General features: G+C 41.3%; 1 pseudogene; it reads right to left on the bottom strand.

Annotated features, from left to right (window-relative positions):
• Nucleotides 1–80,066: 80,066 nt before the first annotated feature.
• LOC102963308 lies at nucleotides 80,067–121,667 on the bottom strand (annotated as a pseudogene).
• Between the last annotated feature and the right edge of the window lie 4,966 nt (nucleotides 121,668–126,633).

Consider the following 126,633-nt stretch of genomic DNA (forward strand, 5'->3'; position numbering starts at 1 on the left):
GATTGTTTCCAGTTGTGAGTGGCTTAACAGCATCGGTCAGTCCAGCCTGTCCTAAATGCTAATCTGGGTATTAAAGCAAAATTTAATTAAACAACATCAAGTCAAGAGCATTTCCTAAGGGTTTGAGTTGAGAGAAAGTTCACGAATAGGTGTATGTACTATTTGCCTTAGGCATCTTTGTGTACATACACATCTGTACCTGTCCTTGCATATAAAATGTACCACAAATACTTACCGTGTGTGGTGAAATGGTTCCGCCTTCTTGCACGGCCACATGATTTACGGTGGCATGAACGAAACTGTCCTGTCAGGAGCATGGCATTGTAATCTTTGTGACTGTTTCCGTAGCATATGGTAATGAATCTAAGCTATCTGACAATCATGGCCGAAAAACTTGGAGGTTTGAAAAATTCAACCAAGTAGCACCTTTCCCACAAAGCATGGGCAACGAGGAATAAGTCTAATTCTGAAGTCCAAAAGTTTTTGTTTTCTCCTATTCCATAATCAGATGGGCCCCTGTGTCCCCGCACTCAAGCCCCAACAGCAGTGAGTGGCTCTAAAAAGGGAGATCATCTGAGGCTTTTACTTTCCTCCAGTAAAATAAGAAAAATTAGAAAAAAAGGAAAGAAAAATTAGAAAGGAGGTAGAGTGTAAAATATGCATGCTATGTAATATGCAAGGGGAGACTTCAGAGAATTCTAGATAATAAACTGGTTTAGCATCTTTCCTACTCTGATGTGCTCCCTTCTTTAGTTCCTGGGGCGGGGCGGGGGGTGAGGGGCATACCAGACTACTTAGGCATGAATTCTGCCTAATGAGTGATTTCATTTCCCTAACTCTGAACCATACATGGGGACAGACCCCCAGTATACTTTGTCAGTCGTGGAAATTCAGTTAACACAAAGTGCCTACCAGCAGGCGTGGACACTCAGCATTGGACAGATGTAATCCTGTGTTCCCTCTGTGTACCACCCAGCCAAGAGTCATTTCTCACGTGCCACGGATCATGCTCATGGTTCTGCTACATCCTTGTGCTCCCCGCTTACACAATGCAGAGAGAAAGAGAGCCACTAATCATCGAATCGTGCACAAGTCTACTTTTAATTAATTAATTAAATTTTATTATTATTTTTTAATGTTTATTTATTCTTAGAGAGAGAGAGCGGTAGAAGAGGGGCAGAGAGAAAGGGAGACGCAGAATCTGAAGCAGGCTCCAGGCTCTGAGCTGTCAGCAGAGAGCCCAATGCAAGGCTTGAATGTAAAAGCAGTGAGATCATGAGCTGAGCTGAAGTCGGACGCTTAACCGACTGAGCCACTCAGGCGCCCAAGGCTACTTTTTAAATAGAAGATGTTAGAAATGTTTTTGAGGACGGCAGTGTGCATAATGGGCGCAAGTAAGCAGGTCAGGGGTGCCTGATACTTTGAAGAGATGGAGAAGGTTGGTAGTCACCCCCACAGAATACTGAAGAAAGGTGTTTTGGGCTGAAGGAAGAGTGTGTTTCTTACTAAAGAATGGTGAGAAAAAAAATGCAAAAGAAGACGATCAGAACGTGCCTCTTTGGCATAAGGATTCTTTGGAGCTAAAAGCAATTAGATCACAGACATGGGAGGAATCCTGTGAATCCTCCCCCTTTCTGCCTAAAGACAAGGCATATGTTACTGTAAATGTAACACAGCTTCATTTGTAAAACTGTCTCTTTGTCTGATGTCAAGAAGAGAACAACTTTTAATCACTAGAGTTGCCTCTTAACTCCTGGCAGAGGGTACTGGCTTGGGTCTGCATAACAAACCCCACTAAACAATCCTTTTCTAATATTACTTTCCATCATATATTTCCTGCCCACAGTTTGCCACCCCTGGAAGCCCAACTCTCCCTCCTTCCGTTTTCTGGTCTCCTCTCAATAGTCAATCTGCCTTTTGCTATCATGGTATATAAACTTCTGGTTCTAACGGCCTCTTGGGTTTTAATTTCTTTTCTGTGAAGCCCAATCCTTGCATGTAGAGTCCTTGTCACTGACAGAATCCATACCTTTCCTTCTGTTGATCTGCTTATTGTTCATTTAATTTGCATGTCTCAGTCACTGAACCTAAAAGGGTAAAGTTCATGTTTTTAGTCTCCCTGGAGTACATCAGAGTCTACATAGTCTCCTAAAGGGGATCATGGAGGAAGGAGGCTGATCTGATTTTCTTGGGTTATCGTGGCTCTCCCTGTGGTGAAGGGTATGGTCACCTCCAGTACACTTGTAGACACAGGGCCAGCCCTCCTGGCCAAGAGGCCAGAATGCAGACATGGTGTTCCCTTAGAGTTCACAGTACCAGTTTGGGCAAATTCAAGCCGAGCCAGCCAGAGAGGGCTAGCAGGTCCCGAGTGGCACTGGAGGATCAGCTTTCCACGTGTCCATGGAGAATGCCAGCAGGGCAACTAGTGACCAGGTAGGTCTTCTCATTGCCTGAAGAGGCTGTGTCCATGCAGCTTCCCCACCGTCTACCATCGTGACTTAGGAAACTGTCCACACACAGCCCCCACCCCACATTTCTAGATAATCACACTGTGCTGCTGTTCAGAGACTAGACCACTGGGGACTGTGAACGACTGAGGGTACCCTGCTAAGACATTCTAAACTGGATAGGATTAAAAGACAATTTTCCGCTTAACACAGGGGTATATGTTTGTACACACAACACAACATAACATAAAATGACATCAGAGACAGAATTAAAAGGGTATACTATGTATTTGTTTGTTTGTTTGTTTGTTTGTTTGTTTAGCATCCCATTCAAGTGGAGGGTAGAAGAACTTTTGAGGAAAACCTCACTGTTTTTATTAGTTCGTTTTTTTTCCCATCTAGTAGAGAAATTTCTTGAACCAGAAGGAGGATGACCTGTTAGTTTCCCAAGTGCCCTAAAGAGAGAGTTGTCCATCGGCATCACCGAGCAGGTGAGGAGCGCACGTCCAGAATCTCATGTCCCACCCAGTCCTCAAGGACTACACCTGCGTTCTCTAACGGGATGCTTGGATGACTCACATGCTCATTAAAACTTAAGACGTGCTACTCTGACTGATGGTCAATAATGGTTTGTAGAAAGAATGAATATATTACTGTACATATGAATTAAAAAAAACTGAATAGGTGGAACAATTAAGAACTAGCTAATGTTCTGTCTTTACTGTTGGTTACAATGCTTAATACAGAGCCTTGTTTGCTGGCTTTTACATCAGGCTTCTTTTATAGGAAAGGGCTTGCTGTTTTCCACCTGGCTTCTTTCCAAACTGGACCACTTTGCTTGTGGTAATGGGGCTGAGTTTCCTCTCTGAGCCTCATCATCTGATATACAGATGAAGGTGTGCTCACCTCACCCTGTGCATTTTAAGAATTTGAGAATTGATGTCTGTGAGACAGGACATATATTTCCTTATCATATCTGCCTGTACATAGAAGTACATGCCTTGGGCTCCTTGCCATACTCTTATTTTGTGTCTTACATTTTATTTGATGATTGCATAATAAAATGGCTTATTTGTTTGATGACACTTAAAGAGTGTTTGTTCAATGCTGTGGATTATTTTGATTTAAATATATCTTCTGGGAGTCAAGTGACTTTCTTCTTAAGATCGTCCCATAATAATTCTTTTTGTAAATGTATAAGGTATTTCATTAGTTGCACACGTGATGAAAATAATCAGTCTCAAACTTTAAAATACTTGTGTTTTTTATTGTTTTATTGAATACCCTAGACATATACTATTATATTAGTTTGAGGTATACAAAATAATGATTAGATGTCGGTATATATTCCAAAATGATCATTGCACTAAGTCTAGTTAACATCCATCAGTACACATAGTAACAGTTTCTTCCCTTGGGATTATGACTTTTTAAGTTTTAATTTTAATTCTAGTTAGTTAACAAACAGTGTTACTTTAGTTTCAACAATTCCCCACGACACCCAGGGCTCATCATAGTAAGCTCACCAATCTCTATCACCTATTTCCCCTGTACCCCAACCTCTTCCCCCCGGCTACCATCAGATTGTTCTCTAGAGTTAAGCGTCTGGGTTTGGTTGGTGTCTCTTTCTCTCTGTTTCTCCCCTTGCTCATTTCCTTTGAAAAAAAAATTTTTTAAGTTTTATTTATTTTTGAGAGAGAGAGAGAGAGAGACAGAGTATGAGCTGGGCAGGGGCAGAGAGAGGGGGAGACAGAATCCACAAAACAGACTCCAGGCTCTGAGCTGTCAGCACAGAGCCCGGCGTGGGGCTTGAACCCGTGAACCATGAGATCATGACCTGAGCCTAAGTCAGACGCCCAACCAACTGAGCCCCCCAGGCGCCCCTCATTTCTTTTGTTTCTTAAATCCCACATACGAGTGAAATCATACGGTATTTGTCTTTCTCTTATTGTGCTTAGCATTATATTCTCTAGCTCCATTCATGTCCTTTGCAAATGGCAAGATTTCGTTCTTTTTCAAGAGTGAATAATACTCCCTATATACACGCGTACATACACACGCACACACACCACATCTTATCAATTCATCGATGGATGGACACTTTGCCTGCTTCCGTATCTTGGCTATTGTAAATAATGTGATATGTATCAGGTTGCATGTATCCCTTTAATTGATGTTTTTATATTCTTTGGGGAAATATTCAGTAGTATATTGCTGGGTCATAAGGTAGTTCTATTTTTAACTTTTTGAGTACCCTCCATACTGTTTTCCACAGTGCACCAGTTTGCATTCCCACCAACAGTACAAGAGGGCTCCCCTTTCTCTGCCTCCTCATCCACACCTGTTCTTTCTTCTGTTTTTGACATTAGCCATTCTGAAGGATATGAAGTGATATCTCATTGTAGTCTTGATTCATATTTCCCTGATGATAAGTGATATTGATCATCTTTTCTTTTTTTTTTTAATTTTTTTAAATGTTTATTTATTTTTGAGACAGAGAGAGAGCATGAACTGGGGAGGGGCAGAGAGAGAGGGAGACACAGAATCTGAAACGGGCTCCAGGCTCTGAGATGTCAGCACAGAGCCCAACACGGGGCTCGAACTCACGGACCGTGAGATCCTGACCTGAGCCGAAGTCGGACGCTTAACCAACTGAGCCACCCAGGCGCCCCATTGATCATCTTTTCATGTGTCTTTTGGCCATCTAAGGTTTTTTTTTTGTTTTGTTTTGTTTTTTTTGAGAAATGTCTGTTCATGTCTTTTGCCCACTTTTTAATTGCATTATCTGGTTTTTTTGGGTGTTGAGTTGTATCAGTTCTCTATTTTGGATACTAACTCTTTATCAGATGTGTCATTTTCTAATATCTTCCTCCACTCAGTAGGTTGCCTTTTTATTTTTATTTTTTATTTTTTGGTTGTTTACGTCACTGCGCAGAAACTTTTTATTTTCTTATAATCCCAGTAGTTTATTTTTGCTTTTGTTTCCCCTGCCTTAGGAAATATATCCCAAAAGAAGTTACTTCAGCCAGTGTCAGGCTACTGCTTATGTTGTATTCTAGGATTTTGATGGTTTCCTACCTCACATTTAGGTCTTTAATCCGTTTTTAATTTATTTTTGTGCACGGTGTAAGAGTGTGGGCCAGGTTCATTCTTTGCATGTTGCTGTATCGTTTTCCTACACCCTTTGTTGAAGAGACTGTCTTTTTCCCATTGGATATTCTTTCCTACTTTGTGGAAGATTAACTGACCATATAATTTTGGGTTCATTTCTGGGTTTTCTTTTCTGTATCGTTGATCTATGTGTCTATTTTCGTGCCAGTACCATACTGTTTTGATGGCTACACCTTTGTAATATAACTTGACGTCCAGAATTGTGATGCCTCCAGCTTTACTTGTCTTTTTCATGATTGCTTTGACTATTCAGGGTCTTACGTGATTCCGTACAAATTTTAAGATTGTTTGTTCTAGTTCTGTGAAAAATGGTATTGGTATTTTGACAAGGATTGCATGGAATTTGTAGAGTGCTTTGTGTAGTGTAGACATTTTAAAACAATTTTTAATGTTTATTTAACTTTGAGAGAGACTGTGTGAGCGGGGGAGGGGGAGAGAGAGGAGACAGGGAATCAAAAGCAGGCTCCAGGCTCCAAGCTGTCAGTACAGAGCCTGATGTGGGGCTCAAATCTAGACATTTTAACACTGCTTTTCCAATCCATAGCATGGAATATCTTTTGTTGTGTCATCATCAATTTCTTTCATCGGTTTTTTTATACTTTCCATCTGTGATTATAGCTTTTCAAATCTCACTTAGCAAAGTTCAAAATATATAATACAGTATTATTAGCTATCACTATGCTGTATGTTGTATCCCCAGGACTTACTTATTTTATAACTGGTAGTGTGCAATTTGACCCCCATAGTTACCACCCATCTTAATCAGCTCTGTCGATAGGAGTTCATTGATTTTTGTTGTGTTTTTTTTTTCCCATTCAGATTCCACATATAAGAGATCATACATTTGACCTTCTGTTTCTGACTTATTTTACTTAGTGTAATACACTCAAGACCTGTCCATGTTGTCACTTATGACAGAATTTTTTTTCTTTCTCATGGCCGAGTAATACACTGCTGTATACATAGACCACATTGGCCTTCTCCTGTGTCCATTGATGGACACCGACATTGATTCCATCCATAACTGCTATTCTTGAAGTATCACTGTGATGCTGTATCAGAAGCCTCTGGTATGTTCTGAGCTCCAATGCTTACTAGTTGGGTGGTCCCAGCTGAATTATCTCCTCAGGGGTTGTGGGGCTCAGGACAACGATTAGTATATGGTCACCTTAATGTAGGTTCAGTCTTCTGCTCTCGATCACGAGATTTCATTCATTTATCGATTTCATTCATTCATTCATTCATTCATTCATCGATTTAATAATTGTTGAGTAACTAGGATGTGCTGGGTAGGATGGGTGCCCAAACATGTAAGGTTCTGTGCTGTCTTTGAGATTCTTGTTCGTGTAGGAAGGATGGTCTTACAAGTGGCGGGTAGTGAAGTGGTTATAATGTCGGCCACGTGGCGAGCCTGGGGACTATAACAGATAGGGCTGTGACCTCCACCTGTGCCAGAGGGCATCCTCACAGAACAGGGACCATTTACAATGCACCAGAAATGATCAGTCTGGATTGTCCTTATCCTCTCTCTCTGTTCAGCCTCATGGGGAATCCTCCATCAGATTTCTGCCCACCCAACAGCTCAAGTGGCTTATATTGTTCATGGAGTGATTTAAAGTGGGATTCACTTTGGTCGTTTCAGTGTCTGTGTCTTCCAGTGCAGAGGGGCTGGTTAGAGAAACAGAAGTTTTCCTGAATCCTAGTGTCCCAGGAAATCAGCCTGGTCAAATTCCTTTATCGATTAGTGCATACCATAGCATTCACATGTATGCGTTCTTTGTTCCCTTGACCGCTACATTTTATGTGTCACTTGATATGATTTATTCCCCTCAGATCTTATCCCACATAAGGAAGGTGTCTTCCTTGGCCAGTACTTTTGAAAATGCATTGTGGTTACTTTTCTGTACTACCAAGCAATGACTCTATCTATCTTTCTTGGGGGGCATAGAAAGTAAACATCTAACAGAGCAAGACATACATACCATCGCATGAGAAGAAAAATGCTGTCCAATTCTATGGCAGCAAATGCAGATACGTTCAATTTGAACGTAGGTATTTCTTCGATGAAGAACAAAATCCAGTGCGTTGCAATTGCTGAGTTTGGGTGCGGGGCTCTGTTGTGAGTGGGGATATGGTCCGCATCTGCAGGCTGCCCAAAGGTCAGTTCAAGCAATAAAAAGTTGCTCCTTTATTCTTCCTCTTCCCCAGTATCTCCTGCTTTGTAAATGCTTGTTTGTTTGTTTGTTTTTTTTCCCACTGCAGGATGAAATTCAGTATCGGGATAGTGGCTCAGAAAGTAGTCAAATGAATCAGCTAAATAGATTGGTCTTATCAGGGACAGAGCTGTGAGGTGATTCAAGACCTTTGCAGGAGAACACTGCTGTCGATGGGGAGTGGGGAGATGAATGTCTCCAGCTCCACACTTCCATCAATTTGAAGTCTTAAGGAAACAGGCTCCTGACCTTTTTAAGTAAAGCCACCTAATCAATCAACCAAACCAACCAACGTACAGGCTGCAACCTGGCACCGTTGTGTCTTCTGCAGGGACGGAACCATTAAGGATCTGTTTGCATCCACACATCCATTCCCTCCCCAACCCCCCGCACGATGTTTTGTTTCTCCTCTAGAGCTATATGAGCTCACATTTGTAGGCATTAACAATGGAAGGCAGTTAGAAGTCATTTTACTCAGGCTTCTCAGTTTACAGAAAGTTAGATGTAATTAAAATCAGTGTTACGGCGAATGTGATTTATTGAGGTAAATTGGGTGAAAAGAGAGGTGGTTGGTGGGTTGAAGTTACCGTGTCTGCAGGGGCACCTACACTTGAAACAGCCATCCTGAAGTGTCGTGTTTATTTCTTCGCGCTTTTCTTAGTATTGGAAGCGTTTCTGTGTGTCAGGGCCAGTGGTTTCTCAATGGAGCGTGGTCTAATTGGGGGATGGATTTCATCCCAACGTTGAACACCTGCTGATGTGCTAGTGAATGGGTACCTGGCATTTCAGGGGTCCAGTGAATGCTTCTTTCTGAAGTAGGACTGTCCTGCTTCTACATCCAAGTGGCTATTAGTGAATGTTTGCTGATACAGGTTCAGCTTTTTAAATTTTTTTTTTAACGTTTATTTATTTTTGAGACAGAGACAGAGCATGAACAGGGGAGGGGCAGAGAGAGAGAGGGAGACACAGAATCTGAAGCAGGCTCCAGGCTCTGAGCTGTCAGCACAGAGCCCGACGCGGGGCTCAAACTCACGGACCGCGAGATCATGACCTGAGCCGAAGTCGGACGCTTAACCGACTGAGCCACCCAGGCGCCCCAGGTTCAGCTTTTTAAACATTAGCCCAGTTATTGTTACCCTCCTCCGATCTCTTTCTCTCCCTCTGTCAATCATGAGCACACTTTGCAGGTGCGCACGCAAGTTGTATCTTTCCACACTGTGAGCCCTATTCGGTCATAAAGCAAGGTTAACATAATCATAAAGCCGGATTGCAAAATTCAAAGATGTGTCTACCACGTGATTAACTTGGCTTCTTACATGAAGAAGCAGCAGGACACGTGATGCAACAGGCAGTGTCACTGAGGGTAGGAAGTGAAGGATCCACACGTCAAGTCTCGGTCCGGTCGGGGTCGGCCCTCCACGCTTACTGCTTATCAGGCCCCAGCAGTGGAGGGTCTCCGTTCTGTTGGGAGATCAATAGGGCACAGCCTCCAGCAGCAGCTGCCTTTTCCAACTTATCAGACATAGAGGGGTCATCCCTGCAGAGTCGGGCTCTTTCCTGCAAAAATTCTCCCCTTTTGGGGGGCGCCCCGCTGGTTCAGTCGTTGGAGCTCGTGACTCTTGATTTCAGGGTTGATAGTTCAAGCCTCAACGTTGGATGTAGAGAATATTGAAAAGTAACATTAAAAACAAGAAATCATCCCTTGTGAAAAGGATTAAATCAGTCTTGGGTACGTGCAAGCTGTTCTGCTTCTCATGGGTTCTGGGGCATCAGCTGTGGCGGGTGTGGGCCCTATCTTGTAGCTGTAGTTCTCGTGCGTCCTTCCTTCACACAGGCTTTTCTGATTGAGGCAGGTCGCTTCTTTACAGGAGTGACTCCCTCTTGCTCTCTACATGTTCTTTCTCTCTCTCTCTCTCCCCCTCTCTCTCCCTCTCTCTGTCTCTGTCTCTCCCTCTCCCTCTCTCTCTCTCTCTCTCTCCCTCTCTCTCTCTCTCTCTCTCCCTCTCTCTCTCACACACACACACACCAAGCTACCCAAGGATCTTCTGGGATTTCTGTTCCAAGAAGATAAATAACACGATAATCTCATCAACAGTGAGATCTTAGCGATAAAACATTACTGATTCCAGGGTGTTGTTTGAAAAGTACTTCAAGGCAACTCCTAACAAAGACTAGGTGAACTAGGCGACGGGTACTGCGTACCGCCCCGTGTGCCCGAAAAGCAAAGATCACTAATGCTTGGACTTCAGTGCCGCTGCAGAATCTTTGGAGCCGGAACGTGTTTTTCTGGAGCACATTAAGGTAAGCGCTTGGGGCACCTCTGCCCAAGGAAGACTCTAAGTGAAAAAGGGGTGGACAAGGAAATCTGAGCCCAGTATCTGATTATAAAGACATGTCAGCATTTTAAATTCTAAACACTACTTCTCTAAGATTCCCCAGGAAAACCTGCCCCTGAGTCTTGCCCAACTATCTATTGAGATGCAGGTGTAAGCACCTGGCTACCTTGGCTCAATTACTCATCCCTGTGCCCCCTCTGCTCTAGCGTAGCAGCGTTTACTTGTTAACCATTTGAAAGGGGTTGATTCTCTTTTGAATTTGCATTTCCATCCCTTGATGGTGTGTTGTGTGCCCATGTGTCTCTCGTTTCCAGAAACGGAAGCAGGCAGGGTTCGTACGTTCGAGTTAAAGACCAGTCAGGAATAATGCATTTCTCTATGGAAGCCGTTCACGAATGAGTCCTATAGCATTCAGTGCCGCAGACACCTTTCATACTGCGCAAAAAACAGGGTTGTGTGTGGTTGTATTTGTGAAGGCTTTTGTCCGGTAGTCTCTCTTACTGACAAGATGTGAAAGAACGTGGCCCCTACTCGGTTAATGCAAATGTGCTGTCTCAGCCAACTTGACCAGAATAGTTTGAACAAAGCAGATGGTTCCTTCCCACTGAAGACATTTGTCATCACAAGATCTAAGCACAGAAAAGGAGATCTGAGTAATGGAGAATTTGGGGACAGCATTGAAGTGCACACAGGGGCTCACACACATACACATGCTTGTACACATGCTTGCACAAGGCATATTTGTAGCCCTATGCATATATCCATATACATCCATGTACGAGGAGTGGATACACACACAGACACACACACACACCTTTTTTTCTCTCTCCCCTTAAAGGATTCTCTTGAACGTGTAGGGGAGAAAAAAAATCTTTTTTTCTGCTACCTGCTACATTCAATGTCTAGAGCCATGAATCAAACACATAAAAGACAGGTGGACACGAGGGGGGGAAAATGACATTTTTAATTCACTGGGGTTCACAAAGACAAATGCGGTACATGGAGGCATCCAGGTGATTGAAGTTACACACCGTTTTAGGCTAAACAAAGCAAAAGAGCTTTGGGCATCTGGTGAGGGAGGCAAGTTTGGGTAACGGGAGGACATGTCTGGAAACTACGGGCTGCCTTGTTCTGCGGAGAAGAGTCTCCTCAAAGAGAGGAGTGCTTGCTCTCCATCTGGTATTGAAACATCTTTACAAATGGACATTTCCTGGGTTCCTGGGTGGCTCTCTGGCTCCAGGGTCCACTCTTGATTTTGGTTCTGGTCTTGATCTCATGGTTCATGGCCCAGCCCAGAGCCCGCTTGGGACTGTCTCTCTCGCCCTCTCTGCCTGTCTCCCTTGCTCGTGCTTTCTCCATCTCTAAATAAATAAACATAAAAAAGAATTTATTTAAAAAAAAAAAAAAACATGGGCTGGGTGGCTCAGTCGGTTATACCTCCAACTTTTGGTTTTCCACTCAGGTCATGATCTCAAGGTAGATGGGTTCAATCCCCACATAGGGCTCTGAGTGGACAGCATGGAGCCTGCTTGGGATTCTGTCTCCCTCTCTTCCTGTCCCTTGCTCGCTCTCTCTCAGAAGAGTAAATAAATAAACGTTAAAAAAACAAACAAACCCCCCCCAAATAAATAAAAATTAAATGGAAGTTCCCTTTATAAACGTACATTTCCATTACAAAAGGGGCAATTTATATACTCCCATTTTGAGGCTGACGGAGGTAAAATCTTCTCTTGTGTCTCCTGGGTCTCCATTGCTCTTAGCTCAAAATAGCATGTTTGCCAAAGGGGCATATACCGGGGTGCGTATTCTGGTACTCTTAGCACCTAAGGGAAAAAAGAATTTCAGGTGTACCGTGACCTTCCCAAGATAACACAGTACAGAATACAAACTCTTAAGTGTTTCCAGTTTTACAAATTTGGGGGGAGGTGTGGGGGTGGCTGGGAGGGGATCGGAATGGGACTGATCACTAGAAGAGGAACAATTGGAAATGAGAGATACTTGGCACTTGAACGGTGCCCTTGTGGTTGAGCTCAGCACATAGAAACAAGAGAACAACAGCTAGTTGTGGGAGCAGCACACCGTGCAGCAGTCATGTCTTTGTTTTTGCAAAGACTTTGTCTTTTGCTACAGCTTTTGCTCTTTTGGTTTACATTTCTGGATTTACGTTAGGTTACACCATGCCACCGTGCTCCCCAGCTGCTTTTACGGACATTCTGAATTTTCTCGTGGCCCTCACTCTGCCAAGCTTTGCAGCAAGAATTCAAGCATGTAGGACATTCAGGCAGGTGGTCATTGGAGGTGGAACTTCTGGAATACAGCAACAGATGGAGGTCAGGATACATGGTTAAAACTACTTTTGCAAAGGACATTATAGGTGAAAGATACATAGGTCCACCTATCTTGGTGTAAGCCTCAAGGAATCTTTCAGAACTTTGGGGGATATAATCAGAGGGCATTAGGGACATGGCTCCAGGGCTTAGAAATTTTCTCTTTCCAGAGTTTCAGTTTTTAGAATGAACAGTAGAACAGATTAAGAGACAAACAGGTCCGGGCTCATACTTGATTAAAAATAACCACCTCGGAGGCACCTGGGTGGCTCAGTTGGTTACCTGTCCAACTTGAGCTCAGGTCATGATCTCCCATTTTGTGATTTTGAGCCCTGCTCTGTGCTCTGTACTGACAGCATGGAATCTGCTTCAGTTCCTCTGTTTCTCTGTCTCTCTCTCTCTCTGCCCCTCTACTCATGCTCTGTCTCTCTTGTTCAAAAATAAATTCACATTGAAGGAAATTCAATTAAAAAAAATTAACCACGTCATGTGCCTTGTAGAGTTGTTAATGGCATTCCATTCTAGTTCCAATCCCATTGTAGATGCTTACTCAATTGCACGTTGGTTGTTCTTACTGTTTTGGTTACGAATATCCCTTTCTGTTGTCAGTGAGGTTGGTAGAAGTTGAACAATGGTAGTAGTGACATCAGAAGATATACCGTAGAAGAGGTGGCAGGGACTTTGACTAACGCCAGGCTGTGAAGACGCAGAACCAAGACATCCTGGTGTAGCAGGGTTTTCGCAGAGAGAGTCGTGGCTCTGAGGCTTTTCTTTCTAAGGAGCAACGTTATTCATGCTGTTACTGGCTCCGCTGGGTTCGCATCCAAAGAACTGAGCCCCGAATGCCATGTGGCGTAGTGTTTTATACATTTTCTACTTCTTCGTCTCCCGTATACAAGAACACACAAACATGCAGTCTGATTAAGTGGTCTCATGTTACAAGGTCCTGAGGGATGTTGTTATGTACACACATAGCCAGGTTATCTTCAGTTTTGTTTTGTTTTTATTCTTTCCTTAAGAAGGTGACCCTACCCCACTGGCATTGAGGTAAAGTTTCTAGTTAGTAGCCTGGCTTATTGTGAAGATGGGTCTTGATAGACTGGCCCGAGTCTTTTAAAGTTGCATCAATCTGTATTAACACCTGGCCCCCATTTTTTAATGTCTCTATGCTTAGAAGTAGCAGAATTGATGGTAAGGGTTTGATTCACAATTCCATGTGCAAAATGGAATAAGGAGGTATTTTGTTGGTTTTGTTTCAGGTAAGATAGGAGCATGATGTCAAGGAGGCTGGGTTGATCATATCAAGTTGTTTGGTGGATGTGGCCCTTGGAGGAGGATTGGGTTGCACCATTACCATTCAAACATGTTAGTATAGAATAATTCTCATCGTAGATCAGAGATTCAGTCCTACACTATGGTCAAAGGCATACTCTCAGATTACAGGCAATACGTTCTAAAATAGTCCCTCAGTACTGATGCATTTGGAAGTGTGTTTGATATTGGAAGGCAGCAATCAGGAGAGATGAAAGTCATGTTTTTCTACTTTTCATTGTGATTAAGGACAAAACAGAAAAGGAATAAAATGTACTACAAGAGGAATACAATGAAAAAAATAGTATTACAAGTGATGTTTAAGAGAAAATTGAAGTAAACATCCTGGAAGAAGGATTCCTTATTAAACCTTACATAGTTGTGAGAGATGCTGGGATAGTAAAAATTCGAATGGGGACAATTTCAAAATCAGAGGAAAGTTACTAGCCAGGGAGAACAGAGAGTAGCTGTTGAAGATGACTAACCTGGCTCCATCGAGATCACTTGGATCCTACCAGAAGCATTCAGCATAAACTGGTACCCTTGGGGTCTGATTGGAACATATCTGGACAACGAGAGCCCTCCAGGATTAACTGCTGCCCATTGGGGGGCAGCTTGGAACCTTTACTAGGAGAACTAGAACCCACCAGGATAGCCTGACACCCATGGGGACTGACTGGAACTTACCAGGATAACAAAGGCCCTCCAGGACAAAATAGCACCCATGAGGACTACTTGGAACCTATCAGAACAACTAGAGCCCTCCGGGATAGCCTGACACCCATGGGGACCACTTGGAACCCACCAGGACAGCCAGGGCCCTCCAGGGTAGCCTGATACCCATGGAGGCGACATGGAACCCATCAGGACATCCAGAGCCCTCCAGCATAGCCTGACACCCATGGGGACCACTTGGATCCCATCAGGACAACCAGAGCCCCATCAGGATTAACTACTACCCATGGGGTACAGCTTGGAACCTACCAGGACAATCAGAGCCCTCCAGGATTACCTGCTGCCCGTGGGGACTATGTGAAATCTATCATGACAACTAGGGACCTTCCGGATAAAGTAGTACCTGTGGGGACCACTTGGAACCCACCAGGACAGCCAGATCCCTCCAGGATAGCCTGGTACCCATGCGGATGATTTGGAATCTACCAGTGCAAAGTGCAACCCATATGTGTCCAATGGCACATCTAAACCTGTCAATGCTGGGATCTGCAGAAGAAGCCAGTGCTCTTTGCCTGGAGCTGTATGTGTACTTGTCCTGGGGGTTGGAATCACTAAAGGAATGGTTCTAGAAGGATGTTGAGGACTTGTGGTCCCAGCTGCCACCCCTACCAACAAATGTGTCTAGCCCATCAGTGACAACTTTTGAACGGGTGCATCCTGTCCTGGCCACATACCAATATGGGGCCATGTTGTAACAGCTGCTTCCCAATCTTCTAGAACTTTCCAGTGTCACAGAATTTTGTGTGGTCAACCCTAATCTGGAATTATACAGTGAAATACATTCTGGCAAGCATAGAACCAGATAAGCTACATTGACACAAAACAAAAAACTACCACACGTGGTTTTACTGAAACATAGGTTAAATGGTCCCATTTTAACAAATCAGAAGACAAAGTCAGCCTGACACTGAAGTCATGCAGCCTAGTTGGCACGTCAGTAGGCACTCTAGCCTTTGCTGTACAACCCAGGAAAGGACCACCACCCTGGCTGAAACAGTCAACATTTTCCTTTCACTAAGACCCTTTGGATCAGCAGAGACACTTTCTGTGATTCTCACAAAGTCACTGCATATAGTGGTGAACCATACGTGTGTGGGGGCAGTCTGACTGTACCATCCAATTGCAAATTCCCAAGACTATATAAGGGTGGCCTTCTCCATAAAACTTTCCCTAGGTCATTTTGTTACTTGTAGCTCCTATTCCACGAAGTCTCTTTGGGGTGTCTTTTGGACTCTAGCATGCCATGGGAAATGTCTGAGATTAAGACATTTAGCCCTGTAGCCCATTTTGTCCGGTAGCCCATTCTAACTACTAACTCATTCATTTGGTCAATACATTTCTTTCTCTGAGACCTTAAAACCGGAAGAGGAAATGTCAACAGCTGAACAAAGATGTTTTGATTCGGTTGATCTGCAGTTTTATCTGATGATATTCTATGGGGCTCAGAAATTTGCCATTTGTTTCCTTGCCTATTTCGTGTGATAAAGGGGCTCAGAAGTTTGCCCTCTGTTTTATCGCCTAGACCCCGTGTAGTCTTCTCACCCCGGCCCTGGTCAGCAGTAGCAGTGAGTCATTGAAAATGAAATGCAGTGAGGGGTGCCTGGGTGGCTCAGTCGCCTAAGCATCGCACTTCGGCTCAGGTTATGATCTCGCGGCTCGTGGGTTCGAGCCCCGCATCGGGCTCTGTGCTGATGGCTCAGAGCCTGGAGCCTGCTCCTGATTATGTGTCTCCCTCTCTCTCTGCCTCTCCCCTGCTCACGCTCTTTTTCTCTCTCTCTTAAAAATAAACATTAAAAAACTTTTTAAAAAGAAAGAAAAACCCAGTGAATAATCACTACAGGGAAGATCATGTCTTGCGTGTTCCATGTCCTGTCGTAGGAATACAGTTCACAAATGAAAGGATTGCTCGCCCTGTGGGTATCTTCCACTTGGTGGTGGTCCTTGTCACAAAGCTGTACTTTGTGGAATAGGGCACTCCGTGCCTTCATCACCTGGCTTAAAGCAAGAGAGGGCGAATTGTGCAAACCCATGCACACGATCACCTCTTGCCCTCAGAGGACTTTTCCGGGGTCATCCATGTGATTCTCTTCAGAGTGACTGTCACACTGGGGTTGGGGGGTGAGGGGATGGCTCATCTCCATCCAATGGAGATTTTATTTTAAATTTTTACCATCAGGTATAAGTACCCTTGAGAAAGTACAGTTATGTCTTTTGAGGCTGATGATTGAACATACCTTGTTAATTACCATGCCTTTGTGTTCTAGCTCTAGATAGACATTTAAAATTACAGAAAAAAAAGGACAGGTAGAGCATCACTGATCCACGTTTCCAGTAGAGTCATCACCCGCTCACAGATCCCCCACCCCGGGGAAGATGGTTTACTAGTAAAGCATGAGTCTCTAGATTATGCTGGTCTATTGCTATAGTGATACAGATAGAACAGAAAGTGAAATAATATACAAGTGGCATATCACTCTAACTTACTTTCTTTTTTGAAGAATTAATTATTGCAAAATTGGCCATTCATTGTACCTTAACGTTCTGATTTGACAAAATTGTAAAATTGACAGTTTTAAGAAAAACACTTTTATGCCTATTTTTTTTTTATTTTTGATAGGGAGGGAGGAGGAGAGAGAGAGAGAGAAATCATGAGTTGGGGAGGGACAGGGAGAGAGGGAGAAACAGAATCTGAAGCAGACTCCGGGCTCTGAGCTATCAGCAGAGAACCTGATGAAGGGCTCGAACTCATGAACCATGAGATCGTGACCTGAGCTGTAGTAGGACACTCAACCAACTGAGCTACCCAGGCGCTCCAGGAAAACCATTTTTAATGTTGTAAAGAAATGCTCATCTTAAAGTACTGCAGAGATTTTTTTTTTCCCTCCACATGTTTTCATTTACAGAACGTGGATTCAGCTGCCCGGGATCATTTCATACTTAGTATTAGATTCTCTGGAAGCTGAAGTTAACAGAATTATCTTCTTGCCTCTGTGGTCTGTCATATGTTTGTTAAATGTCTAAAGATAATGAAAAAGTACTTTGTGTAACAAACGGTATTCCTTTTCTCCCCCCTCCCCCATTGGGTGAAGGACGGCAGATGGTACCTATTTAACATACTCAGATATATAGCATCACATATTTTGTCTGGTAAACAGAAAAAAGGAGGATTATTAAGATACAGTTTGTGAGTTTTTGACAAACAGCCTGATATATCGCATACTTTGCCAGGTGTGTGAACGTGAAATACTTTTGGGAGTGGAACTGGCTATATTTTATGTGTGCTTAGTTTAGAAATGGAGTGAGTTTCTTTGAAATATGATTTCCAAGTTTTGAACTCATTATGCGTGGATGCACTCCGTTGTCACCCAGAATGCCTTCCAAGCAGGAGACTGATGGGCAAAAGATAGGGACACTCATGTGGCCATCTTCTCTGTCCGTATGAGTCAGTAGGCTCCATAGAGACGTCTTTTTATGAATGTTAATATCATCTTTAAGATTACTTTTTACAGTGGGTGTTTTGCTTGGTCTTAATACTTTTCTTTTTTAGAATGCATGTAAGAAACCATTATCCCCAGTCTCTTTTTATGCAATTATAAGATTCCTGGCATTAACAATTAAATTTTTGCCTCTTTATTTTGATCAGTTTCTTAAGGTATCACCATGATTCCGAGCGTAAACTATGGAGGCAGGTCGCCTGGTTACTAATGATGGTTCTGCAGGTGCTAAATGTATGATCCTAGGCCAGTGACACACTATCTAGGTTATTCTGTTTCTTCTGGTGTGAGACAGGATTCCTCCAAGGACCTATTTCATGGTTGTAGTGAGGATTTCAGGAATGTTTATAAAGCGCATCAGATGTCACATGGGGTGTGATGAACACAACTGAAATGTTTGCTACTATTATTATATAATACACATTTCTGACATTTGCTTTCAACAGTGTCAGAAATGTTGACAAAGACTCTCTCCTTGACCAAACTCCGATCATACCCTTTCGAGTCTGACTAGGTTCCACCCTTGGGTATGTCCTCCAAGAGTTTAGTATTGGCAAAAATCCTGGCCAGGCCCCCATGTCATTCATATCTGATTGTCCTCCGGCTTCATCATTCCCAGGTGCTGTCTGATCATCCTGGTCTGCTTGCACCAAGAATCCAGTTAGGTCATTTGAGTGAAGAATTACCCTGCCTTCTCAGTAATTTTCTAGCCACTGCTGCCTCCACCCCTGTCACCCCACTCCGTACCTTGCTTCTCGGCTTTCCTTGTATGTGAAGTTGAGCCCCATATCTATCCTCTACAGCAAAACCCCATTGCCGTGGTCTCTATACCTATCAAGGGAGTCCTAAGTAAAGTCTGCCTATGTTGACCAATCTCATGAATCATTTTGTTTTTCTTTAACAATGTCTACATTCTTAACCTATCCTAATTTGGCATAGAACAACCCTATCGTCCAGCAATCGCACCACTGGGTGTATATCCAAAGGAAACAAAACCATTATCTCAAAAAAAATGTCTATACCCACATGCTCATGGTAGCATTATTACACCAAAAGCAGGGTTTGGAAACAAGCTACATGTTTATCAGTGGATGAATTGATCAAGAGTGTGTGTGTGTGTGTGTGTGTGTGTGTGTGTGTGTGTGAGAGAGAGAGAGAGAGAGAGAGAGAGAGGGAGAGGGAGAGGGAAGGGTGAAGAAATATCATCCAGCCTTAAAATAGAAGGATATTCTGTCCTATGCAACCACATAGATAAACCTCAAGGGATTTATGCTAAGTGAAAAAGCCCGACAGAGAAGGACAGCCCTTCAGGATATCACTTATGTGTGGAATCTTACAAAGTAAATAAGTCAAACGTTCAGTCCGCAGTAACTGAGATTGGAACAGTGTTTGCTGGGGGCTGGGGGGTATCAGGAAGTAGGGAGATCACGAATAAGGTCTGAGGATCTAATGTATAGCGTGGTGATGGTTGACCACACTATTGCATAACTGAAGTTTGAGAAGAGAGTAGATCTTCAACGTTCTCACACACACGAGAACAAATATGCTTGTGATGTATGCGTGGGAATCCTTTCCATAAGTGTAAGCATATCACATCATTGTGGTGCACACTTTAAATACCTTACAATTTTATTTGTCAGTTGTGCCTCAGTAAAGCAGAAAAAAGACGTTTGGGTGGTATTGACTGGATGTACTACAGGAACACTTTATTTCTCACCATAAACAGTCAACATGAAAGAGTAACTTAAGTTCAGCATTGATTTTCAACATGAGAAAGAGAGCAAATTACAACCTTACTTCGGGGAAAATCAAAGATAAGGACAAGCAAACCGCTTCCAGATGACTCTCTCTGTACCAGCCCATTTATTTCAAAAGCATAGGTGTTGCAGAGGGGGCCTTTGAGGGTTGGATGTGAGGAACCGTTTTTATTTACTCACCTGCTTCCTTCAGGGCAGAGTACAATGTTCATCCCTGTATTCTGTCTCTGCACTTAACATATAATAAGTGATTCTTTTTTTTTAAACTTTAGTAACTGTTCTCATGAGGATCTTGTGCCTTGAGTACATGTTACGGGTTTAGCCTCTACCGGCTGGGTTGAGAGGCTCTTGAAATTAAGTGTTGAGTGTTGACATGCAGAAGGGACTTGGTGCATTTTATTCAAATGAATAGGTGACTGATTGGGATCAGGGAGGCAGGGACAAGAGCCAGCACACCATGATGGCGGCCTGAACCAGGGCGGTGTCTATGCACATGGATTCGAGGGAGGAGGTGCAAGATCTCATGAAGGGGAGAAAGAGTAGACTTGGTTCCTGCTTCTCGTTTATCAAACGGAGGGGTGATGAAGAGAGGATTCGGTGGGGAAAGATTTCCCCCATTCTCCTTGAAAGGCTGATGCTTTCTGTCCAGTTGGAGACTAGATGGTTGGAGGGGGCGGGGCACATAGCCATGTTTTGCAGCCATGATAGGCATTAAGGAGACATTCCCAGAGATCACTTCATACAGCGGAGCTGTCTGGGAAAGTTCGCCATTCAGCCTGCAGCTTAAGGAAACTGGTAAACAGGATGACAAGGATGAGAATGATGCCATGAAGCGGCATCCATTTGGAGGACTTGGAATCCTTGATGGGAAGATGTGGGTGGAAGGGAGGGTTGGGGGAGAAACTGAAGTTAGAGACCAGGGAGGAATGGAGAAAATGAGGAGGGCAACAGAAACTAGCACAGAACTTCATCAGATGTACGGAGGACTGAGATCTGTCTCTCTGTCTCTCTCTTTTTCCATTTATTTTATTATGGTATAATTTGCATATGGTAAAATTAACCCTTGTAAGTGGTCAATTTTGTAAGATTGACAAGGATCTACACTTGTGCAACACCACTCCATCAAGAGATAGAACAATTCCATTAGCACGCCTACCCTTCCCCTCCCTATCCCCAAATGTCCTTTTAAGCATCCCCAACCCAGCCCTAGCCACCAGTTATCTGTCCCCTGTCCATAGGGTTTGCTTTTGCAAGAATGTCACGCATAATGGGCTTATGCACTCCTTAGTCTCTGAATTTGGCTTCTTTCACTCAACACGGTGCATGTGAAATTCGGCCACACTGTTGCATGTGTCAGTAGGTCATTTCTCTTTATTCCTAGTGGTGTTCCATTGTTTGCACCATGGTCGGTGTGTCCATCTCCCCGTGGAGGGCCATGTGGACTGTGCCTGGTGTCTTGACTGTTCAGTTACAAATGTGTTATTGGTGGCCAAGGCAGAAGCTGCTTTAGTACAGTGGTTGAGTGAAGGATAGCAGTGAATGGGAGACCTGGTGGTTATAGATGATTATTTTTATGAAATTTGGTTGTGAAATGAGAGATGACCAGAGATCCCTAGTTCCAGTGATCTATACAGTGAAATGAAGATTTTGTTACTTTTATTGCAGGAAACGTAGAGGTATTTGAGCTACTTTGGGGGCAAATACAAAGGCTATTTATTTTGTTTGTTTTGCTGAGTGTTTTGTTTTGTTTTTGCTCTTATATACATACACACCTTAAAAATCAATCTAGTAGGGACGCCTGGGTGGCTCAGTCGGTTAAGCGGCCGACTTCGGCTCAGGTCATGATCTCACAGTCTGTGAGTTTGAGCCCCGCGTCAGGCTCTGTGCTGACAGCTCAGAGCCTGGAGCCTGCTTCAGATTCTGTGTCTCCCTCTCTCTGACCCTCCCTCATTCATGTTCTGTCTCTCTCTGTCTCAAAAATAAATAAACATTAAAAAAAAATTTTTAAAAAATCAATCTAGTAGTTAGAAAAATTGTCCAAAAAGAGCAGGACTTGTGTGACCATCTGCTGGGAACATCTTTTGCAAAACCTTTGGAAATTTGTATCCTGAATAATAAAAATACATACAAGGAGAACAAAAGCACAAGGAAATGAATGATATTAAAAGGGCTAATTTTAAACAGGATGCAAAAATGAGTGTAGAGTATCATTGTCAATTAGGTGATGATCGCTTGACGGGAGGGGATGCATGTAAGGATTTGGAAGACCAAGGTAATAAAAATGCACCAGAGTCCTAGAGAAGCAGGTGGCAGGCATGTGCAAGATGGAAGGAATGTCTGGCTACTTGGGCCAGAAAGAGAGTATGGGGTGAATGGAAATTTTTGACAGCTTTTTTCCTGTGTGGCTGATTGCTTTCAGCTGTGTCAGTGTACTTTGGATCCCATCACTGTGACTTGGTGGTATGAAACATGAATCTCTGGAATAATATTTACATGAACCAGCACAACTTACTTGCCTCATTCCTCCAATACTGACCTCATTTCTCCAATGATCAAAGGCAATCGAGCTAATTCATGATGTGGAATAGGTGCGTGTCAGTAGAAAGAACTGTGTTCAAGTTATAGGTGAGAGATTTTGGAGTGAGGTTTCCCGTAATTTAGGATCAGATGGGGTCCATACCAGGAGTTGTGATCAATTTGTTAACCGTGAAATGTTACCGGGAAGCTTTGAGGTCAGCTCTTGATTTTACAAATGGACCATGTTCAATAACTTCTAGATTGTCACCTTTATGTCCCGTGTTTCACAGGCAGCATTTTTCATTTTTGAAATCATTATCTACTGTTCTTCTAAGTTTTCAGTAGTACATAGTTCATAATTTGATGGACACAGTAGCACAGTAGATGCATGTTGGATAAACCATAATGTGATGAGTATAACAGTGATGGACAGATAATTTCATTAATATCCTCTGTAAAGGAAACTTTCATTTGTCCCATTGTTTGTCATACATCTTGTTCAAGAATAAACCTACATCATCATCACCAGCTTATCAGGCAGACCCAGGTCGACTTGTTCAAAATACAAGACACCAGTCTCAAATGGTGGCCCCAAGCTGCCGTGGCCACAGAAGGAGGGGCCATGATGGGGCTTGGGATTATCACAGATGTGATGATGTATTCTCAGTTTCAATCTTGGTGCTAGTAATTTCCCTGTTCAGGCTTCAGGGATAAATCTGGGATACTGTTTCATAATGATCTGGTCATACATTGATATTGCCAATTAAAGCTGAACTTCAAGACAGAAAGATTCTATCCCCTTCATCTTTGAATTCAGGCTCTAGTTCCTGCCTGGCAGCTAGAAGGTGATGTACTTTGTGCTTATTAGATGAATGTATGAACAGGGAAAGAGGGATCCAATTGTTTTCCAACTGATGTTAATTCCTTACAATGAGTGAGTGCCTTCTACCTTCACGAGACCTGAGCACTCTTTGTAAGCATGAAATGGAGTGGAATGCTAGAGATGGGCCCCTTCAAAGAAGATTAAAGCCAACCACACAGTACAGACATTCACACCCAAGGGTGGAACGAGACAGCGTAGCCTTTATGAGAAACGGACTCGGGTTCCAATTATGACTGCACTGCTGTATAGCTGTGGGACTTTGGGCAAGTTTCATTGTCTCCTCCTCAGTATGAAGTCTTTGGACCAGCAGCATCAGCATCACCTGGGATCTTGTTAGAAATGCGCACTCTCAGTCTCCACCCCCGATCGGCTGAAGAATCTGAAGGTTAACTACATCCCAGATGATGTGTGTGCACATAGTATTTTGAGAAACACGTGCCTAGACACTCTTAACTTTAGTTTCTTCATTGGTGAAATGGAGCAAAAGCACTGACCGGGGGAAAGATGAGGGTTACAAAATTACACGTGGAATGCTTAACAGTAGTGGCAGTGTAAAAACGAATGCTACTAATAACAAAATAACAGTAAAAATGGTGCAGTAAATGTATAAGTTGTTGGAGTTGAACAGAATTCTGGAGACAACCCTCCCCCCCTTCTCTGTGCAAAGCTATACCCATCAAATTCTAGACTTGTATTTATCTTCAATTATGGCAGTTCTTGGCAAGTAAGGGCACTTCACACAGGGGATTTCTGGCATTTTCTGCAGATTTTTGGTTTCCACACCTGGGTGGGAAAGATGTTAACTGACATGTAACGAGTAGAGGCCAGGGATGCTGCTAAAATAAACATTCTGTAACACACAGGGTATTTATCTACAACAAAGAGTGATCCCATACCAAATGTTAGTGGTGTCAAGGATGAGAAATCCTGAATTACTATCAATTAGAAACATCTCTTTGTAGAATAGACATATTTGCACATGAAGATCTTCCAAAGGGGACGCAAATGAGTAATATCTAACTTTCCTCGATCGCCAACCAGGAGTAGCATCATGTACATTCCTTCGTGAAAGGAATCAAAGAATGAACCAGAACGGTTGTGAAAAGAAATTCCCCCTCATCTCCAGTATATGGTATTGCATTTGTTGTCTCAACAAGAGGGTAGAAGTGGTCGACTTCTTGTCTGCTAGGAAACTCTGGTAAAATCCAGGGATTAAATATTAAGGCATTTCATGATGCCCGTGCAAAAAGCTGGGATGTGGTCTACTAGAAACTGTAAATCAAACACGGAAGCAACATTTCAAACAAGGCCTTATCACCTTCAAACACAGAATGCTATTAATGATAAAGCCACATCCAATGTTATCTTGCACTTGGAAGGAAAATATCAAGTGGAGAATTGTTTCATTTACAACAAATGGTCACATTAGTTCTCTGTAATAAAACACAGTCTGGGTCATAAAAACACACGTCAAAAGAAAATTTTTCCTTAATTTATGACCTTAATTTTGTGTCCAAATTTCCCTTGCTATTCCTTTTTATTAATTTTATGATTTTATGGTTTATTTATAAGCAGAATGCTGTCCCCAAATGGATGAACCTGTTTGCTAGTAAATCAGTAAACTGTACACATTTCTTTAAAATAACAAATTTTGCCATAATAAATCAAAAATGACGAATTCTACATCTCCCAAGAGAGCGTTGGTAGGTTACTCTAGCTAATATAAACCCTGCACCCAGGAGTCAGTAATGTTTGCTGGTTTATGAACCTTGCAAAGCACCAACTCTCATTTTTCCTGCTCAGCACATCTCTGTCATAATAAATAGGTAATTGGTTTTGTCCTATTGTAGTCTTTCTCAGTTACTTTTTGCAATAATCACCTATAAATCCATAGGCTTATGGTTTCCTTTATTATACAATTTTCATTAGTTTAACTCATGTTTCCCTTCTTAGTTGAGGAGCACAAACAGTCCAATGTAGCACAGATAAAGTTTATGTTTTATATTCACATTTCTTTGGTCTGTTTATCGGCATTAATTATTTCATTAGTTCTATTGATATACTTACCACCTAAAAAGATATGATTTCTCCTTCTGCAAATGACTCTCGAGGATTAAACCCCAATACAGAGTGCTTTCACAGAGCATTTTATGCATGTGAAGACCAGCATCACCATAATATAATAATCCTTAAAAAGATGACAAAGGGTCTTGGATGAAGAATTTGATAATTGTTATACAAAGTGATATTTCTACCATATAGTACACATAACACTTAGATAAAAAGTGAATCGAAGTATACATTAAGGTAAAAAGGAATTGCAAAATTTTAGGTAAGAACATATAGCATTTTGCAAATGCTATTTCTAAATAAATATTCCTGCTACTTTCAGGGCTTAATCATCTTCAAACTAGCGTATACTTTTATTTACCAGACTCTCTCTGTCTCTCCCTCTCTCTGCTCATGACAGTCCCTAAAGAAACCTTCTGAAAATGGGTCTTTTCCTTCCAGTTGATTCTGAGCTTCTGTGATTCAGACATTGAATTTCCTAAATGGTGATGTGTCTTCTGAACTGGATACACTTTCAGTAGCACTCTTGTGAAGCTAAGGTTTCCATGCTTGCCTACTGGGGGCTTTTCATGTTCCTGTTGGAGGTGTTTAGAGTGTTGTTTAGGATCATTGAGTTGGACACTCAAGGGCTCATGTGATCCTGTTATGATGGGCCAGGGTTGACTACTTTCGCAGCATGCATGGTGGTCATGGTGAAAGGAAAGCAACCTAATCTCCCCTGGGTTGTGTAGTTATGATTTCATACATAGCCTATACCATGAAGGAAGGGACCTCCATGAATACAAGTGCTGCCTGCAGTAGAGAGGGTCTTGAATAGGTGGTGAAGGAGGCAGGTTAAGAATGTGATATGGCACTGGTAGGCTCCACTGGTAGGCCAGGTATTTCCTGCCTGGCTCCATGTTATATAATTGCACTTTTTAATTAAATGCCTTATTTCCTCGCCTTTCCCTACAAAATGGTAGGGAAAGTTGACGGTGGTGGTTCAGGGTACTTCTTATTACATTTGTTGTTGAATATCACTCAACATGAGATCCAGATAAAGCCAGAGATGAAAGGGCCATCCTCAGAACATTCAGGACTTATAACCAGTTGGCGAGGCTCTAGGCGGTCTCCTCTCAGGGAGAAACTACGTGAGTTTTTATTATACATGGAATTCAACATGTGAGGTGGGGGATGATTTTGAAAATGTGTGTATGAAGACAGGGGTGTTTCTGGATAATAAGAGACAAAGAATTACATTGTATTGTATTGTATTTGTAAGGATTCCCTACACCCAACATGGGGCTCGAACTCTCAACATGAGATCAAGAATTACATGCTCTACCAACTGAACCAGCCAGGTGCACCAGAGACAATGACTTTTCAATGAGGTTTTGTTTTTGGTCACCTATCTGATCATCTTGACTTCTTTGGGTGGAGGGGGTTGCCTTGGCATCATGAATAGACGAACATGTCATGTAAATTGACAACTGGACCATCTCTTTTGAGATTTTGGATGTTAAGCAAAGGAGGGAAAGGGCTAAGGCTGATTCATCCCAAGAACTGCACTCAAGTGAAACCATCAAACAATCCCTGTTTCCTGTATCCTGGACATGCCTTAGTTGGGTGTTGGCCTCAATTCTGTCTGAGCTACCAGTTAGTTATCCTTCTTGTTAAATTGGTTTTCTTTTCTTTTCTCCCTTATGATAGCTAGCATTGGTTTTTTGTCACTGTGACTAATAAATAAATCCAAATGGAAAGTCTTCAAAACTAATTTCAACATATCATGGTTACATGTATATTAACTACTTCAAAATGTATTTTCAATCCGGTTGAAAACACTGGACTGTCCTCATTCCTGTTGTATTTTTTTCACCATTAAGGAGATCAAGTGCAGAGTATTACTATTATTATGCTTTGTATTTATTATAGGAATTGTTTTAGTAACTGTAGAGGCTTAAAATACAAATCAGAACATCTTTGTGATATGTATCCTCCCTTCAAATGACTCAAAGCAGTAGAAGCCATGATGATTTCTTTAACACTGAAGGGTTGCCTTTCATAGGGGAAATCTGATCAGTATTCTCACGTCCAAATCACACGCAGTAGAATGAGGTTGGGCTAGGCGCAAAGTCAGAGGCAGAATAACAGGCCTTCTGGTAATGTGAAGGATAGAAATGATGAGGAGGCCGACTGGTTGTGACGGCTTGTAAATGAGACCATGGTGATGTAGACTGTACCTGATGGGCCCATCATCACTGGTTAAACTCGAATCTGAAAACCCCCGTGTGCGCATTGACCATCACATCGTCAAGAATTAGATAAAGATACAGATGATTGATTAATGTTGTAAATGGCCTGTGATTACTGATTTCTATGCAAACCCATTTAATGATGGCTAAGTACACAGAGTTGATAGACGAGTATGACTTTGGTCTTGGGAAATTTCACCAAATGTCATTATGTTTTACAAAGTTACCCACCCCCTCCCCCCAAATATTTGGAAGGTTCCGCCATCTGGAGTTGCTCACCCAGTTCTGAATTGAATCAAGAGAAAACATGCATTGGGACAAATGAGCCTGATCATCGTTAGTTTTCTGACGTCAGCCCCTATGACCAGGGCTAGGTACCAGCCGTCTTTTGGGAATGTCTTCCCAGTCGCCCCAGGAAAAGATCTAGTCCTCATCTTGTCAGCTTTTTATTCATGATGAATGACCAGAGTAGAAATTCCCGGGAATTGCCTGGATTGCCAGTCACAAGTAGCGTGGCTTTCTATCTAAGAAACAGAATGTTACAAAGTTAATGTGCTCGCCTCAGGAATGTGGACTATGCAGGCTGTCTCTGAGAAATCATTTTTCCATGATAATGAAATAACAAGCTGAAAATGTCAAAGTGAAAATTGCAACTGACTGCTGATAATTGGATATTGATGCATTGGTTATGATGATGCATGGGTTGCAGAAATGCTCTTTCTTTTCCGGCACGGAACCCTCGAACATATATTCGCGTGTCATTACCATTCTTCTGTCGTAAAGATGAAGGACTTCACTGACTTTCTTGGCTCATTACTCACTTCTGTACCCGAGGTATGTAAAGCAGATGTAATTAGGTCAATTTTAAATAAACACACACTCAGAAACAAAAACTCTTCTGTGATTAAGTGAGTGTCGACTTTAGAAAAGTAACCTAGGCTTACGTTTGTTATGTCTCTCCATTTTGTAGTTGTTTGGGGTTAAACCTAAAATTGCCTCACTTTTGCTGCATGAAAACTAATGTCTCATCATTTAGTATTTTTTTTTATCTAAAATTCCCATGACTCATATGAGCTATGAATCTGTTTCTTTGTATTTCCTCAAATGGACGTGACTTTCTTGATTAATATATAGGGTACCTATTTTCTTTTGAGTTCTGAGTTGTCAAATTTCAATGTTCATGTAAATCATCTGGGGTCTCCTAAAAACGCAGATCTCTAGGCGGTAGTGCAAGGCCTGAAACTCGGTATTTCACAGAAGATCCTGAGTCATGCCAATGCCCTATTGGGTTTTTTTTTTGCGTCATGGGGCCTAAGTCCAGGATAAGCACACTTCTTCTGCCAAGTAGCAGGTACTAACCATCTCAGGCTTTATGGTCCAGACACTCTTTGTCCTCACTCATTCTCCGTAGCCCCAAAGTAGCCAGAGACCCTGCAAAAACAAACAGATGGGACCGTGTCTCATCGAGTTTTGTTTCAGGACCCGAAAATTTGAATTTCACAGAATTTGCACATGCCACAAAATATTGTTCTTTGAAACTTTTTTCAAGCATATAGAAATGCAAAAGGTAAAAAAATGTTAGCTTATGAGCTGTGTAATAACAGTGGACCATATATGGCCCTGAGGCCGTAGTCTGCTGATGTGTGTTTCATGTCGGCACTGGGTGTTAGCTTGAGCCGTTTGCAAGACGTAGATCAGGCCTGACCAAGGAGCACTGCTTTCTGCTAATCTGCAGCTGTTGCCGTGTGTTTAAATTTTTTATTTATTTATTTATTTATTTTTGGGACAGAGAGAGACAGAGCATGAACGGGGGAGGGGCAGAGAGAGAGGGAGACACAGAATCAGAAACAGGCTCCAGGCTCCGAGCCATCAGCCCAGAGCCTGACGCGGGGCTCGAACTCACGGACCGCGAGATCGTGACCTGGCTGAAGTCGGACGCTTAACCGACTGCGCCACCCAGGCGCCCCAAGTTGCCGTGTGTTTAGACCTCTCAGAAAGCACCAAGGAAGTAAAGGATTTTATGTACATTTTTACAAATACTATCCTGATTATCTGTCCTGGGAGAATAGAGGCTGAGACCACATTTGTATTTCCAAATGCTTAACTTCTAGATATCCTGTGTAATGCAGATGTTAGCCACATGTTGAATTGTTGTGTATATTTTATTAGGCCGCAGATCAGTGGCGCATATAAAATACATTTACCAAGATCTATAGAAATGAGTCTAAATATGATTTAATTGGGGCTTTAGGAGTTGACTGTGATTCCTCTTAATATTTCCACACGTCCATACTGTTACAACTGAGAACACAATTAAATCTTTCCATAAACCATCCGGTTAAAGCGTTGTGGGAAGGTTCTGTGGTCATGTGATGAGCAGGCAGTGTATCACCCTGAGAGGTAGCTCATAGTCAGCACTGGCTGTTAACTTCCAAGCTGGACTTTCCTGCCCTTGGCCGGGATCACATAATCTCCTAGCTTTCGTGGGCAGTGTAACTCAGAAGACTCAGGAAAGGGTGGCATAATCCTGGAGGAATAAAAACTGTGTTGCAGTTCCAATCTTGGAATCCAGTATACAGCAGGCTGCTTCATTAGATCTACGATGTCACTGATTGAAAGCTGGACCTTTATGTTGCTCTCCCTCTCGCTCTCCCCCCCCGCCTCTCTCCTCTACATACCACTAAGAAATTATTTTAACGTGTCACTTGGCTATAGCAGTCGGTCAATTGTAAGGCACATGCTAATTTCAAATATGTTCCTTAGAATCAAGGAAATATAGGGGTGCCTGGTGGCTCAGTAGGTTAAGCATCTGCTCAGGTCATGACCTCATGGTTTGTGGGATTGAGCCCCTTGTCAGGCTCTGTGCTGACAGCTCAGAGCCTGGAGCCTGCTTGGGATTCTGTGTCTCCCTCTCTCTCTGCCCCGCCCCGACTTCCACTCAGTTTCTCTCTCTCTCTCAAAAAAAAAAAAACAAAACAAAAAAAAAAACATTAAAAAAATTTTTTTTAAGTATATAAAAAATCAATGAAATACATATTTAAGTGGCAGGTCATACACAGATGAGACTTCTCTAATTCACACGTGTATGAGATTATGATCAGGATAATGCTGATTATGGCACACAAACCATTTTTTATTTTCAGTGCTTTATTTCCTTCTTTCTAGTTATACTAATGTAATAGTTTCTGGGAGTAAGTGATACGAGACACTTTGAATATTTTATTGGAGTTTACACAGGTACTCCTTGAGCTGGCAAAACACATGTGAACACAAGTACTGATTGCTTCAAAGACCATAATGTCTGTGCTGCATGTTAGGAAGCTTGTCCCCAGGCGGGATTTGGGACCCATAATCCCTGCACCTCATGAAAGCACCACCTTCTATGTGCACGTTCTCGGTTCATGGAGCTTCAAGTCGGTACACGTTGAAAGAGTCTGGAGAAGCATAGCTGAGAGGTTTTTGTCGTGTGACCCAACAGTTCCCTTCAGCTGGCTCACGGTCACGTTTTACCCAGCAAGGCAAGGTGGGAACAGCATCTTGCTTTTTTACCAACAAGGAGAATAAGATCACTTCCTCCTCAAGCTGGAAACTCACTTCTCATCTACTCTATCCAAATTCTACCCCAAAGGGAAAGGACTACCAAGATCAAGCATTTAGGTCAGAATGGTCTTTTCCTGCCTTTCCACACTGCTTTCTCCCTCTGCAGTGTCTCAAGTTCAGTGCCATGTGTTGGGCAATTCTGAAGTTCATTTCTTGCGAGTTTATGATAGCACTCTTTAAATTATTCAGAGTAATCTCTCTTCTCACTCCGGGAATATTATCCTTGTGTTAATCCCCTGGCCTATGGTATCGACTAGTGGAACTTGTAGTATTTAGCACCTTGAGAGGTTCGTGTCATGGTCCCGACGGCAGTTTCAGTTGGCATGATGGGGGCGGGGGGAGCGGGGAGGGCTCCTCAGAAGATGTGCACACACAGTCATGCATCACATCCTTGCTTCAGGTTAAAAACCCTCGACTGTGATAGAAAATGCCAAGCTATACGGAGCCAGCACTGGAGGAAAATTGGCTCATTTTAGCAAGTTACTTGTAGAGTAGATGAGACTGCCAAAAATTCTGGAGTGTTTTTGCCTTCTCTTTTCCCCACAGTGCTTTCGGAATACATTTTATGTTTCTGATCCTGAGATGTGAATAAAAGCCCATCATTGCCAACAGGTGGGGAACCAGGCAGGCTCACAGGCAGGAGCCGTTCTCCCTGCTTTACTTCGTTATTGAAATGTCCTCGTGAAAGACTCTCGAAGCCTCAGCCATCCAACAGCTTGCAATTGTGCTCATTGCATTGGGTCTGTTGCTTGATTTTTTTTTTTAAATAATGAATCAACTATGCAGATGTCTTTATAGGGCTTCGCATCACGGAAATAGTGTCTCCTCGGGGACTACAAGTGCATTAATGCAAAGATGAAGGATAAAAAATGCAAATGTTGATCTTATATGTGGAAAACCCTATAGATTCCTTGCAAAAACTGTTGAAACTAATAAATGAATTGGGCAAAGCTGCAGGATGTAAAATCAAGACACAAAATCACTTGCTTTCCATACAATAACAGCGAACTGTCTGAAAAGAAAATTCAGAAAAGGATCTCCTTTCAAATGGCATGACAGAATAAAATACTTAGGGATAGGCCAAAGAGATAAAAGATTGTACACTTCAATATGTAGAACATTGTTGAAAGAAAATAAAGAGATAAATACATGGAAAGTTATCCTGTGCTCATGGAGTAGAAGAGAGTTTTATTAAAATATTCATACTGCACAGAGCATTCTACAGATTCATTGCAATCCCTATCAAAATTCCAATGGCATTTTTTTGGTAGGAGTGGGACAATAAATCCTGAAATTAATATGGAATTACCAGGAACCAGTAGCCAGAACATTCTAGAAAAGGAACAAATTTGGAGAGCTCGCACTTCCTGATTTCGTTTTTTAAATTTTTTGTTAATGTTTTATTATTTATTTTTGAGAGCGAGAGAGACAGAGAGTGAGTGGGGGAGGGGCAGAGAGAGAGGGAGACACAGAATCCAAAGCAGGCTCCAGACTCTGAGCTGTCAGCACAGAGCCTGATATGGGGCTCAAACTCACAAGTTGTGAGATCATGACCTGAGTCCAAGTTGGACTTTTAACTGACTGAGCCACCCAGGTGCCCTTCACAGTTCCTGATTTCTAAATATAATCCAAAGCTACTGTAATTAAACAGTGTGGTCCTGGCTTAAAGACAGACATGTACAACAACAGAGCAGAACTGAGAGTCTGGTCAGATGGTCAAACCATTTTCAACAAGGGGGCCAAGAACACAATGGGGACAGGACAGTCTCTTGAACAAATTGTGTTGTGAAAATTAGATGTCCTCATGCAAAAAAAAAAAAAAAGTAGATGACGTGTACCTGATACCATAGGCAAAAATTAACTCAAACTGGATTAAAACTTAAATGTAAGACTTTAAACTATAAAATTGCCAGAAGAAAATGAAAGGGAAAAATCTCCATCTCATTGCCTTTGGTAATAGTTTTTTAAGCAATGGTGTCAAAAGCACACACGTTAAAAATAAAAACAGACAAATGGGGACTACGTGAAACTTGAAATCTTCTGCACATCAGAGGAAACAACAAAATGTAAAGGCAGCCTATGGAATGGGAGAGATATTTGTAAATCACGCTTTGATGAAGGGATACTCTGCAGAATATATAGGGCTGTTACAACTCTATAGTGAAAACAAAACCCCATTAACCAAACTGAAAATATGGACAGAAACTTGAACAGATACTTCTTTGGAGAAGATATACAAGTGTCCAGTAATCATAGATAATGATGCTCAACATGATGCGTCATTAGAGAGATGCAAACCAAATATACAAGGAAATATCATTGCATGCCCACTAGGGTGTTCAATATTAAAAAAGAAAGAAAGAAAAATGACTAGTGTTGCTGAGGATATAGAGAAATTTGAACCCTTTTGCACTTTTAGTGGGAATGCAAAATTGTGCAGCTACTGTGGAAAATAGGATGGGTATACCTCAAAAATAAAAAATAAAAAAAATACAGTCATGACATGATCCAGAAATCTGCTTCTAGGTATGTATATCTAGATGCATTGAAAAAAGAATGTCCATCCATGTTTATTACAGCATTGTTCAGAATAGCTAAGGTGTGGAAGAAACCCAAATACTCATCAAAAGATGAATATATAAAGCACATGTGCTGAAAATGTTGGCTAGAGACACAATAGAATATTACTGGGTCTTAAAGAGGAAAATCCAGTTTCATGCTACAACATGCATGGATCTTGAGGGTGTTGTTCTAAGTGCATTAAAAGCCAGTCATAAAAAGACATACTGCCTGAATCCACCTATATGAGGTATGTAAATTAGTCCTATCCATAAAAACACACAGTACAATTGTGATTGTGTGGGGCTAGTGGGAGAGGGAAATGGAGAGTTCATTGTCCAATGGGTATAGAGTTTCAGTTTTGCAAGATGAAAAAGTTCTAGAGATCCAATACACAACACTGAGTGTACTTACTGCTATGGAATTATACACTTCAAATGGGTAATATGATAAATTTTTATGGTTTAAAACCACAGTTAATAATTAAAAATGCAAATATTGCGGCTATGTCGTTGGTCATGATTCTTGGCACATTGGGTCATGATTTCGGGAGCCAAGAATCAATTTTGTCAACGACAATAAAAATTTCCTAAATGTGTTCAGGCAATAAAGTTGTCTAAACAGCTGAGTGAATTTCAACAAAATGTTAGCATTCAGTTAATACTGATAAACTCCCAGGAACCCATCCAGGGTGGGAAATTCGTAACTGGTATCAGAGTCAGTAGCATTTATGTCCAACTATGTGCTGCTGGCTCAGAACTTAAACATGAAGATGTGTTGCTGTGTCTAAAAGTCTAACGGCCCCTTGAACAATGAAAGGAATAGAACATTTAGAGTAAACATCTGATTTTTCATGTATATGGTACCATCCTTTTAAAAATATCTTAGTATACGGTAAAAATACTAAATAATAAGACTGAAGACGTCACATTTCATATATTTTGAGGTACCTTTTGAGTCATGCCTACAAAAATTCCACACATGGCTTTGGAAAAAGGTTTCACTATTTAATTACAGTGGGAGTCAGGCCTTTGGGGCATGGAATTGAAGTCTTCAGGGCATTTTTTTTTTTAATTTTTTTTTCAACGTTTTTTATTTATTTTTGGGACAGAGAGAGACGGAGCATGAATGGGGGAGGGGAAGAGAGAGAGGGAGACACAGAATCAGAAACAGGCTCCAGGCTCCGAGCCATCAGCCCAGAGCCTGACGCGGGGCTCGAACTCATGCACCGCGAGATCGTGACCTGGCTGAAGTCGGACGCTTAACCGACTGCGCCACCCAGGCGCCCCTTCAGGGCATTTTTGAAGTATGTAATTCTTTCTGGAGAGCTGGATTGCTAGTTTCTACCTGAAAATTTGTGATTCTGGGCCCTGTAGCACTTGTGTTTAAAGGCTTCCAATAATGTAATTTTTTTGCAGTTTTATTGAAAGTACGATAAAGACACCAATTGAAAGTTTTACTGTTGTCTTTTTTATATATCTTATGCAAATATATAAATAATTTTCAGAAGAATAGTTATTATGTACTTGTGTAGCATGACCAGGAAGGAAAAACATATTCTTATGTCAATTATGAGGGGTTATTAGTATGGATCATTTGGTTTAATTTGGATTTCTCTGTAAGTGCAACGGAGACCAGTGTTCAAATGAAAGTGGGTTGTTTGGGGGCGCCTGAATGTATCAGTCAGTGAAACATCCAACTTTGGCTCAGGTCATGATCTTGTGGTACCTGGGTTTGAGCCCATGTTGAGGCTATGGAGCCTGCTTGGGATTCTCGCTCTCTCCTCTCTCTCTGCCCTTCCCTCACTTGTGCTTTCTCTGTCTCGTAAAATAAATAAACTTTAAAAAAAGTGGGCTGTTGGAAGTCTACAGCTAGGTAATTGGGAGGAAGGTAACTGGTAAAACAGTGTAGCCTATTGATAAATACTGAGAGTCAAATCTAGCATTTAAAATTTTCTACTGTCTCATTTTTTAAGTATAGGACAAAAACCATGAAAAATGTTTAATAATATATTTTGCATTTAAAAAAAATTAAATGTTTACTTATTTTTGAGAGACAGACAGTGCATGGGTGGGGGAGAAGCAGAGAGAGAGGGAGACACAGAATCAGAAGCAAGCTCCAGGCTCTGCGCTGTCAGCACAGAGCCCGACTCGGGGCTCAAACTCACAAACCGTGAGATGACCTGAGCTGAAGTCGGACGCTTAACCGACTGAGCCACCCAGGCAGTAATAAATTTTTTCTTAACCCAGTATCCCATTTCACATGTGATCAATATAAAATTATTAATGAGGTATATTATGTCCACTTTTCAAATACTAAGTCTTTCAAGTCGGTGTGCCTCTGAAACAGAAAGCACGGCTCGGTTCAGATGCTTCGCGTTTCAAGTGCTCTATGCACTTGTGGTTCGGGGCTACCTTGTTGGAGTTCACAGCAATGAACTAGGTGATGTTCAGATGGTTGACTCATGCATGACGGCTGCATTAGACTTCTGGGGCAATGCTGGGAACTCATGTTAGAATTATCCTATGAGAGAGGGAGGGGGCTGTGCTATCCTTCATCCTATCCTGATTTTAAATACTATTCCTGTTTGAAGGTACCGCATTTGCCTTTGGCAAACATTTTCATTGTTTAATTGCCATTGGAGTGAAATAACACTTCTGGGCCTCTAGTTGAGGTCTGCAGGGCAATTTTAGACACTTTCGTCTTATTCTTTCTGCAGAAATGGCTTGTTTTTTCCTTTTTTCTTCCTCTTTTTTTGTTTTTTGAGAGAGAGAGCATGTGAGCTGGGGAGGAGACAGACGGAGAGAGGGAGAGGGAGGGAGGGAAGCAGGGAGGGAGAGAGAGAGAGAGAGAGAGAAAGAATCCTATGCAGTCTCCATGCTCAGTGAGGAGCTCATTCCCACAACCTTGGGATCATGACCTGAGCGTAAACCAAGAGTGGAATGCTCATGTGACTGAGACACCCGGTGCCCGTATTCTTTCTTTTTTTTTTTTTAATTTTTTTTAACGTTTATTTATTTTTGAGACAGAGAGAGACAGAGCATGAACAGGGGAGGGGCAGAGAGAGAGGGAGACATAGAATCGGAAGCAGGCTCCAGGCTCTGAGCCATCGGCCCAGAGCCCGACGCGGGGCTCGAACTCACGGAGTGTGAGATCGTGACCTGAGCTGAAGTCAGACGCTTAACCGACTGAGCCACCCAGGCGCCCCCCGTTTTCTTTTTTTTAAGCTAATGTTTCCATATAGAAGTATATATTTGTACATTCTTAATTCTGAGGACTAGAGTACCCACTTTTCTGCAGATAATGGAGACTTAGTGCAGTTCTATTAGAAGTATAATAAATATGCCCACTGAAAGTGGTTTTTGACTCTTTTTCATGATAGAGTGAGTCATGAATTGTACAGTTTTGTATACTTTGGTTTTTTTTTGTATAGTTTTTGTATACAAAACTTTTGTATAGTTTGTTTTTTACTGGATTAGACCAAGTGACACAATTTCTTTAAATACATAAGATAACAATATAAAACATTAAATAATAAGACTGAGCCTGTGATAGTTCCTGTATTTTAAAACAACTATTGATTCACACATACAGTTCTCAGGGGGCCTGCTTTTATGGCAGCTCAATTTTTATTTATTCTTCATTTGTTTTTATGTTTATTTTTGACAGAGCATGAGCAGGAGAAAGGCAGAGAGAGAGGGAGATACAGAATGTGTAGCAGGGCTCCAGGCTCTGAGCTGTCACCACAGAGCCCGACATGGGGCTCGAACTCACGAACCGTGAGACCATGACCTGAGATCATGACCTTAGCCGAAGCCAGATGCCCAACCAACTGAGCCACCCCAGCACCCTATTTATTTAGTTACTATTTAGTTAGTTGATATGGCTGGGATTGATCAGCTTTTTTTTTTTCTAATGATGTGCAGACAATTCTTTTATGCATGGGTCTAGTTTTTCTCATCGGTGTTTTTTCTTTTTTAGGTTTATTTGAGAGAGAGAGTGGGGAGAAGGGACAGAGAGAGAGGGAGACAGGATCCCAAGAAGGCTCTGTGCTGTGCTGATGACCATCTAGCATCATGTAATAAGGAGTATCTTACTGCTATAGATGGCATTTGATGGAGAAAAATAGGCATCACCACTGTGACTAAGGAGTCACCTTAGAGTGATTTTCCCAATTAGAAGAGTTTTCTCATTGACTGTCTCCCATGTAGTGAGTAGGGAGTCACATTCCATTCACTTAGGAATCCAAGACAAAAAAGAAACGGGGTCCCGTAATAGGGCCAATTGTATCCATTTATTTGGCTCATTTCTCCTTTCCATTAAAGTAGGTCTTTGGGAAGCTTTTCACAGTGGACTTCTAGTCTCCAGGGAGATCTGTACATGAGAATGCATATACACTGAAACGTATGTGAATCATCTGTAGTGTCCTATGTCAGTGATAATGGACCTTCTCTCAAGGTGCAAGTTCCAACCTGCACACCACAGATGATGGGGTGCTTTGGAGGGTAAGCACAGCACCTGGCTGTATGCCTGAATAAGAAGAACTGAGACTGCCATCATAGGTGACAGTTTACAAAGTGTTATTGCCATGCATATGGGTTAGCATATGTATCCATTTTTCTCTAACTCTTCTACTTGCAAATATCTTTTTTTATTAAATATAATTTATTGCCAAATTGGTTTGCATACAACACCCAGTGTATGTTCATCCCAACAAGTGCCCTCCTCAATGCCCATCACCCACTTTCCCCTCTCCCACAAATATCTTGCCCATCATCCTATTCTATGATACAGAGTGTAGCTCTAGGTGCAGGTCAGAGGCTATATCCCTGACTGAGTCCTCACACAGACCCTCTGAGTTAGTATCTCAGATAAAGAATCTCTTCCTTGCATCCTATGGAAACTACAGTAAGTCTCTTTGTTGAGAAATCTAAGTTCTGTTGAAAATAAGTATCTTGCCCAAGTTCACGTTCCTTATAAGGAAGTTATACTTCCATCCGAAGGTTCAGGAGTTAAACTTGGATTTCTATCTCTTGACTTGGTCATTCTAATACTACTAGGCTATGCCAGTGCAACATGACATACAGTTAATAAATCATCATCCTAGTTAGAACTGAATTCTGCCAGAAAACCCAAACATGCCTGACGAAGCCTGACGTGGGAACATGGACTCTGAAAGCAGAACATCCATCAAAGTGATGAGGCAGGAGGATGTCGAGCTGGTATGAGGTTGCCCATTGGCATGGAAGTGTTCCTTTCCAGCATCCTTTGAGAATTGAGTCTGAACCTGCTATCATTGTAGCTTCTGGTTCACAGAAGAGTTCAACAGAACTTAAAATTTAACCTAGAAGAACTGTAAGAGTGAACAGAAAACTTACCCGTGGATGCACCGTGAAATGTCTCACCTTGGCGCAAGAATGGTGGACCCTTTCAATCTGCTCTCGTGACCTAAAATAGAGCAGCTGTGTGAGCAAGCCAGTGCTTTAGACTATCTAGAGACAGGGTATTTTCCAGTATCTACCTACCAGCACAGTAAAGCTGTGGTTCTGTTCAGCACCATAGTCAGCACCGTAAGCAGGTATCAACTGTCATCCAACCCACCGTCTGTGAGTTTCATTCCAAAGAGGTGCTAAACCTTCTTTAAAAGGGCCATCTTGGTGACCCACACTACTATACTGTCGTTGTCCAGCCCAGAAGAGAGCTAACATCTTGCCAGGAATCAACCTTTTCAATTGCTGCCGCACATAGGGAATGATGGGCAGCAGAGGCAATGTGTCCTATCAGCCATTTAGTTGATTGTAGCAGTTTATTGTAGCATTTTCATTTGGCAGTCTAAGGCACTGCTGAGACGGTCTCAAAAGGCTAATCTTTGCAAAGCTGCTGTACATAGTGATTCACATCATGGACCACCCAGGTCAACAGGTTAAATATTGGGCACAAGACGTCACACTTCCAGATGTCTTAATTTAATTCTGAACAGCAAGTGACCTCCCATTTTGCAGAAATGGCAATTTTCACGGGGAGGATTGAGTACAGATTAAATAACTGTATTGCCCAGCTGTACAGCACTACTTATAGGAGATAAAGATTCAATATCCTGGCACTGGGATAAAGTGTGTCAGGTGAAATGGTAAGAAGGGTTTTGTCTCCATGCCCAAAGGCAGAGATGTTAGGAAGATGGTTTGCGAAGGAATTTGCTGCGCCTCTGTTCTGTGATTGAGATACATGGCAAGGCAGGAGGTCATAAGAAGCAGGGAGGTGGGAAGTGGCCAGGCCAACAGGGGCCAGTTGAATGTGCTTCTGCCTACTGATTGGGGGGAGGGAGTGCTCAGGAATGGGGTTGCTGTGTTGTGAGTCTACGCACCTTCCAAACTGTTGGTGATGCCAAATGAATGTTGGCCTTCCCTCAGTGTTTACACTTCTATCCGAGGGTCTGGGATGGACCCTGTATCGTTTTTATTCCTTTGTATCCTTGAGGCTCTTTTCTTCATTGGTAATAGAGGGATAGTTGTATGTCATAGGTTGTTGTTGACAGATGGAAAGAAAAAAATGTATACATGCAACGATACAGAATGTGTATATATAGCTGCCATTCAATACTGTTGGGGTACTTACTGTCTTATGTAGCTTCATGGCACATTGCACACGCTTTGCAAAACACTTATTTCAATCTATGGAGATTCTTTTATTTACAAATGAAAATGTGGGTTTCTATACATCAAAGTCTCTCTCATTATTCATGATGTGCCTGGAACTTCGTGCATGCCATTTAATGCCTATCCTTTGTAATGAAAGATAAATGGTCTGAATTTCTATGAGTACATTTCAGTATCTTAGGATATTATGTGCTATAAAATTTGTCTGGTAACATATGCTTCTTTATAAGAGAAAAAAATTGCGTTAATAAAAAAACATTACAATGAACTATTCCATATCTATGGGATACATATATATGACTTCATACTATGAATATATCAAACTACAGTTATGCGTGCTCTTGTTTGAATGGTCATTCTATGTACCCCCCACCTCCAGGATCGTATGCTAATGCGTGTATCCCCAGTGTGATGGTGTTTGGCAGTGGGGACGCTGGGAGTTAATTAGGGTTACGCTAACCTAACCGTAACGGGGTTAAGGCACAGGGTGGGATAAAAGCATTTGTAAAAAGAGGAAGATGAAGGCAATATCTCTTGCTCTCTCTCACCTGCCCTCTGTCTGTCTGTCTGTCTGTCTGTCTCCATCGTGTCAGGAGATAGCATGAAGGCAGCCATCTCCCAGCCAGGAATGTGACCCTCACCAGAACCTGCAGCCTCTACAACTATAAGAAACATTGGATTTTTAAATATAAGAAATATTTAAGAAATATAAGAAATCTTGATTTTGAAGCCACTCAGGCAGTGTTACTTGTTACTGCAGCCCAAGCAGGCTAAGACAGGTTGCTTTCAGCTTTTTTCTTCCTTCCTTCCTTCCTTCCTTCCTTCCTTCCTTCCTTCCTCCCTCCCTCCCTCCCTCCCTCCCTCCCTCCCTCCCTCCCTCTGTTCCTTCCTTCCTTCCTTCCTTCCTTCCTTCCTTCCTTCCTTCCTCCATCCCTCCCTCTCATCCTTCCTCTCTTCCTGCCTTCCTTCCTTCCTTCCTTTTTTTTTTTTTTACGTTGGGCTGTTAGGAATAATGCAACACACTCCCTCGTCTCCTTTCGCTTTGATTTGATGTCTGTCACTCCGCACCCACCCTTGTCCAGAAGGATTTTAGTGATTCTTGGCCCCTCACACTTACATATAAATTTCAAAAGATTTCACCAAGTTCCATGAAAACCCTCTTTTTTTCTTTCTCCTCACTCCTTTTTGTACTTTGGATTCTCCTTTTGGGAGCATTTTCCCTCTTCCATACATACTTCCCTTAGAGATTTCTTTAGTGGGCCTCTTTAGAGTAAATTGTGACGGTTTTCGTGATCTAAAATCTATCCCTACCTTGTCCTTGAGAAGATTGTTCTGTTGGGAGTGCAGTTATGGGTTGTAGTTATTTTCTGGGCGATGTGAAGAATGGTTTTCACTCTCCTCTGGCTGCCTTTGATTCTATTGAGAATTGGGCTGTCAGTGTGCAGGAAATACCTGGTTGTGTGTGTGTGTGTATACCCGTGTACGAGAGCCTTCTTTTAATCTCCTCTTTGACATTGGTGTTTGTGGCATCCGCCATTTTCGTTACTGTCTCCAAGTGTGGATTTCTTTACATTTTCTTCTTCCTCCTTGAGATCGGTTGAACTCGGTCTGAGACACCCTGCCTGTCCTTTTCAGTGGGAATGACGGCCCCGCATCCTTTGCCCTCTCCTCCGGGAAGGCCATCATGTATATTGGAACTTCCCACTCAGTCCTACAGTCCTTCCACACGTATTTCATCATCTGCATTCCTTTCCACGCTATCTTCACATCTCTCTTCCAGGTTGATAATTTAATTTTTACTTCTGTGTCTTTTGCTCCTTGGATGCAGCCATCCACAGATTGTATGTCACCTGGGTTAGGAGATCAAGAGGTCACATTATGGTCCAGACAGCTGGGTTTCACATCCCTGTTCTGACACATATCAGCTGTGTGACTTTAGAGCGATTACTTTCTACCCCATACGGCTGTTGTAAGGTTTATGTGAGTTAGTGTGTTAATGTTCTCATATCTTGCATGTTGTAAACATGAGCGTAAACAGAGCGTGAGTGGGGGAGGGACAGAGAGAGAGGGAGACACAGAACCCGAAGCAGGCTCCGAGCTGTCAGCACAGAGCCCGACCCGGGGCTAGAACCCACGAACCGTAAGATCGTGACCTGAGCCGGGGTCAGGCACTTAACTGACTGAGCCACCCAGCCACCCCATCATTTTCTATTTTAATACTACTTTCTCCTTACTCATGAGTGTAATCATTGTTTTTTTGTTGTTTAATGTCATTATTGATTACTTCTGTATTTGGTTATTCTAATATCTAAAGTATCTGATTCTGCCATTGGCTCATTTTCCTGGTTCCTGTTTGTACCCTGTGGCTTCTGACTGTGACCTGTGTCTGAGGAAACTTTCTGTAGGGTAAGTCTTTGTGGACTGTAGTGTCAGTTGGCTCCTTTATGGAAGATTTCTGTGTATACTCATTGGGGTCCTGGAGGTACTAACAACCTAAAGCCACGTCAAACCAAATCTCTCAGCTTGAACTTTTTTTAACTACACGATTGGTGTGAATTCAGGCCAGAAACCTGTAGGAATTTTTAGGGATGCCTGCCCGCATCCCACCCCATCCAGAATGAACAGAGGTCAGTCTTAAAAATGGAAACATTTTGTTGTCCCTTGATTCAGATTTTTGTGTTGTCTTCACTCATAGTTCACCTTTTCAGCTGAGATGGATACACTGAAGGGTTCTGGCTTTGTCTTTGTCTTGTGAGTACCTAAGACGTTTTCTCCGGTCCTGTGCAGATAGTAAAATTGAGTTTTCTTCCTTGCTGGGGTACACAGGTAACCCAACGGCAGTTACAGGCCTTAGAACTAGTTTACTTCTCTTGATTTGTGTCTCTGTTTTATTTTATTTCACTTTTCAGAATTAATGTTACTTTTCTGTAAGCTCGTGTGTGCATTTAAGAAGCACTCTTGGGGGCCCCTGGGTGGCTCACTCGGCTGACAATCTGACTTCGGGTCAGGTCATGATCTCAAGGTTCGTGAGTCTGAGTCTAGTGTTGGGTTCTGTGCTGACAGCTCAGAGTCTGGAGCCTGTTGGATGCTGTGTCTCCTTCTCTATCTGCCCCTCCTCTACTCATGATCTGTCTCTGTCTCTCTCTCTCAGAAATAAATTAACATTAAAAAAAAGCACTCTTAGATGCTTCCTAGTAAGAAAGAGTTTCAAAATATCTAGTCTACTGCATTGCTGGAATCAGAACATCTTATAATTGAGTAGAAATCCATTAAAATACTGGAGTTTTGAAAGACAGATACCATATGTTTTCACTTTTATGTGGATCCTGAGAAACTTAACAGAAACCCATGGGGGAGGGGAAGGAAAAAAAAAGGAGGTTAGAGTGGGAGAGAGCAAAAACATAAGAGACTCTTAAAAACTGAGAACAAACTGAGAGTTGATGGGGGTGGGAGGGAGGGGAGGGTGGGTGATGGGTATTGAGGAAGGCACCTTTTGGGATGAGCACTGGGTGTTGTATGGAAACCAATTTGACAATAAACATCATATATTGAAAAAAATAAAATAAAATACTGGAATTTTTATTGAGTTTCACATCTTTCTCGTCCAGCAGCGCTCCTCTGTGGTGCCTTTTTCTGATTTTTCTTCACAATTTTGCTCAAGTTTGCCACTGGTCCCTTGAGATGGATGTCTGCTTTTCTCTACAGGTTCCCTGGGCTTCTTCAGGTGTGTTCTTCAGGTATCTTCCATGATGGATTCAGGAAATGATGGAATAATCAGGATTTTTTTAGACAGCTTTTCACAGGCTGAATAATTTCTTCCCAGGTGCAAGTCTGCCGTCCACAGGGTGGATTATAGCATAGTTTTCATTGTTGAAGGTGCTCACAAGTGACCTAGGGATCCTGTCAAAATGCAACTGTGACTCAGTTGATCTAGAGTAGGTCCTAAGATTGTGTATTTCTGGCAAGGTCCCGGTAGTGATAAAGTTGGTGGACCAGGAACCACACTTGGTAGGAGATAAAGATACTGTGTCAAGTAAGAGGACTCTCAGGGAAAGGCATGGTTCCAAGCTTATGGGATGGGGTGTCAGGACTGACCTCCGCCAGGATGCGGGATAGGCAGCATCATACAGTGAAAAGGGTAATGACTTTGAAGGTAGACAAGCCTGAACTCAGTAGGTATTACAGTCCGCAATGTACACGCTTCCTCTTCTCCCTGACAAAGATGCAAATCCTACTTCCCTATCCTCGTCAAGTTATGCAGAGCCTTGTGATTTATGTTAGCGGATATGATGTTGACTAGATGTCTCTCTCTCCATACAGAATCATTTTCTTGCCACCCCCCAAAACTTTTATATGCTTCACTATAACAAGCTCCCCGATGATCTGTATCCATGTCATGTCAGTACAGAGGTGATCTGTGATCCAAGCAGCTGGACTAGGTAGCTTTTGGGAGGACATTTAACCCAACGATTTGCCTCACCTTTCCATAAGGAAAAATTAGATGTTTGCTGGTTGAACTACTGCAGTTTGAGGGTTTCTTATTACCACAGCACACCGCAACGCATGCTGACTCACATACCCACTAAAACACCTAAAACTTCTAAAACTTTTTAAAAACTGTTTATTCATCTTTGAGAGACAGAGAGAGAGAGAGCATGAGCGGGGAAGGGGCAGAGAGAGGGAGGCACAGAATCCGAAGCAGGCTCCAGGCTCTGACCTGTCAGCACAGAGCCCAACGCGGGGCTTGAACTCACAAACTGCGAGATCATGACCTGAGCCGAAGTCGGACACTCAACCAACTGAGCCACCCAGGTGCCCCTAAAACACGTAAAACTTCTAAATGTGAAGCTTCACTTAGAAGGTTGGAGATACTAGCCAGATTCGTTACCTGAGCTCAATTTTTCTTTTGTGAAGCAGAGATAGTGATGTTATTGGGTTGTTATGGAGACTAGTATATTTGCACAGGTGCATCGATACACAATAAATATATAACAAGATAAAAGATAGTAATTATTTTCAAGTTGCTGTTGTGTACATGGTCAGAACTTAATATACTAGTGACAGAGGCAGAATTCTAGGACATGGGTCAACAAACGACAATCTCTTAGCCAAATGTGGGCCTTTGCTTGTTGATGTAAAGAAAATGATAATGAAATGCAGAGTCTCCCATTCATTTATAAATAATCTATAAATAATCATGACAGCATGAGTGATTAGTAGTTAGATCAGAGGTCCTATTGCCCACTAAGCCAAATATATTGACTTTCTGCCCTTTTACTGAAAATCTTTGGTGACTCCTGTTCTAGACCTGTGTCCCAGGCTAACATGGGATGGCAAAGGGGCTATGTGTGAATTTCTTTCTGAATGGAGTTCTGAACTCTTCCTGGTTGAAAGAAGGTGGAATGTGTGATGTTTATCGCAGAGAATTGGGTGCACAACTGTGAGGCTAGGACACCAGAGTTTTAACAACATCAGGTCACCTACTGGGTCAGATGTGATATGACATTTATGCAAAATGGGATTTTATATGAACAGTGTCCTGTGATGTGTGAAACACCACACACCGGTTTTAATATAGGAGGCAGAAAAATCCGTCTTTAGTGAGATGCTCCTTCCTGATGAAGCAAAATTCAAAAATGACAGCCACCCTTATCTCTCCAGATGGCAGATTTCTTTATAATAGTTATTGTAAAAGTCATTATTCTATTGTTTTCCTACTCTAAAAGACGAGCACTCTTTAAAAGAGCTACTACCAGGCTGTAACAGTCAGAATCACAGCAAAGATACCTTGAAAGAGCTCTAACAAAAATGCGGCACAGTCTTAGCATTGTGGAAGCAAGGAGTAATAATCGGAAACCAGAAAATTAATGGCAGGGGACATGCCTTTGGGCATCTCTCTCACAGGGGCGGCCGGACTTCCTGCTGAGTCAGCTGAGTCCTTCCTGTTGTCACAGCTTGTGGCCAAAGAAATAATGATATGTAATGCCAAATGTAATGGAGGATAAAATACAGATGCAAGGGGGGAAATGGCAGAAGTGGGTACATTCCTCCCAGCTTTGTAGATTTGATCTGTGTCCACAAAGCGAATTGTGGCAATTACCCAATTGGTGTCAGCAATGCAAGCCAACTTAGGGGGATAGGATTTTCATTTCTTTCTGTCCCCCTTTGCTGCCCTGTCCCCAACTTTTGTGGGGAAGTGGTGGACAACTCAAGTCTAAGAGTGTGTGCAGTTCTGATGGGTCTGTGAACGTAAATGGCCTTCCCATCCCTTATCAAGGAATGTACAACAGTGGAGACTTGACCAGTCATAGGCACACCAATACACAAACTCCTGTTTAGATTAAACAATGAGAGTGGATCGCTATTCACCGAAGCAGCAGTATGGATGGACATATGAGAGAAGTTATTACCTCCTGCTACAGAGATTCCCTGTAGCTGCCCTATGCCTTTCTCATTTTCGCCCTGAATTTCTGGTCATTCCTTGAATTTCATGGACCATGCCCAAGTCTTTTCAAACATTTTTCTTTTCCTCTCAAGATAGTTCTGAGCAGTTTTACTGTGTACAACCAATGATCCCTGACTTACACAGACAGGTACTACATTTTTCCCTTTTTTTCTTGATTCAACAATTCTGTGGTCTCTGGGGCCAAAGTTTGTAGATACACAGTCACTATTATAGGCTGACTTGTATTTACCCAAACTCATATGGTGAAGTCCTAACCCACTGAACCTCAGCACATGACTGTATTTGGAGACAGAATATTTATCGAGGTAACTAAGGTAAAATGAGTTTGCTAGCGTGAGGCTCTAATCCAGTAGGACTGGTGTGTTTATAAGAAGATGAGGTTACAACTTGGAAGTGCAGAGGGAAGATGATATGAAGGGGAAAAGACAACATCTACTAGCCAAGGAGATAGTTCTCAGGAGAAAAAACCCTGTCAACACGTTCATATCAGAATTTTAGTCTCCTCATCCCTGAGAAAATAGCTTTCTGTTGTGTAAACCACTCAGACGATGGCATTTTGTGATGACCCTAGAATTGCCTTTATTTAGTATAGAAGTAGTTTTATTCCTAAGATAGGAACTGCATTACAAGAAGTATTGCCAACGATCATGCTGCTGCCATGCTTACTGAATGGTCCTACCCCCACTGTTGATTATTTGTGTAGTTCAGGCTTACTTTGGAAATGAGTGTCTCAATGTGCATGAGGGTTCAGAGCTGTTAGGAATTCTATGCTGAAATAAAAGTAATTCTCAGTGTGAATTCTTCAGGAATTTCTTGTTTGTTTCCCCTAACTTTTAGAATGCAAACTCTCTGGAAAATGCTGTCTTATCCAGACCTCACTGGAAAACAGAGCCTGAAGAAAGGATTGTGTTTAGATGTTTTCTTTTGACAGTGTATCCCAGAAGGAGGGGTAAGGGAAATAAGGATGAGAACATCTTGCCTTATTAGTCTTATTATAGTCTTATTATCTAGTCTTATCTAGTCTTATTATAGATAACAAGAGAAGTTAAATAGATGTACTTGCACAGTCTGGTATGCAGACTACAGATGATAGGCAGAATGGAGAAGCCAGGGAAAGATTGCACCGTAGAGAGAAAATGGGGAGGACTTTATCTGTAGAGTTTCTGTCTGTCTTCTTTCACTGGTGAACATTTACCCCACGGTACAGAATTTACTTTATCATCCAGTCAGTTAGAGGAGGACTCTGAGAGACCTCTACTTGGTTACACTCTCATCTAGAATTCTTCAAATGTTGCCATGACTGAAATAAGACAAGAAGTTGATGGTCCAAGAACCTGTGACTGAGGTCACAGGAACCTGGAGAGACACACAAGATCTAGAGGTAAAGAGCAGAACTCAAAGTTTTGAACATCATTTATATTTGAATAGTGAATGTGATTGATTAAAGAAGTAGGCAGTACAGTTTCTACAAAACAATTTTTATTTAGATTTATTTAATACTATTTTTTTATTAGAGCGTGTGCATGAGTTGGGTAGTGGGGCAGAGGGAGAGAGAGAGAGAGAGAGAGAGAGAGAGAGAGAGACAGAATGAATCTTAAGCAGGCTCCATGCCCAGCATGGATCGGATCCTGACAGATCTCAATCTCATAACCCCAGGATCATGATCTGAGGCAAAAACCAACAGTCAGATGCCAACAGAGTTTGGAGGATGCATAGCTAGCTATCTTTCCTGCAAAACCAACATCACACTGATATTCTTTGTGCCGTACTGTGCATAATACAACTTGTAGAGCAAAGACGTTGTTGGGTGGAAATACAATGGCATCCTTGTGTAATAAGATACTTTCATATTTATAGAACTCTGTGCAGTTTATACCACCTTCTATAGAACAGTATTGACGCCACTGGAGAAGGTTTAGGGGAGACTCCTACAGAATTTTAAAGGGATAGATTATATGTAGATCATCAAAGGAACTGGACTTGATTAGCCCAGATTAAACAATGACTGAATAAGAGAGATTTTCATCTCATGCTAACTTGAGCACCAAAATTTAACTTTTTATTTCCCAAATCCAATGAAAACGGTTGAAGCACGCACAATGAAAGAGTATTCTACTTCTGGAAAGTGACGATTGGTCTTTCTCACATAAAAATTACCAGACAAGGAGGGCGCCTGGAGAGCTCAGTCGGTCGAGTGTCCGACTCTTGATTTCAGCTCTGGTCATGATCCCAGGGTCATGGGATTGAGCCCCGTGTCTACCTCTGCGCTGAGCGTGGAGCCTGCTTGAAATTCTCTCTCTGTCTCCCTCTGCCCCTCTCCCCCACTCACACTTTCTCTAAAAGAAAACAAAAATTAAGTATAAAATACAGGAGAAGGAGGAACAGAAGTTCTGTCAAACTGCAGTTCACATGTGAATGGAAGCTTGACTCTAGACACACTCTTGTATTGCCTAGTGCAAGACATATTGGCTGGAATCCAGAGGAGGCTGAGAGTACACAACATAGGTGAAGAAGAATGCCCATCTGATGGCATTTTGTGAGGGGAGTAAGGGAACAGACTCCACAAAGCATGATTCTTGCTCTAAGGTGAATGCCCAGTGTATTATGTTAAGAGGCTGGCAACGTCTTTGAAATGAGGTGTTGCCATTCTGGCTCCATGCAGAGCTATCATGTTCAGTTACATAACAATGCTCCCCGTTCCCTCCAACTACCAATAAACACACGAAACAAACAAAAATGTTCAGCCACAGAGAGGCTACCTCAGTCTATAGCAACCCCTCCTTGCTCTCCATGGGCCATGCCTTTGGCCCTAGAGAAAAGTGAAATTGTAGAAAACCTGACTTATCTCTCTACTGCCGGATATGAGAACTGAACTGCTCCACCTGGTTGGCAATTAAGGTGTGTCAATGCCTGTCAACACTCCAAACCGGGGGGGAAAAAAAAGATAAAACATAAACCCCCTTCCATTGTGATATACAAACATCATGGTGATTATGCCAACATTTTGATATCCACAAGACCTATTCTCAAGGGCAATGTCATCAGGGTTTGAGGGATTATGAAACGAGGAATCCTGAGAAGACTGCAACAATAGATCAAGGACTTGAGAGATTAAATGGAAATGGTGTCTGAATATTTAAAATTACAATTAGAGCAGGAAGTGTAGGTTGGATATTTAAAAAGGTGAATTGGAAGGTGAAATCTAGAAATTACCCTATAATTCAGGTTCTTAAAGCGGTGAAATTGGTGAGTGTTATAGAGAGCATCCAGAAACTCAACATGACACGAAAATTAAAAAAAAGAGATGCAGTAATGAATAATAGAACCAAGGTCTACTGAGGAAGGGACCTTTAGTTTTTACAGTGAGGTGAGAAAAATGAAAAACATGGGATCTACGTACCTCACTGATTTTCATTCTTAATATCTACATTAATGAAAAGAATCCTGGAAGCTTTTTGGCAGGGTAAAAATATCAATAGAAGATGGTTAAGAGGAAGGAAACTTAGCAGACGTCTTTTGACAGTAAATTCCAGAACACAAGATAGCAATAGATAGAATTGTGAGAATAAATGGTTATGACATTAGATTTTTCAACTCATTTTAAGATACTCATTTATAAGGTAATAAAAACATGTTCTTAAACTTTAACAGCCACATTTTTAGTTGTGAAAGCTGCTTCAGGAAATTCAATAACTTCTGTATGTATATTCATGATAGATCAAACCACTGATTAATCAAGGCACTTTCTTGACTCCGGTAATAAGATTATGGAGATAAAGAACATACAGATCCATAGGCATTAAAACACAGAAAAATGATGACAAGGCAATGGTGGCTTAATATTTTCAGAAGCTAAAAAGTGTAGATAAATCATAATTTACTAAATACAGATCTTTCTTTTCTTACGATGGGGCTGTGTCCTGATAAAACCTATAATAAGTTGAAAATATCCTAAGTCGAAAATTCATTTAATGTACCTCACCTGCTGAACACCATAGCTTAGCCCAGCCTACCTTATATGTGCTCAGAACGCTTGTATTAGCCTCCAATTGGGCAAAATCGTCTTATCGCAAAGCCTTTTTATAATACAATGTCAAATATCTAATAGAACTTATCGCGTATAGCAGTATAGCGCAGAAAGCAACAAATAGAATGGCTGTATGGGTACAGAATGCTTCTTGGTGTTTTCACTTGTTGACACTCCTGATTTTGCGGCTACTGGGAGCTGTGTCCTTGCCCAATATCACAAGAGAGCTGTGACCCTGCCCACTATCAAGAGAACTGTGACCCTGCCCAATATCATAAGATCCAAATTCAAAAATCCACATACAGTTTCTACTTAATGCATTTCGACTTTTTCTTTTTAATAGTTTATTTATTTATTTTTGAGAGAGAGAGGGCGAGCATGAGTGGGGGAGGGGCAGAGAGAGAGAGGGTGAGAGAAAAAGTCACAAGCAGGCTCCACACTGTCGGCATGGAGCCCAATGTGGGGCTCGACCTCATGAACCATGAGATCACGACCTGAGCTGAAGTCAGACACTTAACAGACTGAGCCACCCAGGCACCCCTCGATTTTTTCAATTCTTTTTCTCTTTGTGTTTCTTTTCGTATACTTGTTATTCCTAGATCATCAAGTTCACTAATTTTTTTGCAACATGTAATCTGAATGGGTTTATTATCTCAGACACTGTAGTTGTCCCCTCCTTAAATTCAATTTTTTTTTTCGAATTTGGGTCGATTTTAATCATCAGAGTAACCACCTCACTGTTTGAACATATTGAAAACAGTTATATTTACTGTTTCAATGTCTGTTTGTATTCTTTGTTATGGTTATCTGCTATTGATTGATTTTTCCCCCCAACAATTCCCTCCTTTGCTTCTCTCTAGTAATTTTCTTCTGTTCTTTTTTTTAAAGTTTATTTATTTATTTAGAGAGCAGGGAGGGGCAGAGAGAGAGGGAGAAAATCCCAAGCAGGTTCCCCACTGTCAGCACAGAGCCCAACATGGGGCTCGAACTCACAAACCGCCAGAACCTGACCTGAGCTGAAATCAAGAGTCAGACCCTCAACTGACTGAGCTACCCAGGTGCCCCAGTCTTCTTCTGTTCTATCTTATGCAGAAATATGAACAAAATAACAAACTGTGATTTGAAAGCGACCATCTTCATTATCCATGCAATTTTGTTTCAGTTATCAGTATTGAAATAATTATCCCCATAATTTAAGTAATTTCTAGAAAATATATAATGCTGAAATATACATTTGACCTTTTAGGAAATATCTATCCCTGTCCCCAGTACACATACCGCACCCCACAAAGCATTTAAAATTTAATTCTTGCAGCCTCATTTCTTTGAGAAGGAACTATTTACCTGGGTATGAAATACTGGCCCCTTCCATTCATTCACAACTTCCTCTTACGGATAAGTCATTATCTTTTGCATCTGGCATCTTCAGAGGTTTATTTTATTCGCAGAACATCACTAAAATCAAGAGTGATACACGAAACTGAAATAATTATAACTCAGGACACTGAACTCTGAAAGTAAATTTATTTTTGATCTTTTAATAAAGAACATGTGAACATTGCAGTCGTTAATTATTAGACGTTATAAGACAGGGTGGTATATTTTTAAATTACCGAAAGTGGTATATCAGGGCTACTTTTTATATTCCCTTATATTCTGTCAAAGGAAAAGTGCATTTGGAAACCGTCTTTTCAGTTTGGCAATGATCAATTTCACTGTATTTTGATAATCTCAATGAATATGTTCTTTTTCTTCCAACGACAGGATTATACTTTATGTCACTGTGTGTACATGTGGAAAGAAGTTGTTCTCCCTGAGTTTCATTCATTCTCTTCTGTCCTCCTGTATTCTACAACATTTTCTTTCTCTGGGATCCTTCAGCAATCGTGAGGGGTGTTTTATGGAAGAGGGTATCAGGCCCCGGCTTTTCATATCCCGAAAGTAACTACTCGTTCTTTTCTTCAGAGCTCTGGGTATGCCCCATGTGCTGTTGACCTTTTGTGGCTTACTTGTTCTTCAAGTCGTTTATTATGCCTTAGGAACTCCAGCCATCCTTCCTTGTCAGTATCTAATTCTGGGATCATTTTCTCCAAGCCCATACACTATATTCTTCTGTCTCTCCTCCTGTGTCCTGACAATTTAGATTTATACGCTACTGTGCATGCATTTCACCTGGCTTTGAACTTGCAATGCATTTTCTTTTTTATCCGTATTTCTCCCCAGGAAACTCGGCCATCAAGTCCCCTGTTATTTTCTCTTGGACACTTTTAACTTCCACTCTTAGAAAAATGACTTCGTTTTTTTCATGTTTTATATATTGTTCTTAACACTAAATGATGCCCCCAACCCTCCTAATCGCCACCTCCGTATACTCCCTACCAATAACCCCACTCAGATCTGCCTCTGTGGCATTATGTTAACCATGCTTCTCTTAGGGGATTTCTCCAGTGTCCTGTTTTCAACCCTAATTAAGACTGAGTTGCTGTTTTCTCCTTTTCAGTCTTATCTCTGTAGACCAATTTTCAGTTCCAAGTTCTCCATATGGAGATACATAGCTGCACTTTGGTGGTAGAAATGTAAAATGTAATGTATGAACCCTTAGAATCTGGATGTCAGGATCCAAGACAGGTTCCTATGTGAAGCCAAGCAGGCTTCTTCTGTCTCAATGCTTTCTTTGCTCGTAAATTCTCCAGAAATTTGGACTAGAGATTACATTATCTTTCCCTGACTGCTTGTCTGAAGTGAGGATAAAAATAGGTCTCATTACATGCAGGAAAGTAAGCTGTTATTACTACCAGATGGCTCCCCATGATTTGCTCTCAATTCACACCAATTTTCTTCCAATTCGTGCTCGGCCCTCGACGACCACCCCGTCTTCATGTCCTTTATGCGCCATTGCTAGTCTGTAGATGGGCTCCCTACAAACTCCTTTGTTAATCCTGAACGGTGAACTAAACGTAAACCCTGTTTTTCAAAACTTTTCTTCTAGTGCCATTTTGTAAAAACTAATTTGGAACTGTATTGTATCCTTCCTCACCCATTTTAATGTTGGCCTCTCAAAATGTTTAAATGCCAAATGATGGCAAAGGAATTAATTAACATCTATATTTACATAGAGCTATTGTATGTCTATATCTACAAGCTATTTTTATGGAGACATGGGACCAGCAGGTTCAGCTTTCGTTGATGAAAAAGATGTACATTAAATACTGAAATTTGTATAACCAATCTTCGTGGTCTGATCAAAAAGCCAAATTGGACCTATGTTCTATCAAAAAGTGTGATTCCATTTTTCAGTTTCCATAAATGTGTTGATATTGTGAGGGAACACTCTCAGTCTTGAACACTGGTTGAGCAATGAGCCACTTTGTCCTCAGGGTGAAGGAAAACACTGCCACGGGGGAGGGAGATTGAGAGAGAGATGATGCAGTGCATTGGGAGTGATGATCAGGTTACTGATGCCATTTTTATATTCTGCATGGCACTTTGGGAGGTGCATGGGAGGTACTGGCTGTCCCAGATCTTTCTTCTGGAAGACAGAACTGAATTTCCACTGCTTCAATCTGGATGTCCCAATGACAAGTCAAGCTGACTCACCCCCCTGAATAAAAGTTCCTAGCATCCTTCTTGTCATCCTGACATCGAAAAGGATAGCTCAAATATTACCTTGACTAGGTGATCGAGTCAAGTTCAACGTAAAGATCATGGTCATTACCAGTGAGAAGTTAGGTTGATGGCTTGTACCCATTGATATGATGTGAATAGAAAGGTCCTTCACTTCTGTGGTGTTTAATCCTCCTGTGATTATGAGTGAAAAAATCATACAAACTCACAGTAAGAAACATTCTACAAAATGCCTGACGAGTACTTCTCAAAACTCTCAAAGTGATGAAAGAGAAGGGAAATTTGACAAACTGTAACAGGCCATGGGAGACTAAGGAGACAGGCAAACTTAATACAGTGCCGGATCCTGGAATGGAAAAATACCATGAGTGAAATCCAAATAATGCATTCCATTTAGTTAGCATTACTATGCAATGGCAGTGTTTTTTGTTGTGATACATGTAACAGAGTTATGTAAGATGCTAACATTAGCAGAAATGGGTAAGAGGTATGTTCTGGAATTTTCTGCAATATCTTTCCAACATTCCTGTAAATGTACTTTTGTTCTGAAATAAAAAGTTCATTTTAAAAAGTAAAAGGTAAACCTTGACTCTTAGGCTTTTCCGTATATTTTGCAGATGGTATAGTAGCATCACTTCTGTCCTGGAAATGTTTCTCTTCCTCCAATATCAAGCCTTAACCAGTTGAGTTGTCATGCACCCCTTGGGACATTTGTTTTCAAGCTTTAGTGCCACTCAAAGCTTCATGAGTCCAGAGACATTGGCTTCTAGGGTTTTTTTTTTTAGTTTATTTATTTGAGAGAGAGAGGGAGAGTAAGCATGAGCAGGGGAGGGGCAGAGAGAGGGAGAGAGAGGATCCCAAGCAGTCTCCATTCTGTCAGTGGGGATCCTGATGTGGGGGCTCAATCCCACCAACTGTCAGATCATGACCTGAGCTGAAATCAAGGGTTGGATGCTTCCTCAACTGAGCCACTCTGGCATCCCTGGCTTTTAGTTTTAATTTCATATCTGCCTCAAAGGATATGCTCTTTTTATTTTTATTTTTTCATTATCATCTGATGTCTATAGTTTACATTATAGTTCACTCGTGACATTGTGTATTCTGTGAATTTGGGCAAATATATAGTGACATGTATCCACCATTACAATATCATACAGAGTAATTTAAATGCCCTAAAAATTCTGTGTCCCAACTATTTTATTTGTCCTCTTGCCCCCCAACCTCCTGATAACGAATAATCTTTTTATAGTCTCCATAGGCTTACTTTCTCCAGAATATCATACAATTGGAATCAAGCAACCTGTAGCCTTTACAGATGGGTTTCTTTTACTTAGTCATATCCATTTAAGGTTCGTCCATGTCTTTTCATGGTTTGATAGCTCGTTTCTTTTTAGTGCTGATAATATCTCAGTGTCTGGATGTGCTGTAGCTTATGTATCCATTGACCTACTGGAGGACATCTTGGTGGCTTCCAAGTTTTGGCAGTTATGAATAAAGCTGTTATAAACATCCATGTGCAGGTTTTTGTGTGGATGTTAGTTTTCAGTTCCTTTGGTTAAGTACCAGGGAGTGTGATTGCTGGATCTTATGGTAGGAGTATGTTTTCATCTTGTAAGAAATGGCCAAATGGTCTTCCAAAGGGTCTCCACCATTTTGCATCCTGTTTGCTGTTTAATATACTTATATATGCAGGACCTTGAATGGCATCTGGCACTCAGAGGATACTAATAAATATTTGTTCAATACTGAAGCACCTGGACTCTGTATTTAAAGTGTGGATTTCCCAGCCAAATCTGTAGAGTCTCTGATTCAGTAGGTCTGGAATGGGTCCCAGGAATCTGCCTGTGTAATCAGTATCCAGGGAATGCTAACGGGCATGGTCTGAAACCCATGCTTTGAGAAGCACTGCTTTATGAGCTCATTCTGGCAATCTTCCCTGTCCTGCCTAGTGGCTTTGCCCACTTCTGAAAAACGGTAGTTCCTAGTTTACCCTATGAATATGTCATTGTGTCCTGAGATTGCTACTAGATTGTTTTTTTGAAAAAAAAAACAAAAACAAAAAAAAAACCAGCCTGCTGTGATGGCAGGTGGAACTGTGGTTCATTTCAAAAAATCTTTCGTTGAATGAAAATCGATGAGCATGTATGTAAATTCTGAGTGTATAATAGGGGGTAACATGCAAGACAGCAAGACTGGAAGGAGTATATATTTTTTCATACAGAATATAGACACATGAATCTATTGGACTATGCTCTCCTGCAACAAATTCAAAACTTTGCACAGATAAAGGCCAAATGAATAATAAATACTAAAATAAGGCATTCTCTTACTTGAATACATTTCAGTGATCAAAATCAGAAACTTAACATTGATCCAATACTATTCTTTATCTGGAGACCTATTCAGATGCTGCCGGTTATAAGACTGTCGTGCAATATTATCCTCCAGTTGCCCTTTTTGTTTAGTGTTTTTTTTTTTAATGTTATATTATTTTTGTGAGAGTGTGAGCAAGAGAGGGGGACAGCGAGCCCTGAACTGTGAGATCGTGACTTGAGCCAAAGTCGGACACTCAACTGATTGAGCCACCCGGGCTCCCCCTAGCATTTTTGGGTTTTGTTTTTTAATCCAGAGTAACTCCTGTATTTTTGCTGGTATATCACAACTTGACACTTTTGAAGAGTGCAAGCCAACTGTTTCACCAAAGGTCGTCGATTTGCACTTGTCTCGATGTCTCCTTATGATTACATTCAGGTTACGCTTAAGAAAAAACATCGAAATTCACAGGCAATGTACTTATCCCTTGGCCTCAAGGTAGGTAGCATAAGGGAAGATGGATCGCTAAAATGTGTTTGAACACTTTCGAGATGAAATTCTGGTTTTCTATGTCTATATTTTCTATATCTGATTGTTGGGTATCTTTCTTCGTTTTTTCTGTATTCCAAACTGAGAGGATAGAGTGTGACACATCACTGAAAGGTACCTTTTCTTCACCCATGTTCTACTCTTTTTCCATGCCATTAGTTTCTTGGGAAAACTATGTCATTTCTAGTAGAATTATCTGTATTCTAGACTTTGACGAATGCTTATTCCTGTTGTCTTCCTAAAAATTTTTTTTAATGTTCATTTATTTTAGACAGAGAAAGAGAGACCCATGGAGCCTGAGTGGGGAAGGGGCAGAGAGAGAGGGTGAAAGAGAATCTGAAGCTGGCTTCAGGCTCTGAGCTGCCAGTGCAGAGCCCAACACAGGGCTCAAACTCGCGAGCTGTGAGATCATGACCTGAGCCCAAGTCAGACGCTCAACCAATTGAGCCACCCAGGCGCCCCTCTGTTGTCTTTCAAAATGGAGTTCCTCTCAACAAAGTAAATATACATGAGTAAGCAATATACCAAAACCTGGGCCAAATTTTACAGCAGTTACTTAACCACTCGTCATTTAAGCTTATGGCAAAAATTAACAGTATGAAAGTCACTGATCTAGAGGAGGTGACTGCCAACTGCACTCTATAGGCCTAACCTTGCCCTTCAGTTGTCAGATGCCTGGGTATAATGCCCTCAGTGGATTTTAGGATCCACTAAGGTTTGTAATGCACATTTGAAAAATAGTATTCTGGGAGCACCTGAGTGGCGCACTTGTTAGACATCTGACTGCCTCAGGTCATGATCTCACGGTTCATGCGTTTGAGCCCCACATTGGGCTCTGTGCTGTGGGCACGGAGCCAGCTTTGGACCCTGGGTCTCCCTCTTTCTCTGTCTCTCCCCCACTTTCTCTCTCTCTCTCTCTCTCTGTCTCAATCAATCAATCAATCAATAAATAAATAAATAAATAAGCTTATTAAGAAAAACACTACACTGGATTTGTATATTAAGGGGAGACCTTACATGCTGGATATATGACTGAGAAATCTCCATCTCTACCCATCACAGTGTTGCTCATTTGCACAAACCATGATTTTCACCCCTAGTGAGTGCTCAGAGGTGGAAGATGGTTTCCCATGAATAGAGGTTGCTCTAGATCTGAGGTTGTGATGGCCTGACCACATGTTGTGTTCCATTCACGAGGCTAGAACATTCCTCATGTGGGTGAATCTGGATGCACTTATCTGGAGATCACCCCTTCTGAGCCTGGAGCTCCTCATCAGGTGTGAAGTAATATCAAGCAATATTATTGTCCGTACTAGAATCCCTTTCTCCTATACATTTTTAAACTTGGACCTGTAGGAATAGATTAAAAATTTTTTTTACATTTATTTATTTTTTGAGAGACGGAGAGAGAGCACAAGTGGGGGAGGGGCAGAGAGCAAAGGAGACACAGAATCCAAAGCAGGCTCTAGGCAGGAGCTGTCAGCACAGAGCCTGACATGGGGCTCGAACTCAGGAACTGTGAGATCATGACCTGAGCCGAAGTCGGCGCTCAACTGACTGAGCCACTCAGGTGGCCCTCAGACCCTTAGAATAGCAGCTGCCCCAGATTGCTGGGACAACACGTGCTTGACAATTTTGCTTTCGCCACGTTCCCTACCACAAGTCCTGACGCATCAATATTTCTCAAATGGGGTCCCATACTACCCCGTTGGGGAGTTTGCTACCGAATATGTTTCTATCTTGGGCCTATGGGAGGAAGAGCATGCCAACTGTTGGTCCTCAGGAAAGCACTGTATTTCCGTGTAAACCTCTAAGGGATTGCATTCTGACTCTCAGCTGTCACATTAGATGAGCTGCTTTTATGACAGTAATGGCGGCCCTGAGTTCATGGTGAAATAACACACCTCCCACAAAAGGACAGAGAAGGTGGACTCCATAATAGCTATTCTTAGATGTGCCAGCTCACAAAGGGAGACAGGAAATCATAGAGAGATTACGAAGATTGCTTTATGGCGGTGGCCCTATAATTACCCTGGTAGAACAGTCCCTTCCCACCTTTTGGTTCTAACTGAAACATCCAAGTACTTGAACTGAACACTCATTGCTGAACTCCATCTTCCATCAAAGCTGATTGAAAATGCCATTTTGTTGCTCTCTTTTGCAAAAAAGCCCTGCTGTCAAGATACCTCTAATGCCTTTGCACTTCTTGTGCTAGGAATCACTTCAGATGAAAAGCTGCAATTATATCCATACGAGTGTAGAATGGGGGTAAGGGTAAAGAGGTTTGTGCATAAAAATACCTGCTTTCAATGTTCCTTTGGGATAATCATTGTATGTATCTTGGAGGTCATTGTGAACAAACAGGGGTTCAGAAGGAGGCAACTTAATATTTATCTGGCGGTCAAACTCAAAAAATTCTGGAAATGCATCTTTAGTAAGAAGCAATTCTGTAAACATATACCTCTTCTCTCTTTAAATTCCAATGACTAATTCCATTCATTTTCAGTTTTGGTCAATTTACATCTAGATCTGACTGGTTTTTTTCTAGGTAGAAAGCTACTGTGGAAAAAAGAAAAGAAAAGAAATGATTGCTTTGAAGTAGTTATTTGATTTTTAATATTTTCTAACACTGTGCTATGCACTATGTTGAAAATCATTTGGGAACAGAACACGCACGTCCACACACATATATTCCCTTATTATTTATTTAAAACACTATCTAGTATTAATGGAAAAGATAAGGTATAAGGGGAAAGAAGATAAAAACTCGTTTTCAATCATAGGAAAGCTTTAATTCAATTCACTTCTTAAAGTATTTTGAGAGGATGTCATACTCTGTGTCAATATATTGCAATAAAATTCTGTTTCACTGACACTATAATTCATTTATGCTATGAAACCTCTGATGTTTCCTTAATTGATTAATCCTGTATTCATTTGAAATGTACATGAATTACTTTTATTTATATTTGAAGTGCCACTGACCGAGTTTGGATTCTCATGTCTGTAAGTGGAGATCTATCATTTCATTACAGCCACAAAAATTTATTGGTTTGCGGCAATGATTGCGCAGAGGGCTAAATGACTTTAGACTTTACACTATCTGTAGCTGGGGTCGATTAATGATGGTCACAGACTTGTGCAGTCATCTTCATCAAGAGATGGAGTCTATGTTCCAACCCTATGATAAGGACTGCCGCCATGGTTGGCTGTCACCAATAAAATGCAACGGAGTGTTATTGTTTCAAGCTTGTGCTTCTAGAATTCCACCAGGCTTGCACTTGTGCTCTCTCTGAACACTGCTGCTGTGTGAACAATCCCGTGCTAGCCTCCCGGAAGAAGTGAGATCCGATAGGCAGACACACAGCCATCTTAGCTGTCCCAGCTGAGGCCCAGAAAGATGACTGATCCTAGAGATGCCACTAACCATCAACTTGAGCCATCTAGCTGAGCCCTGCCCAATCATCAACCCACAGTCACATGAGAAAATAGACAATTGGTGTTTTAAGCCATGAAATCTTGAGTATATGACTATGCAGCAATGGGTAATTGAGACACCATCCTCTACCAAACATAATCAGAAAATTAATCACAAAATGTGTCTAGGTAAAGGCTGACAAAAGATAACGACATTAAACTCAAACCTCAGTTGATGTAGAAATTACATTTATGTCCTATTATTTTCTCTGTTCTTTTTAGAGGAAGATACATTATAAAATTCTTTGTTTTAAAATCTGATAAACACATTGGTTAGATAAACCATTGTTTTCATGATGCCAAATTTCAAGAGGGTTTTGTCTCATCAACAGTTTATATATAGCAGCTATGTTAGAGAAAATACAAAAATTATTTGTATCTGTCTCATTCTTAAAAAGGCACGAATGAATACTCAGAGGGTGTCTAATGTGAAAGGGATGAGTATTTCTGGGGACATATCTTGATAAATGATCTGACTTTGAAAATCTATTGAATATTTAAGACTAATATGGCATTTAAACTACTTTTCCCAACCTGTCTCAAATTCCAGTTGTGTTTTATGTTAGAAGTTACAGTGTAAATTCAACATTGCACAGTGTGGCCATGGATGCCTTTAATGGTGATTGTTCTGGAGGGTGATGGGAGCTCATGTTGTAATACTGAAAGAATGATCGTTATCTCCATGGCTGTCGGAAAGGAAAGTCCTTCCTGATGTTTTTCTTCAACATCCAATTTTTATCAAGATTTATCTCCTGAAATTGTACCTATTCAACAGTGCATGCAATTATTCATCTGAGACTTCATATTCCTGTGATTTGGAGTAGGAAGATAGTATTTTGCCTTAGCAAATGCTGTGTACCTGTTGGACATTTCAAATATATAAGCAGAATGCCATAGTAGGTAGGCATTTCTGACTTGGAGCATCATGGTCTAACCAGGCAACTGCCAGGATGAATTGGATGTGAAGGGTACCCCAAGTAGCACACAACGCTTGTTGAATGAAACAGTGAAAAACGTTTGCTGTGAACAAAACTTTCTAGTGTCTACATAGCTGTTGTCCACCTTTCTACTAATAATTTTCCACCAAATTCCAGTGTTTCTTCAGGTATAGAGATTCCCTTCATACTCTCACATTCCTTACCTCCCCCCGTGGGCACACTCTTCTCGATGTGACTCTGTCACTCCTGCCAGCATTGGTTCCGGGGAGCTCCACACACCTTGAACTCATATTTGTTACCGGCTTTTGGCAGTGGGTGTCCATTTTGTGACACAGCAGAGGTTGGGAAAGTGTTTGTGCTTTTCTGTTTCTGCTTTCTGCTCTCCCCCATCTTGTGGACACTCCTGGGCTAGCTAGAGCTGGATGGGGCCACTATCTCAGCAGACAGCCGGGCAACTGCCGGGCATGTGAGTGAAGTCAGCAGAGCGTTAAAGAACTGTCCAGCTGAGCCCAATCTAAATGCCTAACCCACAACCTCATGAGCGGAATTACCGCATTGTATTTTAAGCCCCTGAAGTGAGGAATGTTTGGTGTGTGGCATTATGGTGGCACTACATCACCAATCGTTGCTCAGATTTGCCCGTTTGAATGGCAACACAATGATATCACCCCAATAGAATGCAGAAGAGAATAGGTGTTCCTTTTCCCCTTCCATCCATTGTTGTGTTGATTTAATCAACTCATTATAAGTTAGTCATGTAACATTCTCTGCCCCATTTTCTATTAACCTGCTAACAATGATAATAACTGTGTTAATATCAGAGGGATGGAGTTCAACTGTGTTTCAGACCACATGACCTTAAAGCTGCTTCACCAAGATGACAGGTGGGTTCGAGGCTTATCACTTTTGAGGCATGCTTGTATTAGTTCATCCGGGTGCCCTGTGGATGAAATCAACTGATAAAGCAGGAAAGTCTTTTAAAAATCTCCAAGTATTCTTAATAACACCAGGCTACAGGCTGAATATTCAAAACCAATATGGAACCTGTGTTGTCACTTACATTGTTTCCAGAAGGATGAAACAACATAAGGGACTTTGTGCTATCACATGGCAGTAAGGCATATGTAACTTTGGAGCAAAGGAGCCCTGTGTACATGTGCCACCAGAATAGTTTAGCATTGTTGGAAATGTGGATATAATCCTTAAAACCTCTGAGCATCAGCTTTCTCTTTAAAACACGGAGTTATTAATGTTACTTCCATTAGAATGTTGCTTTGAGAATTAAATCCAATGATACATTCAGAATGCTTAACAGAACACCTGAAGACAGTTAACTGTTCTGTAAGTTATTATTTTATTATTATTATTTGGTTTGTTTGTTTATATATTTCTAAATTCCAGTTAACATATAGTTTAGTATTGCTTTCAGGAGTAGAATTCAGTGATTCATCACATACATACAACACCCAGTGCTCACACAAGTGTCCTCCTTAATGACCATGACCCATTTAGCCCATCCCCCACCCACCTCCTTTCCAGCAACCCTCAGTGTGTTCTCTGTATTTAACAGTCTCTTATGGTTTGCCTCCCTCTCTGTTTTTATCTAACTTTATTTTTCCTTCCTTTACCCTATGTTCATCTTTTTTGTTGCTTACATTCCACATATGGGTGAAATCATAGGATATCTGTCTTTTCTTTCGCTGACTTATTTTGTTTAGCATAATACAGTGTAGTTCCATCCATGTTGTTACAAATGGCAAGATTTCTTCTTGATTGCTGACTAATATCCCATTGTGTGTGTGTATGTGTATACACACACCCCACATTTTCTTTATCCATTCATCAGTCGATGGACATGTGGGTTCTTTCCATAATTGAGCTGTTGTTGATAATGCTGCTGTAAACATTGTGGTGCATGTGACCCTTAGAATCAGCATTGTTATGTCCTTTGGATAAATACCTAGTAGTGCAATTAATGGGTTATAGGGTAGTCTATTTTCAATTTTTTTTCCACAGTGGTTATACCAGTTTGCATTCAAATCACCAGTGCAAGAGGGTTTCCCTTTCTTTGCATCCTTACCAACACCTGTTGTTGCCTGAGTTGTTAAGTTTAGCCATTCTGACAGGTGCAAGGTTGTATGCCATTATTGTTTTGATTTGTATTTCCCTGATGATGAGCGACGTTGAGCATCCTTTCATGTGTCTGTTGCCATGTGGATATCTTCTTTGGAAAAGTGTCTATTCATGTCTTTTTCCCATTTCTTCATTGGACTATTTGCTTTTTCGGGTGTTGAGTTTGATAAGTTCCTTATATATTTTGGATCCTAACCCAAATATCTTCTCCAATTCTGTAGGTTGCCTTTTAGTTTTGCTGATTGTTTCTTTCGCTGTGCTGAGGGTTTTTATCTTGATGAAGTCCCAATAGTTCATTTTTGCTTTTGTTTCTCTTGCCTCCAGAGGTATACGTAGTAAGAAGCTGCTGCGGCCGAGGTCAAAGAGCTTGCTGCCTGTTTTCTCCTTTAGGATTTTGATGGTTTCCTGTTATTAAGACTGCTTGCTGCTCATATAAGCCTGAAAACTTGGGAGCAGGAGTTTATTGAGAAGAACAGTGGTGTAGAATTCTGATGAGCTATGCAGAAGAGTCATGAATCACAATGTTTGTGACACAGAGTTGCCTCTTTTTGAAAATGGTGCAGATGATTTTTTTTAATCCTAACAGACCCATGCCCAAAGGATAAGAAGAAGCACGGTGACGACTGAGGTGTGTCTTGTTTATAATAGGATGTGAAAATTTGGGGGAAAGCTATCATCCCGAGCAGTATTCAGTGAGGCTACTTAATCATACGAATTACAATGTGCCAGACAATGTTCCTGATGCTACCAAGACCTTGGTGAATTTTGGAGTCACATGAAGTCTTTACCAACTCTTGGTATATTTTAAGAACAGTTCCAATGATAGAAATAATTATACATTAGGAGAATAGTTGTCAATACAGACAAGTGAAAAGAAAAAAAATAGAGATCTCTCTTTTCAGAGCATAGATGTTTTGATGGATTATCTCCCAATCTTTCTGGATGTTTAAAGGAGAACCACAAACTAAATTAAAAATTATTTCAAAGGAACTAGTTTTGTTGTTTTTTTGATTTTGTTTTTAAGAAAACAAGGTATTACTTCCTTGTCTCTGACAAAGGAAGCTGAGCGATGAACCCTGAGATTCCAAAGACAACATTCCAGTACAATATCAAAGTTCTTGTTTGTACCCTTAGAATTGCTGTAATAGACCTTGACATTTCTGAATTCTTGTTCTGCTGAAAAGTGCGAGGAAATGGGAGTAGGTGTCTCACATAAACGAGATTATATTAAACTGCCCTATATTGGTAGGTTGGAAATATGCTGATGAAATTAAATTAACAGTATCTTTTTTAATGTTTATTTATTTTTGAGAGAGAGAGAGAGAGAGAGGCAGAGACGGGCAGAGAGAGAGGGAGACACAGAATCCGAAGCAGGCTCCAGGCTCTGAGCTGTCAGCACAGAGTCTGACACGGGGCTCAAACTCACGAGCCGTGAGATCATGACCTGAGCCGAAGTCGGACGCTCAACTGACTGAGCCACAGAGGCGCCCCAACAGGATCTTGAATAAAAATGAAAAGTACATTTTCTGGCCTATAAAAAAAAAGCCCAATTCAGAAATTTGCCTTGGTTTTAAGTTTATGGGCACTCTGACTTATAGAAGGGATATTCAAAAATGATCTCATAATGCTTCATATCAGCACAATTCATGAATCCTTGTGGCAGAAACGTACTTGATTTCCTGATGCCAGTTTTAATTAGTCACGTAAGGGCATCCTGGAAGCTTCATAGTAACAGCCAGAGTCTTTGTAGGTCATGGATCCAAAAGGAGGTCAAACACAGTGCAGACTGACCCTAGCTAGCAGGTTGTTGGAAAGGTCCATGGGTGATTTCTGTTTAAGGATTTACATTTGGCTCCGTGTCCTGGATTGAAGCAGGTGTCCTGATTGAAGTGAGTTCCTGGGAGCCCATAAAAAACATCTTCCCCTGCACTCTTATAACCCGGGTCATGCCAGACACTCTCGGGGCTCTTACCTGATTTATAACCACCCAATGGCTCAACGAGCCAGCTGTGAATGTGCACAAGTGCTTAAGTGGATCTGGACTTGGCCATACATAGCCCAGGACGAGGAAAGCTTCAAGTAGATAAAGGAAGTTGCTAGCTAACCGCTTCCATGACTCAAAACCTAAGACATATTAAGAGAAGCCTATGTATCTTCACCACCTGTGCCCTGCAGAGACCACAAAATGATGGAAGAGGACGCACGCATATACCAGAGATGTGAATTTCTTGCAATGCATGTGCCCGAGACATGAATTTCCCTTTCGATTCTCTGTAGGGTTTGTTTCCAAAGACACAACAGAAAATAACAGAGTGATGAATCAGTGCCTGGCAGATCCATAACTCTCAACACAGAGGAATGACTGGTAGTTGGCCAGATGACGGAGGGATTCCTTTTCAAATTACTGCGTTAGCTCAGATCTACAAACAGTTATTAAAAATGCAGAGGAGGAGGTCCCAAATCACCAGCTTTCAACATTAAGAACCAGAGAACTCATCATCATCCATTTGCTTTCCTAGAAAATATCTCCTTTTGCCATCTATTAATGAAGCACTTACTTGAGTCACTCTGTCTCTGTTATCAGCGTGTCATGATTTTGGCATTTCCTAATTGGTGCCCACCCGTTAAATGGAAATTTCACCTTTTTTGACTTCAATCAGTCAAATGACTCATTTCCTCTACAAATATATACAAACACTCAAACTATGAGTTGAGAGCAGTGCCTTAATGGGATTTCTCACACCACATTCCAGTATGTCACTAAGGAGCCCCATGCTTTATTTCCAGAGTATGCTCTTTGCTCAGTGCAGATAGATGAGTGTAAAAGAAATTTAGCCTACTTCCCTGTCCACAAATTGCATTTGTTCCCTGCCCCCCCCCCACCCCTGCTGGCTTCTCTATTTCCTTGTTTTTGTTGTTGTTTTGTTCACCCTAAAGGAAAAGATTCTATTTATTTATTTATTTATTTATTTATTTATTTATTTATTGACAGAGTGAGCAGGGGAGGGGCAGAGAGAGAGGGAGTCAGGATCTGAACCAGGCTCTGCACTCAGAGTGGAGAGCCCGATACAGGGTCGAACTCCTGAACCTTGAGCCAAAGTAGGACGCTTGACCGACTGAGCCACCCAGGTGCCCCTAAAAGAAAGATTATAGTGTGAAAGGCAAGTCTGGGTCTGGGCTCTGAAAACGTATGTGGAAGAAGAAGTTAGCAGGTGTGGTCTTGGTGGCATTAGCATCATAGGGCACCACTGACCAGGCATCACCCAGGCACTGGAGTTCTGGTGTTTTCCATTCCTTTCCTTGCCCCACAACTTAAACTTATTAATGATTAAATGGAAACATCTATCCATCAGGTGAGGTGATGAGGAACCGTCACTTAGGAAGCGTTGGAACATGTAAAGATTCATCTAGAAAAGGCAGTGTCCTGCTGTTGAAATAATTGAACACCACAGGGTGGAAGAAATCAACGTAGGCATCAGATTCCAAAGGGCAGATGTAGATCTCAGAGGCATAAGTTACCAGGAGGTCGAGTTACCAAAAATGTAAAAAATATTCTAGGGAATAGAATTCTAAATATGCCTCTGGTTCATAACGAACATTCATTAATATCATTATGATATATATTCCAGCAGTTTTCCAAACAATATTGATATTTGCTCATAATAGTTAAAAAAAATTTTTTTAATGTTTATTTTTGAGACAGAGACACAAAACATCAATGGGCGAGGGTCAGAGAGAGGGAGACACAGAATCTGAAGCAGGCTCCAGGCTCCGAGCTGTCAGCACAGAGCCCGATGTGGGGCTCGAACTCACAGACCATGAGATCATGACCTGAGCCGAGGTCAGATGCTCAACCGACTGAGCCACCCAGGAGCCCCAACTCATAATAGTAGTTTTAATGCCTTTCATGCTGTCTGCCATTTAAGACATGTTCAATAAGTACTATTATCCTTATCCCTTCTGTTGTTATTATTAATTCAGAGTTTTCTTGGATATTAATAAAGACTTTGCAGACACAGATCATCTATCACCTACTCACTTCATTATCGTCAGTACTAAGCTTATTCCTGACACGATAGACCCTGAATTAATGCTGGTTCAGTAATAAAAACAAAATAATGAAAGCAACATACTCTTTTTTTGTCTGATGGTTAAATAAATATAAAAAGACACTGGAAAGTATATAGAGAAAGCAGGATATAATTATATTAGGAACCACTGGGAAACAGTCACTAATATTGAGCAATATATTTAGTCCCGACAGAGTTTTCTGTAAATCGAAGCAGGCTTGTTGCAGGCTTGCACTGTGTATTGAATAATGGAGAGATTCACAAAGATGTCAACTGGGTCCCTCAGGAGGGTCCTGCATATTTCTGTTTTGATGTGTAAGACACCAGGAAACACCCGAATGATTTTTAGAACAGTGCTAGTGCTATGGATGTGTCATTTTAATCTAATAGTATATGCAAATCTTTTTTTTCCTTTAATAAAAATTGGTGTCATATAGAAATATTTCCTCAATTAACTAGATACCTTAGAGCAATGACTATTTGATAAATATATGGATATGGATATTAGTTTACAGTCTCCTTTGGATATGGATGTGCTAGTTTATACACTAGACTAAACTGGGTGTGAGTAAGCTGGCCTACAGACTTGACTGGATATGAACAAGCTAGTGTATAGGCTCCATTGGGTATTGGTAAGCTAATATCTATACATTTTAGTGGATATTTATAAGTTAGTCTATGAACTCCAATCGGTATGAAAAAAACTAGTCTATAGACTTCACTAGGTATAAATAGAGTAGTCTGTAGACTCCATTGAATATGGGGAAGCTAGGCTATAGACTTAACTAGGTATAAGTAAATGAGTCTAAAGACTCGATTGGGTATGGGCAAGCTTGTCTAGAGACTTCAGTGGATACACATAAGCTAGTCTACAGACTCCATTAGAAATGGGTAAGCCCGACTTCACTGGGTGGTGCAAGTAAGGTAGCCTGTGGACTTCTTTTATAAAAATAGATCCATTTAGATGGCAGGGGTGGGAAATGCACAAGTGAACATGACGAAGTGTCAGGATAAGCTAATATTCTTAGGAACAAACACTTGGATTTAAAAAATCAGCAGTGTTTGTGCACTGGGCACAAGCTTGCTTCTGTTTGCCATGTGTTGCGATAATCACCAGGTACAGAATTAAGCAAAAGAGAACAACATTATAACTGGTGCTTTCTCATGGTTAAGGACTCAGAACCACAAGCTACTGCCTGATGCAAGTAATAATCACAGAAAGGATGGGGCGCCTGGGTGGCTCACTTGGTAAAGCGTCAGACTTCGGCTCAGTTCATGATCTTGTGGTTCATGAGTTCTAGCCCTGCCTCGGGCTCTGTGTTCAAAGCTCAGAGCCTGGAGCCTGCTTCAGATTTTGTCTCCCTCTCTCTTTGCCCCTACCCCATTTGTGCTCTGTCTGTCAAAAATAAATAAAAACATTTAAAAAAATTAAAAAACATTTAATCACAGAGAAGACAGTTATGTTACTAAAGTGTAATGTGAAGTCTTTTGGCTGATGGAGAAATTTTTCTCAACGGGTGATTGGGTAGAGAATCCTTCTTTGAACTAAGAATGATTAGTTGTGTTGAGGGTTTAGGAAGACCTAAGCAATATAGGACAATCAAATTGTTTAGTTTTTAAAATATCGGTAATAACATGACCAATACATTTTTTTAATGTTTATTTTTGAGAAAGGGAGACAGAGCACAAGCTGGGGATGGGGAGAGAGACAGGGAGACACAGAACCCGAAGCAGGCTCCAGGCTCTGAGCTGTCAGCACAGAGCCCCATGCGGGGCTTGAACTCAAGAACAGCAAGATCATGACCAGAGCCAAAGTTAGGTGTTTAACTGAATGAGCCACCCAGGTGTTCCATATATATTTTTTGATAAGCTTATATTTTTTCATTTCTTTACATTTTATTGCATTGAGAACCTCAAAATTGGAACTCTTTTTTGTTTTTAAAGTGGATTTCTTTATTTTGAGAGACAGAGAGTACAAGGCGGGGTAGGGCAGAGAAAGAGAAAGAGAGAGAATCCCAAGCAGGCTCCACAGTGTTAGTGCAGAGCCCGACATGGAGCTCTAACTCAGAACCATGAGATCATGACCTTAGCCAAAATCAAGAGTTGCATGGTTAACCTACTGAGCCACCCACTCACCTCTGATCAATATGTTTCTAATTTTGATAATTATAACTAGATAGCACATAATGAATTCAGTCATTTAAAAGTCACATATTTTGAACTTTTTCTTACATAGGCCATAAACAAATTGTAATAGGTTGAGAGTAGTCTTTCATGGTAACATGTCAGTGATACTACTTAGCTCAATTATTTTCGTTTCTCCGTTTCTGCTTTCTCTGACAAACTGCCTCAAAGAATATTAGATGTCATAAATGTGAAGAAACTGTTTAAGCATTGTCAGGGTCTAAGGAAAAGTCAGGAAAATCTGACCATTTATTTCCTATGTCACAAATGCTTCCTAGTAATTGTGTTTCTTGGCTAAGTCTGGTTAAAACAACGAGTTATTTATACCCCTGTTGTAGATGAGTGTCATCATGCCATGTTAGACCCCCCAGTTTGTATGTTTTGAGACTTGCTAATTGTGTAAGTAACCAGGCTGCAGAGTCCATATGGATAGGTTATAGGGATAATTCAGACGGTCATGAGTTTGTAATGCAGCTGAACAAAGACTTTGTTTTATATAATGCTACGCCCTGGACTCATTAGTAAACAAATTATTTTTCTATTACCTGCTGCAAAAAGATGGAAGTTGTTTGAAATACAGTATACCTATTATATGTTGAAATTAAAGAGTCTTTTATGGCATTAAAATATCCCACGGATGGAGAGAGTCCAAATCACTGGACTCAATTCACAGCTTCACTGAGCCCTGACAGATCAATTTAATATGTGAACATCATTAACGTCAACATTTCTCGTGCAATTTAAGGCTCCCACCATATAATACAGGGGCAAAGTCAGGGTTTGGACTTGGACAGATAGTTTTTAAAAAAGCTATTAAGATTTAGGAATATGAGAAATTACAGTGGTTAGTAAAGTAATATGAAATATTCTAGAAGATTCTCCATTTTTAAGATACCACACACTAAATATGGAGTGAAATTTACTACAAATCAGGTGGACAGGTTTAGATAATTGTTTCTGAGCTCACATTTGAGATTCACTCTATCTATACTTTATATCTAATATGTATGCAGTACCTATATAGACACAGCTCGTTTCGTCCCCAGTCACCATTCTCTTTCACCATCTCATTTCTTGTCAGGAACAGAGGCTGTCACAGCAACATGGAAATCTGTTAGAGATGGACTGATCTTGCTTTTTAGGCACTTAGCCCTAAAATAACATTCTTTTTGTCTTTTACATATGCCAGAAGAAGAAAATCTATAGCTATTTAGAACCATATGTACGTTCTCAAATACAAAGACAAAAGGCATTCATTTTATGCAAATCAATATAACCATTTCTATCAAGTTTTAAAAACAGCATAATCATTTTTAATATCCAATATTTTCTACTGCAAAGAATAGGTTTTTAAATCATATCACAGGTCTTTGGTCTTGTAATAAAAAATCATAAAAAGATTACATCCACAAAGGATTTGACATTAGGCACTTTAACTGGGTCTGTTAAAAAAAAATAATAACGTTAGGGATGCCTGGGTGGCTCACTTGGTTGGGCGTCCCACTTTGGCTCAGGTCAGGATCTCACAGCTTGTGAGTGTCAAACTCTGGGCTGACAGCTCAGAGCCTGGAGCCTGTTTCAGATTCTTTGTGTCCCTCTCTCTCTGCCCCTGTCCCACTCATGCTCTGTCTCTCTTTCTCCCTCAAAAATAAATAAGCATTAAAAACATTTTTAAATAGTAATAACGTTAGAAATTTCAAATACTTTTGACTTCATCTTACTCGCATTTTAAATGGAAATAAGATTGTATTTAGAAAAGGAGATCAAGTGTAAAAACCATACAACTCACCTCTAGGAAATGTGGAATGATGATTAAGGTATGAATGACTTACATTTGGGAACATGACTTCTCCCAGACTTCATTTCGCCTGGATTTTCTCACTGTTGCATAGTTGTGATATCATTCTTTAGACATTCTTGCACACAAGAGAATTTGAGATCCCTATCACAGAATAATGATTATTCTGTATTTAAAGGTCCATATTTCAGAACACTTTTATTGTGGAACCCTTTTTAGTAGATTGTGCACATTTAATCATGTAGTTAATGAGATTTTTTTTTTCCCCTTCTGGAATGATGAGACAAATTTTGAGAATTTTTCCCCATGGTGCTTCCCTTTGCCTTTCTTAATAAATGAGATGTCAATAATGAGCGATAGCATTGTTATTAATATGGGTGTGCTGAAGGGAAACCTTTTTGATTTCAGCCAGTCTTAGGGGGAAATTACAGTCCAAGAAGTTCTCAATGAATAAGCAAGAGTCATTGAGCAAAGCCATCCCACACCGATGTCGCATAATCTCCTAGTCAGTAGTGTGAGTTTATGTCTGAATTTTTTTCTGTACATGTTCTGTCATCAGTGGGATCAGAAGGTAACTCGGGGGGCCGCAGAGGGAAATTGTGGATTTCAGGTATGGGAAGTACCCTTGAGATAGGGACTTCTTTTATTTGTTCATCTTTACACTGCCCCACATTTCCAGGTGATACCAATGCCGTTTCTAGCCAAGAATTATAATGACACCACCTTGGTTTTTGTAAAGGTGGGATCTAATTAAAAGGAGATTCATTAAATTGAGAAACTTTGAATTGTTTTCTTTAGTACATGCTCCGTCATAAGTGAAATAATGCTCCATACATGATAGAACCTTTGCTATATATATGTATGTATATATTACATGCATGTATAAAATAGCACATATATTACACATGTTATGTATGTTTTGTATATGCATACAGATATTTGTATCTAGATCATGTATATTATATACACAATAATATGTATCATGTTTGAACATGTATATGATATGATTATATATCACAGACTCTGGGTCTGGAGTTCTCTCTTGTCCAGCAAGAGAGCGGACGCAGGATTGAAATGAGATAGAGGCCAATGTCCGGGAAGAGGCAAGAGTCCTGAGTAAGGTTCCTTGCTCCGTTTTTATTAAGATAAGAAGGCTTACAAGCATGATGAGCATGCACAAAGAGACAATGAAACTGTGAACGTTAACTCATGGGCCTTGGGAAAATGGAGTTTTTAAGACATGTAGTGTTAGGGTTTTGGGTTGCTAGGTGGAAGGTTGTTTACAGCAGACATGAGGCACCAAGTCTGTTTACCTAAACTAGCCTAGGGAACAAGAAAGACAGAGCATCCTACCTCAGGGTCAACAAGGCACCTTTCTTTTGCTCATTAGCTCCACTTAGGGCAACTTCTGCCCTGCTTTACCTATTTACCTATTTGGGTCCTTCCTTCCTGTGAAAGCAGCTTTCTGCTATTGTACTAAGTTGGTCTTAGTTACGGACGCCTGGGTGTTTCTGTCCTGAATACCTAATCTTGTTTACCTCATTTCTGATGTTTTCATCCTGAGAGGTCTTATTTCTATACCTTTGTAGTATACTGGGGGCCTTTGTTTACCTAATCTTGTTTACCTCATCTTTTTACCCAGACTTGTGTGTGAGCATCCTGTGCTTTCTAATTCTTTATGCCTTGTTAACCCATTGGTGCAAGCTCAGGGAATTCCTAAGCTTATTCCCCACAATTATATGTACTGATATGTATATATGCACGATATTGAATTCTACCTACACCAATATTTTAAATTTCCTTTGGTATAATGTTTGTTATACCTATTTCTGTTTAGGCTTTTTTTTTTTTTCATTTTATTTTTCTTCTTTCTATTTCTCTTGATTTCTTTGGCCATTAATTCCAGTATTTTAAGATGTGAGAAGATGTTTGAAATGATAGGATGTTTAAACCTAATCATGTAAAAAGATTCTAACAGTGCTATGGAACTTACTTTTCATAGAATATTGCGAATTTGGATTTGGTTACTTGATCAAGCTCAGTTAAGCCAAGCCATTGTTTCTTTAGAAATGGAAACCTGTTTCCAGATCCATTTCACTCTCTGGACTTAATGGATGAGAATGTGAACTGTTCACTTTATGCTGTACCTGCTTTCACAGCATAAACACAGAAGATACAATATAAAATTATCCACCAGATCTGAGGGTGTCGAAAATTCACAAGGTACCCTTCTTAAATAGCCAGCCATATGGATTCATTGGCAGTTTACATGAAAAGTGTGTATGTTCCCTATAAAGAGTGTTACTTTTCTGTTTTTGTTTTTGCTTTGTTTTGTTGTTTTTACACAGGCAATGCATCTTAACGTATAGCAGAAGAGTTCTCATGCTGTGGGAAGCTTGCGTTTGCAAGATTTTGAAGTAACTGTTACTTTTGTGCAGCGCGTGTGATTAAATTCAGCCTTTTCCTTGATTAGATCACCAACAGTTTTCTTTATTCTCTGTAGCTTTTCTAAGAGTAGGGATAAGGGACATCATAAACCTACTGAAATCCTGTTTCAACTGGATGGCTAAAAGTGAGCTTAGGGACTGCGTTGTTAAATCTTTTTTTTTTTTTTTCTTTGAAACACACATAGTAATTCGGGCCGTGTTCTTCCCTAGAAACCTTGAAGTAAGGAGTTCTGAAGCTTGAGGCTGGTGGTGACCCCAACCACTGCCTGTTGTGGTGGGTCAGGAGGTCAGGTATCTCAAAGAAGAAACTGGTCTTTCAAGTGTGGTACCCTGTCAGATATTGAGCATTACTTAATAATTACTGAGGCCTCAGGGCGCCTGGGTGGGTCAGTCGGTTGAGCGTCCGACTTTGGCTCAGGTCATGATCTCACAGTTTGTGGGTTCAAGCCCCGCATCAGTCTCTGTGCTCACCTCTTGCTCAGAGCCTGGAGCCTGCTTCAGATTCAATGTCTCCTTCTCTCTCTGCCCCTCCCCCGCTCACGCTTTGTCTCACTCTGTTTCTCAGACATAAATAAATGTAAAAAAATTTTTTTAATTTTAAAAAAATAATTACTGAGGCCTCAGCAATCAGGGGAAGAATGCTTCAAATCATATATACTATACTTAACGAATTTGTATTGTTGTGTAGGGACTACAGGTCCTGGTCTAAACTTCGGAATACTGATGCCAATGTGGAAGGAAAGGAATACTCTCCGATGAAAAAGTGACGTGTGCATTTGAGAAATTCACCTGCTCTTTTTTCTCCTTCCCATTCCCCAAGTGCTAATAAAAATTGCGATAAATTTTTAGAATAGATTTTTTTCCCTCTTGCTACTGTTATCATCTTTCATAGCAGTGGTATTTCAAATTCTTTTTGAGATTTTTATTACACCTATGGGGGATATGAAGGAAAAAAATAACAATGGGAATTTGTCTGTTTGTTTTCTGAAAACATCAACAGGTTGCTCATGAAAAGGAGTCTTAGTTGTAATAACATTTTACTATGGTACATTATTAGTGGATGATGGCATGAGGTGTTCATTTCTGTCACAGTCAGGAAAACCAATCCCTTGCTGTGCTCTCAATTTAACTTAAACCTTATGATTTCATGTTTTGAACAAACACCTACTTAATTTCTGGCACTCACTTCCTCCCACTGACAGCAGATGCCTGGTGGCCGTGATTATTAACTCATACAGTGATGGCCAGAGGAAGGCATTAAGTCAAACCTTGGCTTTAGGATAGTGAAAGTCACTTAAAGTGTAGCAACACTTATCCATATTAGTGAAAATAAGTTATATCACAGAGTCACGTAGTTTAGTTTTTTCACAACAACACTGGTTCTTTGTTTTGCCTTTGGTGTATATGCATGAATCCTTCCTTTGGGAAATACACAGGTTTTGACTTTTTAGTAAACTTAATGAAAGAGGAAGTGAAACACGGAGTGACCTACAGATAGCTGCGATCTGTGCTGAATCGTGGCTGCTCTTTGAGTATTTCTTCTCCGTATACATCTGGGGAAGTTGGCAGCAAAGTCACATTCTGCACAAATGCTTCTTTTGGAACATGCAGTTGTACTGATGGGAGAAACGTAACAGATGCTGGTTCTGACGAGCACAGAAGACTTGCATCTCATGTGAGGACATCCATGCAAAGTCGGAACGTCAGCCTGCTGCGTTAACGTGTTGTTTATATTCCCCTCCAACAAATGGTATATGACAACTTCCTTCACATCTATTCAGTGTCAGGTTTGTGTTGTGATCTTCTGAATGTCAGGGTCAGCCTCACAGCTTCAGGGGAAATAATACCTACAGAAAATGTCTTGTGTGCACATCAAGCCTGTGTCTACACTGAGGGAAAGGGCTGGCATCCTCCCTGGGATCTCTCCATTTGCTCCTTTTCAGTCCTCCCTGTACCTACTTCCTTGTGGCTGGCCGAGGCCAACACAGCCATCACTGATTCATAGGGCTGACAAGGCTTGTGTTCTTGGGTCTTTACCACTCGATTTTACTTCCTGCCTGTTCTTGCCGCATGTGATGTTGCCCTGTATTTGCAAGGCAAGTGACCTCAGATTCAGTCTTAAGGCTGCAGAATTTTCCAGTGCACACAGCTCTGTTGTCATGTCCGGACAATAGCCACGCCCCGAGAACAGCCACGCCCTCAGAATAATGACGAATCCCAGTCCCCACCTCCTGCCATGCATCTTCTCTTGTTGGGGCTGCAGCTGAAAACCAATATTTGGATCTATGGACTCTTGAGAATGTACCGATGCTGACCTGGAATTGAGCCCACATGCTAATGTCTCCTTGTCCTTTTACACCTAAGTTACTCAAACATCCTGGCTCATCTTTAGCCTGATCAGTCTAAAGAAAGCAGTTTAACGCATGACAGTGAACTCTACAGAGCTTGAAAATTCAAAGTTTAAAGGAGTTATGTCTCATGTTTCAATAAAGGACATCTGTTTAGCCTTACACAGTTAATTGTCGATCAATCAAGGCTTGAAAGTCCTTTGAAACACGTGAGAAGCAATCAATTATATTTATTAAAAGGATCCTTTTAAGGAGCGCCTGGGTGGCTCAGTCGGTTAAGCGTCTGACTTTGGCTCAGGTCTTGATCTCATGGTTGGTGGGTTCGAGCCCCGCGTCAGGCTCTGTGCTGACAGCTGGGAGCCTGGAGCCTGCTTCTGATTCCGTGTCTCCCTCTGCCCCTCCCCTGCTCATGGTCGGTCTCTCTCTGTCTGCCAACAATCAATAAATGTAAAAATAAATAACTAAATAAAAATAAAAGGATCCTTTTAAGATAAAAGTCACTAAAATAGTGTCCAGAATATACACACACATATTTTATTAATGTGACATATTGTATAGTATTAAATAATAAATAAATATTTGGTAATTATGAATAGAAAAAACCTCTAAAGTTACAGAGGTCCAAAATGTGTGCCTATGAGTAGCACCTGTATTATTAGTGTCAGAAAAGCACACAGTATAAAAATATGCACCAGGGTGATTTGATTTACAGAGTTCGTCACTGTCCATTTCCAGAATGCATTGTCACATTTCTCACTGCTGAGAGGTCCCACTACCACATGGCAGGATGGCAGGATCAATGCTCATCATTAACAAGGGGTGGCCAAAGCCCAGGAGCCAATCCATGTTTGGGGATCCCTTGTTTCCTCCAGAATCCTTCCCCTCTTTTCCTGAATCTCATGAGGCTATGATTCTGTGTCTGGCATTGTGTGTGACTCACTCAGATTCTCCACACATCTTTTCCTGCCTGTTCAATGCTGGTGACATTCCTCAACATTGGACACACTGGTAAAATGATGTTAATACAGTGGGTCTTTCCCACACCCAGCAGGACATCCTGGTTAGCTCCCTATCATTAGAAAAGTCCCCACTGCAAAGCTCTACCCCAGAGGGAATGCAGTCAGATGGCTGAGGAGAATCACAAATCCAAATGTGGGCACAAGGACAGTGTCGCATTTGGGAGTTGGCTGTGGTTTAACTCATCCAATTGTCTCGGTGACCTCCTCCATCCATATTGGCTGTTACCTCTTATTTAGTCAATCTGCACTATCAGTACATTGGCTGAAACGCTCCGGAGAGCATTCCAGGTTTCCGCTCAAAATGTGCTTCCGAATGAGTCTGGGCAGCCCTCTCCTGGAAGAGACAGAAGACCCTCCATTTTGGCTTCAGATCCTGATTCCAATCTTGGCTGTGTGGTCCTCCCGCAAAGAACATTCATGTCTCACTTTCTTTCTCTACAGATTCTACCTTATTTCAGTGTGTTCCTGTGAAATGTGCAGTGAATGTGAAAAGGTTTCCAACACAGAATACCTGCGGGGCTCAGTCGATTAAGCATCCAACTCTTGATTTCGGCTCAGGTCATGATCTCATGGTTTTGGGATCGAGCCCTGCGTCAGGCTCCGTGCTGACAGCGTGGAGCCTGCTTGGGGTTCTCTCTCTCCCTCTCTCTGTCTCTCTGCCTTTCCCCCAACTGGTGCACGTGCTTACGTACTCTCTCACTCTCCAATTAAATAAGTAAGCCTTAATTATTTTTTGTCACACATTGGCATGGATCCAGGCATGTTCCTCCAGCTGCTGAGTAGTGAGGAGGTAGCTGCAGAAATTGTGGCTAATGAAAATCTGAAGGTGAACTGAAGAGTGGAAGGTAAATATGTGCTCACCTAGTCAATGGAGCAAAGGTATTCTAGGCTAATGGGTCCCTCTCCTACGTCGAATCTGTCACCCTTCAACTACAACCTAGACCTTCAGAACACTCTCTTGAAACGTGAATCATGCGTTCACTTTTATTGATAACCTCCCCTGAGAAAGGCATCTTGCTATTCATCAAGAGTATCGCTTTTGGGGCACCCACATTGCTCAGTCCAACTCTTCGTTTTGGTTCAGGTCATGGTCTTGCAGTTCATGAGTTCAAGCCTCACATCAGGCTCTGCACTGACAACATGGAATCTGCTTGGGATTCCCTCTCTCTCTCTCTCTTTCTCCCTCTCCCTCTCCCTCTCCCTCTCTCTTTCTCTTTCTCTCTCAAAGTAAATAAATAAAAACCTTGAAAAACTTTTTAAAAAGTTTTCACAGCATCTCAGTAAATATTAATGACTCACAAATCCCCATCATAGACTTCGGGAATTTACCAATACCCTAAACTTTTTTATATAAGAAAAAATGAAACACAGTATATAATTTCTTTCATTTTCTTCAATGCTTTTTCACTTGATTAAGGTTTACATGGTACTTATATGCCTAAATATTGACTGTACGTTTTTAGTGACATTTAAACTCTGAATTATCTTTTTGTAAGTAAGTTTCTTTAGGCACATTGGTTTCTATTTTATAGGAAACCCTTATCTTTACATCACAAATAGGAATAATTTTCAAATGTTTATAATTTATAATTTTCAAATGTTACAAGGATGGTTCTAAATTTCAGGTAACCTCTTCCCGAAATTGCAACCACTCATTTAGTCTTTAATGAAAACGGAAAAACCAAAAACAATTGCATTAACGTGTCACTGTGTAGGGGCACGTGGCAAACTCAGACAGTTGAGCGTCCAACTCTTAATTTGGGCTCTGGTCATGATCTCGCAGTTCTGAGATCAAGCCCCCATAGGGCTCCGCACTGAGCGTGCAACCTATTGAAGATTCTCTTTCTGCCCCTCTCCCCCACTCTCTATAAAATAAACATAAAAGTAAAATTTTATTTTTATTTCTTTTAATGTTTGCTTATTTATTTTGAGAGAGACAGACTGAGCAGGGGAGCAGCAGATGGAGAGGGAGAGGGAAGATCCCCAGCAGGCTCCACAGCTGCCAGTGCAGAGCCCAATGTGGGGATCAAACTCACGTACTGTGAGATCATCACCTGAGCCCAAACCAAGAGTTGGTGGCCTAACTTTAAGCCTTTGGCACCCAGGCACCCCTAAAACTAAAATTTTAAGTGTATCACTGTATCAGAATCTGGTGACTAAGAAATCCCTCAAAGAACAGTGAGCCAAGATTACTGGGAGACTTGGAACACTAGCAAGGCTTAACTCCAAAGAATTTAACAAGTGGCCACAAATTGTATTTTCCTATGAGGAGCTAGGAACTGCAGATAGCATTTGGTGATGCATCGAAATGGCATCTCCTAGTGCAACTGTTGCACAGAAACTCCAGATCACCTCCTCTGTCTCTATTAATTTGGATAAGCTCCCACTAGCAAAGCATGACCCTGCCCTCCAGTTATACAGGCAGCCAGTAAGCAATACTGGTCTCCATCCTTCCATAATCTGTCGGCAGCTGCCATGACCAACCAGCAGCCGGTGGTTCCAAATGAGTGTGCCAGGGACAGCCCTCCATCCCAGTTGTTAATCTTCACCAGAGGAGGTAATCCAACCTTGGTGTTTCTTCCCAAGTATTTTCCAAAAGCCAACCTGTGGCTTTAAAATCAGCCGCCAGCTGACCTGAGAAGGCTTCCTGAGACTCAAAGACATCAGTACCATACGTTCTTAATGCTGCCTTTTCCGGAGCTTATGGAGCATATGTTGACCCAAGTAAAAGTGGATCCTTTGCATCCTGAGGCACATGCACAAAATCTCTCAAATATGCCTTCGGTTTATAACATCTGGCCAGAGATTTTTCCTCTGCCATCATCAGCGTCTCTGAAGCACCACCAGTCAGGAAAGAAGAATTTGTAGCCGAATGCCCTGATCTTTGAGAACTGTATCTTTTCCCGGTAGTCTGAAGGGGACAACATCAGCTAGGAGTCCTTCATCCCGTGCCTTCTTGGCCAGGCTGTGCAAGTACAGCACGTCCTCACCCTGGTCCAGTCAGGAAACCGCAGAAGCGGTGGCCAGCCCATCTGCAGAGTGGTCCATGGTCTCAGCAGTGCAGAACTCCACCAGTGCGGGGAGCTTGGATGATCGGAAATTCAAACTGACCCAGAATCTTGGCCTTATTGAGACCAAGCATCATTTTCCTTACTTTCCTTGAGTGGTGAACAGGGACGTCAGGCAGTAACTTCATGACCACATCACACTGCCCAGAAGCAATCAATCCAACACCTGCAGTTATGGTTGGTTGGCAGAGATGAAAAGCATGGTGACCGTGGGAGCAGGAGTCTTGTCTGAGAAGCCAGCTCGGAGCCCAGCCTCTCCAGCCACACTGCCGGTTTTCACTTCCCATGTAACTGTGCCAAAGATGACCCTATCAGCGGCTTCCTTTGGGGCATTGGTCTGATGCTTCAAAGCCAAAAGTGCTGCTCTATCCAAACCATGTGGCATCAGGTCCTTCGCTGATGTGTCTAATTGCAAAAGTGGAATGTTAGCACCAGCCACCACCGCGATGCTCCTCGTGTTAGGTTTGGCTAAGGGGTTCTTTAATTTGGTCTTGGCGACTGGGGCACCCCTTGCTTGGAGGAACAGCTTCGAGGTCTTATGGAAAATCTGAGGCCCCATTCTAGTGCACTGGCAACATTTTTAAATGTGGCAAGACTAGACTATAACTTATTTCTTAGCGGAAGAAAACAATAGAAGTACTTGAAGGTCTGAATCTGTTTTTGTTATTTTTTAAATGTTTATTTTTGAGACAGAGAGAGATAGAGTGCGAGCAGAGGAGGGGCAGAGAGAGGCAGAGACAGAATCTGAAGCAGGCTCCAGGCTCCCAGCTGTCAGTGCAGAGTGTCAGGGTGCTTGAACTCATGGACCGCGAGATCATGACCTGAGCCGAAGCCAGACACTCAACCAACTGAGCCAATAGGGCACCCCTGAATCTGTTTTATAGACAGACTATTTCTAGAAGTATTTAAATATGCTCGTTTGGAGTCTCAGTCTTTGTACTGACCTAACGCTTTTCAATATGTACCGATCAGTGCTGACTATTGGTTGATCAATTCAACAGTTGGGAATGATAGACTGTTCACGATACCCTCTATTCTTGACTTACTCTTATTTCTTTTCTTTGTCTTTCTCTTTTTCATATAGTAAGGTGGCAGAGTAAAACAGCTGGATTTTTGTGTATGTAGAATAATCTTGAACTATTTGATAGGTCACAAATCCTCCCCCTGAGATCTGCGTTCATAATTCCATCCTGTGAGGTATGTGTGCATACACTCACGCACACACACATACAAATATATACACAGACTCATCAAAAGTTGATGGTCAGGGGCGCCTGGGTGGCTCAGTCGGTTTGGCATCCAACTTCGGCTCAGGTCATGTTCACACGGTTTGTGGTTCGAGCCCCACATCGGACTCTGTGCTGACAGCTCAGAGCCTGGAGCCTGCTTCCGATTCCGTGTCTCCCTCTCTCTGGCCCTCCCCCGCTCACACTCTGTCTCTCTCTCTCTCTCAAAAATAAATAAACATTAAAATTTTTTTTAAGTTGATAGAAAATAAATGATGGTTATTGGCTTCTTCATATACATTTTTACTCAGGTGGAATTATGAGTAAACAGTTTGAATCAGCACTGAAGGCTGTTTCATTAATGCCATTTTTTTTTTGAAATTCTATAAAACTTCCTGATAATTATTATTTTCCAGTCTTTGGGTTCTTCGCTTCTGGAGTTCTGGTGACAAATTTGCTTTCTCTTCATTTGTTTGATACATATATCTGGTTTCTGTGCTGCAGTAAAAATGCCAACTGAGAGTTTTCTTCTTGTTTTTTCCCTTCTGTGAAGAATTTTTGCAGAGCTCCAAAGGAAATACAGAAAATACAAGATAAGCTACTGCATGAAATAAAATTCATAAAACGCCCCTCCCGAGTGGTTCTCTGAGAAGCATGTGCCTCTGGTTTCTGAAGACTGCCAAGTTTATCTCTTTGATTCAACGGTACGAGCCACCCTCCAATTTCGTCCTGCGGATGTAGGATAGTTTACTTTTCAAGTCGGTCATAAAACACTCTGTTTATAAAGTACTTAGCTACAGTGCACCATGCAAAGAATAATGTGATAAAACACACAGAAGCTCTTTCTTAAGGAATTTGATTTTTAAAAGCATCACAGCACAGTGAATCATTCTCAAAAATCTGCCCTGCAGGATTCATGGTTTCAATTAACGAACGATTTCAAGGGCCAACACTCCAAAATTCGCCAACACGGGCCGACATCTGCTCTCCCGTCCTACTGTCTTTGACAATAGAGCTAAACACAGAATCCATTTCCCAGTTTCAAAAAGGCAACTATTCACACCAGTTGCTTGGTTAACATGTTTCATCAGACATTAGCCAGTCATCCATCAGTGAAGTCGTTCAGAATTAATTTTGTGACAATAAATAGCACATGTAGCAGACATGATCTGGAGTAGGAGTTCCCCAAAGGTTTCACAATGTTGCAACTATTGACATTGGGGCTGGACAGTGCTTTCTCAGGGGACTTGTCCTGTGCTGTGCAACGTATTACACAGCATCTCTGGCCTCTACCTTTTCCATACAGGTAACCAACCAACCCTTGTCTGCGTTGTGATAACTGAAAATGTCTCTAGACGCCAGGAAGGGAAAATGTGCCCATGTTGAGAAGAACTGGAATTCTCAATTTCAAGATTTTTAAAGTGCTATGTTAAACCACCCCGGGTGATTCCAATATGCAGCCGACTTGGAGAATCAGAGGCCTGTTCCTTCGTGGCTCAAAGTCTTGTCTCCACACAGGGATAATCCCGTGACAGCTTGTTAGGAATGCAGAGTGTCAGGCCTACAGGATCAGAATGTGCATTTTTCCCAGACCCCCCAGGCCCTATCCATGAATATCAGGTCTTCAAAGCACGTTCCTCTCTTGTCTGAGAATTCTCCATAACTCCCAAGTCCCGCCAATTGGGCAGTCCCTGCTTTGGTCAGCAGGTCAGGTGGGAGAAGATACGTGGCTCGAGTGTCGGAATTGGGGCAGAATCCATTCCTAGCGGAGAGTAAATCAGATTTCCCCGAGAGAGTTTATGTAACTGGAAAAGACTCAAGAGTTTGTGTGGGTTCTTGTTGGAAGACAGGAAGGAAAGGAGCTGAACAGAGCAGTGTGAGGAACATGGCCGATGAGGGAGGATTGCCTCCTGTTTTTGTTCTGCAGAGCTTTCTCCTCTTTCTTTCTCTCTTTTCTTCTCAGCCCTGCTTTACAGATTTTTCCTTTGCCACCAGCTGTTGCTGAACAGTGCATCAGCAGATTTTGAGTTCGCCTGCGAGGGCGATGCTCCTCATGACCAGTTATACCCAGCCAAAAAATGATTCTACTGTAATCAATGTGGAGTGGGGTGGGGGATAAAATAATGATAGTAACACTATGCCGTTAAGTTGATAATGAAAATTCTATAGTCACACATTGTTGCTTCAAAATTTCTGAATGGCCATGTGATGAAAACATTTAAAATGGGCATAAAAATGGATAAGTACTTTACTGTCTAATACTGTTTTAAAGTAAACACATATTTGTTTAAATATTTTAAATGAACACATATTTGGAAATAACCCAAAAGAATGAAAAAGGAGAGTTAAAACCAACTCCGTGCTAGTGAATAAATGAGTAAAAAATGTTTTGTAAACTGATAGAAAGATCATACAGCCATGAAAACATGTGGCTGTCAAATGTGTGGCTGTATAAGGAGGGAAATGTGAATGAAATACAGAGAAGAAGCTTTGTTGTTTAAAAAAGAGATTGTGGGGGCGCCTGGGTGGCTCAGTCGGTTAAGCGGCCGACTTCGGCTCAGGTCATGATCTCGCGGTCCGTGAGTTCGGGCCCCGCGTCAGGCTCTGTGCTGACAGCTCAGAGCCTGGAGCCTGTTTCGGATTCTGTGTCTCCCTCTCTCTCTGACCCTCCCCTGTTCATGCTCTGTCTCTCCCTGTCTCAAAAATAAATAAACGTTAAAAAAAAAAAGATTGTGCACATTTTTAGATTTTTGTTTTCATAAAGTTAGTCAACCCACGAGAATGTACATGTGTTTCTAGGATACAGGAGACCTTAGATAGAGTGTGATTGTCTGTAAGGCTTAGATGGCACAAATTCAGGTATCATCTTGTTTTAAGTAGTTTTCAATCTACAGGAAAGATATAATGGTTTCAATGTAATTGTTTCAAGCATACCCAGGTGCAAGAAATAGGAAACAAGTTCTTTGTCTATAGTATTGGATGTGTTTCCAGAAACAAGTACTTTGTCTATAGCATCAGATGTGTGTCTGAGCCACGTTTAACCTATTGCTTATTTATGTTCTCATGAGCACAAGTTTGGATGCGGATAACTTGGGTGTGCCTGCCTTCAGAAGCTTGATGCAGTTAATGTGACTTTTTCAACTCGGCAGGCTCTCTAAGGCTCTACCTCTTGAGGCATGAAATTAGATGGTTAGAACAGTGGGGCACAAAGGTTTTATTAAAGGGACGTTAACACAAGACTTAGTGGAGTGCCTGGCAAATTATTCTCACTTAATGGATAGCAGGTGTCATTCTCATTGTTTCCAATTATGTCATCAACAAGTTCATATGTGAGAAGATAATTGTGTGGTCAGTGCCTTCTTTTTTACAGATTTTAAGCGTTAGTGTTTTATTATGATTCATAAGCATTAATATTTTACTATTTATTAATATATTAAGGCGTACTTATTAAACTTCAATTTATAAAGATGGTTTAATGAAATTGATGGAAGAATACCCACTGATCTTTGAATTACTGTTTGAAAATCTGGCTTGATTAGATACACACAAAGATCAAATTCTTTTGTTAGAAGCCCTAATGGAAAAGTACAAAGTTTTTCTCTAAATTTTTTTTCTGTTATTACATTTAGATGACCTAACCTATTGGAATTACTTAGAACTCTAGCAAACCAAATTGTCCACAACTCCTGTATGCTGTTTTTTATTCCCTTAGAAATGTGTTCCCGGTGGGGTGCCTGCGTAGCTCAGTTTGTTGAGCGACCAACTGAATTTCGGCTCAGGTCAGCATCTCAGGGTCATGTGATCAAGCCCTGTGATGGGCTCCTCTTTGAGCGCAGGCCTGGTTGGGTTTCCCTCTCTCCCTCTTTCCCTCTCCCCCGCTCATGGTCTCTCTAACCAAAGAAAAAATAATGTCTTCCTGGGAGATACCAGCACCACAGTGGTTTTCAGTGTCTACTTCCTGTTATAAACCATTCATTTTCCTCCAGCTCAGGATTGCTGTCCTGTAACCTAACCCACAGCACATGTACACACCCATCTTAGCACATTTGCTTCACCCCTAAAGACATTGGGGCAGGTGGAAATGATGAAAACAGGGTAAGTGCTCCAGCTCCTTGATGTGTTGTGAATAATAATCTTTCCTTCACCTCTGACCCAAGATCTCATGTATTCTGCCAACATCCATGAAATGGTGGCAGGCACCTCATTGAGTTGCAAAGAGGGAAAAATCTAAAATCCTTCAGATCTTGATGTGCGTAGGAGTCCGCATCCTTAGATACTAAGTTTGAGATGCTTGTATGGCACTTAGGAGTAAACATTCTTAGTATTTAAAAGTTTCACTTGTCACAATATTGTCTCTGTTCTCTTTGCAAAGATTTTATTTTAAGTATCATTTATTTATTTTGAGAGAGAGAGAGAAAGCATGTGTGAGTGCAAATGGGCAAGGGGCAGAGGGAGGGAGGGAGAGAGAATCTCAAGCAGGCACCACACTCAAGAGGCACCCTACACAGGGCTTGATCCCATGACCATGAGATCATAATGAGCACAAATCAAGAGTTAGTTGCTCAACTGACTGAGCCACCCAGGCACCCCTCTTTGCATAGATTTTCAAATCCACCAAATCTATGTTGTTTTTTATACTATTTCCATTTTTAAATGATTTTTGAAAGATTTTATTTTTAAGTGATCTCTACACCCAACATGGGGCCTGAACTCACAACCCGGAGATCAAGAGTCACACACGTTTTGCCAACCAGGCACCCCTACACTGCTTGCATTTTTAATTCTAATCACCCAAGATCAGATCCTTGGTTCTTTGTAAAAAAATTTTGAGTGTGGTTACATATATACATACAAACCAATTTTTATATTTTCTTTTTGCAAATCATAGGGATTTCTTTTATTTTCTTCTCAATACTAATTCAAACAGTTCTTTTTTTAATTTTTTAATGTTTATTTTTGAGAAAGAGCATGAGCAGGGGAGGGGCAGATAGAGAGGGAGACACAGAATCTGAAGCAGGCTTCAGGCTTGTTGCTGTCAGCACAGAGTCTGAGTCGGGGCTTGAGCCCACGAACTGTGAGATCATGACCTGAGCCGAAGTCGGACACTTAACTGAGCCATCCAGCCGCCCCCTAATTAAAATAGTTCTTAATGTTAGCAGTTGCACATTAGCCTAAACAATGGGCATTTAAAAAAAAAATCCCAACGCCTCCCTAGAACAGTGTGACAAAATCTCTTATTAAATCTCTTAATGCAGTTTGTAATGTGTTTCCCATTTTTATTTTATTTACTTATGTTTATTGATTTTGAGAGAGAGAAAGAGCATGTACACATGAGTAGGGGAGGGGGATAGAGGATGTGGAGAGTGAGAATCCCAACGGCGAGATGTGGGTCTCCATCCCACAAACCACGAGATCATAGCCTGAGCCAAAATGAAAACTCAGATGCTTAACCAACTGAGCTACCCAGGTGCCCCAACGGGTATCCAAATTTTAAAACCATTGGACTAAAGTTGCAAACGGAGCTGTCCTTGCCATGCCTCGCTTGTGTGCTTCTCAAACTTTAAGGTATGTAAAAATCACGTGGTGATCTTGTTAGGTTTCAGACTGTCATTGTTTGGAATGGGAGCTGTTAATCTGCACCTACAGTAGGTCCACAGTTTAAGTCATTGTTCCTGCTTCAAGTTGAAACTTTGAGATGCAATATCGTAAAGGTAATTCCTGCCAAAGAAAGCTAAAGCAAAATAGTACGAAAGAAAGAAAGAAAGAAAGAAAGAGAAAGAAAGAAAAAAGAAAGAAAGAAAGAAAGAAAGAAAGAAAGAAAGAAAGAAAGAAAGAAAGAAAGAAAGAAAGAAAGAAAACATGACCCAATAATCAAACATTTCACCTACTGAGATGTAGAACATGCTTTTTATTTATTTTATTTTTTTTATTAAAATTATTTTTAATCTTTATTTTTGAGAGAGAAAGAGAGACAGAGTGAGAGCAGGGGAGGAACAGAGAGAGAGGGAGACACAGAACCCAAAACAGGCTCCAGGCTCTGAGCTGTCAGCACAGAGACCGACGCGGGGCTCGAACCCATGAACCGTGAGATCATGACCTGGGCTGAAGTCGGACGCCTAACCGACTGAGCCACCCAGGCTCCCCACATGCTTTTTAAATGACCTTTTTTTGGTAAGAGCACTGAGCAAAAATCGGAATCTAAGAAAAAGAGACATGGCTATGCCAGGGTGTCAGCAGACTGTCAGTGTCTATCCAATGCACTGAGTTTTGCTACCTAAATCAGCGTCTGGTACAGAAAAAGCTCACAGAAGTGTAAAATTGTAACCAACTGAAGGCCCCCTGCCTTGCCTTGACATTTATGTAGCTGAAAGGGGCCATTACTTTAGGAAGTGCTCTCTCTGAGGCGTGATCTTCATTAGAACCACAGTGTCACTTCAGTCATATTTCTTGAGTACACTGTCCTGGACAGACAAACATTGAAGTGAATTGTACTGTGACACCCTTACCATGTGGGCCATGACAGGTGGTCTTAATGTGGTTTTAAAAGTACACTAATTGAAACACTGGGACAGTACCAGCTTTAGAAATACCTTCCCTGTTCATGTTAACCCTAAACAGTGAGTCAAGTTCAAAAGGCAACGAGAAACGCAAATGACGTGTTGTAGCTCAAATCATACACACACACACACACACACACACACACACACACACACACAGAAAACAGAGATGACTATACAAGTATAACATCAGGTATGGGTATGTCCAAAACACAGAAGGTGAGTAAGAAAATAAGCATGTTAACCCATGGACACACATGCATGTATCTTCATTGATGGGATGTAACTCAAACTTGGAATATAGCAGTGACAGCAGATGTATTGTTCAAATGATGGATACACATACTATATGTTGTTGTCTGTCTGTACCTTTAGAAGGCCTGAAACTTACATGAGCCTGCAAACCGGACATGGAAAGTGCAGTGGAACCCTTTAGGATTGAAACAATTGGACAATTGAAACAATTGTATAACCTGGTGTGATAGGAGCTTATGTCAAGGGTCAGTGTCCACAGAGCTCCTATGGAGAATTATTTTTTGTTTCCTTTCCTTTTTCTTTTCCTTTCCTTTTCTTCCCTTTCCTTTCCAGCTTAATTATTTATTTGTTTATTGAATTAATCTCTACACCCAACATGGGGCTGGAACGGATGGCCCCAAGATGAAGAATCTCATGGTCTTTTGACTGAGCCAGACAGGTGACCCTGGAAAATGTTTTCTAAACAAAAACAACAAAACTGCACCACAAATGATAAGCAATAGAAGGTCACTTTCTGTGACAAATAGAGCATAAAAGAGTCTTACTTGCTGAGATTTTGACCAAAGAAATGGCAGTGAAATGATATTTATTGTTATGGACACATAAACGTGTATGAGTGTATATGTATGTATATGTAAGAATATGTATTCACCGGGTATACATGCATACCAGGTGTTTTTACACGTGCAATTTTTGAATTTTTACAAGACCCCGTGAGGCACTTACTATATGGAGCTGAGGCAGTACACAGTCTGAGAGCTTAAATAATTTATAGCGTGTCAGGCAGGTAGTAAGTTACAAAGCTGGAAATCAACCCCGTAAGTTGTTTTTTAATGTATTAAGTGAATTTACTGATAGTGTCCACTACTAATCAGACCAAGAATAGGTTCCTACACCCTGGATGGCTATATGCTATTAACTAATGCACGAAAGAAACCTATTATTTAAAAAAGAAACAAAGAAATTAATAGTCTCTCGTGTTTATACTAAACAGGCAGTACTATCTTTTTTTTTTTGAGGCAAATGCTTTCTAAAATTTATTTATTTTTTATCATTTACATCCATGTTAGCATATGGTGCAACAATGATTTCAGGAGTAGATTCCTTAAGCCCCTTACCCATTTAACCCATTCCCCTCCCACACCCCCTCCAGTAACCCTCTGTTCTCCATATTGAAGAGTTTCTTATGTTTTATCCCCCTCCTTGTTTTTATATTATTTTTGCTTCTCTTCCCATATGTTTGTGTTTTGTATCTTAAATGCCTCATATGATTGAATTAATATGATATTTGTTTTTCTCTAATTTTGCTTAACATAATACCCTCCAGTTCCATCCACGTAGTTGCAAATGGCAAGATTTCATTCTTTTTGATTGCCGAGTAATACTCCATTGTATGTATATACCACATCTTCTTTATCCATTCATCTGTTGATGGACATTTGGGCTCTTTCCATACTTTGGCTATTGTTGATAGTGCTGCTATAAACATGGGGGTGCCTGTGTCCCTTCAAAACAGCACACCTGTATCCCGTGGATAAATGCCTAGTAGTGCAATTGCTGGGTCATAGGGTAGTTCTATTTTTAGTTTTTTGAGGAACCTCCATACTGTTTTCCAGAGTGGCTGCACCAGTTTGCATTCCCACCAACAATGCAAAAGAGATCCTCTTTCTCCGCATCCTCACCAACACCTGTTGTTGCCTGAGTTGTTAATGTTAGCCGTTCTGACAGGTGTGAGGTGGTATCTCATTGTGGTTTTGATTTGTATTTCCCTGATGATGAGTAATGTTGAATATTTTTTCATGTGTTAGTTGGCCATCTGGATATCTTCTTTGGAGAAGTGTCTATTCATGTCTTTGGCCCATTTCTTCACTGGATTATTTGTTTTTTGGGTCTTGAGTTTGATAAGTTCTCTATAGATTTTGGATACTAACCCTTTATCTGATATGTCATTTGCAAATATCTTCTCCCATTCTGTTGGTTGCCTTTTAGTTTTGCTGATTGTTTCCTTTGCTGTGCAGAAGCTTTTTATTTTGATGAGGTCCCAGTAGTTCATTTTTGCTTTTGTTTCCTTTGCCTCTGGAGACGTGTCGAGTAAGAAGTTGCCACGGGCAAGATCAAAGAGGTTTTTGCCTGCTTTCTCCTTGAGGATTTTGATGGCTTCCTGTCTTACATTTAGGTCTTTCATCCATTTTGAGTTTATTTTTGTGTACAGTGTAGGAAAGTGGTCCAGGTTCATTCTTCTGCGTGTCGCTGTCCAGTGTTCCCAGCACTACTTCCTGAAGAGACTGTCTTCATTCCATTGGATATTCTTTCCTGCTTTGTCAAAGATGAGTTGGCTATATGTTTGTGGGTCCATTTCCGGGTTCTCTATTCTGTTCCATTGAGCTGAGTGTCTGTTTTGGTCCCAGTACCATACTGTATTGATGATTATAGCTTTGTAATACATCTTAAAGTCCAGGATTGTGATGCCTCCTGCTTTGGTTTTCTTTTTCAAGATTGCTTTGGCTATTTGGTGTTTTTTCTGGTTCCATACAAATTTTAGGATTGTTTGTTCTAGCTCTGTGAAGAATGCTGGTGTTATTTTGATAGGGATATGTAGATTGCTTTGGGTAGTATTGACATTTTAACAATATTTGTTCCTCCTATCCAGGAGCATGGAATCTTTTCCCATTTTTTTGTGTTTTCTTAAATTTCTTTCATAAGCTTTCTATAGATTTCAGGGTATAGATTTGTCACCTCTTTGGTTAGATTTTTTCCTAGGTACTTTATGGGTTTTAGTGCAATTGTAAATGGGATCAATCCTTGATTTCTCTTTCTGTTGGTTCATTATTGGTGTATAGGAATGGAATCAATTTCTATGCATTGATTTTATATCCTGAAACTTTGCTGAATTCATGGATCAGTTCTAGCAGTTTTTTAGTAGAATCTTTGGGTTTTCCATATAGAATATCATGTCATCTGTGAAGAGTGAAAGTTTGACTTCCTCCTGGCCGATTTGGATGCCTTTTATTTCTTTGTGTTGTCTCATTGCTGAGGCTAAGACTTCCAATACTATGTTGAATAACAGTGGCGAGAGCAGACATCCCTGTCTTGTTCCTGACCTTAGGGGAGAAAGCTCTGAGTTTTTACCCATTGGGGATTGTATTAGCATTGGGTCTTTTCATATATGCTCTCTGTACTCTCCCCCCCCGCCCCCCCCCCCCCACTGCATCTCTGTCCTGTCTCTGCAAGCAAAAACCTCTCCCTGCCCTCCTTGGCTTCTGTCTCCCCCAGTTCACCTCTCCACACCGCGTACCTGCTCAATTCTCTTCTTCAGGTTGTGCAGATTGTTGTCTTAATCCTCCAATCAGTTTTCTAGGTGTGCAGGATGGTGTAGTGTTGATCTGGCTGCATTTCAGAGGCACGAGATGCAAAAAAATGCCCATGCCTTTCCACCATCTTGGCCCCTCTCTGCGCAATAGTGTCCTTAAAAAGAAGTTGCTTCTACCTAGGACAGTATTTGTGGTGAGGATTTGTGTCTGACCCTACAGGCGATGCTGATAGTTAGGTATGAGGGTCCTCACTTTGTCCATGAGGAAACTGGGCCCGCAAGAGGTTAATCTGTCACCTGGTAAAACACCTAGCAAATGACAGAGTCCCTGCCCTGCCTCTTCCTTGTTCTGTGGTATGGGCTCCATGATACCTGTGCACCTTTTCCTGCAGACAGCATGTCCATTTCCATCCCTGTTGGCCCTGCCCCGGCCCCCTGGGTGTATGTAGTTGCTTCCCTGTCTCCATTCCCCATTGCCAGCTGTACCTGGATGCCCACATGTGTCTCTCTGTGGGCAGGTCCCACTTCTCTTTCCCTTCTGTCGACCTACACATTTTGCAAGAAAGCAGTTGCTTTGGTGCCCTGCATTCGCCCAAAGACAATGGGGGATCCAGAGCCTCATTTCAAATCCGAGTGAGATGGCTGGGCTCCACGTCGTCTTTTATATCTGCCAACACGGTCCTGCTCAGAGGAGTTATCTCTAATTAGGAAGATACGATGCCCATGGCAGGTTGTAGCGTTTAAACCGCTCAGATGCTATTATGTGGACAGTTCATCTGGCCGGCAGCCACAGACCTCACTGTGCCGAGCCCTGCTCACAGCCCTGTGAAGGATCCCCTACTTTCCACCAGGCAACTTCCTCTTTCATTTTATCAGATTATAATATTGGACTTAGTTGGACAGTGGGCTGTAATTCTTCTAGTGATCCCTCTGTGCGTCCAGACAAAACATTCTTGCCCAGCAGTCCCAGAATTGAAATTTTGCAGTGGGTCAGAATAGAGGACTCCCAGGGGCCTGAAAATGGATAAATGATCAGTTCCCAAGCTTGGTCCTGCATGAAATACTTTGACCTCCACTCAGGTATAATGCAGGCCTGTTTGAATGTCATCGTAGGAAGGGTTTTATCTGCAGGTGTGAGGAACAGCATGCAGTATCATTTTAGTACCTGGCTGGTACATATTGCTTGGGGGTGGCTCCATCATTAAATATTAAAGAAAAGAGTGCAGAAGGCATGAGATGAAATTGTCTGGAAACCCAGTGAATATTCTTCTACCCAGTGATGTTCTTTGCTAAGTAAAATGTGACTAACTAGCACAATATTTTTGTTTTCATTAATTTGGTTCTCAGAGGACTTGAATAAGAATTGTCAATAGCAATCTCTGGCCAAATCTGGCTTCTTCAGTGGTGTCTTGAAAACTTCTGCCCCTGTGTCATACTTTTCGGGCTGCTATAACAGATACCATGGACTCGGTGGCTTAATAAGCAACAGAAATTCATTTCTTGTGGTTGTGGAGGCCGCAAGCCCAAGATCAAGGCACAGGTAGATTCAGTGTCTTGTGAGAACCCATTTCCTAGTTCATAGATGGCCGTCTTCTTGCTATGTCTTCACATTGCCAAAGGGGTGGGAGATCTCTCTGGGGTCTATTTTATAAGGGAACTAATTCCATTTTGAGGGCTCTACCCTTATGACCTAAACACCTGCCAGAGGCCCCACCTCCAAATACCAACCCAGTAGGGAAAAGTATTTAGAGGTGGGTTTTGGCTGGTCACAAACATTCATGCCATAGCACTTCTTAAAACTGGGCTGGCTTCTTGGCACCTTCTTGAAGGGGGATATGAGATAGACACAGGTAATGAATTGAGAAGCCTACAGTGTGTAGTGATTAGAAACCTCATTTTTCCCAACTGAAAATGTCCTGGAATGCTAGAGCCTCTCTCCCTGGTGTCTACTGGGGCCATGACAGTGCTCTCAAAGAAAGCCAATTGTCACAATGGCTTGTGGTCTCTCATGGTTTGGGAAGGATACAGATATACTGCCTGAGAGTTGTGACTTCATAGGTTGAAGGAGTGGGGTATGGCTCACCTGAACTTTTGTGTGACATGTAGGGAATGTAGAAGTTTATGTAAGTGTAATGGGGAGGTACAGAGGTGCTGAGAAGGGCACAGGGTCAACAGAGGCTGCAGAGAGGGAGTGAAGGCTTCCGTGTACAGGCTTGGGGACCAGGGGTGCATGGCACACCTTCCCAGCAGGATAGATGACACAGATACGACCAAGTCCAGGATCCAGACCACACGGGTTTCTGTGTGAGCATTCAGGGAAGCAATGTGTACCCAGTCTTCCTTCTCCTGAGCACCATGAAGTCACGGTGGTTTGCCAATGGACACAGATGTCATCTTGGAGATAAGCGTTTCTTAGTGGGGCCATGGTAGACTGAGCCCTTATCCAAAAGACCAAGCCATGTAAGAACATGAATGGAAGGAACTGTCCTGCTCAGATTTGATAGGTTGACAGTGTGTGATCATCTCCCTCTCTTAATGAGGTGGGGAGGATTAGATCTACTTTTCAATAAATCAAGATGTCATAACATTTCTTTGCACATCTGAGTATAGAATGAAAACATTTTCAAGTGGGGAAGAGACAATGGAATGTAGGCAGATGCTTAATCTCATTCTCTGTTAATTAAGCAACTAGGTAAAATACGAATTAACAAGTTGCTTTTTCAATAAAGCCCACACAGTAACCTTGGCATGTAGGTCATTTTGGTGAAAGGTTGAAGAGAAGTCAAAGTTTAGTTATATATTGTGTTTCTAGGGGCAGAAGAAGGGCGTCCCTAAAGACATGTACAGGAATAATTCTTTCTAGACTGGAGAATGAGTTCTAAGGCTTTCCTTGGCTAAGTTTACCAATGCACCTATGTTCTTGCAACTGGCTCCGGGCGGTATAGCTCCCATGCGGTCTTCATGATAGAAACTCCGCAGTGCGGACCATGAGAGTGAACACTTAGGGTTGTATTATTAAAAACATATTTTTGCTGGAGAGTTTTCAAAAATGAAATGTCTTGCTCCTATGGGTCTTAGGAGAGATCTGGCTAGTTTACAGTATCACAATTACAGAACCTGGGCAACAGTCATTTATCTGTGCGTATCAGTGGGCCTTGCACACAGATCTCTTTCCTACGGTGTCTTTTAAAAATGGCATAGCTTGTATACAAAAATGTTCTTTTGAGATTCTTCCGCACATATTTAACTGAAACATAGGATGATTTCAGAGCTGTTTTTTATTCCCCTAATGGTTTAATTGCTAGGGGAACCTATTCCATTCTCTACATCATAGTTACAAACAGAAGCCCTTTATTTTCCCAGATCCATGCTGGGGGAATAGTCCATTTTGACCACAACCCAATTAGAGGGGGAGTCATAAGGGCCATGTGCAATTTTAAGTTTTAATAATTGTATATGAACAGAGGATTGATGCAGATACCTTAGTCTGATTGTTCATTCATCAAAACCCAATTCTTTGGAGGAACTCAGGGTCAAGTTCACAAACTCAATTTACAAAATTGCTCAGCAGTATCCAGGGAGCATTTTCACTAAGTTAGAAACTTGTAAGCCTGAAACTTGGAAAATTTGGAAGAATGAGTAAGGCATTTGCTCTTAATGGAACATGCTTTTATGTATCGAATGAGATTGTTTCAATCATATGCACACATGAGCTTTTTAAAGCTGAAGGGAACCCAATAAATATCACAGGCAGAACAACCTATCTAATAGAATGTTGGGTATTTCTTGATGGAGTAGGTCCAAAATATATTTTCCCTACCCCGAGAAACATTACAGTATATTTTATCATAAAATCCTGTAACAGGTTTCTTTTTCATGTCCTTCATCTATCAGTAATGAGGTTTGTTTAAGATATAAAATGAGGGGTGCCTGGGTGGCTCAGTCAGATAAGCATTCGACTTCAGCTCGGGTCATGATTCATGGTTGGTGAGTTTGAGCCCCGCGTCAGGCTCTGTCTTGACAGCTCAGAGCCTGGAGCCTGCTTTAGATTCTGCGTCTCTGACTCTCTCTCTCTCTCTCTCTCTGTGCCTCCCCTACTCGCCTTCTGTCTCTCTCTGTGTTTCTCAAAAATAAACATTTTTTTAAAAACCACAGAGATATAGTTCACAAATAAGTCATGGCTTTCACTATGCAAATATAGCTCTTAAAAAAAAAAAGACATGAGAGGAAAAGTCCAGGCGTGTGTGGGTAGTGGCTCAATCCATTAAACATCCGACTCTTCATGCCGCTGAGGTCATAATCTTGTGATTGTGGCATCGAGCCCCAGGTCAGGCTCTGTGCTGAGCGGACCCTGCTTGGGATTCGCTCTCCTTCTCTCCCTAACCCTGTCCCATGTGCACTCTTTCTCAATAAGTAAATAAAACTTAAAAAAAATAAAGACATGAAAAGTAGTCCATTTCCTTTAGTTTTTCTATTGATCACCAATTATCCCGTCATATTAATTGATGAGTCCCCAAGTTAGTGCATTGCTACCTCTATTAATATCCTTTTTCCATACATGTATCGGTGTGTTTCTGGATGAGTCTATTCATTCTTTCCAATGATTAATTGTCCATTGCGAAACAACAATTGTACCTGACCAAAGAATTTACCTAAGTCTACTGTAAGGTGTTTCTCTATAAACTTCTAGCATGTTGAACTTTACAAGGTACCAGACATTGGATGATAAACCATAATTTTCGAAAATATTTATTCTAAGTCATTTCTGATAACTTTAAATGCAATAAACTTTTATATTGATCTTATCGTAGCCCAATCTGGTAAATTCTACCATTTGTTCAATAATTGGTATGCTGATTATTTGGGGGTTTCCACGTAGCGATCATTGCATCTCCAAGCCATTCATTTGTTTTCTTTCCAGTCCTTATCCTTTCAATTTATGCATGCATTTATTTTGTTATTACATAGTATGTGCATAGTACATACTATGTGCATAGTACATAGTACATAGTATGTGCATAGTACATAGTACATAGTACATAGTACATAGTATGTGCATAGTACAACAGGAATGATTTCTGTCTTGCATTTGCTATGAACTCTACGTTTGTAGTAGTTGATTGGGTAAGATGGTTACTTCTTTTCCTGTTTCAGTAATGGTCACTATCATGAATGAGTGTTGAATTCAAAGTTCACTAAATGTTCTCTAGGGAAACTCTGACTTTTTTTCTTAGAAAATATCATATGTATAGCTTGTAACCAATCATAAGGTAGGTGTGTAATATTGTGAGTTCTTTCCAGTCCTTGGGAAGACTAAAAATTAACCTGCTTTTAAGAAGATACTGTTGAAAGGATATATATAAGGATTAATTTGGCCACTAACCCTTAGAAATTATGGTGTCATTCGTACTTTATCCGGACAAATTATTGATAGTCTCTTACTGAATTATGACACATAATATGTCCATGTTACAGTTCATAATACTGAAATGGATTGAGTTAGTCGTAGCATTACGATATTTATCGGTTTTCTTGAATACATTGACAAGTATCAGTTGATAGACGTACAAAATTTCAAGAACATCATGTCTTGTATAAATTTGCTACAGTATAGGGGCACCTGGGTGGCTCAGTCGGTTAAGCATTCAACGTGGGCTCACGTCATGATCTCACGGTTTGTGGACTCAAGCCCCACATCAGTCTCGTGCTAACAGCTCAGATCCTGGAGCCTGCTTCGGATTCTTTGTCTCCTTCCGTCTTTGCCCCTTTCCCACTCATGCTCTGTCTATCTCTCTAAACATTAAATAAACATTTAAAAAATAAATAAATTTGGTATACTATAATGTTAATGCAGTGTTCATACAAATTACATGCCTTTCCTGAAAGCACCTGTTCCATAATAAAATTAGTGAGTGTCCCTAGATGTTGTTGTGGAGAGACATACTGGACACTGCACAGACCTGAACCATGTCACTGGACCGAATCAGGTGGCTTTGTCCATGTGGAGTCAGGGGACAAATAAGGTTGACTTCAAGTCTGCAGTTCAGACATAGCTTCTGGTTGAGCCTGCTACATGCTTTCCAGTTGAGGCCACTAGTGTGTACTTGTTCTCCCGAATTTCCTGTCCTGCTGCAATGTGCTTTGGTGGCTAGTGTCTTATGGATATCATCCTCTTCCTGTGAGAAGCCCCCCAAGGTGACTTTCAGAAAAGAATGCACACAAATTCAGATCAGATGGGCAAGCATCACTTCCCAGCATGTCTGCTGTTTCATAGTGAAATGAAGACTTCTGATCTTCAGGGTAAGAATGTGATCTCCAAGCAGGGTTTTGGTCATCACGTGCTGAAATCCTCTGTAACTGAATGGTCAGGAGGTCTCATCAGGGCCCCCATTTAAATCATATATTTATTGGATATTTTAATCTCTCTGGGTTTTGTTCAACTCACAAGTCGCCAGGTCTTCTCCAGAATGACAGGAGAACTTTCAATGAGGGCCCATTTGGACAAAGTCATTGTCTCTGCTGATTAGCAATGAAACTCTGAGTTCACTTAGAATAGGCAATTATTTGTTTGCAAGAATTGAGGTCATATTCTTTCCCATTTGTTCCATCTTGTTAGGAGGAATTCAAGTTTGCTATTCGGACAGGTGTCCTACGCCCAGCCTTGTCATGACATTTTGCCTCTGGAAAGATATTACCATTGTGCATACTTAAGGACAAAATATGGGTGACTCTTCCTTTGGGACAGAAAGAGGTCCATCTATTTTGTGCAAAAAGAGGCCAAAATACAGATTCCATTAACTCCTTTAACTTTGCTGACATAGTGTCCTTGTTTACCAACAAAATAACGTATTCAAGAGAACTCCTGAGTTGAAATGAAATTCTCAGGGATTTCCTGAGGTTCTGATTTTAAAATGTTCCAAAGAACAGTGTTGGCTTGAGGTCCTCAGTGTGTTCCTTTAGGTCATTCAAGTGAAAACCTCACCTCCCAGTGACGATGGAGATGCTTACCACTCCTTACTCCTCATTTCCACAGCCTTTCTCTATACGTTATTTTAGTATCATAAATTTGCCTGCTGGAAGTCCTGCATGGAAAATAGCAGCACCCTGGGATGGAGACCCTCCTTCATGATACAAACATTTTCTAGAGTAAATCAGGCCTCAGGGTTTAAAACATTATATGTAAGTAATCTCCCTCCAACAAGTTTCCAAGGAGAAACAGACGCCATCTGGGTCCTGGGAGCTTTAAACACGAAGAATCCAGATTTAGTTTAAATAGGTGCCACCCTCTGCTTTGGCCATGATCCCAAGCTTTGGGACTCTTTCTCTGTATACAATTTCTTACTAATCAAAGACCTATTTCATGAAGCTTACCAGTAGTATTTTTTGTAATAACAAGTGGTGGTAGAAAGACACTTAAGAAATTACTCTCAGGCCTGAGAGAGAGAGAGACTGAGGAAAAGTTTCTTCTCATTTTTAGCCAGTGTGCCTGGAGCTCAGGGTCAAGTTTGTATATAATTATAGATTCCACAACTTATTTTTTTAATGTATGTATTCACTTTTATTTTAACTTCTTGGCTTTGGCCTTCTTAGTCAGTTCTTAGTGGTTTGGGATTTTCTCTATCCAAATCATTTATTATTGAGCATTTTCAAATATTTGTACTATAAAATATTAAAGAGATCACTTTATAGTTTTACAGTAAAATAAGATCACTTCACAGTTTTTTAAACTTAATCTAACCTTCATGTATTCGAAAGTGCTAGGCCAGACATCGACAGCAGCAAATGTTTTCTGTTTGGGACCAGAAAGTAAATACTTTTGGCTCTGGGGGCCTTGTGGATCCCCACTGTAATTACTCGGTTTTGCTGTTGTAGAGTGGAATTAGCTACAGGCAACACTTACCCAAACAGGCAAGGCTATGTTCAATAAAACTTGATGTGTAGACACTAAATGTTGAATTTCATATAATTTTCACATGCCATGAGATATTGTCCTTCTTTTAATTTGTTCCCTGATGATTTAAAAATGCAAAACCCGTTCTTAGTTTGTGGGCTAAATGAAAACAGGCAGGGGGCAATGAGTCACAGTTGCCCAAGCCCATTCTGAGTCAATCCCAGTATCAAACTTGATGAAGTGCCCATTTTGGATCATACCTAGTACGAACGTTGAACAGGTGCTTATTCTGGATGTACTCAGTACCTATCATGAAGTGGTTCCCCTTCTCGATTGTAGATGGTGCCTCCCTTGAAGAGATGTCCATTCTGGATTGTACTGAGTATCTACTTGGATTGGGTGTCTAACCTGAAGCGATGCCCATTCTGGATCGTACCCAGAACCTACCCTGAAGAGATGCCTATTCTGTACTGAAGCCAGCACGTACCTTGAAGAGATGCCCATTCTGGATCATAATCAGTATTGAACTTGACAGGTTACCCATTCTGGATCATACTCAGTACTTTGCCCTATCTGGATCGTACTCTGTACCTACTTTGAAGAGATGCCCCTTCTGGATCACACCCAATACCTAACTTGAAAGGGGGTTGCCCATTCTCGATCATACCTAATACCTAACTCGAAAGGGTACCCTGACAATCCTGCATTCAGCACTCCGAGTTTCTCACACATCTGGACAAAGCATCAAGAAACATCTACATTGTCTCATGTATTTACATTGAGAGGACATTTTTGTTTGTGTCCTTGAGGGAAAGTACATGGGAGTTATTTACTCATATTAAAGAACAAGTTTTGAGAAGATAAACCACATATGAAATAATGTAGGCATATACCTTATATTGATTTTGGATAACTAAACGTATTCAGTAACACCGAAGAGCAGACAGGTGATTTATTAGGGTGATGATTTTTTTTTCATAAAACAAACCATTCGGGTTTACTTAATGATAATCTCATTCTGCCTTAAAAAAAAAAGTATGACCATTTTCATGAATACATTGCCGTTGCATATTTTTTGGGAAAATGTTCAACTGTCTTGTGATATATGTGGATTTCCAACAAACCCAAAGTGATAAAGTTTAGCATTCACTTTTTAAAATCTTTTTTAATGTTTATTTATTTTTGAGAGACAGAGACAGAGATAGACCGTGAGCAGGAGAGGGGCTCAAAGAGAGAGGGAGACACACAATCTGAAGCAGGCTCCGGGCTCTGAGCTGTCAGCACAGAGCCCATCACGGGGCTTAAACCCACGAACCATGAGATCATGACCCGAGCCAAAGTTGGACGCTTAGCCATCTGAGCCATCCGGGCGCCCCTACTTAACATTCACAGGACATTCACTCTGCCATCTGTAGACATCTGCTGTCTTCTAGCACTGCTGTGGAATGCTTCTCAAGCATCACCAAGACTTCCTGATGACAATTTCAACAAAATCTTCTCATTTCTCATCACAAATAATGGAATAATATTGGCAGGCCCATGATGGATCACTTCAAGCTACAGATATTGTCCCCCCAAGTCCTGATGGGGAAGGCTGTTATAACTTTTTCAAACAATTGCCTCTGACCATGAAATTTGTTTAAACATTGCCCTCGAGTCCCTCTTATCTACTTAATGAGCATGCATTGATTACCCATTGTATGCTAGACTTTGTGCCTGGCTCTACGGGAGCAAGTGTTTCTGCTCCACTCTTACACATGAATAATTAAAGTGGAAATACATTCTTCATTTACTTGAATTTCATGTTTAAAAAGTACTGGGCAAGCTACCAAGTCCAGTTTACTATTATACTACACTTGTGTAAATCCATACCAATCTAGATCGCACATGTTCGAATACCAAAGTGAGCACTTGAATTTAAATGTCAAGGTTTGGGGAGCCTGGGTGGCTCAGTCGGTTGAGTGTCTGATTTCAGCTCGGGTCATGGCCTCACGGTTCGTGGGTTCAAGTCCCACGTCTGAGCTATGAGCTCAGAGCCTGGAGCCTGCTTCAGATTCTGTGTTTTCCTCTCTCTCTGCCCCTACTCCGCTCGCACTCTGTCTCTCTCTGCCTCTCAAAAATAAAACTAATAAAAAAAAATAAATGTCAAGGTTTCTGAAACTCTCCAAATGATATGTTCAACATTGCTTAAGCAAAATGCATTTTGAAGTTATATTTTGCCATACATCACCAAATTGTGAAATATCTTAACTGCACACACTTTCAATTAACTTACCACTTAGCGCAAGAATATATGATGAAATCAATGAAAGCTGATTATTTCAACATGCACTTTTCGAGGTGACTGTAAGTCTGGCATTTAGACCCAGGTAACAGACATTTAAATACCCAAACATGACTACTGCATACATTTAATCTTGAAAATTAACTCACACAAGATAGCTTCCCATGCTGATTGCATCATCTGTAAATGACTGTAATCCAACTGCATAAATATTGATGAACTTCTCAAGTTTGGAATTGCTATTGCTGAATTTTACTACGTTCCTTGGCGCTTCTAAAATGGAAATTCTTCTCTCGATCTTGGGAAAGTTCCATTATCAAGGTGCCCAAAACAGGTCACATGCAATGATGTAGGTGATAAGAAAGAGCAGATGTGTGAATTGAATCATGTTATATGCATTTAGCTCTGTCTGTCTCTTAAGTATGCCTGAAAAGTCTGTCTTTTGACAGGCCCTGCAGACATAACCAGGGACCATTATTTCCTGTGAAGACACCCTCAGCAATCAGAGTTAACTTTTGGTTATATTAAAGTAGCAATCTACTTACTTAACTACCTATTTCAGAAGTCCTCCCACGGAAGTTCACCCTGAGTGAGGGGTGATTTTGCCAAAAATTCAGGGAGTCCGAAGACCTTGGACCATCATCAGTATGACACCTATAACAAAACAAATAAGATGTTATTTTCACAGGCAGAAAAGCTAATGTGAAGAAGGTAGCTTTCCTTTCCCTTGATTTTAGACGCACAGGTCTGGGGACTGTGAAGGGTTTTGGTTGGAAGTGTGCCTTTCATTTACAGATATATTCCAAAGCTATGGACCTATCACTTAGGCACTACCCAAAGCTGTTTGTGTTTTTATTTGTTTCTTTTGGCTCTAGAATTGGGAAAGTGCCAAATAGGTATGGACTTCCGTTCTGGAGATTTGAGACAATTTCTGTGTATTGACATTTATCTGGAAAGAGTTGCACAGGGACAGGGAAAGTGTAACAGAATACTTTTTTTTTTACTATGACAGAAGGGTTCAGGGATTTTTAATATTGTTTTCAGGTGGGTTTACATGTTTCACACTCCTGTCTCTTCCCTTTCAGTCTTAACGCTGTTCTGCCTTGTCGGCAGACTTAATGTAAGTTAAACATTACAATCTCAGGTTGAGTGAAGATGGCTAAGTGGACATACATGGGTCAGTGGGTTCCCAAGGTGGCACCTGTGCCCACCCAGCCATCCAACCCAGACTCACTGGTAAGAGGCAATTTTGAGGGACACGAAAAGCTGTTACCCACTGAAAGATGTAACAGAAGAAAGTCACACCGGTTTAAGTAAAATGCTTAATCCCAGGGGAAGGAATGTCCAACCTGATGCTCCATGGCTACCAATAGGAGCCATGTGTCCAAGAATGTCCAGGTTGGGGAAGATACCATTTGATTGTGTAAGATCTCCTAACAGTTGTGGACAAAGTCTTGGATGGGCTTCTTGGATGGGATATTGATAATATTGGACCTTCTGCTGGTCTATGTGAGCTCTAACTGTACAATGGGACATCAGTGTGGAATTTAACATGCTGGATTCACTCAGCCCATATTCACACTGTCCCCAAAGATCACCCTAGTGGGTATTCTCTGATCCCAGGTAGGAGCAACCTGGACACGCTGGGCTGGTACTTTGCTAGTGATCCTCAACCAGCAACAGTTGGAGTTGATATAAAATGTCCCAGCTTCTTGGCCCCTTCCTTGGACAACTTTGATACATTTTCTCCTAGAGGATTGAGTCCCTTCTCTCCACAGGGGTACTCACTTGTTAACACAGTCTTCATTGGCTTTTCTCTTTCCTGTCTCACCAACCCACACCTTCCTTAAGAAGAACCACCTCTCAAATAAATGATGTGAGTCCTCATCCTTACCTGGGTGGGTGGATTTGTTTTGGGGGGAGTCACAAGACAGTGCCTATGATGGAGAAGCAGGACCGTCAATGCACTGAACCGGTCGGTGAACACATCCACCAAGGGCTAGTGCTACTGTCGTGTAACTTTTGAATTAACACTCAGCTGAAAGATGCGTTTGATGGAGCCTGCACAATAAGGAGAATGTCGACCCTGCATTTTATGAGATTTAGTTCCAGACCCTGCATTATCATTTGCCACCCTCTCACACACAGACACTCACACATTATCCACTGCTTTGCTCCATCAAGGAGCGGTGGTGTTATCTAGCATCAGGTTGCAGGTCTCTGTTGGTGGAATAGTAGGTTGCACATTTCTGGTTGAAATACTAATCGTATCATTTTCTGACTCTGTGGACCAAGCAAGTGAGATCAGTAATTTTCTATCTGGGCTTCAAAGATAACACTTTGGGCGGCAGTTCCTGAAAATGGACTGTGCTTATTTAGGTCATCCAGAAAACACTCAAAATCCTCTGTGATTCTGCCTCCCTGGCCCAATTTAGCTCTTGGCAGACTTTAGGGGAATGGGCCCAACAGCTCTTTGTGTGTAGGAGTCAGCTTCCTGCACTAAGGGAAGGGTTGCTCATTGTTGTAACTCTGAACTGGAGGTCTGGACGGCCCAAGGGTAGGATTTCCCTTGGATCCTAAGCGAAAGTTCTCGGTAAAATGAGATGTAAAAATGTAAAACAAGTCAATAGCAACAAAAATGGTAAAGAAATAATAATAATATCTTGGATATTGGGAAAAGCTGCCTCTCAGACTCCATTTCATGCAGAGCATAGCAGGAGGCTTGTCTGAATATAACGCGACCCCAGAAGTACACTGGTAAAACCACTTTCTGGGTGTAGGTAATTAGGGAAGACACTGCATGTAGCAGTCAAGGCCATCAGGGAACAGATGACATACACAAATTGGGTCACTGTGCTACACGTCTGAGTTTTAACATCACGCTGAACTTTCCTTAATTAGAAAGAGATTTACATTATATTTTAATTGTCTGTTTGCTTGTAGCTTTCACTTGTAAAGTCCCTAGTACACTGGAGGTAATCAATGCATAGATGTTTTTCAGTGAAAGAATACATTGTGTGTGTGTGTGTGTGTGTGTGTGTGTGTGTGTGTTGTTCCAGTTGATAACTTTTCACTAATCCCTGAGTACTCCATTGTATATATGCTTTCTTTTACTTGGTCCAAGTGATATAACAGAAAAGAGCTTTCCCACATTTGCCTAATAGCTCAACAATAGGAACAGCAATAACAAAACACTCAAAATGGTGAATGTGTGCTATGTGCCTTTTGGCGGGGGGGGGGGGCGGTATGTAAGGAAGCATTACCATATACAGACTTGGATGCAAAGAACACAGTGTGGCAACTGATGGGTTTATTTAAACAATTCCCATACTGCCTCATCTGCCTGATTTACTCTACTGTGATCTAAGTAAATGCTATAAGGAATAACACACGGTTTCCCAACCAATGCTCGATTCAAGAGTTGAAGCTGAACTTTGACTCAATAAAGTGAAACTAACAGGCAATGACTGTAAAGACTGGCGATTGAAAATAATTAAATATGGATACCCAGTGCTGCTGTAGACACAAGTTAGATGATAATACATGGAAAAACTTGGATATTTCCTCTTAAGCATTTACATATCCATCATTACTAATGTGTAACTGACATTTTGTAGTTTTCTTTCACTTTTCCATACAGAATCTCCCACGTTTACAATTCTGTACACCTTGCCTGGGTGCTTTAATTTCCACAGTTTGTTGGAATGAATTACAAATGTCTGTCTAGTAAACTTCTGTGACAATCCTGGTGATACAATATGTTGCTGTTGGTGTTTCAAGCTGGTAAGAACAAACCCAGGGTCTTCCTATAAATACAAAGTTTTGGAATAGGGTGGATCTGAGTTGGAAGTCCTTCAAATGATTATAATTACCCAGGGCACTTCATTAAAACAACGTTCTTGTCTAGGGGAAGTCCCAGGATATAGCACTCAGAACACAAAGTGATAAACAGTAGTGACCTTCATTATCTTCCTAGTGTATGTATTTGGCCAAAAAATCCTTGACCTACAACCAGTCTTTTCTATTAGTTCTCATTCTTTGGATGTCATGCAATTGCCTAATTCCCAAATCTCAAGTGTTATTATAAAAATTGTTTGTTTCTTCTGGTAATTGTTTTTCCATCCTAATGCCTTTTTATAACAATCAATTTTCTATAAAAGAAATGGTAACCTAAGTGATTTTTAAAATGAAGGCTTGGATCTCTTCTAATGCCTTTTATGACCAAGAATCTTTGGTTAATGCTTAATAACTTTTACTGTCAAGACATCCTTTTTAATCTCACACCTAACCTTCCCTTGTTGGCACTTAAATCCATTTATTCCTGCTCTATGAAGATTAGGAAGAGTTGGCCAGAGTTCTCTCCATAATGACTCTTCATTTGCTTGACGACAGTTACTGAGTCAGCCTTCTGAGTAAATGTCTCCAGCCTTCTTTGCCTTCCCTCAATGCCACTTTCACTGTTGCTCACATAAGTTGTCCTAGATGCAGTGATGTTACCAAAGCAGGGGGTGAGCTGCCTGTGAATATCTCATTGTATAGCTTCCTCCCCCTTCTCTGGAAATGGTACCTGAGAGAGGTTGGCCCCAGTGGTTATGCCCAAGTTGCATGAGCATTGCTCTTTTGGGTAGCTGATTGTTTCAAGGTTGAGTTGATTCAAGGTGGAGTCAAGGTTGATTGATTCAGGATTGACTGATTCAAGGTTGGTTGACTCAAGGTTGATTGATTTAAGACTAATTCAAGGTTGGCTGACTCAAGGTAGATTGATTTAAGACTGATTCAAGTTGGATAGTTGACTGATCTGTGGCCAATTCACATTGGACCTTCATCACGTTGATCGAGAGACTGAAATTTGGGATTCAGATTCAGGGGCTGGCACTTCTGCACCCTGCATTGTGTTTGTGGCTATTCTCTTGGAGATGCATGATCTTCATCAGGTGAGGTCTCCAGAGTTGCCCTTGTCCCTGGGCTTCAGGTGTTTTTCCAACCCTTTCTGTCAGTGAGAAACCTAATCATAATTCAAATTCCCAATTAGGTCTTCAGGCAGCAAAACATAATGTCTGCTTCTTTTTTTTTTAATGTTTATATTTTTGAGTCAGAGTGAGTGAAGGAAGGAAGGGAAGAGAGAGAGGAAGATACAGAATCTGAAGCAGGCTCCAGGCTCTGAGCTGTCGGCACAGAGCCTGATGTGGGACTCAAACCCACAAGCCATGAGATCATGACCGGAGCTGAAGTTGGACACTTAACTGACTGAGCCACCCAGGCGCCCCAAAGTCAAAAGTATTCTAATACACGTTTCAATGACTCCCCTCTGAAAGAAAAAAAAATTCTGCCCAGGTTCTTGTGGAGAGATTAGGTGACCACACAATACGCCTCTCTGTTATTCTGGAGGAAGACATGGGACTGTCCAGATCTATGTAGAAGCATCAGAGGTGGCACAGTTGACACTTGTCTAAATTACTTGTTTACACCTCAGTCTCCCACCTCTGGTGAGGTCTCCAAAGGAAGGGATAAGGCTTTAGGGACTTTGGTTCTGTGACACACTCCACTGGGATGGAGGGGCAGGTTCCCAGCACATGCTGACAGAATGAAGGTTTTAACAAGTAAAAATAAATGAGTCCTGTCCTTTGCAAAGAAAAGTGAATTGCAGGCACTTTGACTAAAACTCCATAACCACGAGAAGAAATAACCTAGTGTGTGCAGCATGAAGAATATTTACAATGGAGATAAAACAGCTCTTGAGAGCCGATAGTAAGGATCGAGGTATGCTTGATGCTTTTCCTGCGTGATCACATTAGTAATGAGAAGAAACATACAGCTCCAACCAAAAGATAACCCATCTGGACGTGTTTATATGGAGAGGGGAGAGGGAAAGGTTTGGTTAAGAATAACTACAGGGAGGTGGTTGTGGTATTTATACCACTATCCCCATACTGCTTATCTCTCATCCTGCTCTATTATTATTATTTTTGTGCTTATCACAGCCTAACAGGACACAATTTATATTTAGTCATCTGTTTATTTTTGTCTCTCTACATCCTGCATAATTCAAGAAGCCCAGGATCGTGTCTGTCCTGTTCCCTCTGGCATCCACAGACCCATAATCGTGTCTGGTACGTGACAGGACCCGGTAGTTCTTGTTTTGTGTTGATGGACTCCACAATGAGTAGAGATTCTGTGTGGGAGCTTTGTCTCCTCAGGGACTTTTGCAAGGAAGGACTTAGATTCGTGTCATGGATGAAGTGGCTGAGCTGGGGAACGGGCATTTCGGTCTCTAATTTCTTACATTCCTTTAGCTGCATCAGCAAAAGCACCTCATTCTCTCTTAGGAGAAAGGGTTTGACCAGCTAGTGAAGGAGTAGGAGAAAAACTCCTCCAGACCTTTGCCTTATCTACCCAATCACCTTCAGGGCCATCGCAAAGATCTTCAGTAACTAGATGGATCCGTCCATGCCTCAGAATATTTCCACATCTGCTTTGGTGTATCTAATAGTTTCTTACAGAGGACTTTTGTTTGGGGGAGGGAGAGTGGTTTAGATAGATTTTTTTTCTTTTGCCATAGGAAATAATAACTTTAAATTTAAAAATGTAGGGGCGCCTGGGTAGCTCAGTCGGTTGGGCGGCCGACTTCGGCTCAGGTCATGATCTCACGGTCTGTGAGTTTGAGCCCCGTGTCGGGCTCTGTGCTGACAGCTCGGAGCCTGGAGCCTGTTTCAGATTCTGTGTCTCCCTCTCTCTGACCCTCCCCCGTTCATGCTCTGTCTCTCTCTGTCTCAAAAATAAATAAACATTAAAAAAAATTTTTTTTAAAAATTTAAAAATGTAGGGGCGCTTGGGTGGCTCAGTCTGTTGGGCGTCCAACCTCCGTTCAGGTCATGATCTCACGGTCTGTGGGTTCGAGCCCCGCGTTGGGCTCTGTGCTGACAGCTCAGAGCCTGGAACCTGCTTCGGATTCTGTGTCTCCCTCTCTCTCTGCCCCTCCCACACTCAAGCTCTGTCTCTCTCTCTCAAAAATAAATAGACATTAAAAAAAAATCACCACAAGACAGCCCCTTCACGCATATGTTGTCATTAAGTTGTAATCACATCAGTGTGAATAATAACAAAAACATTTGCTCCCTTGAACACAAGCAGGGAGTAAAGCTAGAAGGAAGGCCCACTTACTGAGCTGTGGGAGGGGCCACCTCCGAGCGGGGGCAGTGCTTCTGAAGCTCTGGGACTCTTGAAGTGAAGCTTGGTGGTCTACTACCCAGTGGTGCCTGGGACCCTAGTCCATGGTGATGGGCATTTAGATTAATGTGTGTTAGTGAGACATGCATAAAAGGATCAACAACTCATATTTGGTGACAATATTTTTTCAAAATTTTTTACAGCTTATTTTTATTTATTTTGTGTGATAGAGAGAGAACAAGCAGGGGAGGGGCAGAGAGAGAGAGAAAATCCCAAAGAAGTTCCACACAGTCAGCACAGAGCCCTACACAGGGCTTAATACCAGGAACCATGAGATCATGACCTGAGCTGAAATTAAGTCAGACGCTTAACAGACTGAGCCACCCAGGCATCCCAGTGATTTGTTTTTTTTTTAAATAACTAGTTCTTTCTGGGAAATCTTTACCCCCAAAGGATAGTTAAGGTTAAGGATGTAGTGTCTTTTAGTCTTCAAGGGAATAACGTTTAAGACTTGACTTGATCACACAAAGTTTACAATTCCTAAGTTTTTGCTGATGAAGATGTGACCCAGAACATTGAATTAGCAGAGAATGAGTTGGAATTCAGGGGTGCAGTATCAAGGATGACAGACATTTAAAAAATAAAATTACTCAACATTTCTTTTTAAAAAATGTTTATTTATTTTGAGAGTGCGAGCATGGGAAGGGAAGAGCTGCAGAGAGAGAGAATCCCAAGCAGGCTGCACGTTCAGCATGGAGCCTGACACGGGGCTCCATCTCAGGAACCTTAAGATCACGACCTGAGCCGACATCAAGTGTCAGTGACTTGACCAACTGAGCCACCCAGGCGCACCTCTAAAAATATTTTACAAACAGAAAAAGATGATGGATGTTATCCGATCCTACTTTAGTATGATCATTGGTGTAAATCAAGCCATCATCTTGCATGGGTGGCTTAAACTCATGCCATAGTGATGCATGCAGATTATTTCTTATTACAAGTGGAAAAAAATTAAAACTTCTGCATGTTGGACAGCTAAGGATGGAGTGGGAAGAGAAAGGGTGGACGGTGAGGAAGTAATGGAACAAGTGGATGGGGGACGTCGGGGAGGACAGGTTGGATGTGGAAAGGAGACAGCTGATGTCACAGTGACAGGCAGGCAGGGCCACACAGCCATACTCTTCTCACTAAGAGAGAGGTGTCCAAGCGTGGGGAAGGAGTAGACAGAGCATGCTCCGGAAAAGGAAACTTTACAGATACAGAGGCACGAATGCAAATGAACCCATTCAGTGTTAAGTGAGTATTTTTCAAGGAAGACAAAGCAATGTAGAGGCTGAGAGTTTCAGCTCTGTGGTCAGAGATGTATATTTTGTCCCTGGCTGGGCCACCTTGGGGTTGTGGAGTGAGTTCTGTCCGACAGCCTTAAGCTCCAGTCTTCTCATTTTTAAAATGTTTCTTTAAAAGGCATTCATTTCTAGGATGTTGTGTATTCAATGAGATAAAGAACATTACGCCCTCAGGCGAATGGTGGACACATCCTAAATCAGGAGATGGAATCTCAAAGGCCAACAGGTGTGACTCCAGAAAGCAGAACTGAGGGAGATTTTGGTGAACTAGAAAGTGAATCCTTTGCGAGGAAGCCACTGTCCCCTCCAACTGCTGACCTCCAGGCCCCAGATATCCAGATATTGCCACATCTTTAGAAGACCTTCCAAGAGAAGGTATAGCACATTCAGGCTGTTAATTCAGTGTTTTAAAAATGCTCGCAAAACGATCCATGTTTTACAAACCATGTGCAGGGCTAATGAACACATCTATGGGCTGTGCTCAGGACCTCTATTAAAAAGTATTTGCTCTTACGATCATTGCTATTCCGGTAGCCTATTATGATGATGAATATCATTACGATTGTTTTGCCTTTGTTTTGGGGAGCAAATCACTGTCTTGGGAGCTAAAGAAACTATAAGAGAGAAAACAGAATACATACTGTCATAGTAAGCTGAATGTAGAAAATCAGTTAATAGGCACAAATACGCACAATTAAATACCCTCCAAAATATTTTCAGAACTACGAGGACAGCAGGGGATTTCCTTTTTATTTTAAACACAGCTGTGATGTGTATTTTCTGAAGAGCTTCAAACAAGCTTCAGTTTATGGTGGTCCCATCTGAAATGGATTTCTGACTGAATTAGGTAACGCCTCCAGAGAGCTCGATATATGTTATTAGTCATCAACATGACCATCGTCATCATTACATGCAATCAGACAGCTAACCTACTTACGTACATCAGGTCTCAAATCCTGATTTAAATATTTCACATTGCCTCAAGGTTAATGAACTTGACACCAAATATGCAAATTAAAAGTTGTCAGACATTTGAACAAATGAACAAAGTTGTTAGGTCCAAGGAAGCTTGCTGCAGTGATGGAATAAAAGCTTCTGGGTGTTCATCAATAGGGCAGTTAAGTGCCTTCTATAAAATATGGCACTGTTGTTTGAAAAAGTTAATGATACTAATTATGTAGCCTTTGCAATATGGGTAACACAAGTGATTTTTATTTCCTTTTTTCCTGTTAGGAGAATTTCTTCCACATGACTAGTCAGTTTTTCCATGGTGTCTTTCTCTTTCCAGGTCTACTTTTCTTTTGTTTGTTTAGGAACTCGTTATTTTAGACCCAGGCATCCAATGTGGATTCCTAATTTTATTTTCTTATAACTTGTGAATGTTTTCTTTTGTGTTGGCCATTATTTTTTTTCCAGTTTATTTATTTATGTTGAAACAGAGAGAGCAGGGGAAGAGCAGAGAGAGAATCCCAAGCAGGCTCCACACCGTCAGCGTGGAGCATGATGCAAGGCTCAAAGCCACAAACCATGAGATTGTGACCTGAGCCAATACCGAGAATTGGTCGCCCAACTGACTGAGCCACCAGGGCACCCCTGCCCATTAACTGGAGTAGGAACTATGGGCTCCAGATATGAGGCTCATCCTTATTCCTGTGGTTGGCATGGTCCGCCTCATTGAAACGTACTTCCTTTCTCCTTACTTTCAGTGGGTGATGTGTTGACCCCTATTTGTGGCATTCTCTGGGTAACTCAGGTGGCTGTGGAGGGCCAGGAAGACTTTCCTTTCCTATACCAGGCTCTGAATGACTTGGAGACTGTGGGGACCCTCTCCCACTTATCTTGCTGGTGTCTCCTGTGCTTCTGTAGGCATGAGAAGGTCCAAGATCCATTCAGACTTGCAGGTGGCCTGAGTGGCCCCTTGGGGCTCCAGCACAAAATGGAGACTATGCAGAAGAATCTGTAAGAGAAGTCAATCTGCTGCCCTTTTATCTAAGCTCTAAGGATTGTATTGTCTTCTTTCTAATTCAGTGGCTACTGGCTTTTGCGTGGAAGCACAGAAAATAAACCCCCAGAATCCATCATGTAGTTTCTCTCCCTGGAGACCACAGAAAAGGCCAAGTTCTAGGACGAACTCTTCATATTTTTCCAGCATGCTCCCCAGGCATGGAGGTTAGTCTAGGGGCAAAGATGAGAAAGACAGTGGTCAGTGCCTTCTTAACCTAAACCTAGGCAACTACTATCCAGTGGCTACATGGAATAAATCATAATCCAGGAAATTAACACAGCATATCCAGTATTTCTGGATCTGTCACATGCTAGTAATTTTCACCACATGAATACACCTGTTCCTCACACAACAGTTTGGAGATGCTTAGTATGGATTCATATAAATATGAACACTGGATCACACGACACAGGATTTTCTACATTTTTATGATTCCAAATAGGTTTCTTAAAGAGTTGTACTGATTTAGAGGACCTGAAACATTGTCCAGTTCCTGTGGCCTTTAATCTCACCCATTAGAGCATATGATTCTTTATAAGCCTCGATTTAAAAAGAGAGAGGGGGGGAAAAAAGAAGAATTACACCTGGGGCCTTTTCCTCTCTTACTTTATAAAATCCCCTATAGTTCCTCATAAAGTTTGATGGATCCTTATGATAAAAAAGTTTAAAGTACAGAAAATGCATGAGTAGCTCTCTTCAGCCAAAGACTTTCCTTTTTATCCCTCATTTGCCTCTCGATCTTTAAAGACTTTGCCTCCCATGGGCTTCTCCAGGTTCTGTTATCTCCTGGAAATTTCCAGACTCCTTAGGGTACAGTAATTCCTCCCACTACAGAATCAACAGGTCATTGATTCTGGGAAGAGGCATCTTCCCCGGTACCTTTTAGAACTGTGCAATTGCTGTAAGTCTTGAGGCTTTAGTTTTGTCAATTTTTGTTAATTTTGTGCACAATTTCATAATGAATTAGAAGAGCTATATTTTTCTATAGGAGGTTTTCAGCAACAGCTGAGTCTATATAGCTAGAAGTGCTTACATCCAACCTTAAGAAATGGAATGTGGCCTCTGGGTGGCTCAGTTGGTTAGGCATCTGATTCTTTTTTTAGTTTTTTTAATGTTTATTTTTGAGACAGAGAGAAAGACAGAGGCAAAGAGATAGAGCCCAAGCAGGGGAGGGGGAGGGAGAGAAGGGGACACAGAATTTGAAGCAGGCTCCAGGCTCTGAGCTCTGAGCACAGAGCCCGACGCAGGGCTTGAACCCGAGATCATGACCTGAGCCAAAGTTGGAGGCTTAACCAACTGAGCCACCCAGGTGCCTCTTGAGCATCTGATTCTTGATTTCTGCTCATGTCATGAACTCATGATTCATGACATAAAGCCCTGAGTAGGACAATACAGAGTTTGCTTGGGATTCTGTGTGTGTGTGTGTGTGTGTGTGTGTGTGTGTGTGTGTGTGTGTATGTGTGTGTGTGCCGTTTCCATACTTGTGTACTTTCTCTGTTTGAAAATAAAAAAATAAACTTAAAGAAAAGAAATGGAATGAATTTCTGATGGTGCATTTGAGTGCTCTAATCGTATTCATAGCGTTGAACAGGAAAACCTCATCTGGTGATCCATGCTAACTGTCGAAAATGTATTCCCTTTGGAAACATTTAGCCATCTCTGTTTCTGTTTTAAGTTTTGTTTGTAGTTATTTTAGTCCCCAGGCCACTGAGTTTCAGTGTAGATCTTTTTTCTGAGCATCCTCAAAGCACAAAGCAGCATGCCCTTTCCATGTCTTACTGTTGATCTGGTATATGCAAGATTCCTCTGTCAGAGACCCAAACTTCTGTGCTATCATGTTCTTCTGCCTGTGGCATTTCCTCTCTCGGTCACTTTTCTTGAACGCTTGTATGCCATGCATGTTTCACAGTGGCAAAACTCACCCTAACTTGTACAACAGAAACCAGATGGAGATGGAGAGATCGACATAATTAAAGGTTTGCAAAATGGTCCTCTTGGCTATCTGGCTTCCCTCTCTGTTATAACAACAATGTACAGGTCTGGCATGGCTGCTCCAAGAAATCCTAGTGCTCTTTGCCCTGCCCCTGTAGGATTCCTATGGGTCTGGAATACAAATATTTGTGAACATGCCCAGTCACATTTCCCTACAGTTTTCATCACCCAAAAACCTCACTAGGAAATGTCGATCTTACTTGCAGAGCCCCAGATGGTTTCCCAATAATTTCCATCTTCTGAGCCAATTCTCCAAACTAGCATAAAAAGCATATTTAGGGTATTTTTAATCCTAAAGCAAGCCAAATAGACCCGTGTGGCACGACTCCGCAGTGTTAGTAAAATGATTAGTGCACCTCGATTGGGTAGGTATGCGTCGGGAGACTTTCAGAAGCATGCATTTTATTATCTGTTGCTTATACTCTAAGGGAAAGGGTAAGTAAACATTCTGCCTGAAGTGCTGTTTGCATTCTTGCCTGACAAATCCCAAGACACAGATTTGATATATACCCTCATTGAGCATAGCAGCTTCTTTCTGTTTCACAAATACTGGCAGGAAGTGAGCCTCTTGGTCTTGTCAGTCCCCCAACTGCAAGGAGGTGTTTGGAGAGGCTGAAGTCCCCAAGTTCAGTTTCAACTAGTGTTCGTGTACCACAGTTTCTCAACCTGACACTGTTCATGCAGGGGCTGAATGATTCTTTGTTGGGATAGGGAGGGGGTTGTCTTGTGCATTATAATGTGTTGACCAGCATCCAAGACTTCTCACTGGATGCCATTGGCTCCTTGGCACCTGCTCCCACTTGCAATAAACCAAAAGCTCCTCTGACTTTGCTAGTTGCCCACCAGGATGAATGGGAATAGAGTAAAATCATCCCTGATTTTCTTCTTCCCTGTCCAGAACTTTAGTATCCAATATGGTAGCCACTAACCATTGGAAGCCATTGAAATTAGTTACAATGAATTACAATTATAATTCAGTCCCCTAACCTCATGAAATCACTGGTTACCATATATTATAGAATATTTCCTTCAATACAGCAACTAATATTGGACAGTGCTGTTCTAGGGCAAATATTCTTGGTGGGAGATCTCACATCCAAGGCAAAAACAAACTTATTTATTCTTGTATTTATGGCTTTCAAATAATTTAAGGTAACTGAAAATATGGTCATCATTGAAAAACAAGCAAAGAAGCCAGCGAAATTTTTCAGACAAAAGTTGACGAGATATTAGAAACACTTCAAACTGTATGGTTACTAAATGAAGGGACCCTATTTGAAAACGTTAGACGTATTTTGTACTATAATACTGATTCAGTATTTTAACATTTTTATTCAACAAGAAGGGAATGTTGTGAATGAAATAGTGTTTTGATGATGAATTAATTAATGCATTCAATTTAAACAAAAAAAGAAAGAACCAACCTCTTTCAATAAATAGGTTATTGTAGTGTATTGCCCACCTGATGCCTGATGCCCTTGGTGGGTTTGGGGAGCCTGTTAGCTATGAGGTTTTAGGGAAGACTGAGCTCTGCTATTTGCTTTCAAAGCAACAAGATCCTGGCTCTCCCTGACCTGATCAATGAGAGACCCATGACCTATTATTAGCCATTTGGATGTTCCCACCCAGGACTTTATATCTGGGTTGGTTGACACACTGTGTCAGGCCGTTTAGAATTTTGGTTACCTACATCAGTTCTTCTAATAAATCTCCTAGCGTCTTATATTCCCCAATATCGATACCTATATTTTATGTCTAAGATTCTTGTCTAAGCGTTTTCCATAAGATGCATCTCTGGTAAGAGTTTTGCTTTCTTTTTTTTTTAATTTTAAAAATTTCTTTTTTCTTTTTAAGTCAACTCTTCTCAACCTGGGGCTCTAACTCATGACCCCCAAGATCAAGAGTCTCCTGCTCTACAGACTGAGGCAGCCAGGTGCCCTACTGGTCGAGGTTTAGAACACTTTTCCTGTAGAGCACCATGCTTTCTGGAATTCTGCCTGGAAGTCATTGCCAACACAGCCTCTCTGAATTTTGTCTGTGTCTTCTCAACTCAGCTAGATTGCCTTCCTCTGCTTTTACAGCCTCGAATGTTCGTCTGGGTATAATTGGGGCAATTGTCAGACTCACCATATTGTTTCCTTTTATCATGGATCACATTTCTATCCTCGCCACTGTGTAATATCCAAAAGCAACTGCTGCATATATTTTTTCCAGTTTTCTCATTGTTCTTTGTTGATTTCTTTTTGATCTAATGGATAAATCATGCCAATCCTCATATATATTGTGATGTAGAGATATAATCAATATCAGTATTGATATTTCTGAGTGCTGTCTCATTGTTTCTTATTTTATTGAAAGTAGCCACACCAATTACTCCGTAACTCTTCACTCTGTTCATTTTCTTTTTAAAGAATTTCACAATCTATAAAAACATCTTCCTTACTTATGGGTGCACTTGTTTATTGGATTCCTTCTCCTTAAGGCACTTTATTTGCCCAGAGTATGTGCCCTAAACAATGTGGTAATTATCTTGGTGAAATAACTGTATCTCACTAATTTCTGGACTAATCATTTCACAATTAAATTTGCAAATTTTACCCCATCTTTTTTAGAATACCAGCTCTTTAGGGATTTTTCTAGCTCTAATTTTGACAAGAGGATAATTTCATATTGTTTCAATACAAATAACAAAATACAGAAAGTTCGCTGAATAAGGTTTATGCCTCAGAAAATATTTCTCAGATTATTGTCAGTGTAAGGATCCCACAGGTAGCCAGTGGACGATCCACAATGCTCTAGATGGGTTTTCACGGATGCATAGTACCATACGGCAATCTTACACAGCTCACAAAGGTCACTTTTCACCATTTTATGTCTTCTGTGACATCACCAGCTGATCTTCCGTGTCATGGAAGAGATAAAGACACAGACATTCGTAACATACTACCCATAAAAGTCAATTAAAGTTTATATGTCTGAAATTGTTGGCTTGCTGAATTTTTAGGCTTTACAATTGGGGTGTTATCGTTACTTTTCGTCTACTCTCTTTGCTTGTTCCCTGGAATATAGTGATATTTACGTTGTCCTGAGACTCATCGAGACACTTCATTTCCCAGCATGGCATCGTAGAGCAGGGACTGGGCCCTTTTACTTCTTTCTGATCACAATTCTTGACATTTGTTCTTACTCTTACTCAGTGGCCACAGTCCAACATCGTAAAGTAGTGGGTTATTCCAAGGGAATAGACAGAGTGGGCTGTTCATCAAGGTTTGATCCCAGACATAACTGAAGTATATCCTTAAGTGACTTTTAAAACCTGCTTGAAGTTCCGGGCCACAAAACATATTTATTTTTAATGCAGTTCAAAATAAGAAAGCCTACAGAAAATGAAAAGATTACCACAGCTGTTTTTCAAATCCTAATACTTTAGATTATCCTATAAATTTTGGATTCAAGAAAAAACTGGGAAATAGGTTACGAAAATAAGTCTCACATCTTGCATTGCCTTTGGAAATACCTGCCTAAGAAAATATTATGGAGGTAATTGTTACAGCTTTTGCATGGGCATGCTGCTGTTTTAGATATATTCCTCTTTTAAAATGCATGTCAGTCTTTCTGAAAACAGATACGGCACAGTGGAAAGACAGGTGCTTCTAAAGCTTGCGGCTTTACAATTTGGGCACAGGATGGTGGCACAGGATGGTGGCAGCTAAATTTCATTTTGGCTGGTTAGACTGAAGGGGAGGAAGAGCCCTCTCTCCTCCCCTCCTGACGATCACACTAAGTTTTAGCATGGAGGTGGCAAAGGGTTGCTCTTTCAGGATTAATGGGAAGACTACAAGTCTTGAGGACAAGAACGGATAACAAAGGAAGGGAGCCAAGTCTCAGACACCTTTGAGTAGGAGATCTCGTGGACCCGATAACCCAAACTTATAGGCTCCAATGGAGACCAATGGCCAACCTTTCCCAGAACTCCCCTGTGCATTGACAGTAACCCTGTTGGCCTGCTCCCTTCCCAAACCTGAGAACCAACTGCTTTTTTGCATTGCCAAGGTCGGCTCTGATCCACGTTAGCATCTTCACCCCCAGTCATACTTCCTCTGGGCATGTCTTGATATCAGAACTGGCACCATGTTTGACGGGTCCCATCACTCCTTTTGTTTGAGAGGATGGAGAATATAGTTCTAAGACTGTGAAAATTGTGTGAATGAAATGGTTTCCTAACTCCATAGCTGGCAATAATTAGAGTCACTCACTGCATTTCTGGCCATCAGAGTTTGCTATATTTCCCATAATTATGTTTGTTGTTTGAAGTAACAGGGGTTCATAAAAATAAAGTTTATGGTTAGACACTTGGATCAGAAGGAAAGAGAGCTAAAACGGGGTAATCTGTGAAGATCTTTCTTAAGGATTGACAAGTACTGGAGTGGGGCTAGCGAGATAGACATTAGAGCGGTATTTCTCAGCTGGAGACAATTTTGTCTCTAGGAGACATCTGCCAGTGTAGGGAGACATTAGTGGTCTTGCTACTGGAGAAGGGTATTAGTGGCATCTGGTAGGTAGTGTCCATGGATGGAGCTAAACCTTCACACAACGCAAAGGACAGTCCGACCACAACAATTATCCAATTGCCAAAATGCCACGTTTTGGGAAACCCTGACTTGGGCAGTTCACTGGGAAGAAAACGAAACTGTAAATTACGTTTCGTTCCTTCTAGTAGATCAGTACTTTCTAACTGCATACATTTGCAAAGGTGTGGAGCTCACAAACATGTCCTTCTAGGAAATCATGGCTTATAATTGTAGGTGCCAACTTTAGCAAAACTAGGACAGCAAAGGTGCATTTATTTAAGTATTCTTAATATTTAATCCAGATGCTTCCTACACTCACTTCTCACTTCCTATCATTTATTAATTTAAGTGACTCTTGCAATCTATAATTTGTTCCAATCTTTCTTTCCTTTTTTTAAAAGCATTTACATTTTTTTTAATGTTTATTTATTTTTGAAAATGAGAGACAGAGTGCGAGTGGGAGAGGAGCAGGGAGAGAGGAAGACACAGAATTGGAAGCAGGCTCCAAGCTCTGAGCTGTCAGCACAGAGCCTGACGCAGGGCTCGAACTCAGGAGCTGTGAGATCATGACCTGAGCCAAAGTCGGGTGCTTAACCTACTGAGCCACCCAGGCAACCCTATTCCAAGCTTTCTTGAAAGGCCTTTCAACTAAGAAAAGCATATGTATACACATGTATATTTTAAGTTTATTTATTTATTTTGAGAGAGAGAGAGAGAGCATATGTGCACAAATCATATGTATATTTTTAATCCTTGGCACAGTGAGGTAAAAAATATCCCATTGATTTCCAGTTACAGGGTGAATATTTCTTTTATTATTTTTTTTAAAGTTTTTTTTAACGTTTATTTATTTTTGAGACAGAGAGAGACAGAGCATGAATGGGGGAGGGTCAGAGAGAGGGAGACACAGAATCTGAAACAGGCTCCAGGCTCTGAGCTGTCAGCACAGAGCCCGACGCGGGGCTTGAACTCACGGACCGTGAGATCATGACCTGAGCCTAAGTCAGCCGCTTAACCGACTGAGCCACCCAGGCGCCCCACAGGGTGAATATTTCTTATTTCCACTTGTTTTCCTCTGAACATGTGTAGTGCATGCCACGTGTTCCTTGGGGCAATCTTGGCTCCTCCCCCACTGTTCTAAATGGCATCCAAGTCTGTCTCTTCTTGAGAATTCAATGAAAGTTCAAACCTCTTCCTGCCCTATCTCCCCAACTTTTGTTTTTCTATTGGAGGTGATTCACATGTCTTGTTTTGCACCTTGGACTGTTACCCTGTTATGCATCAAATTGCTTCTCAAATAGACTTCATGAATGTACCTTCTTCATTTTGTTTCTGTGACCAGGTTTCTCCCATGTGTATGTCATGGAGCTTTGAGAAAAGGAAGCCCAGACGGCAGTTGTTGGCATCTCCCATAGGAACTAGTTCAGCTTCAGAACATAGTGGGAGTGTTTATTAAGGCACAATTGTGGGCACTTGAGGATACTCTTTGGCCAAAGTTTTACTCTATGATATATATTATATGGCATAGGTGTAAATATATATGTAGATCATGTATGTACACCACATGTGTAGCATATATTCATATGTATAAGATACATGTATGCCCTGTATCTTTATATATACACCTATTATGTATGTATATATTATATATGCATGTACCTATGATATATAAGTATATGTAATAGACATATGGCATCCATAAAGCTGTCTGTGGTGTATGATATATGTGCATTTCTGATACATAGGTATTTGAAAACAGGAATCTCAATACAGCTCATGCGAGGAGGAATCCTCAAACCTGTAAGCTCTCAGAAAGAGCAGAGTGGGTACTTTTCATTCCCTTGACTTGTTTTAAGGGACCCGTGAAGTTTTACCAACCCTTCTCTTTTCACTTCTGCTTCACTTTTCTCTGTGGATGTCTCTGCTTTTTCTTTCTTATAGTCCACACATGTCTGTCCAGATTCTACCCATGTCATGGTCCCTCTGACCAAGTCAGTGTCCTAGGTGACGTGCTGGTGTCCATCTCTGTTGGCTTGGCATCGGTAGCTGAAGGAGCAGGAACTAATGCAGGCTGATGGCATGGCAAAGCAGTGTATTGAAAACACACTGAAAGGCTTACATCATTGCCAGGAATACTGGAGAAATATGCTTAGAATGCAGGTAGGAATAACGGGAATCCTTGGGAGATAGGTCGTGTAGACAGGAGCACCGATAAACGCTGATGTGGACAGCACTGTCTTCAACACAGGGCATGGATGATGTAGCTCTACCTGCATCCAAGAAGTATGGACGCATGGTCCATTGGCCCCTGGAAACTGAATGTTGTGACCCCCACTTTCATGGCTAGCAGGAATGTTCTGCCATTCCTAATACTGGATCACCGTTGACAAACTCAACATTCTCATGGTAGGTGTCTGGTCACATAGTCAATCAAATGCTGTCTCTCTGAGAGGCGGAGAAAATAAACACATGGGCTTTTGTTTTCTGCACAGAAAGGTGGATTCTGATACCATAATAGCAAGCATGATAAGGGTGTCCCAGTACAAGGAAAGGGTTTTTGTGCTAAGGGATTCCATTTGGCCCACTCAGATAAGTCAGGGTAATCTCACTGTCTCCAGGCCATTTGGTTACTACCCTTAATTCCATGTGCAATTTTAATTTCCCTCTGCCACATAATGTAACATATTCACCAGTTCCGCGACTGGGATTTTTGAGGGCTATCATTCTGCCAGCGACAGTAACTTATATTATCAATGGTATTTTGGCCATATAAAATAATATTTTGTATAAAGAGACCTAGATTTGGAGTAAGAATGGTCTCACATGTTGACTCTGGTATTAGGCATGATCCAGGTCAACAGATAACCTTCTCAGTTAAATTTTCAGGTATGAGGAGCTTGGCACCTACTCCAATGTTGTTTTCCTGATCTTTTAAGCTTGGTCTCGTCTGCAAAAGGAAGGAAAATCCTATGTGGAGTTTCTGTGTGATGTAGAAACCAGATCAATCTTGCTTTGAATCATGACTGTCCCTCTTTCTAGTTAAAGTCACTAAGTTCCTTGGCTTGTCTTTCTCCATTTTCTCATCTCAATAATGGGTACAACTTCCTAGGACAATTGTGAGAATTAAGTGAGGCAATTGAAGTGGAGATGCTAAGTGCCACACCTGGTTCACAATGAATATAACACCAGAAAATATCTAAGTGTATTTAAACCACAATTTCTGCAACATTGCACTTCAGATATTTGAGCCCAGGTAATTATGTTTTTTGGGAGTAGAGAGGGCTTCCCAGTGCATTGTGGGATGTTTGGCAACATCCCTGAGGTCTTCACGTTAGCCCAGTTGCCTCTTTCCCTTCAGCTGTGAGACCAGCTGATCTCTAGATACTGCCAAATGTCATCTATGGGGGAGATCGCCCCTCCACTTCTGAGAACCCTTTCTCCAGACAAATGACCTAATGGATAACCATATGTTCTTTACAGTATCTAATTGTAATTATACATGTGACTCGTGGAAAACCATAAGCAGTCATATATTTACATGCTGTCTTATAGGTAGATAATAAGGAATATGTGCAACCCTATCTCCATCCATGGACAGAGAAGAGTAAATGTCATTTTTTTTTTAATTTGTTGCCGGCACAGATAAATATCTGATTTATTGAAGACCAAAGAGCCCATGCTTAACATCCCATTTAGTGTGGGATATTATTCCTTTTTTTTACTTATCTACATTCATTTTGAGGCAATTACCGCAACACACTTATCAGTTTAACTTAATCAACTGTGTACATTTCTATTTTGTTAGAACGCAAATCCAAAATAACAAGTGAATGGGGAAAGCTTATCTTTTTCACTAAAACCTATTACTTGTAGTCTTAGGAAGAAGCCTCAAGCTGTGTCTGTCTAAATGCAAACCGTATGAGAAAACTAAAACATGCTCACTATTTTAATTATCAGCTTCTTGGGGAGCGGGGTGACAATGACCCCAGTTTTCCCTCTTGACCTGAAGGAATATGTAAATTAAGTGCTCTAGCAGGTGAGAAAGGATAAGCATAGGGAGCGCCTTGATTAAATTTCACAAAAGTATATGGATTATTGATTAGGTTCACAGCATGAAACAGCCCAGAAATGTCACCCTTCAGTGGACTTAGTAGATGAGGAAATTTTGCCAACCATGAGGTAGACGTTGAAATCATCCCTTTGTTGAGTGTCCCCTTACACATTGATCATGAAAGTTTTTCCCTGTGACCCAGGGTCCAATGGATTAAAAGGCTGTGGTAAGAATGTAGATCCCACTGAACTTGATGGCACAATCATCAGAGTTAAGAACTGGCCAGTTGCCTGGATGGTGTCCAGATATTGGCTGGGAGGCTGGGACACACCCCACATTAAAAGTTGGATGGTTTTTAACTACAGAAGGTTGGAGAGCTTCCAGAAAATACTAGACCATATTGGGTTTCCTTAGATGTTTGTTTGATAGCCAGACCAGGGTCACAGAGCAATGCGAAATGGATGAAGCTGAATAGGGAGGTTCAAGGTTGTCCAACCGAGAATATGAAAGGTGACCCAACAGGTGGGTGATGGCACTGAGGGCACTTGGTAAATGACAGCAGAACTGATGAGGGTCTCAAGAACAAAGTCGTGATCCATTCTCTTAAGGGAATGTGATCAGGTGTCTCCTGGAAGAAGGTCATTCCTAGGAGAAAAGAGTTTGGACCCTGGAAAGGTTACCAACCATAGACATAAGCCCAGGGGGATATAAAGGCACCATCTGTGAGAACAAGGACACCATGGGGGTCATCTGGGCTCAGGACCAGACTTGGATCCCAAGATCAGAGCTAGAGCAACATCTGGACTTCAGGGAAATGCTCGTTTCATCCAGAAGATAGTTCTCAGCAAACTTCCGGAATTTTGTCTGCACAGCTGCCTTGGCGTCAAAGTTAAAGTCTGAACAGCAGGAACTCGACGTGCACGTAGATCTCAACCCAGAGCCTTGAAAAGCAGTCTGCTTAAAACGCAAACCTGCTAATGGTTCTGCGTTTAACAAACGCTCTGATGTTACCTTAGATGAAGGAAACGTTGCCTTCCCGCCTAATCTGTATGTGAATTTATTTTCCAAAACAGGCATAGCCTTGGGTAAGTTACTATTTTTCATATCCTCTAAACTCGAGATAAAGCATCCTCCGCATAGGAATGTAAAAATAGAGAAATCTGTATTGGTTCGGGATTTTTTTTTTTTGTCAGTTAAATTATTAGTATTATTCTCATCTCTCAAATATGAAAGTCAAAACCTGTAAATAGTCCAGAGTCACCGAACCACAAAATGCATTCCAAATGGAAATAGCCTTTATTATCTTGCCAGCAGAAAGTAAAAGTAATTAGTATATGGGTGTTTGTCAGGTTTCGTCTATAAGGGGTCTTTAGACCAGCCTCATAATAACAGTGTTGAAAATGAGAACTGAAGAGGTTAAGATGATAGTCAACAGAGGAGAACAGTGAACAATCCATCAGCTTGGAACAAAGGAAGATAATTGCACGTTGTCCGTCATGGACTTACATGGTAGGTGAACCCTTCATTTTGTCCACTGAAGATGATTTTGTGACCAACAGCCCCAAGTTTCAAACTAGCAGCTGTGGCCTTCAAAGAAGAAACATGATCCAAATCTCCAGCTTCACCTAATGGATAAATCAAAGTGAGGGCCGCCAGCAGCCAATAGGAAAAGTCAGAAGGCAATGCAGAGAGGCAGCTTCCAACCCTGGTGGCAGGAATTGTACTCACTAGCGTCGTTTCTGAAGGTCAAGGCAGCTCTAACAGAATGGTGATTTTTATTTTTTATTTATTTTAAATGTTTATCTTTGAGAGAGAGTGCAAGCTGGGGAGGAGCAAAGAGGGAGGCGGGACAGAGGATCCCAGGCCAGCTCTGTGCTGAAAGCAGAGAGCCTGAAGTAGGGCTCAATCTTTTTTTTTTCTTTTTTGTAATTTTTAAATTTATTTTTGAGACAGAGACAGAATACGAGTCAGGGAGGGGCAGAGAGAGAGAAAGAGAGAGACACAGAATCCGAAGCAGGCTCCAGGCTCTGAGCTGTCAGCACAGAGCCTGACGTGGGGCTTGAACCCATGAACCATTAGGTCATGACCTGAGCCAAAGTGGGACCTTTAACTGACTGAGCCACCCAGGTATCCCCAGAAAGGTGACTTTTTAAAATCTGTACTTACACATCAAGGCAACAGTCTTCTTGGGCACTAGAAAAGCAAGGAAGTCTGAAGTTGAATGCAGAGTCAGTCAAGATCACCACACCTCAGTCAAGGTCACATGCACCTTGTAAGCACCCAGTCTGACCCAGGTTCCCAGTGATCTTGAGGGCGTGGGCCCACAGTGTCTTAGCAGCTGCTTCATGACACCTCTTGGACAAAAGAAAGATTGAACAGTTTGTGTTAAGTAGGCTGCATAGGGCACCTGGCTGGCTCAGTCAGTAGAGCATACAACTCTTGATCTTGGGATTATGAATTCAAGCCCCATGTTGGGTATGGAGATTACTTACATACATACATACATAAAGAATACATATAGTAACATTTTACCCAACACTAAAAAAATTATATATATGAAATTTAAAAAACCTTATTTTTATGTTATCCTTGAATGACCACATCCATTTACTAAGGCGTATGCCTGTGAGTCACTGCAAAACTTCACAAACATTGAATCTGCTTACACGCCCCCACCCTCATTTCCTGTTCTACTTTGATTTTTCACATATGCCCAGAATCAGATCGGTAGGAAGAGAGCATGATTTAACGTTACAACTTGGAACAACCTCCAGCAAGTTGTTTGCCACTGTCTGATAGAGTCAACTGATTCTGCCTTTCCCTCAAAAATTTGAAATATCTTATGATGCCTCTGTGCGTCTTACAGCTTCTGTTGACGCAAGTACTCGATTCTGCTGTTACGGCACAAAAGCGCTATAAACCCTCCGTAAAGCAGTGGGTGTAGTATATGGCTGTGTCCTAATAAAATCTTATTTGTAAATATTCCCACATTTTGTGAAAACACACGGGCGATGTAATGGATATGACACATACGCCATATTTTACCGATGCTTGTGCAAACACTTTCTATCCTATGTAGTATAGGACTGTCTCAAAGGTGGGCATGACCAGGAATCCTCATTGTTTCCTTTAATTCCTGTAAAATTCCATGTGTTATAATATCTGTGTTCCAGATGAAGGACTTGGGCCTCAAGCTGGAACTTGCTAAAA

This window comes from Panthera tigris, chromosome X (assembly GCF_018350195.1).
Source record: "Panthera tigris isolate Pti1 chromosome X, P.tigris_Pti1_mat1.1, whole genome shotgun sequence".
NCBI lineage: Eukaryota > Metazoa > Chordata > Mammalia > Carnivora > Felidae > Panthera > Panthera tigris.